General features: G+C 41.3%; 1 protein-coding gene across 13 annotated transcripts; it reads left to right on the top strand.

Moving 5' to 3' along the window:
• Positions 1-27,333: 27,333 nt before the first annotated feature.
• On the top strand, positions 27,334-119,593 carry PUM2 (pumilio RNA binding family member 2). 13 transcript variants are annotated; one of them, XM_062209012.1, is made up of 22 exons: positions 27,467-27,574; positions 32,151-32,226; positions 49,213-49,281; positions 58,579-58,687; positions 61,699-61,886; positions 62,800-62,969; positions 66,641-66,911; positions 67,125-67,218; positions 75,119-75,244; positions 78,733-78,875; positions 79,640-79,778; positions 85,660-85,803; positions 85,922-86,215; positions 90,486-90,722; positions 110,204-110,471; positions 111,435-111,564; positions 113,019-113,153; positions 114,619-114,756; positions 115,445-115,570; positions 115,781-115,902; positions 116,660-116,852; positions 118,017-119,593. In XM_062209012.1, the coding sequence occupies exons 3-22, from the start codon at positions 49,231-49,233 to the stop codon at positions 118,146-118,148; spliced, it is 3,210 nt and encodes a 1,069-aa protein (XP_062064996.1). In that variant the 5' UTR covers positions 27,467-27,574; positions 32,151-32,226; positions 49,213-49,230; the 3' UTR covers positions 118,149-119,593. The 13 variants fall into 13 exon arrangements, with proteins under 13 accessions (XP_062064997.1, XP_062064996.1, XP_062064995.1 ...); XM_062209011.1 differs by having other exon boundaries at positions 32,151-32,292; XM_062209013.1 differs by lacking the exons at positions 27,467-27,574; positions 32,151-32,226 and adding an exon at positions 27,334-27,361.
• Positions 119,594-134,276: the final 14,683 nt, after the last annotated feature.

Genomic DNA, 134,276 nt, shown 5'->3' with positions numbered 1-134,276 from the left:
GCTTTCCTTAGATGTTAGCCACTACACTCTGCTTAGGATTTTCATTAGTTCAGCTAGGGAAGAAGGGTTGGAATTAATATCAGGAGACAGACTAGACGTGTTTCATGTAACAATAATGTTCACTTCAGTATATAGTGCATATATTTTCATGTAAAACACTGGGCTGCAAAACCATCAGCATTACTGCAGAAAGGTCAAGGGAACCCACTGGCATTTGTGGTGAAAGTGTTGTATTAGTCGGTTCTGTCCCTATAACAAAATCTCTGGGGCTGGACACTTTACAAAGAAAAGATGCTCACGTGGCTCACAGTTTGGGAGGTGCAGCGGGATGGCACCAGCTTCTGTTTAGTTCTGATGAATGCCTTGTGATGGATGGTTTCGCAATGGCAAGGTGCGTGCTGAGAGGGAGCTATCACACAGGAGTGTGCCAGAAAGAGGGGAGGGGCTCTTTTAGAACAGCTCGCTCCTGCAAGCATTAACTGGGGGCCTCATAAGAATCGCCTTCATCTCCAACAAGGGCCAGTCTGCCGGGGACCTCTCACTAAGGTCACAGCCCTCAATACCAGCACACGAAGAATGGAATGAGCTCTTGGGGGACAAACCACACCCACAATGCAGCATATGCTGACACCCAAAGTGGGCACGAAGATATTGCAACCTCCCAAGCAGGTTGACCTATCTCAAGCCAGCCATATGGGCTACTCGGATTTCATGAACGTGTACAACTGGTGAAGTTCCTGAAAGAGGCAAGAGGCCTCCCTGTGATGGTCCCTGGGGTCTCTGCCACTATCTTCTGTTCTTTGTTGCATTGAAGCTTACTGGGCACACACAGGCCCTAAGAAATGAGGAGCCATGTTCTTCAGAAAATCGCTGGAGAGGGGGATTTTCCAAGATTCCTGCCTAGTTTGAGGGAAGAGAAGAAGATAGGAAAAAAGCAGATAGAAGAATTAGAAAAGAGGATAAGAAGGGAGGCTCAGGGAGAACCTTCCTGACAGTGCCCCTGGTCACACTGCACCTGCTGGTAGGTGACTAAGACACTGACATTTCAACCCTCTTCCCCTAGGGCTGTTGCTCTCGGATGTTTGCACAAGTCAGCTAAATGCAGGGTTTGAAAACAGTCCACAAGGCTGGCACCAACTGCAATTTTGTGGGTCCCCAAGGCCACACTTATGTCCCAGAATTTGCTAACAAGACTCACAGAACTCATTGTAAGCTCATTGCACTTGGTTGTAGATTATTACACTTGAAGGATGCTGAGTAGTCAGCCAGAGGAAGTGCATGTGGCCAATTCCAGGGGGATTCCGCACACAGGGCTTCCAGCTGTCATCGTCCCTGGAGTCAGGGCAGTGTTGCTCTCCCAGCACTGACACGAGGCAATAGGAAGGGTCTTCAGAAAGCTCCCAGAGGGGCCGGTGCTGTGATGTAGTAGCCTGTGCTTCTTCCTGTGACTCCAGCATCCTATGTGGGCGCCGGTTCGTGTCCCCGCTGCTCCTCTTCCAATCCAGCTCTCTGCTTATTGCCTGAGAGAGCAGTAGAAGATGGTCCAAGTACTTGGGCCCCTACAGCCACATGGAAGACCCAGAAGAAGCTCCTGGCTCCTGGCTTCAGCCTGGGCCAGCTCTGGCTGCTGCAGCCATTTGTGGAATAAACCAGCAGATGGCAGACCTTTCTCTCTGTCTCTTCCTCTCTCTGTAACTCTACCTCTCAAATAAATTTTTTAAAAAATTAAAGATTGCTTATAGGGGCCGGTGCTGTGGTGTAGTGGGTAAAGTCACTGCCTGCAGTGCCAGCATCCCATATGGGCACCAGTTTGAGTCCCAACCGTTCTGTTTCTGATCCAGTTCCCTGCTAATGTGCCTGGAAAAGCAGCCAGGATGGCCCAAGTGCTTGGGCCCTGAACCACATAGGAGACCTGGAAGAAGCTCCAGGATCCTGGCTTCGGATCAGTCCAGCTCTGGGTGGCCGTTGTGGCCATTTGGGGAGTGAACCAGCTGGATTGACCTTTCTCTCTCTCTCTCTCTCTCTCTGTAACTCTGACTTTCAAATAAATAAATCAATCTTTTTTTTTTTAAAGGTCTTCCTTCTTGTTGGCTCACCCCCCAAAATGGCCACTACGGCCAGAACTACGCTGATCCAAAGCCAGGAGCCAGGTGCTTCCTCCTGGTCTCCCATGAGGGTGCAGGCGCCCAAGCACTTGGGCCATCCTCCACTGCACTCCCGGGCCACAGCAGAGAGCTGGCCTGGAAGAGGGGCAACCGGGACTAGAACCCAGTGCCCATATGGGATGCCGGAGCCTCAGGCAGAAGATTAGCCAAGTGAGCCACGGTGCCGGCCCCAAATAAATAAATAAATCTTTAAAAAAAAATAAAGCTTGTAAAAAGGTGAGTATTTGGCATAGTGGTTAAAGTACTACTTGGGGGGCCAGCGCCGTGGCACACTAGGTTAATCATCCGCCTGCAGCGCCGGCATCCCATATGGGCGCCGGTTCTAGTCCTGGCTGCTCCTCTTCCAGTCCCGGGCAGTGGAGGATGGCCCTAGGGCCCCTGCACCCACATGGGAGACCAGGAAGAAGCACCTGGCTCCTGGCTTTGGGTTGGCGTAGTGCAGGCCGTGGCGGCTATTTGGGAAGTGAACCAAAAGAAGGAAGACCTTTCTCTCTGTCTCTCTCTCACTGTCTATAACTTTACCTGTCAAATAAATTTAAAAATAAATAAATAAATAAAATAAAAAATTAAAATAGATAGATAAATAGATAAATAAATAAATAAAATTACCACTTGGAAGCCCACATCCCATATCAGAGGACATGATTCAAGTCCTGGTTCCACTTCTTCTAAATAAGTATCCTGCTCATGCGTGCTCTGGGAGGCAGCAAATGATGACTCAGGTCCTTAGTTCCCTGCCACCCATGTGGATGACCCAGATGGAGTTCCAGGATCCTGGCTTCAGCCTGGCCCAGGCCTGGCTGCTGTAGGCATTTGGGGATTGAACCAGTGAACAATACCTCTCTCGCTCTTTCTCTTTCTCTCTCTCTCTCTCTCCCCCCTTCCCTCTCTTTCCTCTCTTTTCCCCTCCTTCTCCTCCCATCTTTCTAGTGCTATATATTTCCAACAATATGAAAAATATATAATTTTTAAATATTTTTATTTATTTATTTGAAAGGTAGAGTTACACAGAGAGAAGGAGATACAGAGACAGAGTGAGAGAGAGAGAGAGAGGAAGATTTTCCATCTGCTGGTTCACTCCCCAAAGGGCTGCAATGGCCAGCGCTGGGCTGACCCGAAGCTGGGAGCCAGGAACTTATTCCAGGTCTCCCACTTAGATGCAGGACCCTAAGCACTTGGGCTGTCCTCTGCTTCTTTCCCAGGCACATTAGCAGGGAGATGGATCCAGGACTCAAACCAGACCCCTGTGGGATGTCGGCACTGCAGGCAGCCATGGCTTTAACCTGCTACACCACAGCTCCAGCCCCCAAAATAAATAATTTTTCAAAAGCTTATGGAAATACATAGAGGGAAAATTGTGCATGGATTTAAAGAATTTTTTTTTATTTGAAAAGCAAAGAGAGAGAGAAAGACACACACACACACACACACGCACATACACAGAGTGAGAGAGAGGTCCCATTTGCTGGTACACCCCGCCCCCCAACTAACATATCCAGTGCTGGGACAGCCAGTGCCAAAGCCAGGAAACAGGAACTCAATCCAGGTGTCCCACATGGGTGACAGGAACCTAATCACTTAAACCATCATTGCTGCCTTGCAGAATCTACATTGGCAGGAAGCTGGAGTCAGGAGCCAGATCCAGGAATTGAGCCCAAGTACTCTAAAGTGGGATGCAGGCACCTTAGCCTCTACAGCAAATACTTGCCTTCAATATTTTTCTTTTTTTCTTTTTTTTTTTTTTTTATTTTTTTGACAGGCAGAGTGGACAGTGAGAGAGAGAGACAGAGAGAAAGGTCTTCCTTTTGCCGTTGGTTCACCCTCCAATGGCCACTGCGGCTGGCGCGCTGCGGCCAGCGCACCGTGTTGATCCGATGGCAGGAGCCAGGTGCTTCTCCTGGTCTCCCATGGGGTGCAGGGCCCAAGCACTTGGGCCATCCTCCACTGCACTCCCTGGCCACAGCAGAGAGCTGGTCTGGAAGAGGGGCAACCGGGACAGAATCCGGTGCCCCGACCGGGACTAGAACCCAGTGTGCCGGTGCCGCAAGGCGGAGGATTAGCCTAGTGAGCCGCGGCGCCGGCCACCTTCAATATTTTTCTGTACCAAGGTAAACTATCTTTTAATTCCGTTTTCCATGAACTCTTGGAAGCCCTCTGTACACTCATTCTGCTTCCAACCAGGGACGCTCACCGGAGGCCTCGGTGTCTGGAGTCTTTGTTGAGATTCCATTGCAGAGACATGATCAGTGCCCATGTGTCTGATCTCAGTGTCTGGCTTCTCAGGAGTTCAAGCGGATATTCTAGGGCCCAGAGCCTCCACCTAAAATCACAGGGCTAATATCTGGCCGGTCCGAGGGCCCAGGCAAATGGCGACACGCCAGACAGGCATGACACTTCCAGGGCTCAGAGACCACCTCTCGGAAGCTGAGGCCAGGGTGGCAGACTGCTCTTTGAACGAGGTTAAAGTCTTCTCTACACAGATGCAGAGGGATCTGACCTGAAGACCATGAGGAAAGATTTTTTTTTTCACTTGAGAGACAGAGGCAGGGAGAGAGTCCATCTGCTGGTTTACTCCCCAAATGCCCACAATGGCTAGAACTGTGCCAGGCAGAAGCCAGGAGCCCAGAACTCAACCCAAGTCTCCCAGAAGGATGGCAGGGAACCCAAATACTTGAGCCATAACCTGCTGTCGCCCAGGGTAAGCATTAGTAGGAGGTTCGAGAGGGGAGCTAGGACTCGAACCCGTGCACTTCCATATGGGATGCAGGCATCAAAGAAGCATCTTAACCACTGGCCAAATACCCACTATCCCATAAAGATTGTTTTTGATGACTCATACTGTCTAAAGGGATGCTAAAATGCCAGGCTAGGGAAATGGCTAGATAGAAGGGGAAGAGTGGAGGAGAGAGCGAAGAAGGGCCCAGTCTCTGGGCTTCTCCTGGTCTGGATGGAACTGCAGACTGTGGGGTCCCGTGGGCTTCAGCTGGCAACTCCCACACCCCTCCCTGCATCTGAGTGTGGGTCTCAACTCCAGGACTGGGTCTGCTTCAGGGGAGGGGATTCCCTGAAGCAAAACCAACCCCAGATGAGACAAATCAACTCCAAAACAAGAAAACAGAAGCAAATTCAGAGAAACAGAATGTCCACAAAAGCTCTGAGCCTAACTCCCCATCATGGTCTCATGGCTCTCACCAAAATGAGGTCTTCAAGGTCCTAGGATCATTCTTGGCTTAATCACTAGGGGCTGGGCTTGACCACTGGCCCATGCACATGGTCACAAGCACCAGAAGTGCCATGCCTGGCCTGTCCCAACTGCACCCAAGGCTGTTCTCTGGTGGTGTTTCTTAGCACTGTCCAGGTCTTATTATTGACTGGGTTGCCACAAAGCCAGCATGGAGCCCAGTGGCTCAACAACATCAGATAGGGTGAACTAGTTCTATAGAGGAGGGTGGCTGGAGCCCAGCATTTAACCTAGTGACCAAGACGCAGTTAGGACACCTGCCACTCGCAGTGGAGTACCTGGGTTTGAGACCCGGCTCCGGCTCCTGATTCCAGCTTCCTGCTAACACAGACCCCGGGATGCATCAGTGATGGTTCAAGTAGCTGGGTCTCTGCCACTCACCTGAGAGACCTGGATTGAGTTCCCGGCTCCCAGCTTTGGCCCGTCCTCAATCTGGCCACTGCAGGCACTTGGGGAGTGAACCGGAGGATGGGAGGTCTCATCTGTCTGTTCTTCTCTCACATAAATAAATAAAAATCCAGTATCTAGAGGTCTACTGGGCACTGTCAGAGCCAGCAACTTACTACTGAGCCCCCAGACTCCTGGCGCTGTTCTTACACCCTCCCAAAGGAGCTGAAGCTGCCCCTAACAGGTCACAGCTGTGAAGCTGCTCCATGGCTATATGGGGGGAGGGGAGCTTCAGGGAGGGGTTGCCACTGGGGCTGCCTCCAGGTGAGCTCTCTGGCCCCCAGCCTGCTGGTGTGGAGGCTCCCTCTTTAGCATATCCTCTCCCTGACCAGGTCATTCCACTTCTGTTCCCCTCACTTGGCTGACCGTGGCTTCTGGAATGCAGCCCCTCTCACCTCAGCCACAGGAGTCTTTCAGGACTCCCTGGGATGCAGCCCAGGGTGAGGGTCTTAAGTGAGATGGGAAGCAGCAGCTTGGGGACTGACACTTTCATCATCTGGGACAACAGTGTTGTCAAGAGCTCCTTTTTTTTTAAGATTTACTTATTTATTTGAAAGTTAGCATTACACAGAGAAGGAGAGGCAGAGAGAGAGATTCTTCCATCCGCTGGTTCACTCCCCAGATGGCCACAATGGCTGGAGCTGTGCCGATCTGAAACCAGGAGCCAGGAGCTTCCTCCGGGTCTCCCACACAGGTGCCCAAGGACTTGGGCCATCTTCTACTGCTATCCCAGGCCATCGCAGAGAGCTGGATGGGAAGTCGAACCAGCGACCTTATGGGATGCTGGCACTGCAGGTGGCGGCTTTACCCTCTGTGCCACAGCGCCAGCCCCAAGAGTTGCTTTCAAGAACACCCAAAGGATCAGGCGTTTGGGGCAATGTTTAAGACTTGCTTGGGAGGTCCACAACTCATCTTGAAGTGCCTGGTTTAAGTTCTAGTTCTGCTTCTGATTCCATCTTCCTGCTAAACATGCCCTGGGAGGCAGCAAGTGATGGATCAAATACTTGAGTCCTTGATAACCTGTGGGAACTCATATGGAGTTTCTGGTTCCTGGCTTCTGCCTGGCCCAGCCCTGGCTGTTGCAGGCATTTGGGGAGTGAACCAGCAGATGGAAGATTTCTTCTCTCTCTCTCTCTTTCGCCTCTTTGTCTCTCTCTTCTTTTCAAATAAAATAAAAATAAACACATATTTTTTAAAAAGAAACTCAGAATGCCCTGGGACACAGACGGTGAGAACCAGATCCAGCCCCTATTTCTTAAGGCCCCTGAGAGCAGGGGAACATGAGTGTTAATTTGGAAGACCTTGATGGGTCCTGGGCCGTATCCAGGCCTCCATGATCCCCTTGTGCCCAAGGCAGAGCAGCTGCCACTGTGTCTCAAGGCTTCAGCAAAGCCAGGCAAAGCGGCAGCATCCTCTGCCCGCTCGCTGTGCACAGCATTGGCCACCACCTGACAGCCCCATAAAGGCAGGACTGAGTCTTGGGAGAGGGACTGCTCAGGGGCTGGGAGCTGATCTCGCACTGAAGAACAACGCACAAGCAAGGGTGGACTCGGGGACCTGGACTGCGCCCTCTAGTGGGCCTGGGAGGACAGAGACCGGAAAAAAATTGGGCAGAGGAGGAAGGGAGCCCACGGGTGAGCTCCTAGCAAAGGAGGGTAGAGAGAGAAGGACTGGGAAGGCAGAGAGATTGGACGCAGCCCGTGTCTCCCCCTGACGTGTACATCAGTCCCTTTTAGGCTGAGTGTGACTGAGACTCTCCCTCAACTCCAAGAGCTCTGGCCACGGTCAGAACTGCACCCATTGGTTTTCGCTCGTCCTGTGCAGGTGCCTCCTCTGAGGGTCAGCTCAGGTTTCAGTTTCCTTAGACTCTAACTGCCCTGTCGAGTCCCCTGACTTCCACTCCCCTCTTTCTGTTTTTGCTAAATCTATTACAAACCATACATATCTGCCAGAGTTTAATCAGGGAACAGGTAGCACAATAGCAATTCTATTAACAGGGAAAAGCTGATACAAAGAGTTGCCAGGACAGGCATTTGGCCTAGGGGTTAAGATTCCTAGTCCCATTTCAGAGGATCTGAGTCCAATATCCGGCTCCTTTCTGGCTTCAGCTCCTGGTACTGCAGAGCCTCGGAGGCAGCAGCGATGGCTCAAGTCACTGGGTTCCTGTCACCCTGGGGACACCTGGATTGTACCCCTGGCTCCTGGCTTCAGCCTGATCCAGTCCCCATCATTATCGGCATTTGAGGTATGATCCAGTGGATGGGACTGCCTTCTCTCTATCTTTCCCTCCCTCCCTCCCTCCCTCTCGATTTCCTACCAAAAAAAAAAAAATAATAATAATAATAATAATAACATAAAACAAAATAAGGAATATATTTGAATGATTTTAAAAAGGACTGTCAACGAGGAAAAAGAGAGGGTGAAAGACAAATGGGGTAAATAATATCAGTGGAAAAAAATGCAGACATCATTTTCAGCCAGATGTAGGCCCCTGATACTCAAATGGGAGACCTGGATGAAGCCCTTGGCTCCTGGCTCTTGGCTTCAACTTGGCCCAGCCCTGGCCACTGCAGCCAGGGTGTGTGAACCAGTGGGTGGATGGAAGATCTCTCTTTTCTGTCTTTCCCTCTCTCTCAGAAACTGACTTTCAAATAAATAAATAAACTTTCAAATAAATAAATAAAATTTTTAAAATATTTATTTATTTATTTGAAAGAGTTACACAGAGAGAGAAGGAGAGGCAGGGAGAGAGAGAGAGGTCTTCCATCCGCTGCTTCACTTCCCAATTGGTCGCAATGGCCGGAGCAGCACCGATCCGAAGCCAGGAGCTAGGAGCTTCTTCCGGGTCTCCCACGAGGGTGCAGGGGCTCAAAGACTTGGGCCATCTTCTACTGCTATCCCAGGCCATAGCAGACAGCTGGATTGGAAGTGGAGCAGCTGGGATTCGAACCGGCACCCATATGGGATGCCGACAATGTAGGCAATAGCTTTATCTGCTACGCCACAGTACTGACTCTCAACATTTTTAAAAAAATAACTTAATCTTGCACATTTACAGAACTCATAAAAGAAGTACAAGGGGAAAAGAATCATCACCTGCTTGATATATAGAAAACACAGGCAGTGGAGATCCAGTAAGCACGTAAGTGCAGTTTGCAAAGAGCAAAACATTGGAACTGGACAAACAGTGCAAGGAAATGTTGCTGAAGTAAAAGGCCACCAGGCACACAGTGAAAACCCAACAGCCAAGTCCAAAGCAGAGACACCTCCCTTAGACTCCCAAACGTTCCATAGGGAGCACCTAACCATTTACTAAATCACCTACTCCAGTTCAAGTACAACGCAAAGCGGCAGCAGGATGTTGGACAGGCCATTCAGCCGGACTCAGGATTTCCTCCTCTATATAACAGAAATAATGGTCCTGCTTGTCCTGGCAACGTCGCGTGGGAAACTGGCTATGAGAGTCCAACAACACACACATCCAGTCCCAGCCCTCTGCACCCTGCTGCTCTTCCTCCCTGTGCTGCTACCCCAGCTCATGCCCCTGCAGCAAGGGCCCCTCGTGTCTGCTCTCAAGGACGGTTGCCCTTGTGAAAACGCCAGTGTCTACACAAAAATGCTGCCTCCCGTGTTTCCAAAGCTGCTGACTGCAGGCACTTGGCTCCAGACAGAAATTTCTCTGATTTTGTGAAATATTTTACCACCTCAGCACCGGAATTGAGGTTTTGATCACCCCCCCCACACACTTCCCTCTTTTTTCTTTTTTTAAATTAAGATCTCTCTGTGTGTCTATATCCCTCTCCTCCATACTCTGACTTTCAAATAAATAAATATTTATTTTAAAAGGGTGAGGTGGGCAGTGTTGTGCTGTAGTGGGTAAAGCCACTGCCAGTGATGCCAGCATCCATATGGATAGATGTCAGTTTGAGTCCTGGCTGCTCTACTTCCAAACCAGTTTCCTGTTAATGGCCTGGGAAAAGCAGCAGAAGATGGCCCAAGTGCTTGGGCCCCTGCCACGCACGTGGGAGACCTGGATGAAGCTCCTGACTCCTGGCTTCAGACTGGCCTATCCCTGGCCATTGAGGCCATCTGGGGAGCGAAACAGCTGATGGAAGATCTCTGTCTCTGTCTCTCCTTCTCTGTCTGTAACTCTTTCAATTTTTTAAATTTATTTTTGAAAGGCAAAGAGAGAGTGACAGACAAAAAGACAGAGACCATCCATCCACTGGTTCACTCCCCTAAATGCTAGGGGCTAAGCCAGGTGGAAATCACTAGCCTGGAACTCAATCCAGCTCTTCCATATGGTGGCAGGAACCTACACACCTGGGCCACCACCGCTGCTTCACAGGGAACCCATTAGCAGGAAGCTAAAGTCAGAAGTAGACCTGGGGCCGGCGCCGTGGCTCAACAGGCTAATCCTCCGCCTTGCGGCGCCGGCACACCGGGTTCTAGTCCCGGTCGGGGCACCGATCCTGTCCCGGTTGCCCCTCTTCCAGGCCAGCTCTCTGCTGTGGCCAGGGAGTGCAGTGGAGGATGGCCCAAGTGTTTGGGCTCTGCACCCCATGGGAGACCAGGATAAGCACCTGGCTCCTGCCATCGGAACAGCGCGGTGCGCCGGCCGCAGCGCGCTACCGCGGCGGCCATTAGAGGGTGAACCAACGGCAAAGGAAGACCTTCCTCTCTGTCTCTCTCTCTCTCACTGTCCACTCTGCCTGTCAAAAAAAAAAAAAAAAAGAAAAAAAGAAAAAGAAGTAGACCTGGGACTGAAACCCAGGCATCCCCCAGGGGATGCAAGCACCTTGAGCAGCACCCTAACTGCTGCACCACATGCCTGCCCTCACGTCCCTCTCTCTGAGCGGGGCGGGGAGTCCCACTCCTCCAGACATTGGGAGTAATCTCATGATTTACTTGTCTTGGCCCCTGCCTGGGGAACTGGGGCCCAGTCACATCCCTGGCAGCCAGACTCTGCACATCTCCCATGTGGCCTGGGTTCTCGCCAAATGTCGTGTGCACAGATAGCCTGCAAAAGGCAAGGCACTGTTCTCAGAGTTCTGTCTGAGTGCTTTTATCTAGAAAGTGTTTTCCTAAAAACTCCTGGAATGCGTCTCTTCTGAGTCCAAGGATCGCAGTGCTGGAAGCACCCCTAAGGCGGCTAGAAGCAATGCTGTCACTCCTCTCCACCTGTGAGGACAAGCCTAGCCCCACTGGACTGGGCATGACCAGAACTTGGGATGGCTTGAATGGGCCAGGCAGGGAGTGGCCAAATTCTGGGAATGAGATCATGACAGCCTTTGGGTGTTCTTAGCCCCACCCAACTGTTTCAGTACACACACAAGTGTTTACAGGTGACTGCTGCCTCTACCCTTCCCCCAGGTGCCATCACACAAGCCCACCCACTCCCAGAGTCCTACAGGAAGTCAGAGCCTACCCTGTGGCCCATCCTAAGACCTCAGGGTTGCCATGCCCCTCTGAAGGTTCAGTAGATAGCCCATTGCCTCCAGGCCTTGGCACCCAGGGCCACCTGTGACATTACAGGAGCTGGCCTGGGGGTCAGTGCCTAGGCTCCAGTTTCGGGGGCTGAGATCCATTATGGATTCTCACCATGACTAGCTTATAATCTGACCATCATCTATCTCTGCCGGAGACTCCTCAACCACAGCCCAGGCCAGCAATCCCAAATTAACAGACCCTCCCTTGCCAAAAAAAAAAAAAAAAAAAACCAAAAAACAAAACTATCTTGCTCCAGTTTCTTCACCCCCTGCCAGCACAGTCCTCATGCCTGGGCTCCAGCAAGCCACCAGCCAGTGCCGGGGCAGGCTGCGGGAGCAGGGAGTCAGTAGGTGGAGCGCTGCAGCCAGAGCACAGAGCAGCAAGTGGTGGGGACCGCCATCCACACGTCAGTTTCTCAGGGAGTTACAAGCAAGTAGGAACTGGAATCCTGTCCTCATTCCTGTCAAACTGGTTCAGATGACTTCATTTCACGGCACTTGCACCCTCACAACAGCATCCCAAACACCTCCCCGCTTGTCCCTCCCCCAGCTCAGTCCGTCTCCCCCTGCAGCTCTGGACCATCGTGACGACAGAAGCGGGGACAAATGGCAGCGAATGGGGGCAGAGGCCTCCTCTGCGGGCTCACCCAAGAGTCTGCAGAAGAGCCTAGAAAAGCTGCTTCCCCAGAGATGTGTAGGCAGGATGGGTAGATGGCTTCCCAAGGTGGCTTCATTCCCTCATCCCACACTTCACTCAACGCCAGCCCTGGGCACTGCAGGGTAGAGCACCCAGCCACTGCTCTCATGGAGTTTACGTTCTTGTGCAACAAGCACATAGTGTTTCAGAGGACGAGAAGTGCTAAGAAGAGAAACCAGGGGCTGGGCATTGGCACAGCTGCAGTTGCCCACATCCCATCAGGGAGTGCCTGGTCTACTCCTGGCTGCTCCACTTCTGATGCAGCTCCCTGTTAATGCACCTGGGAAAGCAGAATAAGAGGCCTCAAGTACTTGGACCCCTGTCACCCTTGTGGGAGACCAGGATGGAGTCCCAGGCTCCTGGCTTTGGCCTGACCCAGCCCTGACTGTAGCGGCCATTTGGGGAGTGAATCTGCAGATGGAAGATCTCTCTCCTATTCTGTTCTCTGTCATTCTGCCGTTCAAATAAACAAAATCCCTTTTAAAAATGGGAGAAAGGGCCGGCGCCGCGGCTCACTAGGCTAATCCTCCGCCTTGCGGCACCGGCACACAGGGTGCTAGTCCCGGGTCAGGGTGCCGGATTCTGTCCCGGTTGCCCCTCTTCCAGACCAGCTCTCTGCTGTGGCCAGGGAGTGCAGTGGAGGATGGCCCAAGTGCTTGGGCCCTGCACCCCATGGGAGACCAGGAGAAGCACCTGGCTCCTGCCTTCGTATCAGTGCGGTGCGCCAGCCGCAGCGCACCAGCCGTGGCGGCCATTGGAGGGTGAACCAACGGCAAAGGAAGACCTTTCTCTCTCTCTCACTGTCCACTCTGCCTGTCAAAAAAATTTTAAAAATTTAAAAAATTAAAAAAAAAAAATAGGAGAAAGGGAGCAGCTGGAAGGATCCGCCTGAGTTTGTACCATCCAAGGGCAAGGTTTTGGAGAAGGTTGTCCTGACCTGGTGCATCTGAGCAGAAACCTGGAGGAAGTGAGGCACAAGCTGTGCGTGAGTCTGGGCAAAAGCGATCCAGGCAAAGGAATTAGAAACAGAAAACTCTGAAGGAAGGAGTCCTGTCTGGAGTGTCTGCGAAATCGCAACATGTCAGACGTGAGATCCAAGACCAAGCAGGGAGCCAGATCCCCAAGGCTGTGGTAAGGATTTTGGATTCCTTCCAAGTGATATGAAAAGGCGGTAAGGATTCCGAGCAGATAAGTGGCATGATCCACTCTGAGTTACGAGAGGAACACACAGGAAATGGGCCAGACACAAGAAGCCAAACACTGCGTGTTGTCACTCATGTGTGGACGCTAAAGAAGTGATGTAGCCAGTAGAATAGTGGTTACCAGAGGTTGGGGAGAGGATGAATAAAAAGCAGACAATGATGTCAGTTGGAAGGAATAACTTCTAAGGGTCTATAGCACAAAGGGTGACACTAGTTCAGCAACAATTTATAATATATTTCAAAAGAGCTAGGAGACAGGAATTTAAATGTTCTTACACAAAGACTTGAAAAATGTTTTAGGCAATGGATATGCCGATTATTCTGATTCTATCATTACACATTGTGCACATGTGAGCACACTGCACTTCATAAATATGTACAATTATTATGTGTCAATTGAAAATAAAATAAAGGGCTGGCACTGTGGCATAGGCATAAGGCACTGTGGCTAAGGCTCTGCCTGTGGCGCTGGCATCCCATACGGGCAACTGGTTCAGGTCCTGGCTGCTCCTCTTCCAATCCAGCTCTCTGCTACAGCCTGGGAAAGCAGGTCCAAGTGCTTGGGACCCTGTGCCCACATGGGAGACCCAGAATAAGCTCCTGATTCCTGGCTTTGGATTGGCCTAGCTCTGGCCATTGTGGCCATTTGGGGAGTGAACCAGCAGATGGAGGGCATCTATCTCTGTCTCTGCCTCTTTGTGTATAACTCTGCCTCTCAAATAAATAAATAAAATCTTTAAAAATAAATAAAAATAAAAATAAATGTTAAAGGAAATCCTTCAGAAAAAAAAAAACTAAAAAAAATTCAAAGAAAAATTGGTATGAATAATTAATAAATCAATTCACTGGTAATAAAAAGAACGTACTGGCTGGGTATAAGCTAAACAAGACTTGGGCGAGGATGGGAGAAAGGAGGCAGAAAGCTCTGTAGTAATCCAGCCCAGGGATGAAGGCAGCTCGGGCAGTGGTAGACACGCTGGGAGCAGTAGGAAGTGAATGGAACCTGGATATTCTTCAAAGGCAGAGCCAACAAGGTCTCTAGTGGGTCACATGAAAGGTGTACGGAAAGATGAAAGTCAGGGATGACTCTGGGGTGACTCAGAACTGAGCTACTAGGAAGGCTGATGCTACCGACCATGAAGAAATGCGTTCAACCCTGGGACCCTGCACTTCTCTGAGAAGAAAATGAAAATCAAGACCCGAGGAAAGGACTTATAAGGACCCTGACCCAGGGATCATAATTCATGTGCTTGCTGGTGGTGAGTAAGCGTGACAGGGGCACTGTGAGGCCATGGCACTGGTCGTGGGCCTGTGGGGGCAAGCAGGTAAGCACACTGTACACGAAGAGGGTGAGCTCGTGGGTGGGTGTGCACCAGGATATGCATCTACCACACAGTACACCCACAGGAAACCTTGTTGAAAGAGCAGCTGAAAGGCAGACCTTTGCTTTGTTTTGACTGATGTATGCTCTATGCTTTGGGCATTAAACATTCAATAAATTCATTAAGTCCTACTATCTTCCATGGCAAAACATTGAGGTATGTAGTTAAGGAGCTCATACCCTGGAACGGGAACAAAAATCCATTTATTTTAAAATCTCAGGCACAATAAACGAGAAAAGCTGTACAGAAGGGTTGGGCCTTGGACTCCAGCTTCTCCTCATTTGGAAGCTGGTGGAGATTTTTACTGGTATGGCCAAGAGTGTGGTCTTTTCCCTCAGAGTTCCACCATCCAAGGATTCCTTCAAATCTTTCTTGGTAGGCATCACATTGAGATTGTGCTCTGGGATGTTCAATTCTTGCTTCAAACCAAGTGTTCTTCATGGTCAAGAGTTCTTAATTTTTGTTATTTTAACCTTAACCCTAACCTTAAAGGATTCTTAATTTTTGTTTACATCTGTCTTTAGCAAGAATCTGTTTCTCTCCCATATGCTCAATAAAATGTTGAAATGTTGGCTCTACTTTCAAGTCATGAAGATCACATCACAGAGTGGCTGTGTTTTCACTGCCATGCTGCATTTCTCTCTGGGATCAGCCTTCTCGGTGAGCTTTGGCAAGGAGAGGTATATATCTTAGACCTCTGCTGAGAAGAGCCATCAGTGCACATGGGACCATGAACACTGAGGCTGAGCCTAGGATACAACCAGGACATTTTCAATATTTTGTCTATAATTTTCCTATAGGAATTCATCTCCAGTTTACTGATGAAATAAGAAATACTTTCAAAATACTCATTTTTGGTAGTCTTAAAAGTAGAATTTTTTTTCGAGATTTATTTATTTGAAAGGTGAAGTTACAGAGAGGCAGAGGCAGAGAGAGAGAGAGAGAGAGAGAGAGAGAGATCTTCCATCTGCTAATTCACTCCCCAAATGGCTGCCATGAGCGGAGCTGGGCCAATCCAAAGCCAGGAGCCAGGAGCTTCTTCCAGGTCTCCCATGCGGGTGCAGGGGCCCAAGGACTTGGGCCACCCTCTACTGCTTTCCCAGGCCATAACCGAGAGCTGGATCGGAAGTGGAGCAGCCGGGTCTTGAACCAGCATCCATATGGGATGCCAGCACTGCAAGCAGCAGCTTGACCCACTACGCCACAGTGCCGGCCCCAAAAATACATTTTCTTGATACCATCAACTAATGGTGATTTACTTCTTAGTTTACAAGCATAACTTCCTCTCTGACTCACCGCCTCACAGGCTCAGAATCACACCGATGGTATGCAGGTCAGGCTCTGGAAATGATGGAAGTGTGGCATGCCTGAGTTAGCACAGGATTTCCTGATTCAGCCTCATCCATGCCTGAGCCAGAGACCCTGGACAAAGTCACAGATATCCCTATCTCTAAGATCTTCCTTTCTTATTTTTAAACCAAGGATAATTACAACAAGCTGGGAGAACCCATCCTATCCAGGCATGATCATATTTGGAAAACGACTCTGAATTTCCCTCTAATACTCAGTTGGCCTCTCCTTCAAAAATCAATTGAACATGTAAGATTATAACAGCACTGACCTCATGCAAAAACATTTAATGAAAGCAAGCAAACAAATAAACCTATAGCCGCCACAGTTTATCCAAGCTAAAGCAACTCTTCTTGGAACTCAAAACATACAAAAATCCCGATGCTTCTCAAAGAGAAGCAATCAGTAGTCGATGTTTCGCTAACAGTGGGGTCTTTATTTTTCACAGGCTTTTGTGTTAAGGAGTGGCCTTGAAGCCTGCATGAGCCACGTTATTCCTTAGAACGCCATCAGCATGACATAAGGAAGTTGTGGAAACTACCTCAAGTTAGACATAAAAGCTTTGGAGGAATTTTCTACTTGAAGAGCAAGGTATTATCTAAGATCATCAGACTATAAACACCAAGAAATTTCCTGCTAACTCTGAGAATGAGAAGTGGATATAAATCAACTTCCTTCAAGTGCATGATTCCTTATGCACTGGGCCCTGTCTGGAAATGGAGGGAGGCTTCCACGGCTACGTGCATAGGTTGGTTCAGAGTCCTTGCTCTGTTCTGGTACTGGGATAGGACACTAACAGACCAGGCTGCTACAATGGGGCAAGCCAGGAAGCAAAGCAGATATCAACATAGCTTGGCATCTTCTGGGGAGCCTTTAGTTGACAGAACCTGCTAGAGCCTGTAGAAGTGGAATAGACTCATGACTATGTGACATGGGCCTTTGGTAAAGAATGTTCCAGAGGATCACGACTGAGTAATCAGAATCTAGTCTTCTCACAGAATTGGACTTAATGCCAGCTCAGCTCTTTCTTTCCTCCACCGTGGTTTCTTCAGGGTGCAATGAGGTGCCTTGACCCAGGTCTTACCTGACTCAAACAACAGATCTGAAGGGAAGGTATGTTGGTCCCAGTTGAGTGACAAAGCTAGCGAAGGTGTCCCTCCCTCTAGCTGGAAGAAGGGTCTTCCAGGCCTGCCCACAGCAACTTTGAATGCTAAGAAAAAAGAACAGTGACTAAGCAAACATGTCATAGGCGGTAGGGAGAGAAAAATGTCCCACAGAGACCTTGTTTGAAAGAAAACCACAATCTAATAACAAAGGCACACTATGCTAAGATTTGTTCATGAACATTTATAACATTATTCATGACAGGTAAAACCTCAAAGGTTCATTAACTATGATGATGAAATGTGGCATATCCATGCAATAGAATTTTATTTGGCCATAAAAAAGGAATGAAGTATAGGAAGTACTAACACATGTTCCAAAATAGATGGATGTTTAAAATGTAGCAAAGAGAAAGAAGTAAATCACATAAAACATGGGGCCAGCGCTGTGGCACAACAGCTTAATGCCCTGGCCTGAAGCGCCGCCATCCCATATGGGCGCCGGTTCTAATCCTGGCTGCTCCACTTCCAATCCAGCTCTGTGCTATGAACTAGGATAGCAGTGGAAGATGGCCCAAGTCCTTGGGAGACCTGGAGGAGGCTCCTGGCTCCTGGCTTCGGATCGGTGCAGCCCCGGCCGTTGTGGCCATCTGGGGAGTGAGCCAGCAGAGGGAAGACCTCTCTGTCTCTACCTCTCTCTGTAACTCTTTCAAATAAATAAAATAAAAAGCTTTTAAAAAATCACATAAAACCACATCTTATATGACACAGTTTAAATGAAATACCCAGAACAGGCAAATCATCTATGTAGACAAGAAGTAGGTTAGTGGGTACTTAGAACTAAGGAGTAGAGGAATAGAAAAGTAATAACCTAAAGGCATGTGTGTTCTTCATGAACTGATAAAAATATTCTAAAACTTGGGTGGGCATTTGGGGTGGCAGTAAGATGCTCCTTGAATACCCACATCCGGGATCTGAGTGCCCAGGTTTGAGTCCCGCTTTACTTCAGACTTCAGCCTCCTGTGTATGTGCACACTAGGAGACAGCGTGATGGTTTAAATAGCTGAGTCCCTGCCACTTACTGGGGAGACCCAGATTGAGTTTCTGGCTCCAAGGTTGGGCCTGGTCCAGCCTGCTTGTTATAGGCATTTGGGAAATGAACCAGTGGATGGAAGATTCATATTCATATTCTTTCTCTCTCAAATAAAAAGCAAATTAAAATAAATAAATTAAAAAAAAATAAAAACAGGGCTGGCGTCATGGCAGGTAAAGCTACTGCCTGCGACACAGCATCCCATATGGGTGATGGTTCACATCCTGTCTGCTCCACTACTGATCCAGCTCCTACTGATTAGCCTGGGAAAACAGCAGAAAATGGCCAAGGTATTTGGGATCCTGCCATCCACACAGGAGACCCAAATGAAGCTCCTGGCTCTTGACTTCAACTTGGCCCAGCCCCAGCTGTTGTACCCATTTGGGGAGTGAACTAGTAGATGGACGATTTCTCTGTCTCTCCCTCTCTGTAACTCTAATTTCAAATGAATAAATCTTTTAAAATTATTTTTATTTACTTGAAAAGCAGAGACAGAGAGAGAGAAGAGAGAGTTAGAGATAGGCAGCAAGCGGTATCTTTTATCCACTAGTTCAATGACCGAACACCCACATCAACTGAGGCTGAACCAGGCAAAAATTACGAGCCAGAACTCCACTGGGGTCTCCCACCAGGGTGACAGGGATCCAAGGCTTGCGCTATCATCCACTGCCTCCCCAGGGCGCACAGTAACAGGAAGTTGGACTGCAAGCAGAAAAGCTGGACCTCAAACCAGGCACTCCAATATGGGATGCAGGCATCCCCGGGGTGTTTTAGTTGCTGTGCCAAATCCCCACCCAAAAACCTGTTTTAAAATAACAGTTAGCCATATTATCTAAGAGATGCATTTAAATCAAAAAAGCAAAATGCAGAAAACTTGTTAATAAAGGCATAAGGAAGACTTTTTTATAAAAAGAAACAGTCACAGTTTCTGCAAATGCTAGAAAGGAATTTTGCAACATGATATCAATGAAGTAAGTTACAAAAGATGCTCATTGATTAAGGCAGTAAAATAGAAACCACACTGATTATTTTAAAAGAGAAAAAAATTTTTTTAATCTATTGGGGCCAGTGCTGTGGCATAGAAGGTTAAACCTCTGCCTGCAGTGCTGGCATCACATATGGACGCTAGTTCGAGTCTCAGCTGCTCCACTTCTGATCCAGATTCCTGCTAATGCACCTGGGAAAGCAGCAGAAGATGGACCAAGTGCTTGGGTCATGAACCTATGTGGGAGACCCAGAAGAAGCTCCTGGCTCCTGGTTTCAGTCTGGCATAACCCTGGCCATTGCAGACATTTGGGGAGTGAACCAGCATTGAAAGCTCTCTCTCTCTCTGCCTTTCAAATAAATAAATAAATCTTTTAAAAGGGGGGAGGGGGCAAGGAAGGAAATAAGTGGATGTTACCTGAATCTAGACACTTAGAGGAGTCCCATGGAGCTGGGACATGAACCTCTTTGGAAGGGTACCCTGGTTGCCCTTGATAAACTCAGGTGTTTTGAAAAAAGGCCCCATGGCACCATGTCTCTGGGCTGTGAGGACAGTTTTGGAAGTGTACCAAGAACTTAATGACTGGACCTAGCTGCTGCAATTGGCTGAGGTGCTGTTCTGAGGCCATTCTGATGGGAATTACATGCAAACAGGAAGGAACAAAAGGTTTCTCATTTCTCTTGGCTTCTCATCTGTCTCCAGTTGCACAACCCAGTGTGGAGCTGTCTGGTAAAGGTGTAACTTAGGGCAGGCATTTAGCCTAATGGCTAAAACATCTGCATCCTACAGTGCAATGCCTTGGTTTGATGTCCAGCTCTGGCTCCTGACTCCAGCTTCCTACCATAGTAAGTTCTGGGGGAGGGGGGTGGGCATGTATGGTGGGAAGAATCACTATATCCCTAAAGTTGTACTTATGAAATTGGTGCTGATTAAATAAAAGGTTTCTTGGGAAGAAAAATAAATTCTGGAAGGCAGCAGGTGATGGCTCAAGTGACTGGGTACTTGTCACTCATGTGGGAGACCTGGACTGAGTTCCCTGCTCTCATTTTTGGCCTGATTCAACCCTAGCTAGCTATAGCAGGCATTTGGGGAGTGAACTAGCAGATGGGAGTCTTTCTGTTTGTCTCTCTAAGTAAATACACACACACACAGACACACACATAGCTCACAGAATCCCAATTTCAGCATGGAAAGTTTGGTGCTGAGAGACAATAGATTAATCCACAGAGATAACTTTAAAAAGATGAGATGAAAAGGATGATATCAGAGCTGAGGAAACATTGAAACCAAAACATTACCATTACGTTGCACCATTGCACAACGAATCAATCAATTCTTAATAATGCACAGATTAAGTGACTGGCATGGGGGGAAAGGCTTGATTTAATCATACTGAGTTCAGAAGAAGCAGATTTAGTAGACTGATTTGCCAGGAGATGGCCATGTGGAGGCCAACAATCTTTCAAATAAGAATAACCTCAGTCGTTGAAGCAGAGAATCCATTAAAGTATCTACTGGTGGAGAAAAAGGACTCTGGAATATTTTTTTAAAAGATTTATTTACTTGAAAATCAGAGTTACACAGAGACAGTTACACAGGAGAGTTACACAGGAGAGGCAGAGAGAGAGAGGTCATCCATCCACTGCTTCACTCCCCAGTTGGCCCCAAAGGCTGGAGCTGTGGCAATCCAAAGCCAGGGGCCAGGAGCTTCTTCCAGGTCCCCCATGTGGGTTCAGGGGCCCAAAGCCCAGGTATCTTCCACTGCTTTCCCAGGCCATGGCAGAGAGCTGGCTTGGAAGTGGAGCTGCCAGGACTTGAACTGGCGCCCATATGGGATGCTGGCACTGCAGGCAGCGGCTTTACCCGCTCCATCACAGTGCAGGCCCTGAACTCTGGATTATTATACAGGAACATTTACTTGAAGTGGCCAAAGAACTTCATTTTCAAGTATCAGGATTATATGGAAATATCAGAAAAATCTGCTAGAGGGATTGGCATTGAGCCATGCTGTAGTCATGACAAAGAACTTCAAAAGTAGAGGGAAAATTCTTCAATAGGTTAAAATCAAACTGGCCTCAGACTTCTCCATTAGAGCAATGTCAATGAAGTTCTGAGGGAAAATAATTTAAAAAATAAATAAAACTCAAGAATTTTTAAAAAATAAAACAGGAAGCCATTTTTGAACATGAAATGACTCAGGGATCATGAAGCTATTATGAAAGACTGCAAAGAAACACATTTTTTGGTAGTTCTTCCCATCAAAAGGTGAACTTTGTTCTTCATCTTTTGCATCTTGGCTGGTCTTATGATTTGTTTTGACCAATACATTGTGGCAGAAGGGGTCCTGTATGAGTTCTGAGCCTTAGTCTAGGAGACCTTGCAGCTTCCATTCTTGCTGTCTGCTGCGAACAGCCTGAGCCAGCCTCCTGGAACAGCTACAAGGTGCCCTGCTGACTGCCACACCTCAACCATGCAGCCCCAGTCAAGCAACCAGCTGACTGCAATTGCCCAAGTGAGCCAGGAGAGATCTGTAGAACGTCCCAAATGAAGCCAGCCCAATGTATAAACCCACAGAAGTGTGTGCTAATAAATGAGTGTTGGGAGTATTTGAAACACAAGTAAAGGGTAACTAAAACACCAATTGAAAATGAAGAAGTCAGGGCTGGCATTGTGGCACAGTGGGTTAAACCACTGTTGGCAATGCTGGCTTCCCATATGGGAATGCCAGTTTGAGTCCTGGCTATTCTGCTTCTGACCCAGCTTCCTGTTAATGCACCTGGGAGGAAGAAGAAGATGGCCCAAGAACCTGGGTCCCTGCCACTCACGTGGGAGACCCAGATGGAGTTCCTGGCTCCTGGCTTTGGTTTACTCAGTCTTAACTTACAGGCATTTGAGGAGTGACCAAGTGGTTGGAAGACATTTCTCTCTGTCTCTCTGTCTCTCTCTCCATTCACATAAATAAATAAATCTTTTTAAAAAACAAATTGAAGAAGTCAGAAATAATCAGTGAGCAAGCCACAGATATATTTAAATATTGTACTGAAATTGTAACAAATTCACAGGGAAATAATGGACAAAGTTCAGTGTAAATGTCATAAACCCCAACAAAGTAAAAAAAAAAAAAAATCACAGGGAGTAGGAGGAGGCAAAAAAAATGGGTGCTGGTCTACCTTTAATGGCTGGGAATTCAGGACTGATCAATACTGAAACAGTTTGAAAAGTGACTCTGTCCCAATAATGATTTTTGCAGTTTTGTTTAACGTTTAAGAACTCTTTTGTGAACTAGTCTGTCTTGTGATGAAGTACATGCATCTGAGTAGTTCTTCCAGGTTTCTCTTTTGCTCAAATAAGAATACATTCAATACTTTATTTAAAAAATGCTTTGTTTTAAAAAATAGCATGTGCAGAAGGAGCCTATTCCAGGTGCTTTTTTTTTTTTTTAAGATTTATTTATTTATTTATTTGAAAGGCAGAGTTAGAGATGCAGAGGCAGAGAGGGAGAGAGAGAGGTCTTACATCTGCTGGTTCACTCCCCAAATGGCCTCAACAGCTGGAGCTGGGCCGATCTGAAGTCAGGAGCCAGGAGCTTCTTCCAGGTCTCCCATGTGCATGTAAGGGCCTAAGGATTTGGGCCATCTTCTACTGCTTTCCCAGGCTCATTAGCAGGGAATTGGATCAGAAGTGGAGCAGTAGGGGCTTGAACCAGTGGCTTTACCTGCTATGCCGCAGCGCTGGCCCCAGCCTATTCCTGTTAATGTCACTCTATCTACATGTCTCCCTATCTCTCCTATCTGTACTCATGCATGTAATTATAATGTTCACAAATACAGATATTAATATTTCTGTGATATTAAAGTTAGGGTGGTTTCAACTTCTCTGTATTTCTGGAAATTTTTATAAAGGGTTCCTCTTACTTTTATAAAGTTATTAAAAGAATTTCCAAGAAGCTTTACAAACAGTGCTAGTGAAAAAGGGGGCATTTGAGTGAAGAATACAAACTGACACTGTGTTTGAAGATGTAACCTATGCAAATTGGTGGTGTTCAATCATGGTTACACTTTGTAACCACTAAGGACAAACTTTTGAAAAATACCAATGTCCAAGCTTCAGCCCAGGCCCAAGAAATAAAAATCTCTGGAGTGGGGGCCTGGATATGGATACATCTTAAATGTTCCCCCAGGTGATCCTGATGTGCAACTCTGGCTGAGGTCCACTTGACTCACATTTCCCAAGATGCACTGGGTGCTGCTGAATGCCAGGGCACTCCACTCCTGACTCTCTAGTCCCAGATCAGGACTGGTTACTAAGGAAGGAGAGGAGCACACAGGGGAGGCTCCTAGCAGTCTCTGCCACAATCTGGTTTCCCTGGCTGTCATTGGATGCCTGTCAGCAGGAACTGCGGCTGCCTGTGTTCTTGTTTACATCCAGGAGAGAGAGGCTGATGTTTTTCTCCCCACATGCACTGAGCTGGCGCTTCTTTGTGCCTCACTGGCTCAAAATGGGTAAGGCACACCCATTAGAGAACCAATTTCTAGCAAGCGTGATGGCGTTATTGTGATGGGCTTACTAATGCTTCCCAAACTCTATTGTACACTATAGGAATTGCCCAAGAATCTTGTTAAAATGCAGATTCTGATTCAGCAGATCTGGCTTCGGGCCAAGATTCTGCATTTCTAACAAGCTCCCAGGTGATTAGAACGACGGTTGAGGTGTCAATTATAATGTTCACTTTAGCTACCAAGCACCCCAGCTATTTACATTGGCTGAGGAGTACATGCTTTCCTTGTAGGTAGATCTAAAGAGAAGCCAATTATAATCAGAAGTGTCTAATGAGCATGGCAGATTGTTAAGCACATGTGAAGGCACAAAAGCAAGAAACTGCTTGCCCCGCATAGGGACTTGCGAGCTGAGGAGGAGACAGGGACAGAGGCAGGGTCAGGTCACTGAAGGGCTGGGTTTTAATCTGTGTTTCGCGGAGCACACGACCAGTAAGAGATTCTCCACAAAGAACAGTCTCCTAAGGTCAAATTTGTTGGGAAACATCGCATCCTGTACCTCTCACTTCAATATTTACAATGCATATTTTGATTTTGAGGGCGCTAAGCAGTTTGGCAGGAAAGAAGCCTTTTGTCAAATAGACATAATACCTCGTAGGCAGGTCAGGCTCTATAACTTGTGAAGCTTGGTGCAAAATGAAAAGGGGAGATCCCTTTGCCAGCAGTGATTAAAACTTTCTAGATGGTGACAACAGGGCACGAAAGCAACTGCAGAACCCCAGTGGCCTTGTGTCATTGCCTATGAAGCCAGTGCTGCTCCTGGAGACACTGGGAGCATTAACTGAGATGATGTATTGAAAACGCTTTGGTGCTTGCATCCTGTAAGCACCAAATAAGCAATAACTATGGTATACACACAGCGCTTAGTTAGGACTCTTTAATAACTCATTTCATTAGGCTTCAGCAGAAAAAGCAGAACTGATTAAGGAGATCCAGCCACGTTTCTCATACTTCAGGGAGGGGAGGCGGCCAGGCACAGGAACAAGTGTAAGACAAACACCGTCAGGACTATCCTTTCCTTTCCGAAACCCACTCTTCCCTATAGGTTTCCTGTCTATATGGTGACACAAGTCAGCCCAAGAGGTCCCAGGTCCAAGAGACTTCCTGGGAGAAGGCTGGGTTCTCTCAGTTCCAGTTCCATATTCTGAGAGAGGAAAGCCCGTCTACTTCCACCCAGGCTAAGCAACTGTATATAAAGACTCTTCTGCTACCCGCTCAATGGAGAGAGACGAAACCATTGTAAACCATGTACATTCCAGAATCTCCCACGCTTATTTGATGATGGGACATTTCCTAAAGGAATATCTTCTTCTTCTTCTTCTTTTTTTTTTTTTTTTTGAAATATCTTCTAACACTGGACAGAGCACATTCGGTGGGTGATAGGGGAGCAATAGGATGCTTGAAGTCGAAGGCTAGGGTGCCAAGAGTCAGATTTGTATTTTACATGGCAGTAAGCAAAACTAATTGGAGGGCGAGAGATGGAATCGGAACTTAATCAGGAGGGTTGACTAAGAGCTAGCTACAGATATCCAGACCTGGGAAGCAAGGCTAGTATTAGTGAGAGACAGAGACTATCCAGAAATATTTAAGAAGTAAAAATATCCATAGGGGATAAGAAGAAAAGACTGGTTCCAAGGAGTAGTTTGGGAAATTAATTGGGAGGGGGGGGGTACCACCAACCATGGACACAGTGCCGAAGAGATGGGTTGAGGGAGAGAGGGTGCAACTTCAGTTTTCAACATACCTGGTGCCAGGCTCTGCCCTCAGAGATGGACCACTTTTTTCTCTGGAAGGATTCAGCAAAGATTGATTTTTTTCTACTTAATAGTCTTTTAAAGTAGACATTGATTTGCTTAGAATAAAGCTAGTTTTGGGAGCACACAGAAGTTGAGCCAGAGGATGAGATTAAAACCAGTGACTGCCGGCGCCGTGGCTCAATAGGCTAATCCTCCGCCTAGCGGCGCCGGCACATCAAGTTCTAGTCCGGGTCAGGGCGCCGGATTCTGTCCCGGGTGCCCCTCTTCCAGGCCAGTTCTCTGCTGTGGCCAGGGAGTACAGTGGAGGATGGCCCAAGTGCTTGGGCCCTGCACCCCATGGGAGACCAGGAGAAGCACCTGGCTCCTGCCTTCGGATCAGCGCGGTGCGTCGGCCGCGGCAGCCATTGGAGGGTGAACCAACGGCAAAGGAAGACCTTTCTCTCTGTCTCTCTCTCACTGTCCACTCTGCCTGTCCAAAAAAAGAAAAAAAAAAAAAAAGTGATCCAGAGTGATAAAGATTCTGAGTAGGTGCCTTCCATGGAATATTGATTGTCCAAGGTGTTACCTAACAGTTGGGGTTAAAATCCTCACACACTGCAAACGCAAGATAGTTCAAGGAGTATGAACTGGACAGTGCAGTTGGGAGCTGCACCTCGGTTTCTATTACTTAAGAACAATTGGCATGGTTGAATATGCTCTTTAGTAGACAACCTGCATCCATTTCAATTAAACACATAGTCTCTTCTGCAGCGTGACTGTATGGCCACAATATTTATTTTGGATAAATCCCTTACTGTGGTGACTTAAGGTTACAGATAATCCCCCGTAATAGATTGTCGTGTTGCTGTCTTGCCCTTCCGAAGCGGGCGGATGCCAGCCCCTCGATGTTGGACTTTCGAGCCTGCAGCACGGCGACACACGCAACTTTCCTCAAACATGGCCCCTGCCGTGCACGGAGCCTACAGGCGCCGGGGGAGCCATCTATTAAGCGACTCCCAGGGCAGAGAAGCCAGGTGTGCAGGCCTCCCACGTGGCAACCGGGCCGGCGGAGCGACAACGCGGCCGGGTCAGGAGGCCGGAATTACGGCTCCGCAGGGGCGCCCGGCGTGGGGCCGCGTGTCTTCAGGCGGACCCGGAGCAGCACCGGACAGCACGCCACACGCAGCCGCGGGGAGCAGCGGCCCGGCGGCAGCCACGCCGGGGTCCCTTTGTGTCCCCCGGGGCCAGCTCTGGGGGACTGGCAATTTGCGGAGCGCAGGCTCCGGCGGCCCGGGCGCCAGCACCAGAGGCGCCAGCGCACTCTCGGGGCCGCTTTTCACCCTTCACCCCGAACTCCTCTCCGTGTCCTGCGAGGGAGGCGAAGGGGGAACGCGAAAGGCCTGGGTCTTCGTGAGGCTCCTGTGGGGGCCATCGCCCCGGAAGGGAGAGAGTTCGCCCCCGGCGGCTGGGGACGGGCGTGTGGGGGCGAACAATGAGCGTGCCGGCAGGAAGCCGAGGGTGAGCGAATTCGGAAGTCGAGGCCCCACGCGGCAACACAGAAGAACGCCGCGTTCGGAAACACCACGCCTGCGCCGTCCGAGCCCCGCGCGCGCTCCCGCCGCGCGCCGCGGCCGAGCCGAGCAGGCGAGCGCGAGCCGCAGAGGCCCCGGCCCAGCCGCGAGCCCGCGAAGAAAGGGCGGGGGAGCGCACGCCGGACGGACGGCCGCGCACGCCGGAGCGCAGACGGCGCGCGCACGCGCAGAGCCCCCGCCCGGAGCGCGGGAGAAGGCACGCAAGCCACTGAGAGGAGCCGCGCCTCGGTGAGCGCCCCCCCGCCCCTTCCTCCCGGAGTGCCTTGCGCGCGGCCGGTGGGCGGGGGGAGGGGAGGGGAGGCAGCGGTGGCAGCCATGTTGTTGTGAGTCTCTGTGTCTCACCCTCGGTACTTCGGTGGTTCGGAGGAGGAGGGGGAGGAGAAGGAGGAGGTGGGGTGGGGGGGGAGGGAGGTAGGAGGAGAAAGAAGACATTGCCGCCACCGAAGGCGGAGGAGGGGGAGGACGGCCAAGAGCGACGCCGCCGTGTGCCCAACGGTCGGTGTCCCCGGCTGAGGCAGCGCGGCCGCAGCAGCCCCGTAAGTCAGCCCGCGCCTTCTCGCGCTCCCACCCTCCGGCGCCGCAGGGCCGGCTTCCCCGGCTTTGTGTGGCGGGCGGCCCCGCCGAGGGGAGGGCGGCCGCGGCCTGCGGGCTCCCCGCGCCGGCGGCGGCCTGGGGCCCGCTCGCACAATGCAGGGGGAGGGGTGCCGGAAGGGGGTGTGCGCCGGGCGGGGGAGGGGGCGCCGCGCTCCCCGCCTCCCCCGTGCGCCGGGCTCGCGGGACCCCCGGCTCGGACCCCGTGGTCCCCGGGTCTCGGAGCGCTGGGGGCCCTCGGGGTGGCGGAGTGGGGGCGAGGCCGGCTGGGAGGTGTGTGAACGCCGGGCCCGGGTGTGCCCCGACGTGGGTGTCTCAGCCGCGGTGCCCTGGGTTCGACAGATCTAGGTGCCCTTGGTCAGGAATGCTCGGTGTGGCCCTAGGCGCAGATTTCGGTCACTCAGACAGACACAGGCGTGCATCACGGCCGACGAGAAGGCGAGCGGCGCCCTTCTGTGTCTGAATTGGCGTCCGGTTTGGGGAAATAGATTGTTTATCGTTTTGTGTCCGAGCACGTGTGTGGGGGTAGTGCTACTTGTGGGAACGCGGCGAGAGAAAACTCGCTTTTCCTTGAACATAGCATTTCGGTGTTAACGCGTATTTAAACTTTGGAGATGTTTTGTCGACGTAGTAGGCGCCGTGAAACAAATCCTGTTAGGGTTTAATGCTTTTGAGGTTTTTACTTAGGAAAACTGGTGGCAGCTTTTTTGGCCAAGATTTTTTTAGGGGAAGCTTTGTTGGAAAAATGGTTTTAAACAGGAAGGAGAAACGCAGTACCTGCAGAGATATTGGATGTCAAGAAAACAGTGTTAACAAAGGAGTTAGCTGAGGATTTCATAGAGCTCGTTAACTGCTTAGATTACCACGTTGAGTGGGTGACTTCACCATGTGACCTAAAGTTTGGGAGGGTGATTTAAGGAATTCTAACCAGGAGTCATGCTAAAAATATAAGGATGAGTATTTTCAGTTAATACGGTTCTGTTCTTAGTCTTTTAATATCCTGGTTTTAAAAGATTTACTTCACGTGTAGACATAACGAATTGTTGACATTTCCTTTGCTGCAGAAATGTCTTAAAACTGCCATTTTGGGTGAAATTGAGTTGTTTGCAGTTGTATTTTAGTCTTTGATGGCAGTTTCATACACAGAAAAAGTTACTATCTTTAAAAAATTGTCTATTTCAGAAACGCTAGGCCAGGTGTTTTGTTTAGTGAGATTTCAACTGTTTTTAAAAAGCGTGAATTAATTACTGACATTTAAATTGTCGCCTTTACTAGGCCAAATTTTCTTAGAGGTAATTACAGGTAGATAAAATGAAGAATCTTAACGCAGATAGTCACACTTGGATGTTCTTTCTCTTAAACCTTCTATACTTGTTTACAAACCTTTTTGATGTTGGAAGATAATTGGTCTTCTTGAGTAGAAACTTAGCTAAGTTATACAAGTAATTGTGATCTGAGCTGGGAGCCAGATGCGGCATACAAAGCCAATCTTCTGTTATCAGGCTGTCTCTTTTTATAGATGCTGACAAGATCTTCATAATTTTAAGTGGAGCTTGCTTACTGTCTCCTGGACTCCTGCATACTTCCTAATTTAAAGACTTCATTGGGTTTCCATGATATGCAAATATTCTTTTTTTCATATTAACGTTTATGAATTTTAAAATACAGTATCCGAATTTCACTTTGCTTTATTTGACATGTTGAATAAGATTTTCTGACTTTTTAAGAAGGCATAAACTAATTTGACTTGCTCCTATTCTGCTACCATTTTCCTCTTCACTTTAATTTGTGAGGTGGAGCTCCTCCCTTGTCCCGGAGACTGTCGCTTGCAGAAAGCGGTTAATTTTGTTCTGCTGCTTCCTGTGGCCATCAGGAATAGATGGCTTCTTTTTAGAGGACAGTGCTATCTGTGACTCGGTTAGGATAATTTCAGGGTGTGGTATACAGAAACCCATTGGGTCTAGGTCTCAGTTTTTTTGCCTGCCAGTTATTGTAAAGTATGTGTTGGGTTGCCATCGATCTAACTCCTTCAGTCTCTCAAGTTCTGAAGCCTTGTGTGGTAGGAAAAGGTTTCCTCAAATTGTATGATTTGGATGCTAATATTTTAATAGTGGTTTTTATATTTGGCTGTATAGACTGAAGTCAGTTTTCATTTGAAATTTATTGCTTTTGTAGTTGAAAGTGAGAGATGTATTTTCAAGTGATACACTGTATGTAGAATTGTAGAGGCAAGTACATGATAAATACTTTTTCTTTTCAGCGTTTCAGGTAGCAATATTTTAGAGACAGAGTTACTGTTTTGTTTTTTTTTTTTCCCCTAGTGATGTTTTCTTTCAGTGTCTCAGGAGATTCAGCTTATCTAAATGAAAAATTAAGACTTGCTTCATTAAACACATGTATCTCCTTCCAGAGTTGTTTTAATTCCAGTGAATTTGTAGAACTTTTTGTCTTTTATTGACTTTTTTTTTTTAAGTGAAAAGTTTTGTTTGATCCTTGCTTGGGTTCTTTTTATGTTCTTCGAAAGTGTTTTCAAGAATTACAAGGATGAGTTGTTCAAGCTTGTTGGTAGAAGGCTGATTTATTCAGTATGTTCCACTTTGCAGATTTAGCTACTGTGATCTCATCCATTTTCAGGTTACATGTTTCCTCTCACTGTAGTTTTCTTGTGGAAGGAGAAAAGATGATAGTACTGGGAAACATCCATATGTGCACAGTTGTGTGCATATTGCTCTTAGATGCAATATGCACAAAAAAGGGAAGTAATTTGAAATGTGAAAGGAGAAGGGGGAGAGGGCTGTACTTGAACAGTGTCAAGATGTTTTGGTTGCAAATAGGACAGGGAAGAAAAAGGTCATTTACTTTACACAAAATAGGTATTTGGACCACAGCAGTAACTCCCCAGAATTTGTTTCCTAGAAAGGATTTGGTGCAATTGACTAGACCATGATCATACAAAATTATCTAGTCAACATTGTCGGAGGGAATAGACCTGCAGCCTCAGTAGTGTGGGAAATATGGGAGATCATTTGCATTGTTTTGTTAATACATATTTACATGAGTAAGTGTGTAGAGAACCTGGTTTGAGGTTAGATCTTGATGATTTCTATTGTAGTAGACCTCTTGTGTTGAGAGCAGCAAGTTCTAGATCTCAAAGTGGTGATCCCTAGTTTTAGGCACTGTTTCTGAAAGATGTATTTTCAAGATTTTCCAGTGATAAACTGTTTATAGAATGTGGAGGCAAGTACATGATAATTGCTTTTTCCTTTCAAAGTTTCAGGTAGCAGTATTTTAGAGACAGAGTTACTGTTTTTTTGAGATTACTGAGAGACTGTCTTAACTGACTACACAGATGCAGTTGGTTTTTATTGAGACATAAAAGAAGGCAAATGAGTGGTAGAAAAAGAGTGACCCTAAGTTTAGGTTATTTACTAGGCAGTTAGATGAGGCAAATTGTAGGTGGACTGTATTGTATGATGTTAATAAATACCAAAAAAAAGTTATACACACACTCAACACACCAGGTAGGAGTCACTTGAAACTTTGATGACCAGGTCATTTTTTGAGCTGGTTTATTAAAGCATCTCCGTAATGTTTTATCAGTACTTTTAATGCAGGTAGATAAAAAAAAAATTAACATTTTCTGTTATAAGTTCTGAACCTTTGAAATCAATTCAACATAAACAGAATTAAGTTTCATAGTTAGGAGAGGGATTGTGGCTTCTGCTTTGCCTACATATTACCATTAAAAGTATAATTGCTTTTTGTCCAAAGGTGCTTTCATTTAGTTCCTAAATTATGTGGATCCTACACTAGCAAAAATAGGTGTGCTCAAGATTCTTGGCGAACATAAATTGTTTGCCAATTATCAGAATTTCAGTTGAGAAAATATTCATAGGGTGATGTTTGAAGAGCATTCAGTACGTTTGTTAGTCTGAGTATTAAGACACAGTTTGGGATGCCAGCTTCCTATATGGGAGTCCCTGGGTTTGAGACCCAGCTCTGCTCCCAATTACATTTTCCTGCTAATATGCACCCTGGGAGGCAGCAGGTGTTGGTTCAAGTAGCTGGGTCTCTGCCACCCATGGGGCAGACCCGGATTGAGTTCCCTGTGGTTCTGCGTGGCCTGGTCCCAGCTGTTGCTGGCATTTGGAAAGTGAGTCTGCAATATAGGAGATTTCTTTCTGTGTGTATGTGTGTCTCTGGGATGCCAGCATCACAGGCAACAACTTAACCCTCTGCGCCACAACACCAGCCTCTGGTTTACTTATTATGGTGGGTCATTAATACTGTAGAAGAAGTTACTTATATTTCAACTTCACATATTACTTGATTTCCTCTGCATAATCACCCTATGAAGGAGGCGTTGTGATTCTCACATATAAATGGGGAAACAAATCAGAGTTTTAACTGATCTGAGTTCATTCCACTGTTAGAGCCAAACCTGTAACTATATTCTGGGTCTTTTGATTCTGGTTTCTGTTACACCATCATGAATAATACTAATTTTTTTTTTTTTTTTAGTTGGGCAACCTCTAGAGTGTGGGTATGGTCCTTAGCCATATGGTGGTCCATAAGGAGAACAACCCTAACTACACAGGCAAGCATCACTTGGATAACTTAAATTTATCTGTGTCTTCTCCAGACTACGTCAGATCAGCCTTAGGTAAATGGGGTTTGAGCATCTGCAGTTTTTAATTCTCCTGTCTAGATTATGATGCATTGTGAAGGTTGGGGGACCAGTATTCTTGAAAAGGGCTTACACATAATCATGAGAGGCCTATGAAGAGTTTCCAAAATGTCTGCATTTAGTCTTGTGGGAATCAGCAGATCCTTGATTTAAGAAAGGTGTACTGGTAATCTATCCCATATCTTACCTCTTGTGTAATCTATCCCATATTTTACCTCAGGTGATTAAACCTTCTGAGTACCAAAGAGATAGCTTTCTTTAGTGATTAATCCTCTTATTCACAAAGCATTAGAGTTGGAGTCTTTTGGCCTTTATTGGTGTTTTCTGAATTCACATCAAGGATAGTGTTTAGGTGATGGGAGTAATGACAGTTTTCTTGTTTCAAAGATGGATTGATTATTCGAACCATAGAGTGACAGAGATCCTGCATCTTCTGTTTCACCCCCTAAATGGCTACAACAGCCAGACTTGGGCCATCTTCTTTGCCTTCCCAGACGCAGTAGCAGGGAGCTAGATCAAAAGCAGAGTGGCTAGGAAAGGAACAGGTGTCAACAGTGGCAGCTTAACCTGCTGCACCTCATTGCAGGTCCTAACAAAGTTTTCTTAAACAGTTTATCTTTAATCTAATGTAAATATATTACAAAGCAAATAACAGTACAGTGTTTTGAAAGCCAGAAATAATGTAAATTACATTTGTCAGGATATTTTCAAATACGGTGAGTTTAAATATATAGCTTACTTGGCTGTATTTTTTAATTATTATTATTTTGAAGAAATTATCAGAGTAGGATAGAACTGACCTGGAAGGATGGTAAATACTAATTTCATGTAAGTGCTATTCCTTTAAATCAGATGATAGGATATTAGATCTACAAACTGTGTTTGCTTTTAAATATCCAAAGTGTTGTGAAGGTATGGCTGAAGATAATTACTGTAGTAAATACTGAATGTATATCAGTTCTTTTGTGTTGCCTCTAAAACTGTTGGGAGCATACATATAGGACTGAATTGAGAGCATTTTTCTAGGAATAGCTTTTTTCCTCATATTTCTTTATAAGTCATAATACATAGACTGTAGTTATATTTGTTTTAGGGGGTATATCTAGTCCTCTTGATAACATTATTGTAAAAATACATATTGCTTTGAAATAAGCTATAGAAATCATTTTGGTGCACAGATGTGGCATATTACTAATTAGTTCATTAGATATTTGAGCCCTATAGATGTTGGTTTTATGTTGAGATATTATTTTTCAATCTGATACGACTATAAGAAGTATGTAAATATGTCTAGTGATTTTAATGTTTATGTTTTAAATACTTTTAAAAATACAGATAGTGTATGGGGTATATTCTAGGAGTAAAGAACTATAAAATGTAAAGTGTAAAAATCATGTCTTTTATCTTCCCGGATATAACCATTCCTCTGGTGTAAGGTTAAGTTACACTCTTACTGTTTTTCATATATACATTTGTATGTATGCTTGTATTCTATGTTTACAAAACTAAGATCATAGTAACACACTAATTTTCAGTTTGCCTTTTTGTTTAATATCCTGGAATATTTTTATTTTATCATTTTGTTTCTCTATTGCATTATCTTTAGTATCCTCCATTTTGTTCTTCTCCCTCATAATTATTAAGATTTCATGGGGCCAGCGCTGTGGTTAATTCTCTGCCTGCAGCGCCGGCATCCCGTATGGAGCCGGTTCTAGTCCTGGCTGCTCCTCTTCCAATCCAGCTCTCTGCTGTGGCCTGGGAAAGCAGTAGAAGATGGCCCAAGTCCTTGGTCCACTGTACCCACATAGGAGACTGGGAAAAAGTTCCTGGCTCCTGGCTCCGGATCGGCAGAGCTCTGGCCGTTGTGGCATTTGAGGAGTGAACCAACGGAAGGAAGACCTTTCTTTCTGTGTTTCCCTCTCACTGTCTGTAACTCTACCTCTCAAATAAATAAATAGAAATCTTAAAAAAAAAAAAAGATTTCATAGAACATTAACAACCAAAACAGTTGGAAAGATCATGTTAAATTTTTTTCTAGTCTAATTATGAGTTAGAGACCTTTTCAAATCTAAAGAGTAAGCTGCATCTCTTATTAATATTGAAAACTGAGTAAATGCTATGGGAATTGAGAAAACTTGGGATAGTTTTTATGGAGAAAGCATCTGAGCAAAACTTGGAGATTTGTGGGATTTGCACAAGAATAGGTAGTGGAGGGCTGGAAAGGTGGCTAGAATAATGTAAGCAGGAGGAAGAAGGTAGCAGAGAGGTTCACGGTTACCTTATGAGTTGAGTGCTTTATGCTTCCTTGCTGTGGGGGAAAACACTGGACTTGTGGTCTCGATAGTAGTGATTTCCTCTGCCATTTTAGTAGCTTTGCCTCATCAGAGTAGGGGAATTGACTGCAATTTCCTTATTTGTGTTGGATTGCAGTGAGAATTAGACAGAATGTACCTCTGACATAAAGTTGAATGCTCAGTAAATTCTGTTACTCTCTTTGGGTTAAGGTTGTCTGATTAAATTAGTTCAGCAGAGTTTGGAGATGAATTTTCAGGAACATTTATTTCATAGTTAAAAGGACAATTGAACTAATAAGTGAAATTAAGTTCATACAGTAACTCGGACCTTAAGTCGCAACTTTGGGGGAAGTAGCCACCTTTATAACATACAGTTAATAGATAAAATATGGATAAAATATCCAAATTGAGTCTCCTTTAATGTCTAGCATAAATACCACCTGCTTCATGTTTGTCATTGTTATATGTATTTTACTAAACTTCACAATGAAAATTTTCAAATACAAGTGGGAAAGTACAGTGAACCTATAGATATGTGTCATTCATGTTCAGCATTATGTGAAATCTTGTTTATACTTCTATTTTCCTTTTTTAAAACATTTTAAAAGCAAATCTCAGACTGCTTATCATTTCTTTTTTTATGAATTTGTCTATTTATTTGAAAGGCAGAGTTAGCGAGCCTCCATCCACTGGTTCACTCCCCAGATGGCCCCAGCGGCTAGGACTGGGCTAGATTGAAGCCAGGAGCTGGTAGTAGCATCATCCAGGTGTTCCACGTCGGGGACAGGGGTCCAAGCACCTGAGCCATCTTCTTCTTTCCCATGTGCATTAGCAGTGAGCAGGATAGAAAGTGGAGCAGCTGGGACTCAAACCCACACCCTTATGGGGTGTTTGGCATTGCAGGTGGCAGTATTACCCCCAGTGCCATAACACTGACCCCTACTTCTCGTTTCAAGCGTTAAGTTGTTTTATATTGAGGACTTGTAAAAATAATAGTTGTCTTGCTAGTATCACAATTAACAATTCCTTAATGTTACATACTATCCAATTTTAGTTTTCATTTCCCTGAGTTTTCTCATAAAAGTCTTTCAAACTTGGTTTTTTAGAATCAGGATTCAAACAGGTTTTATACAACTCATTTGACTTTAAGCTTTGATTTTCTTTCTCTTCCCCTCTAGTAAAATTGAATTTTTATAAATACATTAGTGAAACTGATTCTTTTCTTCTTCCCTTTTTTGGAATTTTAGATTTTCGTGATTGTCGATCTATTAACTTTTTCTTATGTGTCTCTCAATTTTCTGTAAACCAATATTTAGATCTAGATCTAGATCTAGGATGGGATTAAAGTTTAGTTTTTTGAGGGTCTTTTTATGGCATGATTTCTTCATGGGTAGTGGTACTGTTTCATATTCTTACATCATAGGGCATGCAATATCTTGTTCTACCTGTATAATGTCACATTTAAAATGACCAACAATAGCAATTTAGAAATACTGCTTTTTTGGGATACTCATTTCATCCTATTTTTGACATTTCACATGTATCTGATATAATTAAAACAATTTTTCTGATATCTAGCAATGTTCTAAAGCCTGTCATACTCATTTTCATTTAAGTTATTTGACTTGCATCTCTCAAGTGACAACTAAAGCATCAAAAGCTAGCATTGACTGAGGTTGTGTTAATGTGTAGAGCTTATCTAAGTAGTAGTTTTGTTTCCCAAAATAAAGTGAGAGAATGAATGCCTTGTAGTATGAGAGACTTGTATTTAAATATATGGTGATTCTCTTTTATGAGAGAATTTTAAGTGATAAAAATATAGCCTTATGTTTGCATATATAAATATATATACATATATGTGTGTATATATATATGTTTGCCTCAGTACTAGAAAAAAAAATTTTTAAGCCTTCATTTGAAAGGCAGAAAGGGAGAGATCTTCAATCTGCTGGTTTACTCCCTAAATGGCTGCAACAGCCAGGTTATGCTAAGCTGAAACCAGGAGCCTGAAATTCCATCAGGGTCTTCCAGGTGGGGAGCAGGGGCCCGGGTATTTGAGCCATCTTCTGCTTTCCCAGGTATATTAGCAGGGAGCTGGATGGGAAGTGGAGCAGCTGGGATTTGAACTGGTGCTCAAATCACAGGCAATAGCTTAACTCACTGAGCCACAAACCCCGCCCCAAGCTAGAGAATTCTTACACAGAAATATTTGGTAGGTTTATGTTTAATGTCTTAATGCTAGGGCTAGAATCAACACAAGAGTTGCACTAATGGAATCTTTAAATGGGATTCCGGTTTCTGGGAAAGTGTATCTTTTTTTTTTTGACAGAGTGGATAGTGAGAGAGAGAGAGAGAGACAGAGACAGAGAGAAAGGTCTTCCTTTTTGCCGTTGGTTCACCCTCCAATGGCCGCTGCGGCCAGCGCATCGTACTGATCCAAAGCCAGGAGCCAGGTGCTTCTCCTGGTCTCCCATGCGGGTGCAGGTCCCAAGCACTTGGGCCATCCTCCACTGCCTTCCCGGCCCATAGCAGAGAGCTGGCCTGGAAGAGGGGCACCCGGGACAGAATCCGGCGCCCCAACCGGGACTAGAACCCGGTGTGCCGGTGCCGCAAGGCAGAGGATTAGCCTGTTAAGCCATGGCGCCGGCCTGGGAGAGTGTATCTTGATAAAACTTGCTTTTAATGTCCAATTTCATTCAAAACATAGAACTTTTCTTTAGTCTAAAGATGAGCATGTGTGCATGGACAAACAAATGGAAAATAGGGGGGAAAATTGTGCGGCTCTTGGTTCACCCACTAGCTAAGTGACTTGTCCTATACTGCTAGAAAAATATGTGATTTAATTTATGCCCCAGAAAATTGATGATGATTAGTACCAACTGAATGTTAAATCATGGAAGGCTACTTTGAAAGTACTTTAAATAGCTAAGACTGGATTTAGATTTACCTTTGTTACAAGAATAAGAAAAGGCATTGCTAAATTAATTTTGTTGGCATATATGCTAACAAGGGGTTGAATGTGCAGAAGAGAAGTGTTCTTGAGGATGATAGTGACTGATAGCACTTTTTTTTTATGCAAAGTTCCTGTTCCTCATCAAATTTTTTTTTTTTAGAAACTTTTTTTAACTTTTATTTAATGAATATAATTTCCAAAGTACAGCTTATGGATTACAATGGCTTCCTCCCCTCCAGTAGCACTTGTTTAATTATTATGTTTATTAAAGACTGGGGATGACTCTCAAGAATGTTGTAAGCCCCCTATCACTATCTTTAAATTGCTTTAAGATTTATGTGAATCAGTAAGCTTTTTATGGTTTTTGTAATTGATATAAAAGATAGCTCACAACCTTCAGGTGTAGAGGACCAATTTGGAGAAATAGTGCCATGCAACTAGTCATTTTGTGTTAGTAAATGTTTTAAGCACTACAAAAAGTCTGAGAAAGAACCTTATTGTCTTTTAAAATTGTGCATCTGTGTGTTTGAAAGCATTTACAGTCATTACCTAGATATCAGTGATTTCATGAACTGAAATCCATAAAATACATTTTTTCTATATGCAGCATTAGGTGGCTAATACACAGTCCCTAGTCTCTTTGATCCCACAGCTTAATTTCTACTCTAGGCTTAAAATATAACCAGTTAGGAGATCATGAAATTTTGAGTAGTGTCATGTTGTGTTAGACAGCTTTAATACCACTTACTGTGGTTCTAAATGTTCTTTATGGCCTCTTATTTTATATGGTACCTATATAGTGAGGAAGTGTCTTCAGATGTCAGAAAAATTGACTCTTAATGGTATAAATGCATTGATGCATTTTCTTTCTTTCTTTCTTTCTTTCTTTCTTTCTTTCTTTCTTTCTTTCTTTCTTTCTTTCTTTCTTTCTTTTTTGGATAGGCAGAGTGGATAGTGAGAGAGAGAGAGAAAGGTCTTCCTTTTTGCCGTTGGTTCACCCTCCAATGGCTGCCACGGCCGGCACACTGCGCAGATCCAAAGCCAGAAGCCAGGTGCTTCCTCCTGGTCTCCCACGGGGTGCAGGGCCCAAGGACTTGGGCCATTCTCCACTGCCTTCCCGGGCCATAGCAGAGAGCTGGCCTGGAAGAGGGGCCACCAGGATAGAATCCGGCACCCCAACCGGGACTAGAACCCAGTGTGCCGGTGCCACAAGGCGGAGGATTAGCCTGTTAAGCCACGGCACTGGCCTATTCTTTATTTTTTTTTTTTTAAGATTTATTTTATTTATTTGAAAGAGTGACGAAGGGAGAGAAATCTTCCATGTACTGGTTCATTCTCTAAATGGCCTCAGTGGCCAGGCTGAAGCCAAGACCCTGAAACTCCAAGTCTCCCATGGTGGGTGGCAGGGGCCTAAGCACTTGGGGCATCCTCCACTGCCTTCCCAGATGCACTCACAGCAGGCTAGAATGGTAACTGAGCAGCTGGGATCCAAACTAGTACTCATGGGATGTCTGCGTTCCAGGTGGTGGCCTAATTTGCTGTACCACAACGCCGGGCAATGTTCTTGGTTGTTTACACATATTAGTGAACTTTTTGGGTTATGTATTTGGGTAAATATGGACATTATCACAGAACTAATGAAGTTGTTGTTTGAAATGCTTCACCTGTATTCTAATTTAATTAATAGTGATCTGGGGGCCAGGGCTGTGATGCTGTGATGCAGCGGGTTAACACCCTGGCCTGAAGCGCCGGCGTCCCATGTGGGTGCCAGGTCAGGATCCGGCTGCTCCTCTTTCGATTCAGCTCTCTGCTGTGGCCTGGGAAAGCAGTGGAAGATGGCTCAGGTCCTTGGCTCCTGGCTTCGGATCAGTGCAGCTCAGGCCGTTGCGGCCAACTGGGGCGTGAACCATCGGATGGAGGACCTCTCTCTTTCTCTCTCTGCCTCTCCTCTCTCTGTGTAACTCTGACTTTCAAATAAAATCTTAAACAAAAAAAAAATGATCTGCCTACAGAAAAGTTATCTAATATTGTTAAGTTTAGAATGAGTAAAATAAGTTACTATTGTTTCTTTTCTTTTGCTAGGAAACAGTCATAACCTTAAGAACTTTTTGTTCTAATTTATTTCAAGATTACAGTGATCATAGTCATAGGAAAATTTCTATGATGTATTTTCTATATTAGCAAATTCAAACAGGATTATAAAGTTTCAAGCCTTAATAATTCAGGAAAAAAAAAGTTGAAGACAGAATCAACAGCCTGAGTAATACAGTACATTGTAACTCTTGAATACATTTTCTTCAAATAAGCAGTCAATTCAGTATTATGTAACTGGTTGCTAGATAGATTGTATTGCTTGTTAGAAAATTGCTTCTACCTAAGTATAACCATTCAGGGTGAAGTCATTAAATTCATGTCCAAGATCTAACTTTTCATTTGCCATTTGATTGCATTTGTAGCTTCTTTAAAAACAGCAGATTCATATTTTGGAGTCCCATTTGATAATATATGTGTGCCTGTCTTCAGCTTTATTATTGTCAGTAAGGAGGTTACTGCAGGAGAGTTGAAGACTTGTTTGTTTTATACCTATCCTGTTGCCTTGCATATTTTCTCCTTCATTTTCTTCCTTGTGATTGAAGTAAATAGTAGCATCCTAAATTTAAAAACTGAGCTTATCGGGGTCGGCGCTGTGGCTCACTTGGTTGATCCTCTGCCTGCAGCGCCGGCATCCTATATGGGCGCCGGATTCTGTCCCGGTTGCCCCTCTTCCAGTCCAGCTCTCTGCTGTGGCCAGAGTGCAGTAGAGGATGGCCCAAGTGCTTGGGCCCTGTACCCGCGTGGGAGACCAGGGGGCAGCACCTGGCTTCTGGCTTCGGATCCGCGTAGTTCCGGCCATAGCAGCCATTTGGGGGTGAACCAACGGAAGGAAGACCTTTCTGTCTGTCTAACTCTGTCAAATAAATTAAAAAACAAAAAACAAAAAACTGAGCTTATGGCCTTTGGAAGGGTGCTGGGGTTGTTAAAAAATCTTCTCTGTGACCTACTCTGGCCTTTGAAAGACAATAAAGTCATACCTCCCTTTAGTTTTGATCTGAGATCTCCATTCAGTGTAAGAAAAAAATGTGGATGGAGATAGCATAAATGAAAAAGTTGAAAGGATAGCTTTGCTGCTCAACTTTGGTTTGTTCATGTTTGAGAATGGATTGTCTGCATTTGATTTTGTGGAGCAGTAAAAAGAGCAAATGCACTAGAGCAAAGGTTAGCAAACTATGGCATGTGGATCAGTTAACTGTTTTGCATGGTTGACTCATCAGGTATGGTTTTTACATTGTTCAGTTACTGGGAAAAAAACATTAGTGATGTGAAAATACATGAGATCAAAATTTTACTGTTCATAAGTGATTTTTATTGGGCTACATCATGCTCGTTCATTTTGATATTGTCTATAGCTGCTTTCCAGCTGCAGAGGCATAGTTGGTTAGTACAACAGACCATATAACCAGAGCCTGAAATGTTTGCTATCTGTCCCTTTACAGAGAAAGTTTTTTGACCCTTGCACTAGGGCCGTGGATCGCCATAATGTTAAGGATGAATCCCATAACTAAGAGCCCTCTCAGGATTGTCCAGAGGTTCTTTAACTCATTTGACCTTACCTATTGGGGCCACAGATGAAAACCTGGAAGTAAGCAAAAAAGAGTGTCAATATGGCTATAGTACTTTATTTCTTTTTTCTCCAGAGATTTATTTATTTACTTGAAGGGGAGAGAGAGAAGAGGAGAGGGGAGGGTAGGAGAGGGGAGGTGAGGGGAGAGATCATCCAACTGCTGGTTCACTCCCCAGATGTCCTCAATGGCTGGGGCAGGTCTAAGCGGAAACTAGGAGCCAGGCACTCCCTCTAGATCTCCCACTGGGTGCTGGAGCCCAAGTACCTGGGGCCATCTTCTTTTGCTTTCCCAGGTGCATTAACAGGGAGCTGGATTGGAAGCGGAACAGCTGGGACTCAAACTGGCATTTATATGGGATGTTGGCATTGCAGACAGTGGCTTGACCTGCTGTGCCACAATGCTGGCCCACCAGTACTTTATTCTTAAGAAAAATCCTGAGGTCTGTTTCCTTTTTGTTTTTGTTTTTTATAACTACAGGTCTCCCTCCCCTTGTAAATTTACTAATTGGTCATATAGAAAGGTAACAAAATACAGAAAAATAGATTTTAGAATTGGTTGTGTCCTGACCACTGGATTTTGGTTCATTTCCTTTCACTCTTAACATTGCTTATATAAACGTTTTTAAAATTATGTTGCCAAATGTTTTTAGTAGCTGCACAATTCTGTGTTTTATATAAAGGAGTTACATCATTTATAGGTGGAATTGGGCAGTTTCCCTTTTCAGGTTAAACATCTTACAGCGACTTCTATCCATTCAGTCTAGAAGGCAGGCTGTTCCATCAGAGATAACCTCCCGTGTGTGTTTACATATAACTGCCATCTGTGATTGCTTCATAGTGAGCTGTGGGTTCTGCATCAAACCCCCCAAGCGTGCTTTTCCACTCTAGAACTTAAAACCAAAGGTATTGCTCCTGAGTTAAATACTCTCAGAATCCATTTTAGTGAGGCTCCTTGGGAATCCTGTGATACCTTCCACAAAACATTGCTTCACACTGTACCCTCTGGTTTTAGTAGTGGTTTGTGGTTTTTTTTTTTGTTTTGTTTTATCCTCTCACATTGACTCCCTTCCTGGTAACCCCAGGTCTTAGAGATACTTTCTCTTGTCCCTGAATAACTTCTTTGAACAACAACTTCGAAGCAAGTGACTGCAGGTCAGACTCATGAAATCTGACCTCGTGTAAAGGTCCAACCCAGCAGTCTTAATTTCACTTTAGCTATTATAGATAATACCCAAGGGTTGGTGAATTTCAGTTTCTTCCTAATGGTTTGCATTTCCTTATGTTTCTAATGAACCAGCTCTAAAAGTTTTATTTACTCTAAATTCCATGTTACTTTTTACTTTAGTAATCAGGCACAGAACATCTGCCGTTCATACCATGGGTGGTAAGATGGCCACTCAGAAATCAGAAGTTCTTCATCTTTACGCTTTCATGCTTTCTTTACCTGCTGTGCTGACAAGTCCCACTTCTGACACCAAATGTAAGACAATAGGAAGAACAAACAAAAAACAAATTCAGTTTCTCCTGCTATATTCACAATACAGAACACTTCTGTGACCAGATATTTATGAGGGTATTACCCTACACTCTGAAGAGTCAGGATTCTCTAGCAGATTCTCCATCTGATACCAGCTCTTTATGTTCTCTGGTTTGAATTCTGTCTGCGAAGAAATAGCATCAGATCCTGCTGATTGAGGGCTCAGTCCCTTGAGACTTCCCCCTACTTCAGATGCTAGTTTTAAGTAGCAGATTGTCACCTGTGCTTCTGCCCAAGTATAAATCAGAGGTTTCCAAATAACCTCCTATTTCAGTTTTATTAATTTGCTAGAACAGCTCACAGAACTGAGGGAAATAGGAGTACTTAGGCTTACCTGTTTATTATAAAGGATATTACAAAGGATACAAGAGGAACAACAATGGAAATGGGATGAAGTATGGAGAGGGGACCTGGAAGCTCCCAGAACTCCATCCATTCAGCTTTTTGTGGAAACTTCATTGAGTATGTACTGAATCATTGGCAGCTGGTGATTGACTCAGCCTTCAACTCCTCTCCCTAGAGGTGAGGATGGGAAAGACTAAAAGTCTCAGTCTTTTTTTCATGATTGAATCCCCTAGTAACCATCACCTACCTTTTTTTTTATTTTTCTTTCCCTCCCTCCCCCCCTCTTTTTTTTCCTAAGGTTTATCTATAAGGCAGAATTAGAGGATGGGGAGAGACAGAGATCTTCTATCTGCTGGTTTAATCCCCAAATGTCTGCAACAACCAGGGCTGGGCCAGACCTTGGCCAGGAGCTTCTTCCAGGTCTCCCACTTGGCTGCAGGGGCCCAAGCACTTGGGCCATCATCACGGCTTTCCCAGGCGCATTAACAGGGAGCTGGATTGGAAGTGGAGCAGCCAAGACATGGGACATGAACTGGCACCCATATGGCATGCTGGCAGTGAGCTCAACTCACTGCACTGGCTGCTGCCTGCAATGCTGGCATCCCATATGGGTGCTGGTTTTGAGTCCCAGCTGCTCCACTTCTGATCCAGCTCTCTGCTATGGCATGGGAAAGCAGTGGAAGATGACGCAAGGCCTTGGGCCCCTGCACCCATGTGGGAGACCCATAAGAAGCTCTTGGCTTTGGATCGGGCAGCTCTGTCCGTTGCAGCCAGTTGGGGAGTGAACCAGCAGATGGAAGACCTCTCTCTCTGCCTCAGCTTCTCTTTGACTCTGCCTTTCAAATAAATAAATCTTTTTTTTTAAAAAAGGTAAATCACATGCAATTAAGTACAGTATATAATACTTGATAATAAAGTTACTTTTTAATGTATTTGCTGTGTTTTTATTGTTTTGGAGTGTCCTCCTTTCACTTAAAAAAAGTTTAAAACAGCCTCAGGCAGATCCCTCAAGAGGTATACAGAATAAAGTGTTGTTATATTATTTCCCCTGAAATCTTAGTGGGACAAAGGAGGTGGAAGATTATGATACTGAAGATCCTGACTCCATATAATTCTAGGCTAATGTGTGTGTAACTGTATAGATTTTAACAAATTTTAAGAGTAAAAATAAATTTTAAAAATAGAATAAATCTGGCCGGCGCCATGGCTCACTAGGTTAATCCTCTGCCTGCAGCGCCGGCATCACGGGTTCTAGTCCCGGTTGGGGCACCAGGTCTGTCCTGGCTGCTCCTCTTCCAGTCCAGTTCTCTGCTGTGGCCCAGGAATGCAGTAGAGGATGGCCCAGGTGCTTGGGCCCTGCATCCGCATGGGAGACCAAGAGGAAGCACCTGGCTCCTGGCTTTGGATCATATCTTCCACATCTTTCCCAGGCCATAAGCAGAGAGCTGGATTGGAAGATGTTTGGTGTCCATATGGGATGGCACGACGCTGGCCCCTGTGTTTGTGTTTTATACTGTTTACTACAAAAGAGGCAAAAAGTTAAAAAATTAAAGTTTATAAAGTAAAACACAGTTATACTGAGTTAAGGTTAATTTGTTGAAGAAAAAAATGATGTGAATAATGGCTGCCTTTACACCAGAAAGAGTAGGGTTTCTTTTTTTAATAAACTTAATAAAGCAAAAATATAGCATAAGTATGCAGTGTTTATAAAGTATGGTATTATATAATCATGACCTAAGCCTTCATATTTAGCACTCACTCACCCAGTGCAATCTCTAGTCCTGTGAATTCCATTCATGATAGGTGCCTATAAGGTGAACCTTTTAAAAATATTCTGTATTTTTGCTATACCTTTCTATATTTAGAGACACAAATACTTAACATTTTGTTATGATTGCCTGCAGTATTTGTTACAGTAATCACTGTAGCCTGTGAGTAATAGGGACCTTAAAGCCTACCTTGTGTGGTTGACTATACCATCTGGGTGTTTCTTCTTTCAGCACTTTTAAATCTAGTCCTTTATAATTTGGAGGTAGCCATCATTCATATAACGGCGCCCTCTTAACCTGCTAGGCCAGAAGGCTGGCCCTGTTCCCTCTCAAATAATGTGTGATTTCTCTTTGTCTGTTTTCAGGATTTTCTTTTTCAGTGTTTTTAATATGGTGTGTATAGGTTTGAGATTTTTTTCTTACATCTTGCCTGGGGCCCCCTGAACTTACTGGATTTAAATTTGGCTCTCACTAAATTTGGGGGTGGAGGGATGGGTTTTCTAACCGTTCTTTAAATATTTTTTCCATTGTGTTCTTCCCTTCTGAAGCTCTAGTTAAATATAAGTCAGACCTTTTGATACCATCTTAAATGTCACCGAGGCTGTGTTCATTTTTTTACGTTTTCCCCCATCTTTCCAGATTAGAGATCTGTTTTGAACTGCATTTCATTTTCACTGACACTTTTTTCTACAGTCTGCTATTAAGTACATCCAGCAAAACAAAAATTTAGGTATTTTTCAATGTTAGAATTTTCAGAGTTATTTTTGTTGTTTCTTTGCTGAAGTTTGTTCATTCATTAGGAACACATTTTTATTTTTGAGCACCATTATGGTATTAGCTTGAAGATTCTGATCTGGGTCATTTTGGGCTTGATCTTTATTGATTTTTTTCATTTAGTTTATGTTGCATTTTCCTGTTTTTTCATAAGTTTAGTAATTATGGGTTGTATTCCAACAGGATCAATAACATTGAATACTGCAGATTATACTATTTTCCTATGGAAAATGTTGATTTTTGTTTTGATGAGACTTGGACTACAGATTTATGACTTCTGTGGTGGTCAGTAACAGGAATTTTTGTTGAATTATTTCAGCCTTAATTGGGCTACTTAGAGTCTGTCTCAAACATGTGTAGTTTGGAGGTCATCTAAAAATGTGAGCATAATTTATACTCAGAATTTGTGTCCTTTCTAGGGTTTTTCTCCTTAGCAGCTCTAATTGCTGCCAACTCTGCCCTTTGGTTTTTCCACTGAATAAGACTGGGTTCTTGAGGAATTTTAGAGGCCCACCGACATACTGAGGCTTGTCCTCTGGCAAAACAGCCATTAAAAATTAAAAACAACCCGTGCCAGTCCTTCTAAGTGTTGACTGTCCTCTAGTTCTGTTTTTCAGTTGTGTTCCATTTCCTTTAAGTAGTTTTTATATTTGTCCTGAGTATAGCTACCAGCAGAAGGGTTTGGTCCCTCTCCTTAACCAAGAAACTTGAGACTTATTTAAATTCTAAAAGAACAGTGGTCATATTTGAATTCACATTTTTTCTGTACAGAAATTTTTTCTGTACTGAATTAATGACAGAATGAATTACTCACTTTGTGCAAACTGGTCATGAATCCAGACTTCCTAGCTTATTTGCTGTCCATGCATCTAGTTGGATGTAGTATCAGTTCAGATCTTTTGCCCAGTTTTGGCTTAATTGTTCTTTTACTATTTTTTTTAAACAATTCTTTATGTATTCTGGATACAAATCATTTGCTCAGTGTGTAATTAACAAATAGTTTTCTCCTAATGTGTGGTTTTTCATTTTCTTGACAATGTTTTAGAACATGTTTTAATTTTTATGAAATCTAATGTTTTTCTTTTATTGACTCTACTTTTGATATTGGTGTGAAAATTCATTGATGAACATGGGTTATAGAGCTTTTCTTCATTTTTTTCTAGAAGTTTTATAATTTTAGGGTTTACATTTGTTTATTTTTAAAGATTTATTTATTTATTTATTTATTTACTTGACAGGTAGAGTTATAGACAGTGAGAGAGAAACAGAGAGAAAGGTCTTCCTTCTGTTGGGTCATCCCTCAAATGGCTGCAACGGCCAGAGCTACACCGATCCGAAGCCAGGAGCCAGGTGCTTCCTCTTGAGGGTCTCCCATACAGGTGCAGGGGCCCAAGCACTTGGGCCATCCTCCACTGCCCTCCCGGGCTGTAGCAGAGAGCTGGACTGGAAGAGGAGCAACCAGGACTAGAACCAGCACCCATATGGGATGCCGGCGCTGCAGGCAGAGGATTAACCTAGTGCGCCACGGCACCAGCCCCTTTAGGATTTACATATAAGTGAATTATCCACTTTGGGTTAATTTCTGTATTAATGTGTAAGATATATGTTGAGTTGTTTTTGTTTTTGTTTTTCATATGAGAATCTAACTTCCAGCACTTTGTAATGAAAATATCAGAGAGCTTTTTAAAAAGTTGACATGGAATATTTATGTGTCAGCCACTGTTTTAAGTGTTTTACTGTATTATTCAGTGTTCATAGCAAGTCATGTAGCAGATGCTGCCATGTGTTCACTTGAGGAAGTTGAGAAAAAGTCTAAGTTACTTTTTCAGATTTCTACAACTGCCAGGTGCCAGAACTATACATTGAATCCAGTTCTGCCCCTCTTAGCCACATAAGAAGTTTGAGCTTTACCTTTGTGGGAGGATTAAAACATGGGAGTCACATGATCATAGTACGTTTTGGAAAGATGACTAATTATATTTTGGTGATTAGGTTGTAGGGTAGGAGTACAGGAGAACAATTGCAGTGTTGTAGGCAAAAGGTCATGGTGGTCTAAACAACCAGAGAACTTGAAAATGGATAGATTTAAATGAGTTAAGAGTTTGATTTAACAGGACTTGGCAAGTGATTGAATATTAGCTGTAAAGAAGAAAATTATTAAGGTTACAAGTAGAAAAGAAAGTAAGTTGGAGTTTCCTGTGATACATCTGGGAAGTGGGAAGACTGAGATAATTGGAAAGACAGTAACTTTGTAAATATAGGATCTACCACTATTGAGATTAGATGAGATTGTAGGATAAAGGATAGAGAAGAGAACACCTTCTTTAGAATACTAAAGAGCACTGTATTAAGGGGTGGGGAGACAAATAAGGAGTTTGTGAGAAAGCCTGAAGAGAATCAACTAGAGACATAGGAAAGCAAAAAGAGTAATTGTCATAAAAGACAAAGTAGGGAAACAGAACAGTATTACAGAAAAGGGAGAGTACTGTCAAATGTCAGTTGCAGCGTGTTGTGTTTTTTTTTTTTTAAAGATGTATTTATTTATTTGAAAGCCAGAGTTACAGAGGGGCAGAGTCAGAGAGAGAGAGAGAGAGGTCTTCCATCCACTGGTTCAATCCCCAAATGGTCGCAACAGCCAGGGGCTTTTTCCTGGCCTCCCACACGGCGTTAGGGGCCCAAGCACTTGGGCCATCTTCTGCTTTCCCAGGCTATGGCAAAGAGCTGGATTGGAAGTGGAGCCACTGGGACTCCAACCGACATCCATATGGGATGCTGGTGGCTGTACCGGCTACGCTACAGAGCTGGCACCTGCCTGGAGTTTTTAGAGGGAGGGAAATGACTAGGGGAAATGCTAAGATTTTCCCAGTTGAATTTGGAAAGTGGGAAATGTAGTAGCTTGATCAAGTTTTGGGTGGTTTTTCCCAACAGTGCTTCATATAGAAGTTTAAAGTGCTACTGGCTCCGTGTATTGTTGTAAGAGGCATAAAAAGCAGTTCAGAATTTTAGGAATGCAAAGACAAACGCACATGTGTTGTAGTTTGAGAATGGAAAAGAATTATCTTTGAGGAAACCTCCTTTGAATGCTGTAACTTCTTTTACCAGATCTAATTTCAGCTATAATTGGATTGCCATTTTAGTATGTTGCTACTCAAATATTTACAATAAAATTTATCTATATAAAATTACTAATACTAAGAGGCTGGGAAATTTTATAAAATCTTAAAGAAGTAATACAAAGTGACTTAATGATAGGAAATAAAGCATAAAAAGAGAACTGTATCTTACTTCTTGTGCTTGCTTCTGTCCTTTTGCCCCAAGAACTGGTAGGAGTTTCTGTTGACATAATAACATAATCCCAGAGCTCTTGATCTCATCATGCTTTTCCATGAGTGTTGATGTGGGTTGCTATCTTATACTATATTTGGATACCTGACTTTACAGAGATCAGTTCTTGCCCATCCTAGATCATGTTAAGATGAGGATCTGTAGTAATCTAATATTAAAGGATGGTTAATGCAGCCTATTGAAGACTTTCTATTAATTTTGATTTTGCTATTCAACAGGTTTGATTTGTGGATGAAATGAATCATGATTTTCAAGCTCTTGCGTTAGAATCTCGGGGAATGGGAGAGGTAAGTATTTACAAATATGGAGCACTTACACCTCACTTTAATTAGCTAAACCATTGAAGTTGTTTTTGACCATAATCTTGAAAATAGTGATTATATCTTCCAAAATGTTTTTTTTTAAATATCTCTATAATTATACAGTTTTGTAGTTGTGGTTTTCAATTTTTTCTTTTTTTTTTTTTTTTTTTTAACTTTTAGCAGTAAGCTTTTTTAGTGTGATTATGTCTTGGTTGATTTGATTAGATACGTGGGTACTTCAAAAAGTTCGTGGAAAACAAAATTAAAAGATAAGCTTATTTTGGTGCAAAAAAATTTTGAAATCCATGCATAGTTTCTTTCATGATATACATTTTCCATGAACTTTTTGAAGACCCTTTGCATGGATTTCAAAATTTTTTTGCACCAAAATAAACTTAATTCCATTTTCCACAAACTTTTTGAAGTACCCTTGTTATATCTTATTTTCTAATGATCCATAATTAGCTTTGCTCAGAAGAAGACACTACTTTAATTCTTGTTCTGCTGTTTTATGGACATATGTTGTGTTTGCTTCAGCCACACTTGATTGTTCACTATTCTCCCTCCCCAGAATCTCTCTTGTTCACCTAAATGAAATTTGCTTAATAAACTAATAATCCTCTGCAAAACTGTACTGAAAATACTGGTCCATTGTCCCATTGCTATCTGCAGTAGAATTAAATACTTCATCTGATTTCTAGATCTATATCCATACTTTTATTATTATCACTGGTTACATTTTGTTTTACATTTGTCTCCCCCTGTAAATTGCAAGCTTTGAATGCCTAGCATAGACGGTATTCCACCTTTTAATAGATTTTATTATTCTTGTAAATCTGTGATTATCTTTGGGGCAGCCAGTTTAACTTCATTACATATTTTGAGACATCAGAGATACTTTATTTTCTATATACTTATTGAATATTTACAAAACTTTATGAAAACTCTTGTGGTCGAATCTTTATTTTGTCATATTCTATACCCCTAACATAGTATGGACTTTGATGATAGAAGATAACAGTAAAAAGACCTAAGATATGTGATTAACTGCTTGCTCCTGGAGATTATTTTACTTTGGTAGATAGAGACCTTCATGAGACTCACTCCATCCAATGCTGTGCTCTTCAGATGCAGAGTCCAGTCACTCCTTTGGGCCACAAGAGGGCACCCTGCAGCTAGCTAACCCTCCCTTTCTTCAGAACAGCGTTTTCCAAAGAGTTTGTCATTTTCAGAGGACTGATTTAAGGGTGAGTTAAGGTGCTTAAGCTTAAGTATTGCCAAAATAAACTTGTTAGTCCAGTGCATAAGGTAAAAATTCTGGGCCCTAAACAGTTTTAGAGAGGGAATAACTTCTTGTTAAAAAAAAAACTACAGCTTTTGCAGTATAATGGCTGCTTAGGCATTATTTATGCTATGGGGAAATGAAAAGTTGCAGTTGAAGAGGGCTGGTGTTCTTTCCTTGCCATTTGTTTTCTGAGGTCTTTACAAAGCAGAATAACATCTTAAAAGCAGATTTTGAATGGTGTTTCAACCTTCTAGTCTGTGACAAACTTGGACTCAGTGATTCTTTAAGAGCAAGTTGAGGCACACCTCTAAAATAATTCTAGTTAGATTCCCTATGCTTTACTTCCCAGTGTATATTATGTATTGTTTACAAATTGGCTCTTTTCCTTTCTTTTCTAAATGATATTTGATAAATCTAAAGTTAAAAAAATAGTGCTAAAATGGTAATAAAAGTTTAGTTATTGGAGTGGAAGAAGGATATCTGGAGTTTTTGGAAAAGTGGAACTGGATTGCATAGTAAGGATACTTCACAGTATTCATGGAAAAATGGACTTAAGTTTATTTTTGTGAAAAATGTTTTAAAATCCATGCATTATTTTTTCATATACACATTTCCATTAACTTTTGACCACCACATGCATGCATGGATTTAAGGATTTTTTTTACACCAAAATAAACTTTCAGTTCCATTTTCCACAGATTTTTTTGAAGTGCTCTTGTATGTTCAATTTAAGAGTAGCTTAAATATGGGCTTTCTTAATGGACCTGTCAGATATACAGAGTACAACTTAGTAAGATTTAGATTGCTTGTTACCTGGTGGATAACTGCAGGTCAGTGTATCTGTGGCCTTCATCCAGTAAAAAAAACATTTCTAAAACAAGCTGTTTTTACTAATTAAAATTTTTCTTAGCAGTTTACCAACTAATACTGTTACATCTAAGAGGTAGCAAAAAAAAAAAAATAATAAAAACCTCCGATTTCTGTCTCTGGGTTCTCTCCCACAAGCCTTTCTATCTTTCCTCATCTCACAGGCAGCAGGGAACCTTCTGGGATTTCCTTCTTTGCCTGTCTCTCTCTCACCAGTCTTCTCCTCCTTTCCTGACAGGTGAGGTTTTTTGTTTTTGTTTTATCCCAGAATTCATTCAATGGAATAAATTAAAACCAGCCTTGATTTTCTGGCTCTTGAGTTTTCTGAAATTGTTTGTTGGGGGTTTTTTATTTTTCTTTTTGGTAATGCAAAATCTTTTAATGGATTTAGCCTAGCTTTGACTTTGTTTTTGAAATAAGTTTTTGCTTACTGTGTCTTAAGTGTTGTAAATCTGTAATGTACAAAGCATTGTGTTTATATATAGGACTGATTTCAAATGTACTGTTTTTTTGTTGATCATATTGGCTCTACTGAGCCATCATCAGAAGGGTAGGCTCTTCTGGTTGTTCATCTAGAAATGAAAACAGATTTGTATTAATCTATTCATAAACTTTCCCTTTCTTTTTTTTCCCAAATAGCACGTTTTTGTCAAAAGACCTACTGATTTGCAGTATGTCATGTGGCTTAACAGGAGCAAAACTAATCCATAGGAGACTGAATTTAGTATATGTAGTATTTCGATCACATACACTGTAGAGGCATGTGTCTATTGTCTTCTCCAGGTTGTTGGTACATATACATGGGGTCTTCAAAAAGTTCATGGAAAATGTGTATTATGAAAACACTATGCATGGATTTCAAAAATATTTTTGCACCCAAATAAACTCGTACTAACTTGTTATAACATGTCTGAACAGGATCTAGTTTGAGACACTAAGAAGGATAAGACATCAGTTTGAAAAGAGCCCCTATCAGAACAACATGAATTCTGCTAAAATTGAAGCAAGAACAAACATCAAGTTTATGGTGAAGCTTGGGTGGAAGAACGGTGAAATTATTGATGCTTTACGAAAGGTTTATGGGGACAGTGCCCCAAAGAAATCAGCAGTTTACAAATGGATAACTCGTTTTAAGAAAGGGCGAGACAATGTTGAAGATGAAGCCCGCAGCGGCAGACCTTCCACATCAATTTGTGAGGAAAAAATTAGTCTTGTTCGTGCTCTAATTGAGGAGGACCGAAGATTAACGGCAGAAGCAATAGCCAATACCATTGACATCTCAACTGGTTCGGCTTACACAATTTTGACTGAAAAATTAAAGTTGAGCAAACTTTCTGCACCCTGGGTCCCAAAAGTATTGCACCCAGATCAGCTGCAGACAAGAGCAGAGATTTCAATGGAAGTTTTAAATAAGTGGGATCAAGATCCTGATGCATTTCTTCGAAGAATTGAAACAGGAGGTCGAACTTGGCTTTACCAGTACAATCCTGTATGCAAAGCACATTCAAAGCAGTGGTTACCAAGAGATGGGATTGGTCCAGTCAAAGCAAAAGTGGACAGGTCAAGAACAAAGGTCATGGCAACAGTTTTTTGCAATGCTTAATGACATTTTGTTTGCTGACTTTCTGAAGGGCCAAAGAATGCTAACATCTGCTTGTTAGGAGAGTGTTTGAAAATGTTTGCCAAAACTTTAGCTGAAGACTGTCCACCACAACAGTGTTCCTGCTCATTCCTCTCATCAAGGGCAATTTTGTGAGAGTTTCCCATGGAAATCATTAGGCATTTGCTTTACAATCTTGATTTGGCTCTTCTGATTTCTTTCTGTTTTATAATTTAAAAATTTCTAAAGAACACCCATTTTTCTTCAGTTAATAATGTAAAGTGACTTAATTGACATGGTTAATTCTCTGGATCCTCAGTTCTTTAGGGATGGACTAAATGGCTAGTACATTGCTTACAAAAATGTCTTGACCTTGCTGGAGCATATGCTGAGAAATAAAATTTATATTTTTATTTTTATCTTTTCATTCTATTTTTTCATGAATTTTTTGAAGTCCCTTCATATAACTGGGTTCCTATTTTTTTTTTTTTTAATAATAGGAAAGAGGATCCTGCCTGAAATTTTTCTGGGAACCCAGAATTTAACTTTAAATCACTGAGTTATAAATGTATTTTGTTTTGAGAGTATTTTTAAGGTTTGGCATGATAAATAATTCTCCCTTCTTTTCTTATGAAATAATATTTAAAACATTAAAGATAATCTCTATAGCTAATATCTTAGGTTGTGTGGTAAAATAGAAAATGTATTAGGAGAGTAAGGAGATTTGCCTTCTCTCCGATATCTCACTGGTGGTATGACCTTGAGTAAGACTGACTTCTTTGAAAATAGTAGTAAGTGTGACCTTTTTATGAATCACATATATCCTAAATGTTCTAGCATTCATCTAAGCTATTGATGATAACTAGAATGAAAACGAGAATGGAAACTGTTTAAAATAGTGTTGAAATAGCTGATCATGGTTTGTTCACCTAATCCCTATCTTACAATTCTATCTATAACATTATCCACTATACTGGGATGAATGTCACGATACCATCTTAAAGTTTGCTTTTTTTTTTTTTTTTTTTTTTTTTTTTTATGCCAAGTGGTGCTCTAATACTGGAAATTTACAGAAAAACTGGCAAATTAGACCATGATTGAAAAGAAATAGCTCTGTGGTTGTAAAGTGCAGAGAAGAGCCCTAGAATTAAACAGATATGGGTCCAAATCTCAGTGCTGCCTTTTACCAGCCATTTTTGTGTCCTTAAACAATGTAACTTCGGGCTCTGTTTCCTTATGCAAAATATGACTATTAGGCACCTATTCTTTGTAAGTAATTGGGTTTCATCATCCCGCTAGACTCATATTAACTGAAGAAAAAAAAGACAAGTGGCTATAGACAAAATCTTTGTAATGAGTGATATAATCTATTTAAATTCAGTTAGTTCAATATTGTCGGCTGATGTGTTATAATGTTAAAGGATTCTTAACTTGGGTTGGTGAAGGTACCTAGTATTTAATATGGCTACTGTGTGCTAAGCAGTTTACGTATTTTATTTTAGCCTCAAAATAACTTAAGGAAAGGTAACCTTAACAGATGAGGAGACTGAAGTTCAGAAAAGTTAATAGGTTCAAAGCCACATAATAAAGCTTGAACAGCAGTTTGAATTCCTAAGTATCTTGATTATTTACAATATTAACTCCCATTGGAAGTGAAACATTTAGCAGTGTTTGCTGTTGATATTAAAGAATATTAGGAGTGGAAAAAATTTGAGGAAATGGTATGAGTTGAAAATTAAAAAGTATTTTCTTTATTAATATAGACAAAATAATATTAGCATGTTTATAAAAACATTAATGGAAAAAGATAAAAGTATATAAAAACACCACTGGGTTCTAGGGAATTACCTTGATTTTTGATTGCTACACAGTTTAGGTTTTAGCATTTTGGTTTTCCATGAACTTCTTTTGTAGGTAAAGTGACCTTATATCTTCCTGCTTGGCCTAGGACAATACAAATGTCAATTTTTGTGACTTAATTATTAGTAGCATCTCTTTTTTCAAAAGTTTCCTAGTTTGGATAAGTTACATGAACACTTTGATTTAAAACATAACAGAGACATGTTTTAAATCTTTTTTTAAGTTTTCAGATCATGTTTATTCAATTGGTTTGGGGATTTTACGAAGCAGCTTGTATTAGAAAAATCTGAATATGGATGTACTTTGTACAATGCTGGAACAGGAGTTTGTATTTATTTTTGAGGCAGTATGGTAGGGTACAGACTAATATTTTTGGAGATGAAGTGGGCTGGCTGGCTGTAAATATGTCTTGAAAGAAAAAACACTGCTGGCTACTCAATCATAGCAAGTTAGAAGGCTGGAAGAGCAGATTGATAAAAAATACTGAATTATCTGATCCTAGTTTATAGCTTTTGTGAATTAGGGAACTAATATACAATGTTATTGGATAGTGTATTTTACAGATGCTTCAGTTCTTCACTTTGCTTTCAGTAAGCGCTTTCTTATTTCTAGTTCAGTAAAAGAGTCTCCAGGGGCAAGTCTCTGTTTTTATTGTTCTAATCAATAACCTGGTAATCTTTTCTTTTTTAAACTGTTATGTTTCCTGAATGCCTTCTCCCATATTTAGTCCTTTTCTTGGCCACAAGCTAGTAATGTTTCTAAAAGTATTTGAATCTGTGTCTTAAGTATTTGAAACTGTCACGGAAAACAGTTTATAGAATGTTGGAGAAGACCTTGGGTAGAAATGTTAAGTTTTAACTGCTACATTATTTTCCTGTGGGTGGTAACTTACAAGTGTTTATAAAATGAAGAGATACTCGTACCATGCTTGGTAAGTGCTGGACATGGATTTTTTTTTTTATCCCCTTTAGCTATGTGTTTTGTTTTTAAAATTTTATTTATTGAGACAGAGATCTCCCACTTACGGATTCATTTCACAAATGCCCATGACTGCCAGGGTTGGGCCAGACTGACATCAGAAGCCTGGAATGAATCCAGGTCTCCCACATGGGTGATGGAACCCAAATACTTCAGCCATCATCACTGCCTTGTAGGGTGCATATTAGCAGGTAGCTGCAGCTTGGAGCAGAGCTGTGGCTGAAATCTAGGCACGCTGGTAGAAATGCATCCCAAGCCAGATCTTAACCACATGCTTAGTGGTCCATCCCTTACAATTTGCATTTTAGAGCAGTGAAGACTGAAGTCTCCTCAGAGGGAGTCTGTTTCTACCACAGAAGATAAGTCTGTTAGAGAAACTTCTGTGTCTGTGGTAAACGTTTGTGAGTTAACTTTGATTCCTTGTTACTTTTATTTTGAAACTGAAACATTTTTCTTAATGAAGTATGAGATAAACATTTCTTCAGATTCTATTTTCATTGGCTTGAAATGGCTTATTTATACAATATTTTGAAGGAATTGTCTTACTTTATTATGAGTAAATGGCCAGTTATTCAAATTTATCAAATATGATTTGATATTACTGTTAGCAGCTTTATATTTTGTTTGAATGTTTTTTTAAAGATTTATTTATTATTTATTTGAAAGAGTTACACAGAGAGAAGAAAGGCAGAAAGAGAGAGAGAGAGAGAGGTCTTCCATCCTCTGGTTCACTCCCCAGATGACTGCAGCAGCTGGAGCTGTGCTGATCTGAAGCCAGGAGCCAGGAGCTTCTTCCTGGTCTCCCACGTGGATGCAGGGGCCCAAGGACTTGGGCCATCTTTCACCATTTTCCCAGGGCCATAGCGGAGAGCTGGATGGGAAGAGGAGCAGCTGGGACTAGAACCGGTGCCCATATGGGATACCAGTGTTTCAGCCCAGGGCTTTAACCCACTGTGCCACAGCGCTGGCCCCTATTTGAATGTTTACAAAAGTTTTGTAGTGAGATTTTAAAAATTGAGCAACAGTTGGTCCAAGATGTAGTTTACTACTGAGATCTCAAAGCAGATTATTGCTTAAAATGTGTGTGCTTTATAAATACAAATCATGTTCAGCCCCGGAAGATCGTAATATACAAAATTTTTTCTTTTTTAAAAAATAGAACTGTTTTCTTTGAAATTTGTTTAGCAAAAACAATCTGTAAATTAAAAACAAGGCCAAGTTACCCTCACTTCCCCCTTCTCTGCCCCATTGTGGTTGATAGCACTACTGGTTACCTTACTGATCAAGTTACTATATTTCCTCCCTTTATCCAACTTTCCTACCATTTGTATTCAGATCCTATTAATTCCCCAGAATATCTCCCAAATCCATTTTATTTTCCCAGTTCTTTCTGCCAAGTACCCTCTTCGAGTTCTTGCTGCCTTGGCCCTATCCTTGGCCCTATTGTAATTCTCCATCTCCTTTTTTTTTTTTTTTTTTTTTTTAAGATTTATTTATTTGTTTGAAAGTCAGAGAAGGAGAGAGAGAAAGAGGCCTTCCATCCACTGGCTCACTCCCCAACTGGCTGCAATGGCCGGAGCTGTGCCGATCTGAAGCTAGTAGCCAGGAGCCTCTTCTGGGTCTTTCCACCCGCTACGCCACAGCGCCAGCCCCCAGTTATTCTTGCAACATGAATTATTTTCTAAGACAATGTCATTCTTGCTAACCTTTCTTGATTGCTTGATGCTTCAATATGACATTCCGTTTCTTTAGTATATCTTTAAGGGACCTTGTAATTGACCTGGTTAACTTTTCCAGCATCAACTCTTGGCCTTTCCATACCTGTTCTATGTACCATGCAAAATTTTCTCAAGTTTTGCCTTCATTCATGCTTTATCATGTCTTCCTCATCCTTCCACCCCTCAGTTTGAGCTTTGAGCACCTTTCCCCAAATACCACAGATACACACTGTATTACCTCTTAAACCCCAATTCGGATATTAAATTATATTTTATTATAGTTTATATGTTTGTGAGCTCTTTGGAAATGAGGTCATTATTGCTGCACAGAGGCAAAAAATTAGTGAATAATTTGATCACAGGCTTTATATATTGTGTGTGTCATTATATACGATAGTGCACAGAGCCTTCAGCTTACTGTCTCAGAAGTATTTGTAGCTCTTCTCTCTATATTTTCCGTTATCCACAAATTCCTGAATTGAAATTTACTGATTGATATATTCAGAAGCTAGTAAGAGTTGTTCACTTTGATTGAATGACTGAAGTAAGAATGAAAAAATATTTTCTGTCTTGGAAGACATAGGGTAAGAGGTGGTCTGGGGGCAATACTTGGAAGTAAAGGGAAATTACTGATCATTCCTATGGACATTTTTATTATGTTACCTGTTTTTGAGTAGGAAATTGAGTAAGCCCTTTGAAGAATTTTTTACATAAAAAGCATTAGAACAAAAATGCTTGAAAAGTCAAAAGTGGGCTTTGATTAACATTTAGACCTGGAATTACTAGAAACAGTAGGTAAACAAGTGGAAGGTTGTTTTACTGTTACTGTTACTGTGACAACTTAAAAAGTAGGTAACTCTGAATCCTCATTAGTGTTGAAAACTGATATGTATCTGTTATTGATGTATTTGCTAATTCTACCATACTTTATAATTAGAATACATTTTAAATGTAATTTTTTCCTCCCTAAATAGCTTTTGCCTACCAAAAAGTTTTGGGAACCTGATGATTCAACAAAAGATGGACAAAAAAGCATATTTCTTGGGGATGATGAATGGAGAGAGACTGCATGGGGAACTTCTCGTAAGTTATTGGTGTATGTGTGATAATTATGAATAGATTCAAATGTTTAAAGCCTGCTTATCTCCAGACAGTATTGGGAAAAATTTATGATGTCTTTGAGGATTTCATAAATCATTACAATGCACTTATTTCTTTTAAAGCAGCAGTTAGGCCTTGTCTGAGCACATTGACTCAATTAGAAGCAATTGTCAGATTTCTCCCATCTTCCGTTTCTGTGCCTCATACAGAGCTTCCAGCAGCGCCAGACTGGGACAGAAATCCGGAGGTTTACAACCTCTGTCGTCCACACGTGCCACTATGAGGATGGCCCAGGGAAGAATTTGGCATTTTCAGTAGAAAACAATTGGAGGTTGCTATTTACAATGACTTTGTATTTTGGATCTGGATTTGCTGTACCTTTCTTCATAGTATGATACCAACTGCTTAAGAAATGAGGTTGTTTTAGGTCATCCATTTAACAGTGTTTCAAGAGGTGCAGTCTTTGAAAAATGAATCAAACTCTTGAACTCATAGCATACTAGATATGTTTGTAAATAAACTTACTACTTGAATGCTTAATAACTCTTCTCTGATATAGGGAATGTGGTAATTGAGCATGTGCCAACTTCATTATTTGGATAATATTACAGTATTAATTTCTTAATCAAGATGTGTATGATTTAGGTTGTTATATGACCTATTTATTTAATTTTTGCTTTTTTGGATTAAGACGTTGAAATTTTATGATAAAAAATTTCAAGTTTAAAAACAATTGCAGAGGATTTTCTTATATTTTCCAAAAAGGTAACTGGTTAAAAATTCTGAATTTCCATTAAGATAGAAGATACATTAAATTAGTCCTAGCGATTTCAGTCTTAAATTGTATTAAATGGCAATAACAGATTGATTTAATTTCTACTCTCTAGCTTTATTAAACATTAGCTGTACTCAGAATGCAAGTAAACCGCTGTGGCAACACAAACTCTCTGTGACTGTTTTGATTTCCATAAGTTGTGGGGAGACTCTTAGGAGCCCTAAGGAACAGTTAACAGAATAAGTGGCATGTAAGAAGTACAGCTTACAGGAATTGCCATATTTACAGTAAAAGTGAGTAGTGTAGTTTCATTCTTAAAATAGCATATCATTTTGCTATGTTAAAAATATTTCTGAGAAGTATATGGATAGACCTGTTTATCCATATTTTACAAAGAAACTTTCTCTTTGTTAGAGTTTAATGCAACTTACCTAAGTTATGAGTAGTGATGACAGTAATAGAAAACAAATTTCAGATGATAATTACCAATTAACTTTATACTTTGAGTGTAGATTACTAGATATTTCTTTCCTAAATCACTAAAATATATTAAAAGGTTTTAAAACTTCTTTATACTTTGAAAATTTGTTATTGTTATGCCAAAATAATTGCCAAAAAAAAATTCAAAAACTAAGGAAATTCTAGAATGCTTGACTGATTTTTATAGTCAGCACAGATTGAAAACTTTGATAACAGCTGATTTGCACCCTTCATATTCAGCTTAAATACCACTTTTTTTGAGATTCAAAGACTGAGAAAACCTGATTCCCCCTACCCCCTGCACCCCGCATCTTACCAGTTTTCAAACTATCCTGGATTATTTTTGTTGAAGCACTTTTTTTTTTTTTAATGATTTATTTATTTATTTGAGAGGTAGCATTACAAGAGAGGGAGAGACAGAGGTCTTCCATCCATTGGTTCACTCCCCAAATGGCCACAATGGCTGGAGCTGGGCCGATCTGAAACCAGGAGCCAGGAGCTTCTTCAGGTCTGCCACGTAGATGCAGGGGCCCAAGACCTGGGCCATCTTCTGTGGCTTTTCCAGGCCATTGAAGAGAGCTGGATTGGAAGTGAAGCAGACAGGACTCCAGTGGTCGCTAGGGCTGGGCCATGCAAAACCGTGAGCCCAGAGCTCCATCTGTGTCTCACACATGAGTGGCAGAGGCCCAAATACTTGGGCCATCTTCTGATGCTTTCCCAGGCGCATAAGCAGGGAATTGGAACTAAAGTGGAGCAGCCAAGACTTGAATGAACACTCATATAAGATGCTGGCATCACAGGGAGCAACAGCCCAACCCAGTGTGCCACAATGATAGCCCTTAGAAGGGATTTTTTTTTTTTTTTAAGATTTTAGTTATTTATTTGTAAGGCAGAGTTACAGAAAGAGAGGGAGAGACAGACAGAAAGGTCTTTCATCCCCTGGTTCACTCCCCAAATAACTTCAGCAGATGGAGCTGGGCTAATCTGGAGCCAGGAACTTCCTCTGGGTCTCCACATGGGTACAGGGGCCCCAAGTACTTGGACCATCCTCAACTACTCTCCCAGACCATGAGCAGAGAGCTGGATGAGAAGAAGAGCAGCCTGGACTAGAACCGGCGCCCATATGGGATGCCGGCGCTCCAGGCCAGGGCTTTAACCTGCTGCACCACAGCACTGGACCCTCCTGTTTATATTACAGAATGACTCTTGCCGGTGCCGTGGCTCAAGAGGCTAATCCTCCGCCTAGCGGCGCCGGCACACCAGGTTCTAGTCCCGGTCGGGGTGCCGGATTCTGTCCCGGTTGCCCCTCTTCCAGGCCAGCTCTCTGCTATGGCCCAGGAGTGCAGTGGAGGATGGCCCAAGTGCTTGGGCCCTGCACCCATGGGAGACCAGGAGAAGCACCTGGCTCCTGCCTTCAGATCAGCGCGGTGCGCCGGCTGCAGCGCCCCGGCCATTGGAGGGTGAACCAACGGTAAAGGAAGACCTTTCTCTGTCTCTCTCTCTCTTCCTGTCCACTCTGCCTGTCAAAAATAAAAAAAAAAAAGAATGACTCTTAACCTTCTGTATTTTTATGATGTGTTCCAGCCGTTGTCAACAATTAATAACATTTTTATAAAGACCACAATACAATTCAAAATAAAATTAAATGATTTTTCATATATTAGTATATTAATTTATGTAATCACATTTTCTGTAGCTTAAAAGTACAAGTATGTAATTGTATTGTTTCTTCACACAGACCATTCAATGTCCCAGCCTATCATGGTACAGAGAAGATCTGGACAGGGTTTTCATGGAAACAGTGAAGTAAATGCAGTACTGTCTCCGCGATCAGAAAGTGGAGGCCTTGGTGTGAGCATGGTAGAATATGTGTTAAGTTCTTCTCCTGCTGATAAATTGGATTCTCGATTTAGGAAGGGAACTTTTGTAAGTATTTTGAAAAAAGAAACGTTAAACATTTGCTCTATGCTTATTTGGTTCTATTACTTTCATTTTTAAGTCAGTTTTTTCCTCCCATCTTTCCTACAGCTAAAGGAAATTGTGTAGCTATTTATGCTATTGTTTTCTTCACTTGGCCACTTCTTGAAATAGATGAAATGATAGAATTATTAGAAATATTGATGACCTTAACCATGTTACAAAAAAATTTAACCAGATTAAGTTAGCAACATAATTGCCAAAACTTATTGTTTACTCCTGGTAGTCCTTGGTCTGAAAGTAACAAAATTGTTGATGGATCAAGTGTGTTCGTCTAGTTTGTGGTGTTTCTGCTTTTCTGCACCGCTATAGTTAATATAGCCCTTTTGTTATAAATTCATTAATTTGTACTCACTTTTTTTGTTTTGTTTTAACAGGCAGAGTGGACAGTGAGAGAGAGACAGAGAAAGGTCTTCCTTTGCCGTTGGTTCACCCTCCAATGGCTGGCGCGCTGCAGCCGGCGCACCGCGCTGATCCGAAGGCAGGAGCCAGGTGCTTATCCTGGTCTCCCATGGGGTGCAGGACCCAAGCACTTGGGCCATCCTCCACTGCACTCCCTGGCCACAGCAGAGAGCTGGCCTGGAAGAGGGGCAACCGGGACAGAATCCGGCACCCCGACCGGGACTAGAACCTGGTGTGCTGGCGCCGCTAGGCGGAGGATTAGCCTGTTAAGCCGCGGCACTGGCTATGTACTCAAGTTTTTTGGCCTTTGATAAATTAGTTCACTACAAAATTTAAATAGATTCAGTGCTTTTATTGTTTACCTGTACTGTAGTGTAGTTTTAGGTTACCTTTGGTGCCTTTTTCTTGTGTGTGTTTTATTAAGTTTTTTAGAATCAAACAGGTTCTTTTTTTTTTTCAGGGCACTAGAGATGCTGAAACAGATGGACCTGAGAAAGGAGATCAAAAAGGCAAGGCTTCTCCATTTGAGGAGGACCAAAACAGAGATCTTAAACAAGGAGATGATGATGATTCTAAAATAAATGGCAGAGGTTTGCCAAATGGAATGGATGCTGATTGCAAAGATTTTAAGTAAGATTTTAACTTTATCAAGAAGAAAAGCATATCTCTTTAGAGATTATTATTGGTTGATGTGACTGATTTTGGCATTTTTACATTTTAGATTTATTTCCGTTGTACTTTATGTTAACTTGTTTTTATAAGCAAAATTAGTTAATGATTATGAGCAATTTAAAAAACTTTGAAAGTCTTGATAAAGTAAAAATAACACATTATTTTCAAACCTGCTAAAATTTACTGAATTCCGGGTTCTGTAATTTTTTTTTCCTTCTATTGGGTTTTTTTGTGCACCTTTAATAGAGTTTTCCTCTTTCTTCTAGCCTTTATTTTCTACCTCTCCAAAAGTTTTTGTTTGTTTTTTGTAAGATTTATTTATTTATTTATTTATTTGAGAGGCAGAGTTACAGAGAGAGGCAGAGACAGTGACAGAGGTCTTCCATCTGCTAATTCACTCCTCAAGTTGCTGCAACAGCCTGAACTGAGCCAATCTGGAGCCTGGAGCCAGGAGCCAGGAGCTTCTTAGAGTCTCCCATGCTGGTACAGGGGTCCAAGTACTTAGGCCGTCTTCCATTGCTTTCCCAGGCCATTAGCAGGGAGCTGGATCAGAGTGAAGCAGCTGGGATGCAAACCAACAGCCATAAAGGATTCCGGTGCTGCCGGTGGACACAACCTACTATGCCACAGCACTGGCCCCTCTTTTAGCTTTTATTCTTAAAAATGAGGAGATAGAGTTAGCTTAGTAACGCTGACCTTTCTTCTAGTAACATATGAATTTGTGCTGATACTAGGTATTGTTCCTAAAAATAGGAAGTGGGGAACATACTAGAGATGTCAGAACGTTAGCTTAAGTTCAGAGGTCCTTAAGTTAATCACTTTTAGTCAAATATTTTCTTCTAATCCCTAGTCTTAGGTAGTATACATCCATTTGTATATTAATGAGTTGTTTCTTAATACTGATTTCTTGTACTTTATACTTTAACAATCAGATACTTTGGAGCTTATACCTGAAAATGAGCTGTTTCTTTTAGATCTTGTGAATGATGGAATCTTAGATGACATTAGAGTGTGGTACATGGTGGGTTATATACTTGCACAATTATTTCCTTTAATTATCAAAAGCAGAGTAACAATATGTTTTTAAAAACCGTGCCATTTCTCTTTGTTCAAAATGCAAAAAAGCATCCAAAAGCAGTAAACCTCTTTACAGGAAATTAATGTTATCCAGTTTGTTTCAGAACTTTTCCTGATTTTACTCTGGCTGTTACATAATTTATGTTCCAGTCAAGGGCTTGCAAAGTCAGTTGATTATAAACTTCAGATTACTCATTTATAATGGAAGTGTTAACACACTATCAACTATAGCAAGAAAATAGCACCACTGATAGCATGATGAATTTTTTTCTAGTGTGTCCTCTTTTTGCTATATATTTTACTTCATGTAAGAGGTTATACGTCTCTTATAATATTAGTATGAACTTCATATTTATTAGCATTTCTAGTTTTAGATATATGTTTGAAATTAATTATTTTAGATACCACTTGACATTGTTCCGAAAGAATGGCTGTGACCATATGGTTACTATGCCACCAAATCATTAATAAATAAGTCATCACTACCTTACTGGAATAGGACTGAAACAGATGAAAGAATTGTAGGAGGCTTTATTTTTTTTAATTGGCTTATTTTGACAAAAATCCTTTTCAGCTTCATTATTTTTTCTCGTATGTTCCAAATGAAAAAAATGCAAAAAATTAGTTGTGTCTGAAGGGAAAGGATTTTGACATCTTCTAATGTTGCAAAGACAGCAGTTAATTTTAAGTAAAATGTAGATTCATATAACTATCCAAACAATCCCTATAATTAATTAATTGCTTCATAAACTACATGTTAGCAACTTTTTGATAATTGGAGCTCCTAAAGTAGCAGATGATGTTAGATGCAACAACTGACATTAAAAGCTACCTAAAGTAGTTATTACCATTTACTTAATACACTTATGTTTGAATATACCATGAATGCATGGCTCCTCAGAACAATAAACTATTTCTCTTTTGTAAGGGAAAGGATCCTAAAGTTTAGATTATGGTGAATGTTAAAAAGAGAGAAGCTGATGCTTAAAATGTAGTTCAGTGTTAAATTTCTTGGGAATTTTAGAGAGACAATGGTACAATAGCATTTTGTTTTTACATAAAAGATTATTTGAAAGGCAGAGGTAGAGGGGGCAGAGAGGGAAAGAGAGTGAGTTAAGGTAATCCATCTACTGGTTCTCTCCCGCAAAAGCCCACAGTGGTTGGGGCTGGGCCAGGCTGAAGCCGGGAGGCAGGAACTCCATCCAGGTCTCCCACATGGTTTGCAAGGGCCCAAGAATCTGCATCATCATTTGCTTTACCAGGTGTATTAACATAGACCTGGAGCAGCCAGGACTCGACCTGCCCATTAATATGGGGTGCCAGTATTGCATCAGCAGCTTAAACCTACTATGCTACAGTGCCAGCCTCATAGAAATTTTTTTTAGTGTAGAATTATACTTAGACTGTGTATACTTAATTTTTAACAAATATGTTACACGTTTCCATTTTTTTCTGATGGCTTATACTGAAACAGTAAAGATACCTCTGGAGAGCCATCATAGAGACCTTTCACAAATAGTTTATTTTGTGGATGTTAGAACCACAAAATCATCTTCAGTCTCAATAAAGAAATGGACATGAAACATGAAATGATTTGCTCAAAAATTATTGAAAAGATAAAAGTCAGGGGCCGGCACTGTGGAGCAGTGGGTTAACGCCCTGGCCTGAAGTGCTGGCATCCCATATGGGTACCGGTTCTACTCCCGGCTGCTCCACTTCCAATCCAGCTCTCTGCTGTGTCCTGGGAAAGCAGTAGAAGATGGCCTAAGTCTTTGGGGCCTCTGCATCCATGTGGGAGACCTGGAGGAAGCTCCTGGCTCCTGGCTTCGGATCAGCGCAGCTCTGTTCGTTGCAGCCATCTGGGAATGAACCAGTGAGTGGAAGACCTCTCTCTCTGCCTCTCTTCTCTCTGTGTAACTCTTTCAAATAAATAAATAAATCTTTAAAAAAAAAAAAAGAAAAGAAAAAAGTCAGTAAATCAGCTTTTTGTCTTGGTTTGGTGCCCTTTTTTTTGCAATATTCTAGTTTTTACTCCCTTAAGTCATGAAGATTACAGTGATCCTTTATGGCCAGTTTTTTCCTTAAATCTGTTTTATTGAGCAAGATTGCTATGGCATAATGTTAGTAGAAGGGCAGTAGAATGGCGAGTGAGTTTGATTTAGGTTTCAAACTTTCCCATAATTGCTACATAATAATAGTCTGTTTTTTGTGCTTTCCATTCATTTTGTCTGATTTTTTTAGGTCAAACATTCTAGGTAGCATAAGCTTAGTTGTGGTACTATTGACCAATTTTTATCTCTGAAATTGAGTTTGTGATTATTCAAATTGAGACTGATCATTAATAATATACTGAAACCACATCTTAAAAGTTACATTAAATAGAAGTTATATTAAATAGAAAAATATGGTGTAATGAATGGATTAGTGACCAGGAATTCTTTATTTGTTCTTTGTATTTTATAGCATCTGTTTTTCATGATTTTCCTAACTTCCCATTTCAACTTTTGACTTGGTCCTTTTGCTCATAGTACTTTTTGGTTTTCTTTCCGTAGTCGTACTCCTGGAAGTCGTCAAGCCTCTCCAACTGAAGTAGTTGAGCGCCTAGGCCCCGGTACTAATCCTCCAGAGGGATTGGGGCCTCTTCCTAATCCTACAACTAATAAACCACTTGTTGAAGACTTTTCTAATCCTGAAACTCAGAATCTGGATGCCATGGAACAAGTTGGTCTGGATTCCTTACAGTTTGACTATCCTGGTAATCAGGTTCCAATGGACTCTTCAGGAGCTACTGTGGGCCTTTTTGACTACAATTCCCAACAGCAGGTAAAGCATACTCCTTTACGAGGCTCCTCTGAAGTATTTACTGGGGCAGTATTAACATGAATGATGGAGTTCTTGAATATTTAATGTTTATTGGTTAAAATGTTTTTGTAGTTGAAGGTGCTTCAAATAAATGGTTACGTATTTTGGTCACCACTTTCTAACTAGAAATGAAATGTTCTGACGATAATCTGTATCGAATGTTTTCCCTGACAGCTCTTTCAGAGGACTAATGCACTCACGGTTCAGCAGTTGACCGCAGCTCAGCAGCAGCAGTATGCATTAGCAGCAGCTCAGCAGCCCCACATAGGTGAGTCTGCAAAAATGGCCATTTGGACCAGGCTGCCAGAAACTGTTTGTATTAAAGTAGTTAGAATTTTTTTATTTACTTGTTGATGATACTTTGTTAGACTTTGAGACATCTCATTGAGATCAAAGGATATTAACTAGGGGACTAATTTGGTTTTTTTAATGTTGTTTGTTAATAAAAATCTGTTACTTAATAAAAGTTGCCAACATGTAAAGTTTTTTTCCCAACATGACATCAAGAGAGTATTAATTATCAAGTCAAAATGTTCATTTTAAAAACTATTTGAAAAATGGGAATCCCAAGAACATTTCTTAAAAAGATTTTCTCCTTTTAAGTTAATTGGCTTTTGACCTTTAGTCTTTACCGTAATTTGAATCATTTTAATTATATTTTTTACTGTTAGATTTCAAGCTTGTTAACATGTTGTATTTTTTATATTGGGGTATTTTTTTTTTCTTTTTTGACAGGCAGAGTGGATAGTGAGAGAGAGAGACAGAGAGGAAGGTCTTCCTTTTTGCCATTGGTTCACCCTCCAATGGCCGCTGCGGCCGGCGTACCACGCTGATCCGAAGCCAGGAGCCAGGTGCTTCTCCTGGTCTCCCATGCGGGTGCAAGCCCAAGCACTTGGGCCATCCTCCACTGCCTTCCGGGCCATAGCAGAGAGCTGGCCTGGAAGAGGAGCAACCGGGATAGAATCCGGCGCCCTGACCGGGACTAGAACCCGGTGTGCCGGCGCCGCAAGGTGGAGGATTAGCCTGTTAAGCCACGGCACCGGCCTTATTTTGTTTTTCTTAACTGGTCCCGGTCATCCCCCCATGGAAACCCTTACTGTTTATTAATACAGATAAGTCATAGAGATAGCTATTTATTAGTTATTTCCCTTCTTAACTTTGTGATTGTGATCTTCCAGTACTAAATTGCAGAATAAAAAGATTGAATGCTAATTTTTTTTTTTACTTTTTATTTTGAAATAATTATAGATTCACATGCATTTGCAGTGAGCATGCAGAGGGCTTCTCATATCTTATACCCAGTTTCCCTTAATGGCTCCCTCCCATGTAATTATAGTACAGTATTAAAAGATGTAACATGCCATCAGTACAGTGTTTATGCATAGTCACTTGTCACTTTGCCACCTGTGTGGATTCTTAACTTTTTTTTTTTTTTTTTTTTTTAAGATTTATTTTATTTATTTGAAAGGCAGAGAGAGAGAGTTTTCCATCCACTGGTTCACTCCCCAAGTGGCTGCAACAGCCAAAGGTGGGCCGTTCCAGAGCCAGGAGCCTGGAGCTTCTGGGTCTCCCATGCTGGTGCAGAGGCCCAAGAACTTGGGGCATCTTCTGCTGCTTTCCCCGGCCATTGTAGAGAGCTGGATTGGAAGTGGAGCAGCCAGGACTCAAACTGGTGCCTGTATGGGATGCCAGCACTGCAGGTGGCAACTTTACCTGCTGTGCCACAGCACTAGCCCCCTCTTAACTGTTTTATGCATACCTGATTTTGACTAAACTTGACTTTATTTCTGACTAGAAAAGTTGTGAGTACTCCTCACAGAATTGATGGAGGAATATATAGAACACTAAGTTGGTTGTCTTCTGTTGGGTTTGTATTGTTCTGTATCAGGACTGTTAGGCTTCCCAGTCTGACACTGTGCTTTCTTTGAATAAGAATGTCCACATTTATAGATGATGTCTAATAGCAGCATGTTCTCTGGACCTGTTTCTTTCCTCTTTTCCCCCAGTCCCGTTTTGCCCTGTACTTAATCCATCCATCTCTCAGTACCACAGTTTTTATTTCTTAAGGCTTTGTGATGTGTTTTAATATTTGGCATACCAACATGCCTGTTGCTCTTTTTTTGAGATGTTAACATTCTTGTTCCTGTTTAGTTTTTCATATGTACTTCAGAATCTGTTTACTTCTTAGGAAAAATTAAAATTTTTATGACATTAAGTATTATCCAGGGCATAGTGTGTTTTTAATTTTGGGGGCTGGTGTTACCACATAGTGGGTTAAGCCACCACCTGCAGTGCCGATATCCCATATGGGTGTAGGTTCAAGTCCTGGCTGCTTTACTTATAATCCAGCCCTCTGCTAATGTGCCTGGGAAAGCAGCAGAGAATGGCCCAAGTGCTAGGGCCCCTGCTACCCACGTGGGAGATCCAGAAGAAGCTTCTGTCTCTGGCCTGGCCCAGCCCCTACCTTTGCGGCCATTTGGGGAGTGAACCACAGATGGAAGACCTTTTTCTCTGTCTCTCTCTCTCTTATTCTACCTTCCAAATAAATAAATTTTAAAAAAATTGTTTAAAATTTTTTATTTGAAAACTAGACACACACACCCCTCTTCCATCTGCTGATTCACTCCCAAATGGCTGCAACAGCTGGGCTAGGCTAGGCTGAAGTCATCAGCTCGAACTCCATATGACTCTTCCACTTGAGTGTCAGGTCCCCAGCACCTGAGCCTTACCTGCTGCTGCTTAGGATACACATGAGCAGAAGATGGATCAGAAGTGAAATAGCCAGGACTCAGGCCAGGCACTCTGTACAAGGAGCAGACCACTTGGCAACTTCACCACCGTGTACCTCTCCCAAGATTACCTATTTCTTGATACAGTTTGTTCTTCGTTAGTTTATGATTTGCTTGCATTAAATGGCCTCCTTTCATTATAGCTTTAAATGGATATCTGAAAGTTCTTGAATATCTTATACAAAATTTGTAGAAAACAGTATTAAAAGATAAGTTTATTTTGATGTGAAAATCTTTGAAATCCATGAAGATGAATGAGTCTAATAGTTACAGCAAATACATATTATGAAAAGCCTATGCATGGATTAAAATTTTTTGCATCAAAAATAAACTTTGAATTCTATTTTCCGCAAATTTTTGGACTGCTTTCATGTTCAAAGTCATGAATCTTTTTAAATAATTGAATCATTTTTCCACTTTGGAAATAGTGACTTATTTATAATTATTACCATATGCATTCTTTCAGCTTGCTTTTTTTTTTTTTTTTTTTGGCATCAGATTGAGTAAGTGAAATTAGTCTCTGCAGTGTGTGTTTCTGCAGTTTTTGTCGAGGTCTAGTGTCAAAATAGTTACCTTATAAAATAAATTTAGATTTCTTTTGATGCCTTAGAGTTTAAAGATGTAAAACAACACAAACTTGGGCCATCATGTGCTACCTTCCAGGCACAATAGCAGGAAGCTGGATGAGAAATCAGTCAGCCAGGACTTGAAGCAACACTGATAAGGGTGGCCTATGTCAATATATTATTTCATTGTTGCAAGCAACAGTTAAATCCATTGTGCCGCAGTGACAGCCTCAGGATGTTTAAAAAAATTAACATCCACACACACTCATAAAAACAAAAGAGGCAGGATTGTAAAAGTAGTTGGGGAATGAATTTCTGCAGTGCAAGAAATTGAAGGAAATCTCATAAGGGGATAAATTGCAATAAAGTCGTGTATTTGCTGAGGCCTATAAGAGGAATAAGTGGAAAGGACCTTCACCCTACCACATGTGAGGTTTAAGTTCTTCCAATCATGTATGGTAAGAGACCCCGTTCTACTAATCCAAAGACTCGTTTTACAGATTTGAATATAGAGCATAAGTCAAGGTGGTCTTGGTACCACCTGATAGGTTAGTGCAAGAGAAATTTGAATAAAATAGTGTCTCAATGAAAAATGACAGTAAAAACATGAAAGGTAAGTTAGAAAAGAGTCATAACAGTTTACACTTGAGTTAGAAGTTAAAGAATGTTAAGGTTCTATTCACAACCTTTAAGAGATAAGGCTAACCTGTTAAAAGTCAACAGTGTTCCTGAAACAATAAAATTGTATGAAAACAAAGCATTTCAGCATCTTGTAAATAGAAATGATTGAAAAAATAGTTCTAAATGGGCCTCATAATTGATTGGACTTACTGAGCTGGAAAATAAAACTTAGGAAATCTCCCAGAACACTGGAATTACCCTTAGTAGTCAGGGCACGAGGAGTGAAATGCAATGGAGGGGTGAGTAACTAAAGATGTGCAAGGCCATTGTTCGGAAAGAGTCAAACCTTTCCTGACATCATGAGTAAATTGATACATGGGCTTTTTTTTTTTTTTTTTGGAAAACGCAATATGGTAGTGATAGCGAGTCTTCCTAAATTAATGTAGTTTGGTCAGAACCCCAAGAGTGTGTGTTTGTGTTTTAAATTTGAGAGTTTGATTTGGATATTTGTCTCAGAAATGTAAAACCAGAAAATTAATGGAAATCTAATAAAGTGGAAGGAAGGGGACTTGTTAAGTCTTATTTCAAAACACTTGTTATTTATGGACAAGAAAACTGAAATAAATCAGAGTCTGTGCATATATATGAGTTTAGGGCAGAGTAGTGGGATGAATTTTAATTTGGCCTTTCAACCCGGTGACAAAACAATTATTTGGAAAATAGCTTGGGGATAAATGGGTCTCATTCCTGGCAGATTGAAAATTTAAATGAGAAAATTAAAAAGTATAAAAGATTGATGTATTTCATCTTGTTGATAATCAGAAAGCATAAATTAAAATAGTTGGTTTTAAAATTTTTCTTACCAGATTGACAGCTGTTTAAAAAGCTTAATAAGGTCATGTTGTGGCAACAGTGAGTGACATTCCAACTTACCCTTGGTAGGAATATAAATTGGTGCAGCTATACTGGAGATTAATCTGGAAATGGGGATGAAGAGTTTATATTTGTTGTCCATTTAAGTGAATTTTCAAAATGATACAGGATAATGGAGACCTGGGTAGTTTTTTGAAAGCAGCATCATTTATGGCAAAAGATAATGAAATATCTAACTATGTGCCTGTAGTAGTCTGATTAAATCATATTCCTTCAGTTCTGCAGTTAAAGAGAATGAGCTAGATATGTATCTCGTGACAGAGATCTATCATTAATTGCTAAGTAGAAAAGTAGATCATTATAGTCTAGAATATAAAATGTGTGCTTAAAATTGAGAATACTCCATTAGTATTTGAACTTTTCAAAACTATTATAAAGTCATGAAATACAAAAAAAATTGGCTGGCTTTCAGATTTTTTGTGCTATAAGTAGAACATACTTTTCTATTTTTGATGATTAAGAAATTCATGATAGTTATGTTGAGGGAAATCTTGAAACCTTGGACCCATAGTGTAATTAGGCGTGTGACTCTATGTAAACTTGAACTATTGCACAGGTTTTATTGCACACACAGTTTCTTACCTTTCAAAAAATTTTTTTAAAATGGTATTGTTGTGCTTATACGTGAAATCAGTGTTGTGGTGTATACTTTCAAAAATTACAGAAAATAAATAAAAAAAACAGAGAAAATAATGTGGTTGAAACTCAACCAGTATCCCTTTTTAATAAAGAAATATTTATCTATTTGAAAGAGAGAGAGAGAGAGGACGATCTTCATCCGCTGATTTACTCCCCAAATGGCTGTAATGGCTTGGTCTGGACCAGTGGAAGCCAGGAGCTAGGAGCTTCTTCCTGATCTCCCATGTGGATATAGGGGCCCAAACATGTGGGCCATCCTCTGTGCTTTCCCAGGTACATTAGCAGAGAGCTGGATCCAAGGCAGAGCAGCCAGGACTCAAACTGGTGCCATGCGGGAAGCCAGTATCGCAGGCAACGGCTTTACCCGCTGTGCCATAACGCTGACCCCAATAAGGATACATTTTGTGTGTGAGACATGGTATGACCTAGACTGTACGTGTATATGTACACTAGATTGTTGTGAAATATACTTCATATTGTGAATCAAAGTCAAAAACTTTGAAAGGTACTGTAAACTAGTCTAAAATAGGTTTTTTTAAATCTTGATTTGTAAGTTCCAGATTTTAAAATTTATCTTTTGGATTTTTTTTTTTTTTTTTTAAAGAATTTCTGGGCCAGCGTTGTGATGTAGCAGATACAGCCACTGCCTGCAGAGCTGTCATCCCACATGGCATTGCTTTGAGTCTGGGCTGCTCCACTTGCTGTCCAGCTCCCTGCTGTGGCCTGGGAAAGCAGTGGAGGATGGCCCAAGTACTCGGGCTCCTGAACCCACGCAGGAAATCCAGAGAAAGCTCCTGGCTCCTGGCGTTGTCCTGGGTCAGCCCCTGCTGTTGCCGCCATTTGGGGAGTAAATCAGCAAATGGAAGATCGATCTTTCTCCATCTGATTCTCTCTCTGTAACTCTGCCTTTCAAATAAATAAATAAATGTGTTTTTTAAAAGAAAAAATAACTTTATATCCACCTACTTTCATACCTGTAATCTTTCCCCCTTTTTGTCATCTTTTTATTTTATTTTTATTTTTGACAGGCAGAGTGGACAGTGAGAGAGAGAGAGAAAGGTCTTCCTTTGCCGTTGGTTCACCCTCCAATGGCCGCCACGGCTGGCGTGCTGAGCTGATCCGATGGCAGGAGCCAGGTGCTTATCCTGGTCTCCCATGGGGTGCAGGGCCCAAGCACCTGGGCCATCCTTCACTGTACTCCCGGGCCACAGCAGAGAGCTGACCTGGAAGAGGGGCAACCGGGACAATCCGGTGCCCCGACTGGGACTAGAACCCGGTGTGCCAGCGCCGCAAGGCGGAGGATTAGCCTAGTGAGCTGCGGCGCCGGCCGCTTTTTGTCATCTTTTAAACTTCCTTTTTTGATGTCCTTAACTCTGAATACATCTTGAAAAAAAATAATTTATTTGAAAGGTAGAGTTACCCAGAGGCAGAGAGAATCTTCCATCCAATGGTTCATTCCCCAAATGGCTACAATGACCAGAGTTGGGCCAATCCCAAGCGGGGAGTTTTTTCTGGGTTTCCCATGTGTGTACAGTGGCCCAAGGACTTGAGCCATCCTCTACTGCTTTCCCAGACCGTAGCAGAGAGCAGGATCGGAAATGGAACAGCAGGGTCTCAAACCTGTGCCCATATGGGATGCTGGCACTGCAGGCGGTGGCTTACCCACTACACCACATCACCGGCCACTCTAAGTACATCTTTTTCATGGTTTCTTTCTCATCCACTTATCTCAATTATTTTTCCAGAAGAGGCAGCCCTAGGATCATGTTTTCAGATTTTTAGTAATCATTACAGTGATTCCTCATTACCTAGGAGTTTCTTCTCACTTTAATAAGTACTATAAATGTTTATTTTAAAAATATTTCTTAGTCTTCAGTAAATCCATGGGCATGTATTGTTAGAGTCAACAGTAGGCTGAATTAAAACTCTTCCTTGTGTCTGTGTTGCCTGCAGAGTAAGGTCCAAACCTTCAGTTCTTGTGTCAGAAAGCTCTTCATCAATCTTCACTCTGGTTATAGCTCTTGTTTTATTATGTACCTGTTATATTCTAGTACAGTGCAGTCACTTAATACTTAATATCACATCTGATTTTTTTTTTTTTTTGAACATTTATGTATTTACTTGAGAGGGAGGGAGAGATCTTCTGTCCGCTGATATCCCCAAATGGCTGCAATGACTGGAACTGGGCCAGTACGAACCCAGGATTCTTCCAGGTTCCCAACATGGATGCGAGGGCCCAAGCACTTGGGCAATCTTCTGTTGTTTTCCCAGGCTGTCAGCGGGGAGCTGTACTGGAAGGGGAACAGCCAGGACTCCACCCGGTGCCCTTGTGGGATGCTGGCGCTGCAGGCGGATGTTTAACCTACTATGCTAAAGACCTGGGCCCCACATGTGATTTCTTAAAAAAAAAGTGCAAGAAAGCTGGTGATACTGTGTATTTATTAAATGAAGAACTTCAAGTCAGGTTGTGTATTCAAGGTCACTTAGTAAAAAATTGACATACTATATAGTTTCCTCCCCCCGCCCCACCCGACTCCAGATTCAGAGTATAAATGTTTTTACCTAATGAAGAAAGACACTTTACATTTTTATTCATTATCTCTCCCCTTTTTAAATATAGCTGGAGTATTCTCAGCAGGCCTTGCTCCAGCTGCATTTGTGCCAAATCCATATATTATTAGTGCTGCTCCTCCAGGAACTGATCCATATACTGCAGCAGGATTGGCTGCAGCAGCAACATTAGCAGGTAACTTTTTGTTCATCCTTGTTTATTATGGATTTAACTATAATTTTGGTGTAGGCTTTATTTTTATCTGTTTGGGCAATTTGAAGTTTCTTGGATGAACTGAACCATTATCCAGATTGAGCTGGTTTCCAGGGAGTGATTTTTCAACTAATGCCACAAGGAAGAGCCTAAGCCATAACACTTTTCCACCAATACAAAGTTAGTTTACATTTTCATTTCTGCAGTTTCAGAAATCTTATGCTTTCAAACATGAATCTCCATTTTACTGATCAATCCCAGTATCCACAGAGATACTGTAAAGTACTATTTTTCGGAAAATAAACCAGGTGATGTGAATACTCAGGCCAGGGGTAATGTAAAGAGCGTCGGCAATCTAAGGGATTGCATGTCTAAAAGGTTTGTTGAGCGCTGTTAAAATGAATTAGAGGGTCATAAAAGGAGAGTGAAGTTGGGAAGAACTTAATAAAAACTGCAAAACCCTTGAGACTACCACTCAAAATCTGAAATAGAAACCAAAATGATACCACTTTTTTAAGTCTCGGGCTGGTCAGGCACTGTTACTGAACAAAACAATTTGCTGATCTTGCGTAGGGTAGGAAGAGTTTGTTTTAGCTTGAATTGGCTGCAGAAATAGAAGTAAGATTTCAATGTGATTTATGCTGGTCACTGTTACAAGAACAGGTTGGAGTCTGCTCATGGGCTAACTTGAAGCTGTCAGTGAGTCTTTTTGGTTTTCAGTGCTCTCTTCACCGAAATGATTGTCAGTAATCAATTACATTGTTTTAAATTCACTTTTGGTATTCAGCAATCTTTTTCTAGAAGTTTAGAATTTATAGTCAAATCTTTTGTTGTTTGAAGGCAGTTAATTTCAGATTCTTACTTGATACCCTAGCTAGTAGAATGGAACTAACTTGTTACATTCAGATTTGGATATGCATGTGATTCTTTAACCATATGGATTTTTTCTGATGCATGTAGCTTGATGTTAGTATATAATATTACCGTATATAAAGATACTCATATTTTTATTTTTTTGACAGGCAGAGTTAGAGACAGAGAGTTACAGACAGTGAGAGAGAGACAGAGAGAAAGGCCTTTCTTCCATTGGTTCACTCCCCTAATGGCCACTGTGGCCAGCACTGCGCTGATCCGAAGCGAGGAGCCAGGTGCTTCCTCCCAGTCTCCCATGTGGGTGCAAGGACCTAAGCACTTGGGCCATCCTCCGCTGCCCTCCCGGGCCACAGCAGAGAGCTGTACTGGAAGAGGAGCAGCCGGTTCTAGAACCCAGTGCCCATATGGGATGCTGGCACCTCAGGCGGAGGATTAGCCAAGTGAGCCATGGCGCCAGCCAATACTCATATATTGTACATTTATCCATGGGACGACTGACAGGAGCAATTTTAAGAGGTCATTTATTTTGGGATAAGCATTCTGGACTAGGTTTTCTAGGACCAGTGCTGTCTAGGAAAAATACAATGTGATCCAGAAAATGTGATTTAAATATTTTTAAGATTTATTTTTGTGAAAGGGCAGAGTGACAGAAGGGGAGAGAGAGAGTGAGTGAGAAAAGAGATCTTCCATCCTCTGGTCCACTCACCAAATGACAGCAGTGACTAGGGCTGGGCCAGAGTGAAGCCAGGAACCCATAGCTCCATCCTGGTTTCCCCACATGGGTAGCAGGGTCATCTGCTGTCTTCTCAGGCCATTAGCAAGAAATTGGGTCTGAAGTGAAGCATTGGGGACTCCAATTCTAATCAGCACTCCCACCCTGGATATCAGTGTCACAGCAGCTTAACTGGCTGCACTACAACACTGGCCCATTATTTAAAACTTTTGAGTTGCCACATCATAAAAGCAGAAAACAAATGCTATTAATTTCAATATATTTTGTTTAGCCCAACATGTCCATAATATCATCTTTTCAGCCTGTAATCAGTGTTTTTAAAATTACTAATAGATTGGTTTATTTGAAAGGTAGAGTGTCAGAGAGAAATCTCCATTTTTGATTCACTCCTCAAGTGGCTGCAGCAGCCAGGTATGGGCTAGGCTGAAGCCAGGAGCCAGGGACCCAACACTTGGGCCATTTTCCACTGCTTTCCCAGGCACATTAGCAAGGAATTGGATTATATGTGGAGTAGCCGGGACTCAACCCAGCATTCTGATATGAGATGTACCACAGCACCAGCCACTTGTGCTAAGTCTTAAATCCTGTGTATATTAAACTTTTATAGTACATGCCGTTTTGGACTGTCCACCTCTTGATTGTTTAGAAACTGCAAGGGGCTTCTAACTCTGTTGGATAGTGAAGTTGTAGGTAAATGTCTGACTCCTGTTCTGTTTCTGCAGTGTACCCTTTCTTCATAAAGTCTTTTCAGTACTGTAACAGCCCCTCATTATAGGTTGTCATTACCTGGCTACCTTTGGAAATATAGTTTGCCTTTAAAGTTCTTAATGCTTTTCATTTTAGTAATTATGTTAATTACAATGGGCTTTATTTTCTTCCAAAACAAAGTGAAACCAATGAGATGCCCTAACATTCCGCTGGCAATTTTAGGACGTTCTTGTGTCAGAATTTATGGCATTTTCTTCATTACTGTAATGGTGGGACTTACTGTGCATAATTCTATTTACTCTCTAGGAATCAAATATTAAATATAAAGTATAACAGAGCAGGAACAGTTCATTCAGTTTCTCCTTATTAGCTTTCTTACCTATTTTCATCTGTTCTTATATTACCTACTTCTTTCTTGTTTTGACTCACTGCTCTCATTTTCCTAACCACATAAACACTGATGTCGTATTTATTTGTGTATAATTTCAGTTGCTATTTGAGAATTGTGACTGTTTCACAAATTAAGAATATTTTTCAACTTGATTTTCTATTCAGATACCACTGTAGCAAACTTGGTACTGGAATGTTTGCCAGCTTTGTGTTATAGGTTGCAAAGCAAAGGATAAAATGATTTTTATGTAACTCACCTCAGCAGTTAGAAAATAATTCTTAAGAGAATTGATTGATAAGAAACCTTAGTTTTATTATGTCTAATGTTCCCTGTACACACTTATTTGTGTTTGGCAGTACAAGACCCATGAATTGGATTTCATACGTGTTGAATAGAGGATTACATGCCCTGTCAATCCATTAGTAGCTTTAAATTCTGATTCACATCTTGCATTAAGACCACTACTGTCATATAATCCATGCACCAATAATGATATTTGCTCCCAAATAAAATTAGGGGGAAAAAACAGCAAGAAGAGGTGGGAGATTATAAAGATAGTTTATAGAAATTAAAGCTAACTTTTAATGAAAATACAAGAGAAGTTCAAAATGTTTGTGGAAAAATGGAGTAAGAACATGTTCTGTTCTAAGTCTTATGCTTGTCCCCATTTAAACAAATAGTGACTGACCTCAGATTTTATCTGTAAAATCTAGTGACCCTTCTTTCTGATTTCTTTTTTGGGGGGGACATGGGGTATTGATTTAGGTCCAGCAGTGGTTCCACCTCAGTATTACGGTGTTCCGTGGGGGGTGTATCCAGCCAATTTATTTCAGCAACAAGCTGCAGCTGCGGCAAACAACACAGCCAATCAGCAGGCAGCATCACAGGCTCAGCCTGGACAGCAGCAGGTAGGCCCTTGGTTCCGTCACTAGGACTTGAATATTCTTTTCTGTGGGTTTCTAGTGTTGAAGATCTGTGTCTTTTTCTCTTTTGTTTCCTAAATATGTGACATAATATCTGGCACATATAATTGGTTCACAAGTATTTATTATGTAGTTTTTTCCTGACTTATACTTTGTTTAGGAATTTAAAGATTTGGTGTATTTCATTTCTATATTTCTGTTATATTTCACTCTTCAAATTCTCTAGCAATTTTAAAATTCTTTTCAGCATTTCTTAGAAGTATGCTCATAATATTCCTTTCAAAGTAATGATCTTTTCATATTTCTCCAAGTATTTAAATTACTGTTGAAAATATTAGCTTAATATTTTCTGATCAATGAAAAGAACTTGCATTTCAGTTTTCAGACTTAGAAAACAGTGATAATAAAGTTAAATGTTTTAATTTTCAGCTAAGATTTTGCCATTCTCTCCACTCCTAAACAAATCTCTTAAAAATAGAATTGCCTTGGTAAATTAATCAGCATGACTATTAGAAAGAATGCTTGCTCAAAGGCCTGGAACTTCCATGTTGCTTTATAAATTATTCTAGTTGTTAAGAGCCAGTGATTATGTTTTTGATAAAATATTTTGTGATTTTGCATGCCGAATCTATATTGCATCACACGTAAATGTGTTCCACTGCAAAAGCTATTTGTAATTTATTCACAGTTGTCCTAGGTAAATTTGTTGATTTATCTATTACTTTTAAGAAAATCATTTGTCCTTTTAGGTTCTCCGTGCTGGAGCAGGTCAACGTCCTCTTACTCCCAGTCAGGGTCAGCAAGGGCAGCAAGCAGAATCACTTGCAGCAGCTGCAGCAGCAAATCCAACTCTGGCTTTTGGTCAGAGTCTTGCTACGGGCATGCCAGGTATATATTTGGTTAGTTGTAGAAATACGAATAGATTTGAAATCTGAAATTTTTAAGTCTTAGGCTCCCACATTGAAGGGTGAAACAATTGAGAAGTGTCTTTAAAATCTTGACTGCCTGGTAATGAACTCAGATGCTAATGGTTGATTTCAATACTGTTTGTGAGACTGAATGACAGTAATGCTAAATATGTGTCAAAATTCTCTACAAAGCCCTTTTTTCCTTACTCTTATGTCATAAACTAAAGCATCTTTCCAGGTGAACCTAGCCCAGATTTCTGAATATTTCAAGAAGTGAAAGCAGTTGGTTGCAATTTGCTACTTTTCCCATAAGAACAGTCATTTAGGGGCAGGCATTGTGGCACAGCAGGTTAAGATACTACTTATTATGCCCCATCCCATATTGGAGTGCCAATTCGAGTCCCAGCTACTCTGCTTCCAGTTTTTATATTGCTGTCCCTAAAGTAGGAAGGCGAATAGAATGACAGGCCTTTTTTTTTAATTTTTTAAGGCTTAATGATTTGAAAGAGTTACCAAGAGAGATGGATGCAGAGAGAGTGAGCTTCCATCTGTTCATCCCCTCCCCAAATGGGCACAGTGTCTAGAGTTGGGTCAGGCTGGAGCCAGGAGTTTCATCTGGGTCTCTCAAATGGGTGGCAGTGGCCCAAACAGTCCATCTTCTGCTGCTTTTCCCAAACCATTAACAGGGAGCTAGATCAGAAGTGCAGCAGCCAGGATTCAACTAGCACCCGTACATATTCCATTGTTGGAAGCAGTGGCCTTACTCACTATGCCACAATCCTAGCCCCACCTTCTCATTTTTTAACTAAGTTATATATTTGCTTCCTGTTAGCTACTGTCCTGGTCCCTTGCAGAGACAAGGTGTTGGCACAGCAGCCTTTTGAGGAAATGACTGAAACTGAAGTCGCTGTAGGGACATGCAGATAAAACTTGAAAGAAGTGAGCTCGGAGAGTTCTGGAGTATTGCTAAGACTACTCAGGGTTCTTCTTAGGTTTTAGTTACAGATAGAGAGGTGTGGACTACAGAATCCTTCTGCCTTAACTAGATTCTTAGGGGAACCTGGAATTTGAAGTAGTTTTGGGCTGTGTATGTTTCCTGCTGCCTCTGTTGCTAATCTTGCTAGGCTCTTGGTACTTTCTAGGCTCATTTCTTAATACATGCCTTTGTTCCCTTTCTTTGTTTTAGCTCATAGTTTTATTTTTTATCTTACTAAAAAAATAAGTGCTATTGATTTTATTGAGTTCTTAGAATCTATTATATTCACCTTATTTCCATTCTATAAGAAAGCTATTGCTTTCTTGTTTTAACAGTAAATTCTTGATAATTCTAAAAATAGCTTTTTAATACTTTAATTGTCTAAAAACAACTTGATTGTTAACCATGGAATGATAAAAACTGGTAAGATTTGTAACATTAGGACACTTCTTAAAGCAGATTATTTTATTTAAGCTTTTGAGCCACATTTGGCTCCTGTAGAATATAAACTTAAAAATCCGTCTCATAAAAGTGGCCTTACTGAAATTAGTATGTCTCAAGTGAGTTAACTGTTCAGATGGTTGCTTCACTCTAAAGCTTCTCGTGCCGCTGTACTGAATTCTCCTCAGCATCATCATTCTCTTTCCATATCCATACAGTTCCATAGATAGAAAGCTAATGTGTGATAATAAAAAGAGTGAGCAGACATTTGACCTTGTGGTTAAGGTGTGAACATCTCACATCCCATATTGGAGTGCCTGAGCCCAGTTCTTGTCATTTGACTCCCAGTTCCAGTTTCATGCCACTGCAGACATTGGAAGGCAGCAGGTGATACCTCCAGTGATTGGGTCTCTGGGACTCATTTGGGAAACCTAGATAAGTTCCCGGCTTCTGGAGGCGTTTGCAGAGTGAACCATTGGGTGGCTAGCTTATTTGTCCTTACTCCGTCGCCTCCCCCACCCCTTCCCCAACCTTCTCTGAATGTCTGTCTCTCTCACTGTCTAACTCTGTCAAATAAATTAAAAAAAAAAAAAAAAAAAAAGTTCATAGAAAATGGAATTAAGGTAAATTAATTTTGGTACAAAATATGTTTTGAAATCCATGCATGGTTTTTTCACAATGCATACTTTCCTGGATTTTTTTTTTTTTTTTTTGGACAGGCAGAGTGGATAGTAAGAGAGAGACAGAGAGAAAGGCCTTCCTTTTTGCCATTGGTTCACCCTCCAATGGCCGCTGCGGCCGGCGCATCGCGCTGATCCGAAGCCAGGAGCCAGGTGCTTCTCCTGGTCTCCCATGGGGTGCAGGGCCCAAGCACTTGGGCCATCCTCCACTGCCTTCCCGGGCCATAGCAGAGAGCTGGCCTGGAAGAGGGGCAACCGGGATAGAATCCGGCGCCCTGACCGGGACTAGAACCCGGTGTGCCGGCGTCGCAAGGTGGAGGATTAGCCTGTTAAGCCACGGCGCCGGCCGAGACTTTAATTTTATGAATATATTGGTATTCATCTTTACTTGACATTAAATAGCAGTTCCATGCTTGTAAAACTTTGTCTAAAAATAGCAATTCAAGAAGCAATTTTTGACCTTTTTTTTCCCCTCATACCCTACATCTAGTTTCAACAAATCCTGCTGCTCTCTCAATCCAACTGTCTTTTTTTTTTTTTTTTGGCTGCAATTTCATCATCTTCCCATCTCACCTGGATTAGCTCTCCATTTCATTTTGCCCATCATTTCTCCCCCATGGAGTCTGTTCTCTACACAATGGCTAGAGTGAAAGAGAAATCAAATTAACTCAGTCTTCTTTTTAAATCCCTCTATTGGTTGCCTGTCTTTTCAGAGTAAGAGGATCTGGCCCCTTATTGCCCATTTCGATTACTTTTCTTCCATCTCTGTTTCAACCAGACTCCGTTTCTGTTCTCTGTATTTGGAGACCTCTCTCTATAGAAATCTACTTAACTGGTCTGTCAGTCGTCTTTCACTCCTCTTTTCTTTGTATGTCATCCTGTTAAGGGTGTTCTTCATGACCCAGCTTGACAGTATTGACAACTACTATTATCATCTAAAACTTTCTGTCCACTTTCCCTAATATTTTTCTCCATTTAATCCTCCTCAAAACTGTCTGACATATCCTTTGGTTCATTTGCTGTAGAAAATAATCTTCATGAGAATGATATGTTATTGTTATCTGATATACCACAGTGCTTCTAATAATCGTACCTGGCATTCAGTAGCTAAGTGATAAAGTGTTTGTCCAAATGTGCAAATGAATAGCAATGAATCAAACTAAGTTAACAGGGAGAGAGAGAGGAAGAGAAATACATTCTGTGACAGGGAAACAATACAGTAAATCCCTGTGGTGGAAAAAAGCATAGTGCCTTTAAGGAGTTTAAAGCCTAGTTACACTAGAGAATAATAGGTACAAGAGTGCCAGGTGAACTAAAGAGGCAGCCAGAGACCAGCCATAACATGTAGTGGGTTTTATTGAGAGTTTTGATTTCCATTTTCAACTCTGGAAAAATTTGAGCAGGGATTTGGTATTAGATTTGGATATTAAAAGATCACCTGGAGAAGAGGTTATAGAAGCAGAGCAAAAGAGGATGAGCAGACAGTATGAGTCTGGTTGGACAGGATAGTGGCAGTCAGGAGAACGAATAGGTTCAAGCAAGGTTTAGAAAATAAAGTGAAATGAAGATATTGGTGGATGAATTGACTGAACTAATTCCTCTCCTTTTGCAAGTTATGTGTGTGCTATTTAAAAGAGTTCAGTAGCAGTTAGGAGCTTTCTCAGTGTTTGTGCCAGATTGTCCGAATGGATTAGCTTTTTTTTTTTAAGATTTATTTATTTATTTGAAAGAGTTACACCAAGAGAGAAGGAAAGGCAGAAGCGGGGGCGGGGGGTCTTCCATCCTCTGGTTACACTCCCCAGACGGCCACAATGGCTGAAGCTGTGCCAATCCAAAGCCCGGAGCCAGGAGCTTCTTCTGGATCTCCCACACGGGCACAGGGGCCCAAGGACTTGGGCCATCTTCTACTGCTTTTCCAGGCCATAGCAGAGAGCTGGATCAGAAGTGGAGTAGCCAGGACTTGAACTGATGGAAATATGGCTACATCATAGCGTCTGCCCCCATCAGTACATTTTTAAGATTGTTGTTAAGCTGTTGAGCATAAGTCCTTGCCACTGCAAGAGAAAGCCTTTGTCAGCCTGAGTTCCAGGGGAAGGTGAACCTTTTTGCCCTAAAGTTTCTACTGTATAGTTCACATCTCTCCTATTCCAGTGTATTGGTACTTGTTTTGGTCCATCATTAGCAGAATTGGCTCAGTAGTCATTTAAATTGTTTTCTGTGTTCTTTGGTTCAGTAGAGGAATTCTGGATAAGAAAACCCAAGAAGTGTACTTCACTCTTCTGTAGTTCTGAGTAATGCAAATTGTTACCAGGCTGAGCACAAGGCTATAATAAAACCAATGCTCCTGTGACTTTTATTTAAACTAGCTAGAGAACATTTACAAATGAATTGTTACCTTATGGTTTTAAAGTTTATGTTCACAGGGCCAGCACTGTGGTATAGCAGGTAAAGCTGCTGCCTGCAGTGCCAGCATCCTATATAGGTGCCAGTTTGAGTCCCAGCTGCTCCACTTCCAATACAGTTCTCTGCAATGGCCTAGGAAAGCAGTGGAAGATGGCCCAAGTCCTTGGACCCCTGTATCCTCATTGAAGACCCAGAAGAAGCTCCTGGCTCCTGGCTTCAGATCAGTGCAGCTCGGGCCATTGAGGCCATCTCGAGAGGGAACCAGTGGATGGAAGACCTCTCTCTTTCTCTGCCCTTTATTTATTTGAAGCCAGGAGCCAGGATCTTTTTCCAGGTCTCCCACATTGGTGCAGGGACCCAAGGACTTCACTGCTTTCCCAGGCCATAGCAGAGAGCTGGATGGGAAGTGGAGCAGCCGGGACTCAAATCAGTGCCCATATGGGATGCTGGCACTGCAGGCAGCGGCTTTACCTGTTATGCCACAGCGCCAGCCCCTTGGAAGTCTTTAAAGAGAGTGATTACAATGAAAATCTAAGGGAATGCTCATACTTTAGCAATTGGTTTAGAACCTAAATTTCATACTACACACTTTTTATAGTGTTCACCTCACTTCCTCCTTTGTGTCCAACCTCTCAAGACTAAATGGTAATATTTTTCTAGTGTCAGCCCTTGATAATCCTATATTAAGGAAAATTAAGTCTTATTTATTTATGATCCATATGTGAAAGGCATCTCCTAAAATTTAGAGAAAAAAATGTTTACACTCTACTATTTCATATATCTTTTTTTTTTTTTGTTTTTTGTTTTTTCTTTCTTTTTTTTTTGTTTTTTGTTTGTTTTTTGTTTTTTGTTTGACAGGCAGAGTGGATAGTGAGAGAGAGAGACAGGGAGAAAGGTCTTCCTTTGCCTTTGGTTCACCCTCCAATGGCCACCGTGGCCAGTGTGCTGCAGCCGGCGCACCGCGCTGATCCAAAGGCAAGAGCCAGGTGCTTCTCCTGGTCTCCCATTGGGTGCAGGGCCCAAGCACTTGGGCCATCCTCCACTGCCTTCCCGGGCCACAGCAGAGAGCTGGCCTGGAAGAGGGGCAACCGGGACAGAATCCGTTGCCCCAACTGGGACTAGAACCTGGTGTGCTGGCGCCGCAAGGCGGAGGATTAGCCTATTGAGCCATGGCGCCGGCCTCATATATCTTTAAAAATGTATAGTAGTGCCTCAAATGTGTTTATTTTCATACGGTAACCAAAAAATTTTGTGGTACTAATATAAAAAACTGTGTTTTAGGTTTATGAAAATACAAATGCAGGGGACAATTAGATGCCCTTGATTTTTCATCAATAACCATTTCTTTTAATGTTATCTAGGCTATCAAGTACTAGCTCCAACTGCCTATTATGATCAGACTGGTGCCTTAGTGGTTGGCCCTGGAGCAAGAACTGGCCTTGGAACTCCAGTTCGATTAATGGCTCCAACACCTGTTTTAATTAGTTCAGCAGCAGCACAAGCTGGTAAGTGTAACTGACATCTTTAGGGATGATATTTCCTGGTGTTCTTTAAGATACCACTTTAAAAATATAGGATAGCTTTTTGAGTAGTTTTAAGAAGTATCTGAAATGTATTTTACAGCAGCAGCAGCAGCAGCAGCTGGAGGAACTGCAAATAGTCTTACAGGCAGCACAAATGGTCTGTTTCGGCCAATTGGCACTCAGCCACCGCAGCAGCAGCAGCAGCAGCAGCAGCCGAGCACTAATCTGCAGTCTAATTCATTCTATGGGAGCAATTCTTTAACTAACAGCTCCCAGAGCAGTTCTTTATTCTCTCATGGACCTGGTCAACCTGGAAGTACATCGCTTGGCTTTGGAAGCAGTAGCTCTTTGGGTGCTGCTATAGGCTCAGCCCTCAGTGGATTTGGTTCATCAGGTAAGTTTTATCTTTAAGATGAGTATATTCTGCTAAAGTAGACATGTGGTATATGTATGTGTTTAATATTAAAATAGGCAGTAATAATATGTAGTGTAGGGAGGGCAGAATAAAGTATTAACTGGTTTAATTTTGTAGGAGAAAAAACATGTCCTGCAAATCTTCAACATTTATGAATGTTTAGCTCATTTCAAGCAGCCTATTCTTAAATCAAACATAATACATTTCCTTTTTCTCCTGTCTTTATGGAATTATTACTGTAACTTGTTTTAGTAAGGTTTGGGTCAATATATTGTCTATTACTTCCTCTTCCTTATTCTCTACATAATTAATGTTTGAGGAGGTAAAAGCTTTGCCATGTTAAATTTTCAGTGTTTTCAAATAATAATTATGTGCTTATCAGATAGTTTATTATGAAAAGCTGGTGGTTCATAATGAGTTTCTTTACTTGGAATATAACATTTATGTGTATGTACATTCTAAACAGAAGCTCCTTGGAAACTACCAGTCTATTTATCTTTATTTTCAGTTAAATAATTTAATTTACCCTTTTGTCACTAAATAGTCATTTGAAAGGATGCTTGTTTTTTGTAACACATAGTTTTATATAACAATTGAGAAATCAAAAATTTTAATAGCTTCACAAAATAAAGAACTCATACACATTAATTCCTGTATCTTGTGGCTGAGGAAGAACTTACATTGACTTCATGTTGGCACACCTTCTATGCATGGTCTTCAAAAATAGTTTGTGGGAAATGTGTATTATGAAAAGACAGCATAGGTTTCAGATTTTTCTTGCACCAAAATTATCTTGTAATTTCCATATTTCTGCAGACTTTTTGAAGTTCTCCTGAATATTCTGAGTTTTCTAGCATATTCAGTAAATATTAGGGGAAAACAGATTACTTTAATTCTGTTGATAGAGTTGATGACCTTCATGAGGGCTAAGCTATTTATTTGAACCTCAAGAGATTTTCTATTTCTGCAACATAATATCCCAGAGCCCTTAATATCTATTCCTCATCTATTTTTCCACGTATCAAATTATATCTTTTCTGATGTGGAAAATGGCAAAATATAATACTAGTCATTATTAATGATGTTTACGAGTTTCCTCTAGAAGTGTCTTGTGAACTTTTAACATTCATATTTATTGGAGGGATGGTGTAAAACAGCTCTGAAGATGTAGGTACAGAAGGTTTTGTTGTTATGATGAAGCATAATAAAATGTCGTCCATGCCTAACAAAATTTTGTGAAGAATGGGCACAGGAACCTTAGAGGGAAAATCCAGTGACCATAGAGGCTGTCCAACCCTTAAATATTCCCGCTTGAGTTTTTATTTTTTGTTTTTTATTTCTTTTGGAGTTCAGTGTTTTTATGTCAATCTTACAAATTCCTGTAGAACGTATCATTTGTTTCTAATGCAGTTGGGACATTTTCCCCAAAGAATTATAAATATTCTGAGGAAAATTTGAAAGACCATTATAATTTAAAAAGCAAACTTTGTGGATATGAATATTTTGTAAACTATCGGTTGAGGACCATAAATAATCAGGAGAAAATAGAACTTTGATAAACTTCATGTTCCCTTTCCTAATATAGGTCAGTGATGGTCTGGTATATATTAGCCAATACCCTACTCAGTTCTTCCTCCAAATTCCCATTTGACTCTTTAAAACTGGTTTTCCAAGCCTTCACACTCTGGTTGGCATGAACATTTTATCTTCTAGAAATGTACCCTACAGATGCCTTTCCCCCTCCCAAAGTGACCTTCATGCCTCTCTTTATTTATAAGCAGCATTCACTCAGTTCTGATGTCCGGTCTGGGAATGGTCCATCTTACCTTGCTTCAGAGGGCATTTGTGATGGCCACCCCTGAATACCAGTCAATAGTCTATTATCTTCTCTCTTCTCTGGGACCTTTTCTGAGTTCATTAAAGTGTGTGGCACAATATGTATTCTTCCAACGAGTTATCCACTGCCATTTTGTATTATCTTAATAGCATACTTACATGAAATAAAAAATATATTTTATACACACACTTAAAATTAACATGCATAGTTATCCTTTTACCCATATAATGAAATTATTAATATTTAGCAGTGTTGAAAATACCAGTTTATGGTACAACTGGCCAGGAACCATAGCCATTACAATATGGTAATTAAATCATCCTTTCTGTGACTGATTTTAAAAGTTCTGTTACAATTGGAAATTGGTAATTTAGCTTCTGATACACAGTTGATGAATGAGTAGTTGACTCCATTGACTGTCTAGCCTCTTAGCTATCTTAGGTACACTTTTTTTTTTTTTTTTCATATTTATTGTCATGTTAGAGAAATTTTAGACATAATAAAACTTTAAAAGAGCCTGTTTTCTTTATGTTTGCTGTTATTTCTGAATTGACTTTAAATGTTTGGCTTAACTTTTCTGTTTTGGAGGAAAGTAATATCGCATGTGTTGAAACCAGTTTCTTTAGTTATTTGCCAAGGAAATGATAATGCTACTGCACTTACTAGAGAGCTGTTGTCTTTTTTCTTGTCATTTAAATTGGTTTTTGAAATAAATGGGAATTTTTCAAATGCAGTATGTGATATGAATATGTTTTAGAAATATCACTTTGACAGTGTCCTTTTAAATTAGCTAGTTAATGTAGTGTACATTGACAGTTTTGCCAAAACCAACTCAAAGAGCAATTTATTACATTAATGTTTATCTTTGTTTTTACTATTAAAATGCATATAGTCGCTCACAACTTTTCTATTTATGCTATCTTAAAATGTGAAATTTTCAGTAAAACATGATCAGTCTTTCATAAATTACATGGGCTGATATAAAATGTTTCATAGCATTATGATCTTTGCCTAAAAGAGTAGCATGAGCCTGGTTCCCCCTCTCTCCTTAAGGAATTCGAATTTGCCAAAGCCAGTGTAAGGTACTGGTCTGTATGATAAGCTTAACTTGGTCTATCCATCATATACCCTACTTAAGTTTTTCCTGTATGCCCTGTGTGACTTGCGATTGGAAAACTAGCATTATTTAACAGAAACTTCGAAAGTCCTTCAAAAGAATTGCCATATTGGTCCGAATATAAGCCTTGTCCTTTAAAAAAAAAAAAAAAAAAAAGGACCAGACAGGTTAAAAAGTGCAATATGAAATTCTGTTCCATGTTAAAGGCATGTTAAAAGTATCTGAATATTTAAAAATAAGAAGGAAGCATACTTGGAAAATATGGACTCCAAGTTAGACTTAAGAATTGGGAGTTTTGGATAGCCTTTATGCAAATACAGTAAAGAATTTGATTATCTATAGATGTTGGTTAGCAACCTGATGTTGGTTTGCTCTTCCAAGTAAGTGTGTGTAACTCACCAAGGCCAACATAATAGTGTGATTCTAGTATCCATTTATTATTTTTTGCAATACAAAGGAAAAAATGATGAGAACGTTAATAGTTGAATTTGAGGTTAAGTTAAAATTCAAAATACGGTATAGTGATGGTTGAGGCTATAGTGTAAGGGGCTCAGGAGGCTAGTAATAGAATCTTAGGAATAGAAGAGCCCTGAGAGATAGTAAGTGAAAGCATCTTTGGTATAACAGTAGCAAGCCCTTTAATTTTCTAGCAGAAAGTTTAGTATGTGTGTGCATGTATGGTGGTTTAGTTGTTTGAGAATAGGGAGAATGTATAGTGTGAGAAATGCTGGAAGTTAGCTGTCATCTGTATTGTACAACTAATATTCGGGCCAATATGGACTTAAAGGACTATATTTTTTAACACAGGTAGAAGCCAAATCAAATGTGAATGGTGAAGGGAATGTATTAATATTGCATTCATTACTATAATCTTTTCTTGGCATGGAGTTGAAATCTGAGAACCAGGTTTTAGGGATTAGGATATTGCCAAAATTTAACCTTACTGGAATTTAATCTCTAGCATGTTCTAAAGTAGACAACTCGAATTCTAGGGTTTATAAATCATACCAGGGTATTAAAGCACAGTAATCATATGTGCCAGTGGTAAATATGTGTGAAATAATGAAACATATGACTGCTCTGTTAATTATTTTGTTTATTTTATTGGGGTGCATTTATACCCTTTTATGATTAATAAGGTAGTGTATATATAGTTATCACAGTAATTATCTTCTCCACAATGTTTCTAAAAATAATTATTGTGATCACTTCTGTTATTTCCCAGCAAGAGTTGGGGATAGGTTTTATTCAGTTAACACTGTATGTAATTAGGGTTTTTTTTATTTCTTCTTCAGTTGGCAGTTCTGCAAGTAGTAGTGCCACAAGGAGAGAGTCTCTATCTACTAGCTCTGACTTGTACAAAAGATCTAGTAGCAGCCTAGCACCCATAGGGCAACCATTTTACAATAGTCTGGGATTTTCCTCCTCTCCAAGTCCAATAGGCATGCCTCTGCCAAGCCAAACTCCAGGACATTCACTTACGCCACCGCCATCACTTTCATCACATGGATCCTCATCCAGTTTGCACTTAGGTAAAAAAATAACCAAAACCCTTTTTATTTGTATGTATACATGTGTGTTTGTGTGTGTGTTTATAATATATGTAAAATATTTAATGTTGGATAAAACGTGCCGAATTGCTTTTGCTTTTAGATGTTAGCCTTTTGAGAAAGTTCTACTTTCCTGAAAATTCAAAGTGAGGGTCTAATGTACAGTAAGGTAAAGACCCCCTATTTTATCTTATGTTCCTCTTACGAAATACAATGGTGTGTTTTTCTTGTTTGTGCTTTTGATTTGTGTGTATTAGAACATCTGAAAATTCCAAGTATTTATACATGATAGTGAAAGAACAGTTTCACTATCCAAAGTTTTGCACACCATAAGAAAAAGATTAGTCACACAGTTTACCGAACTTAAATAATTTAGTTTAATACAGTGGTTTTTCCTTTGGCCTTTGAATAGCTGGCCATTTTATCAAAATGTTACATTAGGTAATGTGAATTTTGTATGTTTATGAGTTAGAGAAGTTTATAGGCTTGGTCCATATACTTCTCTTTCTTTTGAGTATGTCAATAAAGAAAAAAATGTTGTAGACTTTTGTGTCCTGAAGTTGAGCATTTAGAACTTCTGTTTAGGCTATACTTTAAAATTATCCCTATCCCCAAGATTATTAAATTGGTAATTAGCTTTTTCCCCTCCCTGGCAAGTTTTATACAGGCAGATAATCATTTATTATGGAGGGTTTTGACATCTAATCAAAGAAACTTTTATTAAAATTAGATTTAAAAATTTTTAATTCTGATTATCTCACCTGAAACTGAAAATTTCAGTTACTGACTCCTATATGTAAGGAAGGCTATGAATCAACTTGTAATTTAAAGAGTAATGTTCCTGTTGTAAACAGATAACTGTGAGTTAGAGATTATGTATGAGCTTCTTTCCCACCCCCTTCATAAGGGTATAGCTGTTTTCTCCTAAAGCTCATTCATACAGAGTAAATGTCCATGTAACGTAGGTAGCTGTTGCAGTAGATTTGTTACTGCACAGTGAGCTAGGTTTCGCTTTTAAAACTGATTCTTTGCATCAGATTCTGGACCTTTTCTCTTTGGAGGATGTTTGCTCTTACAGGACTTTGGGATAAATACAACCAATTATTTATTCAGATGAGGTCTTTAGATCTGCGTTACAGCGCTTTGATATAAATTCCTTCGTTTATCATCTGTTGTTCTTAGTCACAGGAGCTCAGGTCCTGATTTTTATTGCTGCTCAGACATCACTCCTCCCTCCCCTATAAGGCATGCCTTTGAAATAAATGCAAATTTGGAACAAAAAAAAAATCTAAGAATAGGCCTATCAAAATAGTTTCATGTTTTATTGTTAAGACTATTGTCGTGTCTTGTCATCTTTTCATAGGTAAGTTTCAGATTAGATTCTTGTTCAGCTGTTACTGCTTGTGTTGTGTGCTTTAGAGCCTGTATAAATAGCATTAATTACGGTTCTACTTAGCTTGCTTAGAAATTGGATATAAATGACTTAAAATGTCTGTAATTGCGGCAATCTAGATAATGTGCCTTTGTACTTTTCTTTAGGCTAATATAAGGTTGCTTCACAAAGTTTGTGGAAAATAGAACCAGAAGATACTTATTTTGAAAAATTATGTAAACATATCAGGGAGTCTTTAAAAAGTTCTTTGAAACTTATTTATGGATTTCAAACTATTTCTATACCAAAGTAAATTTAACTTTTAATTCTGATTTTGCACAAACCTTTTGAAGTACCTTTGTATATGCTTAGGGAAGCACCTCTTAGGCCAGCAGTTCTGGATTACAGCCTAATATGTTTGAACCCATAGTTAAACTGTAGTTTAGCATCAGCTTGGAAATTTAATACTTCTTACATCTCTGATTGGAATTAAAAATTATCTGTATTGTATTCTTTTCATATCTCTCATTTCCCTTCCCTTTTGTTCTGACTGGCAACATTAATAACAAATAGATTCTGCCAGGTTCAAAATAACACAGTAACTAAGAGTGTTTGATGCAGTGTTTAAAATGTGTCTTAAGACACCTTTGTTCCATGTTGAAGCTGGGTTCAAGTCCCAGCTCAACTTCTGATGCCAGTTTCCCACTGATTTGTACTGTGGAAGGCAGCAGATGATTACTCAAGTGGTTAGGTACCTGCCACCCATGTGGGAGAACCATATTTAATTCCTGCCTTTGGCCTACTCAGCCCTTGCTGTTGCAAGCATTTGGAGTGTGAACCAGTAGATGGAGCATCTGTCTATCTCTGCCTTTCAAATAAATAAAAATAAATTTAAAAAATAAAAATTTTCAGCAAATTGCATAAATTTGCCCTTCGCATGCTGTTCATGAAAATAATCTATCCTGTGCTTTCCTGCAATTGACACATGATGAAGACTTTTTAAATTATTTATCATTGTAGTGATTTTTTTTTTCATGAATGAAATCTCAAGGCTGTTGGTAATTAAAAATATCTGTGGAAATGGAATTTGCATGTTCATTTCTAAAGGCAATTTTATTCAGCTTACATATTAAGAATATAAAAGCATAAGGTAGAGGTAAGTTCTCTGTCTCCTTAGAATTGAGATTAATTCCTGGGTATTTTACTGTGAGATTTTAAGAAATGAACAGCATAAATGAACAGTTACAGTTATGTCAATAGGCCTTGAGATCTGCATTCTTAAAGAATTAGTGAAGCATTTTAACTTTTAAAAAACTCAGAAAATATCTAGTAGCAGTGTTCTATGCTGGCTTTCCAAAAAAGATGTTTCATTCTTTTATAATAGATATTCAATCAATAAAGGTATTTTCAGCAGGATGACTAGTAGTCACTTTCTGGTTGAAAACCAAGTATTTCAGTTTACAGATTTTCAATGTTTATTTTTTATAGTAATTTAAAACATTTTTGTTCAGATTTGCAACCCAGTTACTTTTCTCATATACTGAGGTTTGAATTATGAAATAATTTTATTCATTCTAGTATATCTAAGAGATTGATTTTTAAAAGATAATCATGTTAATAGCATTATCGTACCTTTAAAAGTTAATATTTTATTAACTCTTAATTTCCCTAATTGACTTAAATACCTTTTTACAGTTGTTTTATTTGAATCAGGGTCCAGATAAGTTCATACATTGCATTTGTTGATAATGTCTTTACTTTTATTTTCCTTTACATTATTTTTTCAAGAAATTTTGTCCTGTTGAATTTTCCATACTGACTTTGTTGATTGCTTCCCCATGACGGTGCTTAACATGTTCCTGTTGAATAAAACTGCAACTAAGTTCAAAGGCTTTTAATCAGATGGTTGATGGATGGGTAGGTTTATTTTGGCAAGTGTTGTTCTATGTACTTTTTTTTTTTTTATTTTTTGGACAGGCAGTTAGACAGAGAGAAAGGTCTTCCTTCCATTGGTTCACACACACACACACACACACACACCCAAAATAGCTGCTACGGTCGGCACTGCGCCGATTCGAAGCCAGAGGCCAGGTGCTTCCTCCTGGTCTCCCATGCGGGTGCAGGGCCTAAGCACTTGGGCCATCTTCCACTGCCTTCCCGAGCCACAGCAGAGAGCTGGACTGGAAGAAGAGCAACCGGGACTAGAACCTGGGATGCCAGTGCCGCAGGCGAAGGATTAACCTTGTGAGCTGCAGTGCTGGCCCATTCTCTGTACTTTCTGTTGAACTGTGTCAAGAGACATGTATCTGGTTGTCTCCACTGTGAGATTGCCAGGCCAATCCAGCTAATCATCTTAGCAGTCTTTGATCATTGCCTAAATATTTCTTCAGAGGTTGCAAAATGGTGATATTCTAATGCTGTTATTCCTTCCATAGTTACTACCTGGACTTTTTCAATAAAAAAAAGATTTCTCTCATCGATTGGAAGGTTTCCCTAAATGACAATTCATATAGGAATCTAGATAGTGATTGATTCTTTTCCATCATTTTCTAACGTTCAGAATAATTAATTGATGCCCCAGCAACCTCTAAAAATAACTTGTGAGCTCTTTATTTGCATCATTCTCCATAAGCCAATAGATTTGCATGTTAGTTGGAATATTTTAGTCCATTTGCAGTCTGAGATGCATCAGTTTTTTTTTTTTCTTAAACTTTTATTTAATGAATATAAATTTCCAAATAGGATCATCAGTTTTATGCCTATTTTTGGTCCTAAAATTATACCATGTTTGACCATTATGCATTTCTCCAGATTGGCTCCCTTGTTTTTGTTTTTTGTTTTGTTTTGTTTTGTTTTTGTTTTTGTTTTTGTTTTTGACAGGCAGAGTGTATAGTGAGAGAGACAGAGAGAAAGGTCTTCCTTTTTGCCGCTGGTTCACCCTCCAATGGCCGCTGCGGCCGGCGCATCGCGCTGATCCGAAGCCAGGAGCCAGGGGCTTCTCCTGGTCTCCCATGGGGTGCAGGGCCCAAGCACTTGGGCCATCCTCCACTGCCTTCCCGGGCCATAGCAGAGAGCTGGCCTGGAAGAGGGGCAACCGGGATAGAATCCGGCGCCCTGACCGGGACTAGAACCCGGTGTGCCAGCGCCGCTAGGTGGAGGATTAGCCTGTTAAGCCACGGCTCCTGCCATAGATTGGCTCCCTTGTTAGCTACAACTTTTTTTTTTTTTTTTGACAGGCAGAGTGGATAGAGAGAGAGACAGAGAGAAAGGTTTTGCTTTTGCTGTTGGTTCACCCCTCAATGGCCGCTGAGGCTGGCACACTGTGCTGTTCCGAAGCCAGGAGCCAGGTGCCTCCTTCTGGTCTCCAATGCGGGTGCAGGGCCCAAGGACCTGGGCCATCCTCCACTGCCTTCCCGGGCCATAGCAGAGAGCTGGACAGGAAGAGGGGCAACTGGCACAGAATCCGGCGCCCCGACCAGGTCTAGAACCCAGGGTGCCGGCACCGCAGGCGGAGGATTAGCCTAGTGCGCCACGGTGCTGGCATTAAGTGCTACTTTTAAGGAGTTGTAGCTAGGCCGGCACTGCGGTACACTAGGCTAATCCTCCACCTGCGGCGCCCGCACCCCAGGATTTAGACCCGGTTGCTCCTCTTCCAGTCCAGCTCTCTGCTGTGGCCCGGGAAGGCAGTGCAGGATGGCCCAAGTGCTTGGGCCCTGCACCCGCATGGGAGACCAGGAGAAGCACCTGGCTCCTGGCTTCGGATTGGTGCTGTAGTGGCCACTTGTGGGGTGAACCAACAGAAAAAGGAAGACCTTTGTCTCTTTCTCTCTCACTGTCTAACTCTGCCTGTCCAAAAAAAAAAAGTAGCACTTAAATTACTAGAGGTTAGCAAAAGAACTGGAAAGGAATAACAAAAGAAGATAACTTTGAGCTTTAATCCTGAAATGCAAAGAGCAATATAAAAACAAAATTCTGGACTTCAGGTTCAGCATTGAATATTAACTAAATTATTTTCTTATGTTGTATTGATCTGTAGAGATGAGATGTTTCATTAAATCATTCTCTGATCAAAGTCTACATCATTATTTTAAAATATAGATGGCCCCTAATTTAGGATGCTCCAACTTGTGATTTTTAAAAATTATTTATTTAAAAAGTAGGACAACAGAGAGAAGAGGAGAGGCAGAGAGCAAAAGATCACCCATCAGCTGGTTCACTTCCCAAATGGCTACAACAGTCTGATCTGAGCCAAGCCAAAGACAGGAGCCATGAACTCCATCTGGGTTTCCCATATGAATGGCCGGGGCCCAACCACTTGGACCATCATTCACTGCCTTCCTAGGGAGCTGGATTGCAAGCTGAGTAGCTGGAACTTGAACTCCAATATGGGATGTCAGTCTTGCAGGCCACTGTTTAATACACTGTACTGTAACAGCAGCCTCAACTTCTGATTTATTTGAGAGGCAGAGAGAGAAAAAGAACAAATGCATGTATGCCAGCTAGCTGCCCATCTGCCAGTTTATTCCCCAAATAAATGACCACAAAAGCTGGACTGGGCTGAGCTGAAGCGGAGAGCCAGAAATTTGATTCAGGTTTCCCACATGGATGGCAGGAACCCAATTACTTGAGCCATCCCTGCTGCCTCCCAGAGTTTGCGTTGGCAGGAAGCTAAGGTCAGGAGATGGAGCCAGCCATCAAACGCAGGTACTGTCCAGTCTAGGACACTTTTGACCTAACTGCTAGGTTAAAGGCCTAGTATGACTTAAAATTTGTTCTTTATTTTTACTTCACAGTAGTACACAAGCATATTCATCTGGCCAGTCTGTTCAGTACAATATTCAATAAGTTACAGTAGATATTCAACACTTAATTATAAAATAGGCTTTGTGTTGGATGATTTTTCCCTGACCATTAGCTCATGTAAATACCCTGAACGTAGATTAGGTAAGGTAGATTAGGCAAGGCTAAGCTATGATCAGTATAGATTAGTTCTAGTAAATGAGTGTTCTGCTTAATATTTTCAGATTATGGTGGGCTTATAGCTTGTAACCTCATTGTAAGGTGAGGAATATCCATACCTCATTTCTTAGGAAGCACTTTGAGTATTTCCAATGTTATTATTCCACCTGGAGCTACATAGCTAGTTTCTCTTTTTTTTTTTTTCCTTTCATTAAACTTACGATGTTAGTGATTTCTCATTTAGTCTTTATGTTCAGAGTAAGTAGATTGATGAAGAACTTCTTAGGTGAAAAGCAACATTAACAAAAGAATACTAAAAGATAAAGTGAGCTTTAAACTCATTGAAATTAGTTTATTGAAAAGTAGCTGTAAATTTGCTAGGTTCATTATTTTCATGTATTCTGTGTTTGTATGCTATAATTTAGAAAATTTCGTAACCTTTTTCTCCTAATCACAGAAAAGTTTATATTAAAGATTGGATAATGTTAACTTTTAGGAACATTTTTCTTGTTTTAAGTAGGTGTCACATGTTAAAATTGCTGGCCTTCGGCCAATTTTGTCAGCTCCTTTTCTTAGAATAAAATGTTTGAGAATTAAAACAATTATGGCCAGGGGCTGTCTGTAACGTAGAAAGTTAGGCCTCTGCCTGTAGTGCCGGCATCCCATGATGGGTGCCAGTTCAAATCTTGGCTGCTCCCCTTGGGATTCAGCTCCCTGCTAATGTACCTGGGAAAGCAATGAAAGGTGGCCTAAGTGCTTGGGCCCCTGCACCTATTTGGGAGACTCAGAAGAAGCTCCTGGCTCCTGGCTTCAGGCTGGCCAGCCTCAGCTATTGCAGTATTTGGGGAGTGAACCAGTGCATGGAAGATATCTCTCTTCCCTTCTGTCTCTTTCTGCCTTTCAAATAAATAAATAAATCTTTAAAAAATACGGCAAACTTAATTGTAAGGCTATGTACCATTTTCTGAATTGTGTACAAGACACCTCCAAAATGCTCATGAAAAATGCTTATTGTAAAAAAAAAAACTGCATAAATTTCAAAAACTTTGCAGTAAGATGAACTTGCTTTTAATTGCATTTTAAAAGTTCTTTTGTGTTTGGTCACTAATAAAAGCAAAAAACAGTATAAATTATGAAGGCTGTTTTTGAAATAACTATTTTCATTAAAGTAGTTAAGAATCCCTAATTGAATAGCATTTGGTAATTTTCTAAAGCACTTTTATATTCATTATTTCATTCATCCTAATTGTTGACAGACAAGCTGAGTGATATGTCCATTAAAGATGAGGAAATTAAAGATCAGCTGAGCCTAAGGAGACCTGTACAAACCTGTAAATACCAGAATTGAAGCTAGCATTTAGTTCTGAGTCCTGATGCTTTGCTTGCTTTAAGGAATCGAACAGTTTCACAAATTGTATAATATTGTAATAGCCTATCAGAAAATGTTTATTGCATTATAGCCTACGTTATGCTCTAAGACTGCCAGACTTCTAGATCTTTTGTTTTGTGTTTATTCTTGAGATATATGAAAGCTCTAGTCTAGGCACTTTTAAAGTCCAAATATATTATCTACTCCATGATATAAAAAATAAGAAAATATGTTGATCCAAGGTAGGCAGTAAAGGGACTCATAGAGCAACACATCCTACTCTCAACAGAATATTATTTACGGGCCAGCGCTGCAGCTCACTAGGCTAATCCTCCCTCTGCAGCGCCAGCACCCTGGGTTCTAGTCCCAGTCAGGTGGCCAGATTCTGTCCCGGTTGCTCCACTTCCAGTCCAGCTCTCTGCTGTGGCCCGGGAGGACAGTGGAGGATGGCCCAAGTGCTTGGACACCTGCACCTGTGTGGGAGACCAGGAAGAAGCACCTGGTTTCTGGCTTTGGATCAGCATGGTGCGCCGGCCGCAGCGGCCATTTGGGGTTGAACCAATGGAGGGAAGACTTTTCTCTCCTCTATCTCTCTCACTGTCTAACTCTGCCTGTTTAAAAAAAAAAAAAAAAAATATTATTTACTATTTACATGTTCTCATGGTAACATAAATTAAAGCACTGCTAACCTTTTGATGTGTCTAAAAGTAATTTATTTACTAAATATTTTTAAATCATATTATGACTTTTATGGAAGAATTTATGATGTTTCTTCTGTACTAAAATTATTCAATCTTGGTTGTGCTACTTTTGTCACAATGAGTTTTGCCCATAGTTTTTATTTATTACCCTTTTATAACGTTATTTTTGTGACTGTGATTATAGTTTAGTTATGATCACAGATTGAAGATTAGAAAATACCAGGTCTGATCTCTGGTTTGACTTCAAAATCACTTGGAGCACTTGTTTAGAATACCTAGTACTATACTTCACAAGGAAGTAAACAGCTTGAAATGTATGGCAACAAGTTTTGTATGTCATAGTGATTGTGGAGATTCTGTGGCGTTAACTGCCCAGCAATAAGATACTACACTTTGTTAGCCCAAAAAAGTATTGTCCCACTGAAATTTCCTAACATGGAGAAGCACCAAATGGAAAGAAATAACTCCATTTACTCCAGTGTCACTCTTGGCTCTGTGTGAGTCATAAAGTCAGGGTCACTTACTTGTGTGTTCATCTGAGCCTGTCATTTTGTTCCCCATCATCTCCTCCCAGTGCATGTCCCCCCCTCCCCCTTCTTCCATTGACCCAAATTTTGGATACCATTATATATTTAAGATTTTTGAAGAAGAGCTTCTAGGATGAGAGGCAGAAAATAGAGAAGCCGACCTCTTTTTCAGTATGCTTTTTTCTCTTAATGAGTATTCTGCAGACTGGAACTTGTTTCTTTTAGTTTTTCTGGCCTTGATTCTGTATTGTTTACTGTCATTTTATTGTTTTCCTTTTTCTTCATTGACCCTACTTTTCACATTTGTTTTGACTTCACTTAGTTTTGCCCCTTTGTTTTTCCAAGTCTTGTGATGCCTTAAGTATATTGTTCTCGGAGTCCTAACCTTCAAACCTATTTCTCACAACATAATTTACTACTTTTATATCTGAAAAACATGTTCATGTTTTGCTTTAATTATATGAATCTTTTCAAAAATGTGATAGATGTATATAGATTTATGTTAAAATTTTATCTCTGGTGTTACTGAAATAATTTGTAGTTACTACTAGGAGCTGACAGACTATTTAAAAATTTTTTTCTTTTAATTGAGAGACAGAGTTGTAGACAGAGAAAGAGGTCCTCCATCTGCTGGTTCACTCCCCAAATGGCCCAGTGGGCCGATCCGAAGCCTGGAGGCAGGAACTTTTTCTGGGTCCCCCACATGGGTGCAGAGGCTCAAGCTTTTGGGCCATCCTGCACTGACTTCCCAGGCTACTAGCAGGGAGCTGGATTGGAAGTGGAGCAGCTGGGGTTGCCGGCGCCTCAGGCAGAATTCAACCTAAGCCACAGAGCCAGCACCCAAGCTGGTAGACTTTTAGGAATTTTTTTATTAATATACCAAGAATTCACTTGGGATTTATATTGTTGTACTATGTTTATAGGATAGGGAAACACGGAGTCAAAAAAATATCTTAAAATACAGTCAAAATTGTCTCACGAAAGATTTGCAGCTTTACGCAAATCACTTAAAAAAATTAAAGCGTCATCTGTCATGGCACTGAAAATTTGTATCTTCTGTGTAGAGAATATTTTCACATGGAACTTTTCACTTCTGACAAATCTAGGAATAATCCAGCCAAAAAAGGACAACATTTTTGCACTGTAAACTATAAAACACTGACAGAAATTAAAATGACTTAAATAAATGGAAGAGCATACTATGTTTATGGGTTGCACTCAGTATTATAAAGATAGCAAGTTTCTTCTGATTGACTTATCCCTATCTCATGAGAGTTGTTGACAAGCTAATTTTTAAAATGTGATTGGACAAGCAGAACCAAGAGTAATCAAGACAGTCTTAGAAAATGAAGTTGTAAACCTTATTATTTCCAGATACAGTGACTGAAATTATATAATTGTATAATTGTCCCAAAGGTAAATAGGCTACTAGAACAGAGACAAGACCCAAAAATAAAGCCTGTGTATCCAAATGAGGAGAAATGAAATTAGATGTGTATTTGACATCACATGCACACACAAATTTCATTCTAAAATTGGTTACCGTCTTGAAGTTAGTAAAAGGCAAAACAAAAACTTTGAACCCAAGTCTGTTTTGCTTATTCTAGTTGTCATTCTTCTTCTTGAAAGAATGCTTTTATTTCTGTTTAATATCCGCCTGAATAAATTGAAAGGATCTTATGCCTTAAATTTAGAATAGTTGTCAACTTTTTATAAAATTGCAGTAAAATAAAATTTACTCTATGTGACTTGGGAAAAGTGAGTTTGAGTGTCAGTATATTGACTTCTTTGTGGTTTTTTTACTTGATAACAATTGACCCACTCTATAAATTAAATGTACTTCAGGAATCTCAAATTATTTATTACTAATTTCTGTGTTAAAACTGATCAGATAAGAATCTTGCTTATGTGAAGTTTTAAAGTAAGATATACATGGCAAATTTTATCAATTGCTGTTTTATGTTTATTTCTTATATAGCTTTATTGGCCTCCTTTTTAGGGTTTCTGTGTGTGATCAAAATTTTTCTTTTTTAATTCATTCTTCCAATATTGAATATCCACGTACCAGACTCTGCCTGACTGGAAAGAGAAAAGCATCCTCCCCATCCATAGTCATCAAATTTGTAGGCAAAAACAGCAGTTAAATAATTGTAGTGCATTGCTTTGTAGCACTTTATTTAATAATTCCATTCTGTAAAAACAGTGATTCTCTTCATTGGAATTACTGTCTTTATGTCATGTTTTTTTGTGCCAGATGTACCACTCATTGGCTTATATATTAGGGTTGCATATAGGTTTATTTTCCCCTACTAGATTAGAAACAAAAAAGCCCAGATCTTTATCCACAAATTTAAAGCATATTCAGATCTCAGTAAATGTTTGGATAACTAAATTTGAGTGGTCTTGATTCTTGAATCTGTTCTTAGTCAGACACTGGCTGTTTCCTTTTTTAAAAACGTAAATCCTATGAATTGCTACAGTACAGCATTGATTTGTTCCCAGTCAGTATGTTCTCTGAATATCCATTTTCTGAAATGCTTGGGGGCCAGAGGTGTCCCAGATTTTGGATTTTTTTCAGATGTTGGAATATTTACAAGTACATAATGAGATATCTTGGGGACTCAAATCTGAACACAATAATATATTTGTTTTAAATATATGTAACCTGTACCTGTGTTTTAACTGTAACCTGTTACATGAGGTCATATGTGGAATTGGAGCATTTCAAATTTTTGGATTAGGGATGTACAGCCTATATTATACTATAAAAAGGAAGTTATTTGATGATCAGTTTTGAGCATTTTGTTTTTGTGTATGTGTGTATACTTTTTAAGGCTTTTCTGAGTTAATTATCACAGTACTCCTCGCCCAGCTCAGCCCTTTTCTCACTGCTGTTAACAATCCCATCAAGAGAGAAACTAAATGTGCCTATGAAAAGTTATCTATCCAGTGTTCATCATTTATGAAGCAGACCTTAAGATTGTATAGATTCTTTTTATTAATCATAGTTTGAAAGAAATCCCAGCTTACACAGTTTTTCTTAACCTAAATCAGGAAAGGCAACTGGCCATGAAATCTCAGCAGGAACATTCAAAAGGAGATGCAGCTGTAGTTTGGTAATTTATCCGTTATCAGCGTTATTATCCAAAGAAAAGAATTCAGATCAAATCTCATAGGAGATCTGAGACAGGGAAATATTTTTGCCCATGTGTTAAACAGTTAGTAGAAACTCGCCCTATAGCTTACTCTTAGTCTGAAGACTAGTTCATACATTAGATCTTAACTTGTTTATTAAATATCTTCTGTGTTGACAGCCTCCCCCCATTTTTTTTTAAGTTTAAAGACAAGTCTAAATAATAAAGTTTCTTAACTGATTTTAGAGTAGAAACAACAGATTTTTATTTTTTATTGTAGAACTTAGTTTGTGGTTTGCATCTAATGTTGTTTGTCTACACATAGTCATAAAATTTGTACTTTCAGGGTTACATGCTTGCCATGTTTATACTTTTGATACTAGCCTGTTAAAATTAACTGGAATAGTATACCTTTAACTGTGCTCACTTTGCTTTTGAAACTCATTGTAGCCTCAGTTTTTCCCTTAATAAAATGTTTGTGTCTTTATATAGCAAATAAGTAGTTTTAATAGTAGTTAGAAAAATTTACTGAAATTTATACCCCATGTAATTTTAGCCATTTCCCAGATTTAAATGTGGCACAGGGCATTAAATGTTCTTCATGAAATAAAGTAGAGATTATAACTGAAAGTCTTAAATTATTTAGACATGATAGTGAAGAAAATTATCTGATTATTAGCTATCAGAAGGTATTAGCTATCCTTCCTTGAGTAAGTTATTTAGCTTCTCTAAGCTTGTCTCACAAGTATGATAGAGACATATACCTTAAGAGTTATTAAGATGATGGCACTCTCATAGCAGCACTATAGTAAAGTATAATGATAATGCACATACTTGACAGTTTAGGAAACCATAAAAAGATTTCTTTTTTAAAAAAGATTTATTTATTTATTTGAAAGTCAGAGTTACACACAGAAGGAGAGAGAGGGGTCTTCCATCTGCTGGTTGACTCCCCAATTGGCCGCAACGGCCAGAGCCACATAGATCTGAAGCCAGGAGCCAGGACCTTCTTCCAGGTCTCCCATGAGGGTGCAGGGGCCCAAGGAGTTGGCCCATCTTCTACTGCTTTCCCAGGCCATAGCAGGGAGCTGGATTGGAAGTGGAGCAGCCGGGTGTCAAACCGGCACTCGAATGGGATGCTGACAGTGCAGGCAGTGGCTTTACCTGCTACACTATAGATGTCTTCTTTAAATGCAGTGTATACATAAAAAACTATAAAATTCTGAGGAAAAATAGCCCTATACTTTTGAGTCATTTATATGTTGTCTTCCTGTAACCTTAATCAGTTGTAATAATATTTTTATGTTTCACTATCCTCCTTCATTTACTATTTGTGTGCATGTACTGTGTGTTTAAACAATAACTATTCCATGCTTTTAAAAAGCAGCATTTGTGTTTTCTATGGCTGCTCTGACAAATTAGTACAAGGTGGCTTCAAACAGCAAACTTAACTCCTTTCATAGTTCGGAAGCTCTAAGCCTGAAGTCAGGTCCTAGTGTAGGCAGTGCCATGCTCTAAAAGCTCGAGGGGACATTCCTTCTTTGCCTCTTCCTAGTTCTGGCAGTTGCAGGCAATTCTTAGTGTTCCTTGGCTTGAATACGCATCATTCTGGTCTCAGCCTCCATCATTACATAGTGCTCTCCTGTGTGTGTCTGTGTGCATTTTCTCTTACAAAGGACACTAGTCACTGCATTAAAACTCACCCTAATCCAATACAGCCTCATTTTAACTTACTGCATCTGCAAAGATCCTATTTCCAACTAATATCACATTCACAGGTATAGCAAGGGGCTAGAACTTGAGCATGTTTTGGGAGGAAGGACACAGTTCAGCCCTGTAAAGTCTGCCCTCTGATTCCACAAGTCAGCACACAGCAGCTCAGCCAATTGGGTAATGGGTATGCAGACATTAGGTACATAATAGAAAAAGTTAGCACAAGTGAATCAAAAACATTTTTTAAGTAATTTTTTGGGAGGACATAGCTGTAGATAGTTTAGCATTATATGCAGTTTGCCTATCATGGAGTCTGATAGAGTGATAAATAACTGCCTTATTTAAAAAGTTACTGTATACCTGGAGGATAACAAAGCCATCTTAATATGCATATAGTAGGTTGTGTTAGGTTCACAGATTGTTGCTACATGCCGTGGACCCTCAAAATCTAGTATGTAAGATAGCTATTAGTATTTAGAAATATATATATAAAACAAGATTCCAAAATGGTTAGTGTGCATAAGGAGAAGTACTGCTCTAAAAGTTTTTTTCTCTCTTACCCAACTTTGATGTCTTCCTACAAAGCCAGGTACCATGTGGATGGGTGTCGTAATAAAAGTCAAACTGTCTGTGGCAGCTAAGAGTCTCCTGTGAGTTCCAAATGCTTTTCATGAAAACTGAGCAGAGAAAAAAAAAATACTGAAGCAAAACTGAAACACTATGTGGGCATTTTTTATGAGCTAAAAGTAATGAAAGGTAATGCCAGAAAATAGTGTCCTCATTTAGGCTTTTCCCAGCTGCTCACCCTGTGCCATTGATTTGACCTACCTGGAACTACTTGTCTCCCATTAAGATTTTCCCATTTATTGAGATTCCTTGAACATTGTCTTCTGAAACAGGCTCTACCTAGTAGGCTTGAAGGACCCCAGATTGACTTGAATTGCCGTTTTTATTTTGAAATCAGTTAAGTGGCAGCCTGTTAGTAAGTGAAGCCAGTCATCCTGATTCTAATTTATTGGAAAGAATCTTCAGACTCTTAGAATAGCCTTCAGCTAATTTTTTTTTTTTTTTTCTTTTTGAGAGAGTTACAGATAGAGAGAGGGAGAGACAGAGAAAGGTCTTCTGTCTGCTGGTTCACTCCCCAAATGGCTGCAACAGCCGGAGCTGCGCCAATCAGGAGCCAGGAGTTTCCTCTGTGTCTCCTACATGGGCGCAGGGGCCCAAGAACTTGGTCCATCTTCTACTGCTTTCCCAGGCCATAGCAGAAAGCCAGATGGGAAGAGGAGCGGCTGGGACTAGAACCGGTGCCCATGTGGGGTGCTGGCCCCTCAGCTAAATATTTAAAAAATAAAAATTGTTCAGAGGGGATAATTCAGGGATATATATATATATATATATTTTTTTTTTTTTTTTGGACAGGCAGAGTGGACAGTGAGAGAGAGAAACAGAGAGAAAGGTCTTCCTTTGCCGTTGGTTCACCCTCCAATGGCCGCTGTGGCTGGCGCACCGCGCTGATCCGATGGCAGGAGCCAGGTGCTTATCCTGGTCAGGGATATATTTTTTAAAAAATATACAAATCTGATAAGTTGAAGAGTTACTGTTCTAAACCCCAAGGGGGTGGAAAATAATAAAAAGTAAAGGCTTGATCAGATTTATTTTGTGGTAGTTTCAACTGTTGTTTTTCTCAATATTTTTGAAGAACATTTTTAATTTCTGTTAACTGAGAAGGATTCTGAAACAATAGAGTTCTCAAAGAAATTAACAAGTAAAAAGTTTATTAAAAAAATGTAAGGTGTTTGCCTCCATTAAGTTGTCATAACTGACCTTAAAAGTTACCAATGTAAATAACATTGAAGGAACAGCACACTATGACCTTTTGGACCCTGATCTCACATAGAACTGTTCTGAGTATCTTGTACAGTCTTTTTCAAGTAGTGATTAAGAAATGGTTAATAGTACTGGAGACCAAATGATAGACTAGAAGGAACTGTTACTTTCCTTTAACACATGGGGTATAGAAATTTAGACTACCAGCAGTAGAGGCGTGAATATGGATAATCTATATGTGTGGTTTTAATTGTGGCATGCCTTCAGGCTTATGGGAAAGCTGCAGAATAGTTTTTTTGTTTGTTTGTTTTGTTTTTTTTAAATCCAGAATGCACTTCACCCAGATTCTCTAAATGTTATCATTATAGATTTGCTTATCATTCTCTTCCCCTCTCTTTATACCCCCCTCCTTGCTACAGACACATTTTCTTTTGATGATTTTTTTTTTTTAAAGAATTATTTTATTGAAAGAGTTACACAGAGAGAGAAGGAGAGGCAGAGAGAGAGAGAGGTCTTCCATTCCGCTAGTTCACTCTCCAAATGACTGCAACCGCAAGAGCGGAGCTGATCTGAAGCCAGGAGCTTCTTCCAGGTCTCCCACGTGGGTGCAGGGGCCCAAGGAGTTGGCCCATCTTCTACTGCTTACCCAGGCCATAGCAGAGAGCTGGATTGGAAGAGGAGCAGCCGAGACAAGCATGATGTATCTTACTCATAAATATATCCGTATATGTTTCTTGAAAATGAAAGGATAGTCCATAAAACCACAATTACTAGGAAATTAATGCTGATGTAATACGATTATCAAATCTACTTTATTCACACATTGCCAGTTGTCTCACTAATGTCATTGGGGTGATTGATTTAGTATCCATTATTGAGTTAAGGATCCCACATTGCATTCATCACAGACGTTTTTGTAGAATATAAGCTTGATGTTTTATAGACTCTACCTCAATCCCAAAACGTTTTCTGCTTTCAAAGTTTAGGCAACCAAATTTAATAATTTGGTTTTTGAATGCATATTTAATGAAATTGTAAGGAAAGAAACACATCCTGCCCTGAGTAAAATTAATGTTTTCAGTTTTATAAATAATGCTTTAGTCTTGCAGTTCTGAAGACCTGAAATTTAAAAGCTCATGATACTTCAGCATTGTTAGACAGTTGTCCAGAGATGCATCAGGAGTTTAGTATTGGGAGCTGAATAAAACTAAGTGCTGGTGCTGTGGCCTAGAAGAATGTTAAGCCTTGGCCTGCAGTGCTGACATCCTGTATGGCCACCAGTTGGAATCCTGGCTGCTCCACTTCTGGTCATGTTCCCTGCTAATGTGCTTGAGAAAGCAGAAGATGGCCCCTGAACCCACGTGGGAGACCTGAAAGAAGCTCCTGGCATTGGCCTTGCCCAGCCCCAGCCATTGCAGCCATTTATGGGATGAACCAACAGATGAAAGATTCTCTACCTCCCTCCCTCCCCTCTTTCCATCCCTCCCTCGCCTCCTTCCTCCTCTCTCTCCCCTTTTGTCTCTTTGTAGCTCTGCCTTTCAAGTAAAAATAAATAAAGCTTTAAAAAAGTTAGAATCAGGCCGGCACCGCAGCTCACTAGGCTAATCCTCTGCCTGTAGCACCAGCACCATGGGTTCTAGTTCCGGTCGGGGCGCTGGATTCTGTCCCGGTTGCTCCTCTTCCAGTCCAGCTCTCTGCTGTGGCCCGGGAAGGCAGTGGAGGATGGCCCAAGTGCTTGGGCCCTGCACCTGCATGGGAGACCAGGAGGAAGCACCTGGCTTCTGGCTTCGGATCAGCATGGTGCCGGCCGTGGGAGTGAACCATTTGGGGAGTGAACCAATGGAAGGAAGACCTTTCTGTCTCTCACTGTTTAACTCTGCCTGTCAAAAAAATTAGAATCAAAAGAGTACCGAGACATAGGACAGATTTTTGTTGGATATTTGGTAGGATGCTTTGAAAGTAGCATATAAAATTAGCTTGATCATTTCCTAGGATAAATATGTATTGAATTTGGTGTGAAAATCTTTTAAGGATAATGTTAAGCCTGGTGTTTGAAGTAACGGTAAGCCATGGCACAGAGATAATAAAGGGTAGAAGAAAACAGTTAATACTAAAATTTGTGTAAGAAATAGGTTTAAAATAATAACGTAAAAACCTGAGAAGGGTGTACTTCAGGCGGATTCTGTAGGTTTTTACCATAAAGTGACATAGTCTAAATGACTTAAAATTAAAGATATAATGATGTGTGTATATAAAGAGATACGAAGGATAAGCTAAATAATTCCACCCTAAAGAGAAAGCAAGGATGTTAGAGAAAACCCAGTGGCAAAGTGGGATGTGATAAGGTACCCAGCTGTAGTAGTGGTAAAAGTCACATCATATTGTTAGAGAATCTAATAGGTGAGTAGTAATTATGAATAGTTCATGGGACTGTTTGAGCAGAAATACTGGGAACTATAAAAGGATTGCTGCTAATGGTGAAATTAAAACAGCATTGAAATTTTGAGCTCTTTCACATTTGAATATTTCATGGGATGCTAAGATAAGTTCAATAGAACTGAAGCAAAAAGTTGATGTTAATGGTTTTGATATATTGGATAATTTGTTGAATTACATGCTTTTTAGCAGGACACTCTAGAACTGAACCTGTGTAAAATTCATGCTCGTTAGTTTGTCATTGAGTAAATATTGTGCACCTGTTCACCGTCAGACAATGGTCTAGGCTCCAGATACCTCCTAGCATGTTTATGAATGTAATTTGATGGCATATAAGTTGGAGAAGGGGCTAGGGATTCAAATAAATGGATAATATGCTGTAAGATGGGAAGGTCAATAAGGAAAACTAAAGTCAGAACAATAGAGACCCCAAAAAAAGGAATGTGCTAACACCTTCACCCTCCAGGATTCAACTGTTTTGCTCCCTGTCCTTGTAATTGTTTTTGGCCTGTAATGCCACTGTGTAACTTGGCACTGACAGTGTGTCCTTGGAAGCATCTATATCCTAGGGCCTAGATTATTTAGATAGCACTCACTCTATGTAGAGTTGGTACATAATAGCATAAAGCTAATGGTGGATCTTGTTTTGCTGAGCTGTTAAATCTGTTTCACAATTGTCTATACATTTTTCTTTTTTAAAAGGACACTGTCAAGTACTTATAAACTGCTGTTTGTAATAAAAATTTTTCCTGCATGTATTTTTTTTTGTTTGTTTCTGTTGACTGCCCTCTCATCTGCTTGTTGGAATGGGACACAAGTTAAAGAGACTTTTTGTTTGTCTTAAACGATTAAGGCTATAGGAATAATCATTGCTATTTACTACTATTTCTTGTCTGCAATATAATAGTAGTTTTATGGCAGTTTTTTTTTTTTTATTTTAAAATCTTTTTAAAATAGTGTATAACAGATTTGATATATCAAGTTGTGGATTTTTTTTTTTTATTTAAACAATCATTGGGTTAGCTAAGAAATGGGTTGTTTTTACAAAGAGTGTACATGACAATGTATTTTTAATATATCTCCCAAAAGTATAAATCTGTTTGCTGGCTACTTACAGCTTGCTTGTAAACGTAACAAAGTTTTGTTGATGGTTTCAGTGTTCTAGTATTACTGTGAGTGCATATTAATTGCATTGTAACTAAGCTGCTGAGACCAAACAGATTGATTTTCTCATGTTTTTCTAGTATTTTTTTTTTTTTCCATAAAACCACACGTTACTTATAGGTGCAAAGTTTTCCTTTCAAGTCTTAATTTCCAGTCATAACTACTAAGAATTCTTAGGGGGACTATTTCTTTACTGACTAAATTTATAGTTAAATGAAATTTTGTCAAAAACATTTGCTGACCATAGCTGCTTTGTTGTAGGAGGACTGACAAATGGTAGTGGTCGCTATATCTCTGCAGCACCTGGAGCAGAAGCAAAATACCGAAGTGCTTCAAGCACTTCCAGTCTCTTCAGCTCCAGCAGCCAGCTCTTCCCTCCTTCTCGGCTTCGATATAACAGGTCTGACATTATGCCTTCGGGCCGCAGTAGATTACTCGAAGATTTCAGAAACAACCGCTTCCCAAACCTTCAGCTTAGAGACTTGATTGGACATATTGTTGAGTTTTCTCAAGACCAGCATGGTTCTAGGTAGGTGATATGATTCATGATCCTTTCCACTTCATGTTGCTTTGAAGATTGCTGCCTACATTTTTCTTCACTAGACTGTGCTTATCTGCATTCAGATTTTTCACAGTGACAATAATTAATGGGAATACAGCCTTCATATTGGATTGTTTTTATTATATTAGCTCTGAATTACATTTGCAAAATTTAAGTGTTACTGATGTATGTTTTTGTCTTTAAAAATAGGAAAAAACACATTTAAATGCTTTTGTGTTGCTTTACGTGTTAGTAATCCCTTTGAGTAGCTGGAAAATTTCACATATGTGTAGGAATATTTGATAACTTTTAACATGAAGCATATATTATATGTAATACTTGAAAGGTGTGTGAATTAGTACTCTCAAGCTAGATCTTAGAAAGGGAACTAGTAGAATTTATTAGATTTGAAACAGTTTCTGTTGGTGGTTTTAAAATAAACCTGAAATTTTAAAAAATAAGTTTTAGATTAGCTAGATATATGCAAATTTTATTTCCCTATAATTGAAAGTTTTTAAGAGTAGTAAATAAACTTTGTATCACTTAAAATGGCTAAGTTAGTAATTCATCTGTTTGCATTTTCTTTCTGATCATTAAGTTCTAAAAATATTTAGTAAGTAGCATTGTATATTATGAAAAATAAATGAATAGCCAGCAAAATCCTTGCAGTTTGCTTTTGTATTGATTATGATGTAACAGAATCAGTCTAAGAATAATTAAACATTTTTATGTCCAGAGATTTTTTTTTTGTCGGTCTAGTTATTTTAAGGTATTACAAAGAAATGCTTCATGTAATTTTTGTCTTTTTTGTTACAAATTACATGCCTAGCATATAAAGTTTTTTAATAGTATTTCCGGAAATATTTTGTGTTTATACATGAAGGTGACATTTCTTAAGTAAGACCTTGTTTTCAGTTTACTGTCATGGTCTTTAAAATTTTTCCCACATAGATTTATACAGCAAAAGCTAGAGAGAGCTACCCCAGCTGAGCGACAAATGGTATTTAATGAAATTCTACAGGCAGCCTATCAATTAATGACAGATGTTTTTGGAAACTACGTTATACAAAAGTTTTTTGAGGTAAGCACACATGCATGTTTGTATATCCATCTACTTATATGTACATTGACAAGAAAAGCTTTGAAAGTTGGGTAATAGTTATTTTCCTATAAAAACATAAACCTGGGAGAAAATATTTGCATATCATATGTCTAAGATTTTTATATCCAAAATATAGAAAGAACTTCCAAAATGTCAACCACATAAAAACAACGTGATTGAAAAATTAAGGATCAAGAAATGTTAGGTAGACATTTCTCCATCAAAGATAATCCATAAAAAGGTGCTCAACCTTCTTAGTCATTATGGAAACACAAGTCAAAACAACAGTGAGATACCACTTTACACGTACTAGACTATAATTGAAAAATTGGAAATTAAAATGTGGGTGAAGATGTGGAAAAATTAGAAGCCTCACACATTGCTGGTGGGAATGGAAAATGGTGCACCCACTGTGGAAACAGTTTGTCAGCGCCTGAAAAAGTAAGCATACAGTTACCACACATCAGGTATTTACTTCTAGGTATAGACCCAAAGTAACTGAAAACAAGAACTGGAACAAGAGGTTTGGTTTATTACCCACAGTAGCCAAAAAGGTAGAAACAACCAAGTGTCCCTCTGTTCAGCCATGAAAGGAAATGAAGTTCTGATAACATGCCATACACAGATCTGTCTTCAGAACATTAAACTCAGTGGTAACAAGCCAGACAACACAGAGACAGATGCAGGGTTCCACCTGTAAGTGTGTTTTATTTAGTAGTTAGCAACTTAGCTAATTTTTCTTCTATAACTATTGTCTGTGTTGTAGCTTGACTAAACAGGTTTGCTCCTCAGTTGTATCAGAATATAGTTTGAGAATTACCTGGGTAAGAGAGTTTTGGCGCTCTGAGTGTAGGTGATATAATAAAGATGAAGGGTTTTGTTAGAAATGAAGAATAAAGATGTTTATTTTAAAGGGGGATGGACTTCTGGTATAGTGGTTAAGATGCTGCTTGGGACATTGGCACCCCGTATCAGAGCACCTCTGGTAGAATCACGACTCTTCTAAATTCTAGCTTCTTGCTAAAGCGCACTTTGGGAAGCAGTGGGAAATGACTCAAGTAGTTGGGTCCCTGCCACCCACATGGTTGACAGAGATTGAATTCCAAGCTCCTGGCCGCAAAGTCACCCAGCTCCAGCTGTTAACAGGCATTTGAGGGGTGAACTAACAACTGGAAGATTCCTTTGTGTCTCACTCCCTCACTGTCTTTCAAATAAATAAGCTTTAAAATGATTAATACAATAGTATCTAGATAATATGACTTTGAGGGGAAGTATTAAAACTATCATTGCAGTCAACTCTGGGTCTTAGCCTTTTTCTTAATGCCTCTTCCCTACATAATTACCGATGGGTTATTGTAAAAGTAGATTCAGTAGATGTAGTATCTTACTCAAGTTCAATAATGTAATATTATGACACTTTTATTTTCTGTCAGTTTGGGAGTTTGGATCAAAAATTAGCCCTGGCTACTCGTATTCGTGGTCATGTTCTGCCCCTTGCCCTGCAGATGTATGGCTGCCGTGTTATTCAGAAAGCATTAGAATCTATTTCTTCTGACCAGCAGGTAATTGTAAGTTAAGGCAAAATTTTTGTATTAGTTCATTCAATTTTTAAATTATTATTTCTGCTTTATCTTATGATCTTGAAATGAAAGGACTTAATATTTCCACAACTAGTTGATAATTTTTTAATCGGTATCAATTAGGACATTGCTAATTACAAGTTATAAAGCAGATCTTTGATCTTTCCTATCCATTTCCTTTCACATCTATTCATTTCCTAATAAGGGTATTTAATACGTACTATGTGGTAAATGGAATCTCAAATGTTTTTGCTATCAGAGGCTTATTTGTGAATTTTCTGTTACATCAGAATGCATTTTACAGTTCAGCTTCCAGTGTCTATTTGGGTTGTATCTAATGTTTCTATAATAGAGAATAGTTTTTTAAACCAGTAGCATCCCTGTATGCCAGTTAAATACTTGTATATATGTATATGCACAATTACATAATTTTTTAAAAATATAACTTAGCATAAAAGTAACCTAAAAAATTCTTCTTTACAATTCTGAAAGAAAATAGTATACATAAAATTAAATGAGAAATGTGTGTCCTTTGATATAAAGTCTAAACATACATTCATAAAGGATTAATGTTATTCCAGTCATATATTCAAGGGACTTTTCTTTTAACTAATCAAAAATAATTTGTAAAATTATTTAAAATAAATGCTGATTCACCAAATTTTTACATGTATTCTGTGAATCAACACTAATTAATTAAAGGGTTTCTTGTATGAGCTAAAACAGACTTAATATGAAGTTAATAACACTAAATAGATATTTTATGTATATGTGATTCATATTACAATAAAAACATAGTAAATGAAGGAAATATATCCTAAAAGGTAATGGTAGTTAATAAATTTGGAAAAAGATTGGAATTGATTTGTACAGTGTTTCAGAATTAAAAATGGATATAGATGTGTATACAGTAATCAGCCTTAGAAATTTGTAAGGAAATATTTTTTCTCTGGAGGAATTCCTGAGTGTGGGAGTAATTGGAGGTTTATCACAATGGAGAAAAATCAACATAGCCCATAAGTACTTGAGTCCTTACCCTTTGCTTGCACTTGATAAACACATAAAGCCATTAAATGTGATTTTTTTTTTTTTTTTTGAGAAGAGACAGTGTTAAGTGAAGCAAAATTGTAGCATTCTCAATTAGTTTGATTGGGCACCACCTGAGAAAGATTGTTGGAAAGTATAGTTTAAATATGGCAGATCATCATCAGTAGGTTATTAGTATCTCAACACATCATTTACCTCATAATCTGTGTATGTTTCAATAATTCTCCACTTCAGTTACTTTTGCTAATTATTCTTCAGAGAAGAAAATTTTAACCTTTCATACATTAGAAAAAATTGCAAACAGTAAATGATATTTTTTAGTATGCTTTTGTGCCTGTTTCATTGTTTTAATTTTAGTTTGTTATTTGATGAGGTAATTGTTCTCATGAGCTCTCCTCTTTTACAGAGTGAAATGGTAAAGGAGCTAGATGGTCATGTACTCAAGTGTGTGAAAGATCAGAATGGGAACCATGTTGTACAAAAATGTATTGAATGTGTTCAGCCACAGTCGCTGCAGTTTATCATTGATGCTTTCAAAGGACAAGTAAGATTGATTTTTTTGTTGTTGTTGTTTCTAATTTGTTAGCAAAGTGCATTTTAGAATTTAAGTGTTAACACATATTCCTTGGTCACTGTACACAGCATTGGTATATAAAAATAGAAGACAAAACAGTAAATGTTTATTAATTTCTGCCTTTTTCATATAGTCAGTAAATTGCTTCATGGAGGGGGGTAGGTTAGAAATAGAAGTTTTAATCCTGTTACTTTAGGAAGTAAGGTAAGGTAAGGTAATAACTATTAGAATTACAAACCCAACAGTATTTTCCAAATTTCCCGGAACGGGGGGAGGAGTGGAAAAAGGCTGTATAAAAAAGCAAGAAGAAAAGTTGAAAACATACACACACAGAGCAGCTAGTAACTAACACATAGTATTTGGTAGCTCTTAATTGCAGTGCTAAACTACTCCCCCCGGCCCCACATCCATTCATTCCCATTATTACTCTTAGTCTTCTGATTGGGTTCCTGTTGATCAAAATCTCTTTAGTTCCTAAATTTGAATACTCCCTCCTCCTCCTTCCCAGTCTGCTAACATGGAGGTGGTCATACTAAGTGTGACTCTGTCACCCTTCTCTAAAATAATTGAACTAATTAATCATGTTCTAAACCTACCTGATATATAGAACTATTAGAAAATGTTGGAGAATACAAATTTTTAATTCTTTTGTTTTAAGGTATTTGTGCTTTCAACTCATCCTTATGGCTGCAGAGTGATTCAGCGTATCCTAGAGCATTGCACGGCAGAACAGACCTTACCTATCTTAGAAGAGCTTCACCAACACACAGAGCAGTTGGTACAGGTATACATTCTCTAATAGTTTGAAATATTTTTCTATTTTTAGAAATTATTCTGATTTTTTTAATGAAATTTATTATTAAACAATACAAAAACAAATGCCTCTCGTATTCTTCTGACAATATTACTGGATTTTTAAACCCAACTTTTTAAAGAATAATCAATTTTTTTTTAAGAATGATTTCTAGAAAGTGATTTTTAAATATGTTCTTAGGATCAGTATGGCAATTATGTTATTCAGCATGTACTGGAACATGGTCGACCTGAAGACAAGAGCAAAATTGTTTCTGAAATCAGAGGGAAGGTCTTAGCCCTGAGTCAACACAAATTTGCCAGGTACTGAAATATTTTCTGATAACAAGGGTTACTTCTCTCAGTTCTTTCTTTATAAACACAGAAATCACATGTGGAATATAATATTGAATTATAAATCTTTTAATGATTTTTAAAAACACAGAACATCACTTTGTTTTTTAAAGCTGTTACCGCATTGGTTTTGTCCACGTTACATTTTTATTTTTGAGTTAGTTAATGTATTTATTTGAAAGGCACTTCCATCCATGGATTTGCTCCCAAAACACTCAGAACAGCCAAAGCTGAGCCAGCCTGAAGCAGGAGCCAGGAACTCCACCTGTGTCAGAGTCAAAGACATTTTAGCAGAGCACGTTAGCAAGAAGCTGGATCCGAAGCAGGAGCAGAAATCAACCCCAGGTGTGATGGGATGTGGGCATCCCAAGTGATAGCTTAAGCTGCCGCACCATAACTCCCAATCCTGCCCACGCTTTTGAAATCTAGATTTAGAAAATCAGTTGTCTCAGACCAGTGACAAAATGCACATTCAGACCTTATTAATTGCTCAGTTTACTTTTCTACATTATAATTTTAAGAAGCCTATAATTATATTGTGGATGTCAAATGTGGGCTTTCTATTTTAAAAGTAATCAGAATATAAGAAAAGGTTAAGATGTGTCTGGACTGCTTTTGTGCTTTGTAATGGATTGGAACAGATTCTTTGAAACCTCAAGGCAAGTTTGCTGTAAGGAAAACAAAGTTTTGTATATGTAACTTATACTCTTTAATTTGTAATTTTCAGCAATGTAGTTGAAAAGTGTGTTACTCACGCCTCTCGTGCTGAGAGGGCTTTGCTGATTGATGAGGTTTGCTGCCAGAATGATGGTCCTCACAGTGCCTTATACACCATGATGAAGGACCAGTATGCCAATTACGTGGTTCAGAAGATGATTGATATGGCCGAACCTGCTCAGAGAAAGATAATCATGCACAAGGTAACACGGTATATTGAACTTCAATAGAAAATTCAATCTGCGTGGCTGTAGGCTACACATTTAACTTCTCAAGCTGTTAATCTCCTCATATCTGTAAATGGATTTTCCCACAAAACTAACATTTTTTTTCTAAAGAGAATTTTGTGTTGAGGTGATTTATTTGTATTTCAGGTAATAGTAACTTGTAATACTTGTCCTTTCAAACTATTTTTTCTCTATTGCCATCCCTCCAAGAATCTAATGATTCTTAAAGAAATCAGTAATTATTAAAGTAAAACTTAAAAAGAGCATTGAAAGAGATAATATTTGAGTACTCACTTCAGATCCTTTTTTTTTTTTTTTTAAGAATTTATTTGTTTACTTGAAAGAGTTACAGAGAGGCAGAGAGAGAGGTCTTCCATCCATTGGATCACTCCCCAATTAGCCGCAATGGCCAAAGCTGCACCGATCCGAAGCATTTTATTGATGATATTTGGACTGTGTCAGAGTTTTGTTTCATTTCGTTTTATTTTGAAAGGCAGCATGACAGAGAGAGGTCTCTTCCTCTGCTGGTTCACTCCCCAGATGGCTGCAGGGAGCTGGATGGGAAGTGAAGCAGCTGGAACTCGAACCCACACTCTGATATGGGATGCTGGTGTTGCTGGTACCAGCTAGCCCACTGTGTCATAATGCCAGCTCCCTGTTTCAAAGGTTGAAACTCTTCATATTGCAGTCTTTGCATAATTGTTTTAGTAGAATAAATTCCTTGGAATCTTACAAAGTTTATGCATCTATCCAGTGTTTGAGAAGAGAGCTTTTTTTAAATCATACTTTCATAAATGCCAGTAATTATTATTTGTTAAAACCTTACCAATGTGGATGGGAAGATAATGATATGGTTTTTTAAAGAATGCAATAGCTCATTATTGATACTTTCCTGCTATGTTTGGAGTTTCTATTCGCATGTGATAGCGTTTAGAAATAGTAGTGTGGGTGTTCATTGGACAGTTCTTGACAGCAGATGTTTGAAAAGATTGAGTTGATCAGAACTGCTTATATGAAAAAAGAAATTGAAATTTTAAATTATAATTATTCCTCTAAATTACCTAGATTTGGGGACAGTTTTTTATAGAAATCAGAAACTAAAATAACTTAGGTTGACTAAGCACATTGTTTATGTTTCAGATTCGACCTCACATCACTACTTTGCGCAAATACACATACGGGAAGCATATACTGGCCAAGTTGGAAAAATACTATTTGAAAAATAGCCCAGATCTGGGGCCTATTGGAGGACCACCAAATGGAATGCTATAAAGGAAAAAAGAAAGAAGATGATTTAACATATGAAACATTTCTTTTGTGAATTATCAAAACACAACTCAGCTATGAATCTTCAAATTTTTTTTAATGCAAAACTATTTATTGACTTCTTTCATCCATTTGTAAATTTTTTAAGGTTCTTGTGTATATTTGGGGGTGGGGTGGTGAATTATAAATTATATTCAGCCCTGAGTGGAGACCTATCAGATTGAGTTGCTGGCAAAGCACAGAATGCCTGTATATGATGTAACTGTATCAAAAAAAACTGTCATATTTTGTAAATTTTTACCTTGTAAAGTCACAAAAATAGTTTTTAAAGGAAAAAGTACAGTATTCTTTTAATAAACTAGCTTGCAGTCTGGTAGGTCTACAACCCCATAGCACAACAGGTTTATAGAGATGTATATAGAATTATAGTCCTTATTTTTTTTTCTTTGCGTGACGCCTTTTATAACACATAACAATCAACTGCATAAATATTATTAATATTTTAAAAAGAGAAAGTTAAGTTGTATTTTGGTAATTCACAAACTATCATGCAAATTAAAACTCAGCAAGTGAAATAATAAAATGATTTGAGATGGAAAGAACTTATTATTTACAGTGGACATGGTTTTAATACAAATACTGCCCTACAGTGTGTCTGGCAATGTACAGAAGTCTTGTATATACTTAAATATGTAATTGTTGTAAGAGTTAGAAAAAAAATCATGATGACACTTCCATCCATTTAAGTGCGCTAAGTGGAAAGTTAAGTCTCATTAACTTTTCAGTTTGGTTTGCAATGAGAAAGAGTGGAAATTTGTGTTTTGTTTTGCTTATAGAATTACAAAGACGTGTTGAGCTTTATTTTGCTTTTTCATAGTAGATGCAGAAAGTAGGAACCAGATAGAGGTGAAAAGGGGCCATTGAAAAGTGATTTTGATAGCTCAACATTTAAGCATGATTACATATTCAGATAGCTTTTGTTGCTCCCTATAAATATATGCATTGTGTGTGTAGTAATAGATGTAAGTTTACACTTTGAAAGCAGATCTTGTTTCAATGTTTATTATAAAAAGCCTTGCTAATTTAGTAGTGACACTTTCCTTGGTTGTACAGGTGTACATTTGTAAACCTTCATGCTGTAAATGGAATTTGTTTTACCTCTTTGGAAAACATTTGCATCTTAGTGTACATTTATGTCCCTGCCCTCTTTGACCTGGCAAAATAGTGTTGTATAATGTAAATTTATTTCTCCAAATCAAGAGTGATTTTTTTAAAAATTTTTTAACTTTATATGGTTTCAGAAGTATGAACCAGCTTTCTTTTTATTATTGTGAGAAGCATTTTGTTTTATAACATAGTTGTTGACTCTGTTAATATGGACATGCTAGGCATTTGGATCATTTTCAACTGAAGTCAGGGTATTGTGCATAATAGAAAGTATTGGACTGAGATATTTGGTTACCATGGAGGCCAATGCTTTTTCCATCTTATTAAATGTGATGTGACTTTTTTCTTTGTACAGAAGAGTACTGTATTTTTGAATAGCCTACTCCCAAGTAAGAGCAAATCTGTATGATAACATTTTTTTCTCTGGACATAAGACATAACAGTAACATGATGTACATTTACAAGCGGCCTTATGTACATTTCCCAACAATCTTTTTAAGGCAAAATTGTGACCATATGTGTATAATTAAAATCGTTTTTAATCCTTTGCCTATGAAAATATTTTGGAAAAAAAATTTGCTTTGTATATTCAGTTTCTGAAAGATAAAGAAAGTGCTTTGTATTTTGTTGAAGTCAGTATTTTGTATAAACATTTATGTTGACCCACTTATGTTTAGAGCTGGAAACTGAAACGAACAGGCAATCTCTGTCGATTGAACATGGAGGGATTTTTTACTAGTGATCTGCAGAAGAACGTCAGTCTTCTGAGCACAATGTTGAATATAAAGGTTTTAACACTGAGCTGTTCTTACCACGAACCTAAAAAAATGGCATAAAGTTTGGGGTGCCAGGCATACTTTTTCATGTTTGTTGTTGAGTTCTTCTACTATTCTAACCCAACATTCCTTGGTGAGGCCATTAAATCCAACCATTTGTTCCAATTCCTTTGCATAGTCACCTGGCTGAGCAGCTGCCCTTCAACAGTAGCCGTGCTTTCTTCCCCCGGTACAAACTGCTGTCTCCCAGCCTCCCTTAATTTGCCAGCTTCAGAGTGTCTTGGCCCCATGTTGAACTTCTGTTCCCAGTGTCAGCTCTTGGTTTCAGGATCAGGGCTGTCCCCAGAGACTGGTTGATGACTTTGTGTGTTTATACAGTTGCGCTCCTGACCCTCTGCTGGCATAGTCAGTTACTACTGCACATTTAGGAAATGACAAGTCCTGGGAGACTGTTCCCATGTGTCCCGACGCTGACAACCCAGTCCTCCCGACTTCTAGGCCTACTCTAGAAAATACCTGTTCTTACAGAAACTCTATGGTCTGCCATTTTTGGTGCCTACCCCAACACCTTTTAGTAAATTGGCATGGAGTTTTAGTCAAACCTGTTTCAGATAAGAAAAACACTGAGTTGGGCAAAACCAACTAGGCGTTATTCTTGAGTGTCTCCTTTTTCTGTGGATTGTTTCTGGACCAGTTTGTCTAAGTCCTGGCTCTTACTGGCGCATATGAAATGTTATCTTCACTTCCTTGTATATTATGTATAAATTAGAAAATGAAAAATGTGTGAATAACATTGTATGAAATAAACCTGGTCTTGTGTTTTTCTCTAGATAAAATACCCCTCTTTACCCTATTATAATTAAAATTCCCACTCCAGTTTACTGTGACTTAAGGAGAACATTCTTTTTTTTTTTTTTTTTTTTTTTTTTTTTTTTTTGACGGAGTGGACAGTGAGACAGACAGAAAGGTCTTCCTTTTCTTTTCGTTCACCCCCCCCATTGGCCGCTGCGGCCGACACACCGTGCTGATCCGGAGCCAGGAGCTTCCTCCTGGTCGCCCATGCTGGTGCAGGGCCCAAGCACTTGGGCCACAGCAGAGAGCTGGACTGGAAGAGGAGCAACTGGGACAGAATCCAGCGCCCCGACAGGGACTAGAACATGGTGTGCTGGCGCCGCAGGTGGAGGATTAGCCTAGTGAGCCGAGGCACTGGCCAAGAGAACATTCTTACCACATGGATGCTATTCTCAGGTCACTGTTGCCCCTGACCATGTTAGTCCTGTCTTGATTAATAGGATTTACATGGAGTCAGATGAAACTGTTCCCATAGAGATAATGTGACACATCTTAAGGCTTATTTTGAGGCTTACATTAAGCCATGCTCCATTCATTACCCATAAGTGATTGTTTTCTTTCCACACGAATTGTGTTTTTCTAAAAGTATGACTTGGATTCAGGCATGGATTTGAAATTTACCTTCGTATTTACAGACTTTATGAACTTTGGGTGTGTTTTCTAAGCCTCTGTACAAAAGCTGTACCATATGATAGTGATACCTAAGAACTGAAAATATGAAAGGGACTTCAAAAGTCCAGGAAAAATGCGTATTATAACAGTGGCCTGAATTTCAAAGTTTTTGCACCAAAACCTTATTTCTTCATGGACTTGAAGTTCTCTCGTAAAAAAATACCTAGTCTTGACTCTATAAAGAAGTGCTAATGCCAGTTTTTCCCATCTCTTCTGTAGCTACAAAAGCCAGACCAGTTGGATAGAGTCCCAAAGTGAAGAGGAAGGCTCATCACACACGTCATTTATCCCCAGGTTTAATTTATCTTGGTTCGAGTCTTGGATTAGTAAAGCAGCCCTGTGGATTGCTGACCTGTCCCACTGTGTAGTGAAATAAGATGTTGAAATCCACATCTCCCCCCTCAGCTCTCCACCTTAAGCTGACCCTGGCCGGATTGGTACTCAACACAGGTTAAGAAATAAACTGCTGAGGAGCTGCCTTCACTCTCCACCTTGCCGAGCCAGCTTGAAAGGATGTGGTTTAGTTTAACGTGTCCGGTAGGATTTGGATGCTCCAGGCCTTCAGAACATTCGGCTGTGGAATAGGAGGCTAGGCTGAGGCCTTGGTGCTCCCTTACAAGAGGCTGCATTGTGGCTGGGGGAGAGCACCAGACTCTGGAAGTGGGGAGTGGGTGGGACCCTCATCACCTGCCTGTACTGTAAGGGTCTTGTCCTGATGGCCTAGACAACCTCGAGGCCAGGGACTCGACAGCCACAGGATAGGGCCTACAGGAGCTCTGGTGTTGGGTGGGCAGAGTGAACTTCATGACCCCCATTATCCTGTAGCAACTTGTACAACTTGTTAAAGTCATAAACTTCCAAAAAATAGTTTGCCAGGAGCTTAAACCACATGAGATAGCCTTGTATTCTATTTGGTAGTTTAAAGAGGAAGCAGTTGGCTTAAGATCGGTTGGAGCTTTCTTGGGTACCCGTGGGAGAAGAGAGTCTGTCAGAAGGGTCGGTTCTGGAATTAGTCTGCCCAGATGCATATGTTAGGCGGTTTCACCTTTTAAGCCTTAGTCTCCTTGGATAGGTAAGGGAATGATACTGACCTGCTAACTTGGGAGGATTGAGTTAGAGAACATAGACAAAGTACTCTGTTAAATAAGACAACTACGCATCATTGATGATTATCATAGCTGAAGGCTTTTTGTTTTGTTTTATATGCAGCCTCAGAACATTTTGGAGCTGAATTATGTGGGTTGTTTTTTTATTACTATTTTTTTACAGATTTATTTGAAAGGCACAAAGAGGGATCTTCCATCTGCTGGTTCACTCCTTAAATGGCTGCAACAGCTGGAACTGGGCCAAACCGAAGCCAGGAGTTCTTCCGGGTCTCCCACATGGGTGCAGGGGCCCAATGACCTGGGCCATCTTCCACTGCTTTCCCAGGCCATAGCAGAGAGCTGGTTTGGAAGTAGAGCAGGCGGGACTTCAAACAGCGCCCATATGGGATGCTGGCGCTGCAGGCGGCAGCTTTACCCACTACACAGCACTGGCCTCCTGAATTCTGTTTTTGCAATAAGGAGTCTATGGCCATACCACCCTGAACGCACCCAATCTTGTCTGATCTCAGAAGCACATAAGGAATTCTTGGTTCAAGTTGCAGAAAAATCACTACATCAGTAGGAAAACTATGAAAGAGGATTAAGAAACTTTCCCACATTTTTTTAGTTTTCCTTTTCTTGGAACTGACCTAATAATACATGGATGCATGCAAGCAGCCAGAGTGGAGAAGGGACAGAGGTCACAGGCATTGTGATGGACAGTCGCCTCCCTCCCTGTTTTGCCGAGTTTTTGATTAAAGAGACACCTCTGATCACTCAGGAGTGTGCTTTGTTCGAGAGCTGAGCCACTGTCACAGTCAAGCAGAAGATGAAGCTGCCTGTGTGGGTCTGTCCCACACAGGATCAGTTCAGGATTCGCTGGAAGGAAGCCACAGTCAGGGTCCGCCACTTTGGCTTACTATAACAAAGAAGGCATGGAATTGAGGGAAACGGCCTGCTGGCCTCCTAAGCCGTCCCCTCTCAGCGGCTGCTTGGACGACAGAAGCCTCCCCAGACAGCGGGTATGCAGAAAGCAGAACCCAGAGTGGTCCCCCAGATCTTCACGTGGCGCGGGGTTCAGACTCCCAGCCGCAAGACGGCCAGAGGCGGCCCAGTAATTGGTTCTGGGCGGGACCATCCATGACTTCCACAGCGCTGCTCGAGGGGCTGGTGCGTGATTTTGCTCAGCACACAGTTCGGGGGTGGGTGGCCTGGCACCCACGCAGTTGAGCCGAAGGCAGTTCCCGCCCAGGGCAGGACCACATCTTTACCATGCCCACACAGCCGCTGGCTCACGGCCAGACAGAGCTTAGGGAAAGAACAGAGGGAAACCACCACCAATCAGTGCGCGATCAGACAGCATCATGCTGAGAACGTTAGGGCCTATTTATGTTCCGTAGCGACAGTAAGCCCGCGGGAGAAAAGTAATGCCTGTCTCAAAAGCTTTGGCTAGATAGGAATCTAGAGATTTCAAAAATAAGCTCCAGCAAAGCGCTCTGGCTGCAGGCCCCTGGGCTCTTGGGAAAGGAAAGGAGAAATGACAAGACGAACAGATGAAGGGGTCGGCCTAGGGTGCTGGGAACAAGGGAGTTGCAGCAGTTGGTGTGTTTTAAATACCCTCGTACTGGGCCGGCACTGTGGCGCAATGGGATAACACCCTGGCCTGAAGCGCAGGCATCTCATATGGGCGCAGGTTCTAGTCCTGGCTGCTCCACTTCCGATCCAGCTCTCTGCTGTGGCCTGGGATAGCAGTAGAAGATGGCCCGAGTCCCTGGGCCCCTGCACCCATGTGGGAGACCCAGAAGAAGCTCCTGGCTCCTGGCTTCAGATCGGCACAGCTCCATCTGTTGCAGCCATCTATCTGGCCATCGGGTGGAAGACCTCTCTCTCTCTCTCTCTCTCTCTCTCTCTCCCCCTCTCCTCTCTGTGTAACTCTGACTTTCAAATAAATAAAATAAAAATTTTAAAAATACCCTCGTACTAACTGAGCACACAGTCTTGTGTCAGTGGTGTCTGCGTACTGGGGATTCAGCCCTTGGAGCACACGTCATGGAAGTGGAGGCAGAGGCAGAACGAGGTTCTTACATTTGTACTTAAGATTTTATTTATTTGAATGTGGAGAGACAGAGACCGTCCATCCTCTGGTTCGATCCCCAGATGGCCACGGCCGAGCCAGCCCAAAGCCAAGAGCCAGGAACTCCATCCTGGTCTCCCGTTTGGGTGGCAGGGACCCAAGTACTTCAGTCTGCTACGGCTGCTGCTTGCTCGCAGCAGGGAGTCCGCAGAAGCTCTGGAGCAGGACAGGATGCTCTGGAGGACGCCCTTGCAGGGGCCGGGTGGCCCAGCCAGCACCAGACTGTGGAGGGGAGGTGCTGCACCGAGCTAGGGCCTCTGCCCACCGTGGGTCACGGGCCCTTCCCCACACCACATACCAGACGTCCCTCAAGCTCCAAGTGTTCCTCCGTTATGAGGAATCCATCTTTCCAAATGCAGTCGCCCAGACTTGCCCTGCCTCCTGGACAAGGAAAGAGTCCCGTCCACCACTCCTGCGGCTCCAACTGCCCTTCCTGGCCCTGTGGATGTGTCACAGACCCGATGTCCCCTGAGAGCCAGACCCTGTCCCGGCACGGCCTGAAACCCCCCACATCCGGGCGCCTGCTCCATGGCCCCCTGCCCCAAACGTCCCACATCCTCCTGGGCCAAACCTTTCCTCTTCCACTTCCCTTCCTGAAGAGGTGGGCCTAAAGCCGTGGGTGGGGTGACGAGTGCTTGTAGTGCATGTCCCAAATACTGCACACAGGGTCTACTGCTCATAAACATATCTCTCCGAGACAAATTAAGTGGCTGCTCTGTGGTTTTATTTGGAAACTCCGGCCACCCTCTTGCTTACCCCTCTCGGAAAAGCCAATTTCTCCGGACTTCCTGGAAAATGCCCATGGATAAATGAGCCGACTCGGAGTAAGTTCTTGGTATCTCAGGCAAGAACCGGCATATCAGGGCCGGCACTGTGGCATAGTTGGTTAAGCCTTCACCTGCAGCACCAGCACCCCAGAGGGGCATCAGTTTGAGTCCTGGCTGCTCCACTGCCAATCCAGCTCCCTGCTCTGGCCTGGGAAAGCAGTGGAAAGCCCAGGTACATGAGCCCCTGCACCCCCGTGGGAGACCTGGAGGAAGCTCCTGGCTCCTGGCTTCAGATCAGCTCAGCTCTGGCTGCTGTGATCATCTGGGGAGTGAACCAGTGGATGGAAGACCTCTCTCTCTCTGCCTCTCCTTCTCTCTCTGTGTAACTCTGACTTTCAAATAAATAAAATAAATCTAAAAAAAATAAAAAGTGGATTATTTAAGGCAAGTGTGGCCTTCCTTGCCCCTCTGCTCCCAGGCGTGCCGTGTGGCACCTGCTCAGCCTGCAGCAGATGCCAGACAAGTGGGGCTCCTGGTCCTGAACTCTGAACTTGCAAATGTAGGCAACAATGAACATTTCACTTTTGAGAGGCTCCCCTCGAGTATTTTAGTGAAAGTAACCAGAAACTGACTGATGCAATGGCCCAGAAGTAATCCTTCTCGTCTGTGGTCAAATGGTCACGGCCAAGGTGCTAGGCGAGGACAGCCTTTTCAACAGGTGTTGGGGAAACTGAATAGCCACGTGGACAGCCTTTTCAATAGCCACGTGAGAAGGTGGACCCTTGCCTTATGTACAGCAATGAACTCAAAATGGATTGAAGACCTTAATGTAAGATTTACAACTATAGAACTCTTAGAATTCTCATGACATTGTTTTCGGCAAGGACTTCTTGGCTGTGACTTCAAAAGCACACGTGAAAAAGCAAAAATAGGTAAGTGAGACTGCATCACTGCACACCAAAGCAAACAATCAACAAAGCGCAAAGGCAGCTTGTGAACTGGGAGAAAGTCTTCGCAAGTGTGTGTCTGATAAAGGATAATATCCACATATATAAAGAACTCTCACAATTCAACAACAAAAAGCAACTCCGTTCTAAACGGGGCAAAGGACTTGAACAGATATTTCTTCAAAGATAATATACTGAAGGTCAACAAGCCTATCAAAAGATGTCCAATGTCACTCATCATTAGGAAATGCAAATCAGAAACCACAACACGATTTCATCTCACACCCATTAGGATAGATACTATTGAAAAAAAATAGAAAATCAGTGTTGACAAGGAAGTGGAGAAATTGGAAACCTTATGCACTGTTGGTGGGAATATAAAACAGTGCAGCCACTATAGAAAAAGGATGTTTCCTCAAAAAATTAAAAATAGAATTGCCATATGACCTAGCAATCCCACTGCTGGGGATAGATCCAAGAGATCTGAAAGCAGGATCTCAAAGAGATATCTGTCTATCCGCGTTCATGGCCACATTATTCACAGAGCCAAGACGTGGAAGTCATCCGAATGACAGAGGAGTGGAGAAATGTGTGTGTGTGATCACACAAAAAATATCTTTTATAGAGCATTAGCTTTAAAAGGGAAGGAAATTTTGACACATGCCACAACATTGATGAACTTTTTTTTGGCAGCTTCAAATCAAAAGAACTTTTGTTGCATCATTAAAATCCAGGTTCTTGTTTCCATAGCTCCTAGATTTTATTCATCAGCCTGCTGACACAGATACCATCCAAAAATTTTCTGATACCCTTGGTTTGTACTGTTGTTGTCTGCTGAATCGAAGCAGCTGAATTTGAAACAAGTTCAATGTCATTTCCTTCAAGGGTGAACTCTGAGTTTGAGATACTGCACAAGTCACACCTGACCTCATCTGAACCCCACCGAAGTACTCTTCAACTAAGAAATTTGGGATTTCATTTTTTATATGTATAGTTTTATAGTATTCTTTTAAAATGTATTTATTTATTCGAAAGAGTTACAGAGAAGGAGAGCCAAAGGAAGACAGAGAAAGAGATCTTCCATCTGTTGATTTTCTCCCCAAATGGCCGAAACACCCAGGGCTGGGCCAGGCCGAAGCCAGGAGCCAGAAGCTTCCTCAGAGTCTCCCATGGGGGTGCAGGGGCCTAAGGACTTGCACCATCTTCTGCTTTCCCAGGTGCATTACCAGAGAGCTGGATCAGAAGTGGAGTAGCCGGGACTCGAACCAGCACCCATATGGGATGCTGACGCAGCAGGTGGAGACTTAACCTTCTATACCACAGAGCCGGCCCCTGGGATCTCAACAGGAGACTCAGCCTCCTGAAAAGCCATGTTGATGAGGCAGTGAGCACTCACAGACCTCGTGTTGCAGCTGAGCCCCTCAGCACGTTCTGTCTGCGGCCACAGGCGGTGCAAACAGTGGCCGGCTCCCTTTATCTCCCCATCTTTTGTCAACCTGGAGACTTCCTTTCCAAGGAGGCTGAGCTGTGCATTGACGGGGCTAAAGTCCCCCACAGGGTGCTCTGGGACCCTTCCCAGGAAACGTGTGTCCCTCTGCGTGCTGGTGGCGTTTTCCATGATGGCGCCGGTCTTCATCCTCGCAGACCTGAGGAGGTCTCCCAGCATCACGCTCTCGTCCTTTTGTCTTGTGGAAGCAGGTGAGCCTGGACTTGAGGACACGACGCTAAGGGAAATAAGCCAGTGACAAGAAGCAAGTGCTGCAGAACGCCCCTTCTTTGAAGTGTCCAACAAAGCTGAATCCATCGAGGAAATGAATTGCTGATTTCCAGGAGCATGGGTTCAAATCCTGGCTGCTGTGCTACTCATGCGCCTGGGAAAGTGGCAGAAGATGGCCCAGATGCTTGGGTCCCTGCCACCCACATGGGGGACCTGGACAGAGGTCTGGCTCCAGCCTGGCCCAGCCTTGGCTGCTGTGGCCATTTGGGGAAGGGAGTGAACCAGCAGATGGAAGATCTTTTTCTCTCTGGGACTCTCAAAAATAAAGAAAAAAAAAGTGTGGTTTCCAGGAGCCAGGTACAGCGGTAACGGGCGGTTTATGTTGAATGGGTAGCAGAGTTTTAGTTTAGCAAAATGAAAGCACTTGAAATCTGTTCTAGAACAGTGTGAGTGTACTTAACCCCACTGAGCTGTGGATTTAAAAATGGTTAATGGGCAGGCATTTGGCACATCCGTTAAAACGCTACTTGGGACGCCCACAACCCATATTGCAATGCCTGGGTTCGAGTTCCAACTCCATTCTCAATGCCAGCTTCCTGCTAACACAGACCCTGGGAGGCAGCAGGTGACGGATCGAGCACTTGGGTCCTGCCACTCACCTGGGAGACCTGGTGAAGTTCCTGGCTCCTAGCTTGGGCATGGTCCACCCTTAGCTGCTGCAGGCATTTGGGGAGTGAATGGCAGATGTGAGATTCATCCCCCTCCCCGCGCCCCCAGCTCTCTGCTTTTCAAATAAAATAAAAACAGGGCAGCAAAGAAAAAAAGAAGGGAGAGGAGGAGGAGGAGGTGGTGGGAGGAAGTGGGAGGAGGAGATCTCCGAGATACACCCCTGGGGCCAGTGTTACAGCTCTGTGGGTTAACCTGTCACTCTGACACCAGCATCCAGTATGAGTGCCGGTTTGAGTCCCAGCTGTTCTGCTTCCAATCCAGCTTCCTGCTAATGCGCCTGGGAAGGCAGCAGATGACGGCCTAAGAATTTGGGCCCCTGCCACCCATGTGAGAGACTCGGATGGAGTTCTTGACTTCTGGCTTCAACCTGGCTCAGGCCTGGCTGTTGCAGGCATCTGGGGAGTGAGCCAGCAGATAGAAGATCTCTCTCTGTCTCTCCTTCTCTCTTCCTCTGCTGCTCTTCCTTTCAAATAAATAAATATATTAAAAAAAAAAAAAAGCCTAAAAGTAAAGGCTTAAGCCCAGACGGTTTTGGAGGCAAGCATCACTCTGAACTTTTAAGATGCATGTAATTCCTAGTTTACTTTTTTTTTTTTTTAAATTTTTTGACAGGCAGAGTGGACAGTGAGAGAGAGACAGAGAGAAAGGTCTTCCTTTGCCGTTGATTCACCCTCCAATGGCCGCCGCGGTAGGCGCGCTGCAGCCGGCGCACCGCGCCGATCCGATGGCAGGAGCCAGGTGCTTATCCTGGTCTCCCATGGGGTGCAGGGCCCAAGCACTTGGGCCATCCTCCACTGCACTCCCTGGCCACAGCAGAGAGCTGGCCTGGAAGAGGGGCAACCGGGACAGAATCCGGCACCCCGACCGGGACTAGAACCTGCTGTGCCGGCGCCGCTAGGCGGAGGATTAGCCTAGTGAGCCGTGGCGCTGGCCCAGTAATTCCTAGTTTATATAAAAATTTTTTTTTTGACAGGCAGAGTGGACAGTGAGAGAGAGAGAGAGAAAGGTCTTTCTTTTCTGTTGGTTCACCTCCCAATGGCCGCTGTGGCTGGCGCGCTGCACCCAGCGCACCACGCTGATTCAAAGCCAGGAGCCAGGTGCTTCCTCCTGGTCTCCCATGCAAGTGCAGGGCCCAAGGACCTGGGCCATCCTCCACTGCACTCCCGGGCCACAGCAGAGAGCTGGACTGGAAGAGGAGCAACCAGGACAGAATCCGACGCCCCAACCAGGACTAGAACCCGGGGTGCCGGTGCCGCAGGCGGAGAATTAGCTTAATGAGCCACAGCGCCGGCCAGTTTTTATAAAATTTTATAGAGCACGGAAAACAGTGAAAGCATCTCAAGTTGTCCTACAAAACCACGATAATCTTGAAAACAAAAGTAGTGACACAAACCATGACCACGTGCTATTTTCATGTGTGCCTTCAGACATATTTGCACATGCTAAGTGACATATAATCCAGTTGAATCCAGAAGAGGAATATTTTAAGACCAAGAATTCAGGATGGCTCAATGTTGGAAACTATATTAATATAATTATTTATCAGATTGCTATGATTTCTTTTTTTAAAAAACATTTTATTTATTTATTTGAGAGGTAGAGTTACAGACAGTGAGAGGGAGACACAGAGAGAAAGGTCTTCCTTCCATTGGTTGGTTCCCTTCCCAAATGGCCAGAATGGCCAGAGCTGCACTGATCCGAAGCCAGGAGCCAGGAGCTTCTTCCAGGTCTCCCACGTGGGTGCAGGACCCCAAGGACTTGGGCCATCTTCTACTGCTTTTCCAGGCCACAGCAGAGATCTGGATTGGAAGAGGAGCAGCCAGAACTTGAACCAGCACCCATGTGGGATGCCGGTGCTTCAGGTGGAGGATTAACCTACTGCGCCATGGCGCCAGCCCCACTAAGATTTCAATACTTGTCCCCTGAACTCAGGCAGGAGTTTAGTCCCCAAAGTCTTATGTTCTGGGTACTAAGGATGGAAACTCAGCCCATTTCTGGTGTTCCAAGGTGGGGCTTTGAGAGTGACGGGATTTTGCTAGGGTGTTGGGTGGAGTCCCCATGATTGAATCCTGATGGCTTCATTAGGAGAGCTGGAAAGACCACACCACACAGCAGGCAGCGGCTTCAGCTGCTATGCCACAGTGCTGGCGCCGAGGGGCAGTTCCATTTTAGACAGAAGCAGGACCATACTCCCAGCTGCCACCACTACTTCACGCTGTCCAGGAGATACCAGAGAGTTCACCATGAAAAACAGCAGAGGCACAAATATTGCAAAGGGAGAAATGATACAAGGGTCCCCTCAAAATGCAAAGAAATCAACTAAAACTTACAGAGTAAGAGTTCAAGACATTGGCTAGATGCAAGAATAATGTTCAACAACCAACTTTCTCCATGATCATAACAAATGCTAGAAAATAACTAAGAAAAATGGTAAACAAGAATTCTGCAGTGTGAAGAAAATTATTTTTATTGAAAGAGGATAAAGAAAGCCTGATTAAATAGTGACACCATATTCATAGATAGGAAGCTTCAATTCTGTAAATTTAAGGGCTTTTTTCTCCTAAGTATGAATTCAGTTCACCCAAAAAAGCCAGACTGTGGTCTCCAAATATCATTTCTCATTGGCTAATTATAGAGGTAAGAGAATAAATATGCGAGATGAGCCTGGAACATTTTGTTGTATTAGAATGTATTTTACAGGGCCAGCGCTGTGGCGTAGTGGGTAAAGCCACCGCCTACAGTGCCAGCATCCCATATGGGTGCCTGTTCAAGTCCCAGCTGCTCCACTTCCGATCCAGCTCTCTGCTGTGGCCCGGGAAGGCAGTGGAAGATGGGCCAAGTGCTCCGGCCCCTGCACTCGCGTGGGAGGCCTGGAAGAAGCTCTTGGCTCCTGGCTTCAGATCGGCACAGCTCTGGCTGTTATGACCAACTGGGGAGTAAACCAGTGGATGGAAGACCTCTCTCCCTCTCTCTCTGTAACTCTGCCTTTCAAATAAACAAATGAATCTTTTTTTAAAAAGTTTCATTAAAAAATAGAATGTATTTTACTTATGTGTTGCTGTGAAATAAACCACCTCAAAACCACGGGCTCATTTTCTCTTTTTTGGCATCTTTTCTCTCTCCCTTCGGGGTCAGCTGGTACAGCTGAAGGCTGTGGGGTGGGGCTGGGGCTGGAATTATCCTAAGGCTAGAATCATCTGATGGCTCATTCACTCACATGGCTAGCAGTTGATCCGGCTGTCAGCTGGGGCTTCAGTGGGAGCCGTCAGCCAGGACAGCCACACGTGGCCCCATGCAGCCTGAGTTCCAAAGGAAGCATCAGAGAGAGAGAGAGAGAGAGGGAGGGAGGGAGAGAGAGAAGGAGAGAAAGGCAGAGAGAGAGAGAGAGAGACAGAGGGAGAGACAGCCGCCTCCTCATCCTAGCCTCCACAGCCACCTCAGGGGAGAAGGTGTCAAACTCCACTGTGGGTTGGGGCGAGAATCCAGATTCCATCTCTGCCTAAGGGTGTCAGTTCCACACTGTAAGACGAGCCGGTGGAATGGCTATGTTGACACAGCCATAATTTAAACTCTTAACAAGCACTGGGCTCATGTCAGAAGGGCTCAAGGTAACTTGAAGGCACTCTGTGGGTACCAATACCAACGCAAGGGGTTGCAACACACAGGAAATGTTTAAATCTGTGAGTTCCCCAAAGGTTTTGCTTTAATGGATTCATTTTCTGGGGGCGGGGTACTAGGGGGCCAATGAGTTATTCAGAAAATGGGTTTGAATAAGAAAGACTTTAGCGTTTAGCCCAGCCTTTCCCTACAGAATGGACCTTGGAGTAAATAGTGGATGAGCATCTTTGTAGAGGTAATTCCAATAATAAATGGGATAGATCGAGTGTCACCATTGTCACCGGTTGTCAAATAATGAACCAAATTAATGAGCATCAGGGATGTAGTTGGCTGAACTTTGGGTCCCATTCTCTTTCCTCCAAATCAGTGTCCGCCTGGAAGCCGTGACCGTGACCTTCATTTGGAAACAGGGTCTTTTGAAAACGCACTGAAGTTATGATGAGGTCGGTCCTGTCTCAGGGTGTGCCCTACATCCAATGCCACCGGGGTCCGTATGGAAGAGCAAACTCAGGGCCCGGTGCTGTGGCGCAGCATGTTGCTGCTCTGCTTCCGACCCAGCTCTCTGCTAGGGAGCCTGGGGAAAGGAGCGGAAGAGGGCCCACGTGCTTTGGCCCTGCACCCACCCACATGGGAGACCCGGATGAAGCCCCTGGCTCCGGCCTGGCTTGGCTCTGGCTGTCTTGGCCATTCGAGGATGGAAGATCTCTCCACATATGTCTCTCCCTGTCTCTCTCTCTAACTCTGCCTTTCAAAAAAATTACATCTTAAAAAAAAAAAAAAGGGAAATTCAGTCAGAAAGACAGACACAGACACGGGGGGTGCCACCTGAAAATGAAGCAGAGTGGAGGTGTTGCATGGCCAGGGGACGCCAGGAGCCCCCGCGCTTGGGAGAGATGAGGGCCGCCCCTTCTCCATTGCCTGCACAGGGAGCGTAGCCCCAGCGGATCTTGGTTTCAGACTTGCAGACTCCAGATCTGAGAGCGACTACGCTCCTGCTGTTTAAAAGCACCCAGTGTGCGGTGATGTGTTAGGGTAGCTCCAGAAACCAGCGCCGGGGATGGCTAACCCCACGAGAAGAGGAAGGCAGACTCCATGTTCACGGGCATCCCCAACCCCAAGCCGGGAAGCTGGGCGCCGGCAGTGACTGTCAGCCCGGCAGGTGCAGGACAACGTCGCCCCCTTACGCCTCAAGCTGTGCCAGTCAGAGCCAGGGCCTGGCACTGGGCCCCACTGTGGGAGCTCAGCAGGCTCAGATAAGCGAATGAATGAATGAGAGAATGACGAAATGGAGCAAGAGGGACCCATACCTTATTAGGCCATCACCTCCACTTGACCCCTACTCATGCAGAATATTCCTTCACTCACTCAGGGATGCTAGGCCAAGGGCGCCCCGTCAGCGCGAGGAGGCAGGGCCACTCTCACCTGCTTCCAGTGCACAGGGATCTTCGGCAGGCACCTCACGCCCAGCCCCTGACCACTCGGGCTGTGCCACACAGGCTCCCTGTCAGCAGGTTTCCCCCTGTGGTCACAATGTCCAGGGACCATCGTGCCCCAAGCAGGGTGTTTCTTTCTTCTGGGGCCCGGCCCTGGGCTTCGCCCATGTTCCACTTGTCCCAGGCGTGCACAGCCTCTGAGCACAGGCCCAGGTCCTCCACCTGCTGTGTGTGGGT

The sequence above is a fragment of the Lepus europaeus genome, chromosome 13 (assembly GCF_033115175.1).
Source record: "Lepus europaeus isolate LE1 chromosome 13, mLepTim1.pri, whole genome shotgun sequence".
Taxonomy (NCBI): Eukaryota; Metazoa; Chordata; class Mammalia; order Lagomorpha; family Leporidae; genus Lepus; species Lepus europaeus.
This window is presented reverse-complemented; position numbering and strand designations above follow the sequence as displayed.

What these genes read in the sequence shown, in the direction of transcription:
- PUM2 (XM_062209005.1), top strand. Translation starts at nt 52,431, where the DNA reads ATGAATTCTGCTAAAATTGAAGCAAGAACAAACATCAAGTTTATGGTG. An exon ending in CAGTGGATTTGGTTCATCAG is followed by an intron (nt 86,216 to 90,485) that starts GTAAGTTTTATC and finishes TTTCTTCTTCAG; the next exon opens with TTGGCAGTTCTGCAAGTAGT. An exon ending in CTTCTGACCAGCAGGTAATT is followed by an intron (nt 113,154 to 114,618) that starts GTAAGTTAAGGC and finishes CCTCTTTTACAG; the next exon opens with AGTGAAATGGTAAAGGAGCT.